The sequence below is a fragment of the Notamacropus eugenii genome, chromosome 2, assembly GCF_028372415.1.
Source record: "Notamacropus eugenii isolate mMacEug1 chromosome 2, mMacEug1.pri_v2, whole genome shotgun sequence".
Lineage (NCBI taxonomy): Eukaryota > Metazoa > Chordata > Mammalia > Diprotodontia > Macropodidae > Notamacropus > Notamacropus eugenii.
Genome location: NC_092873.1, coordinates 7307301 through 7414449, shown reverse-complemented (window position 1 = coordinate 7414449; position 107149 = coordinate 7307301). Strand labels below are relative to the sequence as shown.

The 107149-nt window shown below is 36.6% G+C and overlaps 1 protein-coding gene across 1 annotated transcript; it reads left to right on the top strand.

Moving 5' to 3' along the window:
- The first annotated feature begins 38698 nt into the window (after positions 1–38698).
- LOC140522458 (uncharacterized) lies at positions 38699–94461 on the top strand. The gene is made up of 21 exons (XM_072637896.1): positions 38699–38928; positions 39500–39614; positions 39766–39996; positions 41474–41580; positions 45376–45513; positions 46445–46575; positions 54283–54411; positions 54467–54495; positions 54580–54661; positions 54766–54810; positions 56928–56977; positions 57674–57812; positions 59742–59955; positions 61495–61675; positions 65748–65969; positions 71484–71633; positions 75183–75989; positions 79742–80536; positions 84289–85083; positions 87596–87745; positions 94192–94461. Exons 1-21 carry the CDS (start codon positions 38699–38701, stop codon positions 94306–94308), a joined length of 4857 nt encoding a protein of 1618 aa, XP_072493997.1. The 3' UTR covers positions 94309–94461.
- Positions 94462–107149: the final 12688 nt, after the last annotated feature.

Below are 107149 nucleotides of genomic sequence, written 5' to 3'. Positions count from 1 at the left end.
TTGAAATTAAGAAAACTATTGAATTAATAAATAAAACCAATAGTTGGTTTTATGAAAAAACTAATAAAATTGATAAACCTTTGGTCAATCTGATTAAAAAAAAGAAAGAAGAAACCAAATTACTAATATTAAAAATGAAAGGGGTGAACTCACCTCCAATGAGGAGGAAATTAAAACAATAATTAGAAACTACTTTGCCCAACTTTATGCCCACAAATTCGATAATCTAAATGAGATGGATGAATATTTTAAAAAATACAAATTGCCCAGATTAACAGAAGAGGAAGTTGAATACTTAAACAACCCCATCTCAGAAAAAGAAATTGAACAAGCCATCAATGAACTCCCTAGGAAAAAATCTCCAGGGCCAGATGGATTCACCAGTGAATTCTATCAAACATTTAAAGAACAGTTAATTCCAATACTACATACACTATTCTTGAAAATTGGGGAAGAAGGAGTCCTCCCAAATTCTTTCTATGATACAAATATGGTTTTGATACCCAAACCAGGAAGAGACAAAACAGAGAAAGAAAATTATAGACCAATTTCCCTAATGAATATAGATGCAAAAATTTTAAATAAGATTCTAGCAAAACGAATACAGCATCTTATCACGAGATTAATACATTATGATCAGGTAGGATTCATACCAGGACTACAGGGCTGGTTCAATATTAGGAAAACTATTAGCATTATCGATCACATCAACAACAAAGCTAACAAAAACCACATGATTATCTCAATAGATGCAGAAAAAGCTTTTGACAAAATACAACATCCATTCCTACTAAAAACATTGGAGAATGTAGGAATAAAGGGAACTTTCCATAAAATAATAAGCAGTATCTATCTAAAACCTTCAGCAAGCATTATATGCAATGGGGATAAGCTAGATGCATTCCCAATAAGATCAGGGGTGAAACAAGGTTGTCCATTATCACCACTATTATTTAATATGGTACTAGAAATGTTACCTGTAGCAATTAGACAAGATAAAGATATCCAAGGAATTAAAATAGCCAAAGAAGAAACTAAGTTATCACTCTTTGCAGATGATATGATGATTTACCTAGAGAATCCCAGAGATTCAAGTAAAAAATTACTAGAATTAATAAACAACTTTGGCAAAGTTGCAGGGTACAAAATAAACCCACACAAATCTTCTGCATTCCTATATATTAGCAACAAAGTCCAACAGCAAGAGATAGAAAGAGAAATCCCATTTAAAGTTAGGGTAGACAGTATAAAATACTTAGGAGTCTACCTGCCAAAACAAACCCAGGGATTATATGAACACAATTACAAGACACTTTTGGCACAAATAAAGTCAGATTTAAGTAAATGGAAAAACATTAGTTGCTCATGGGTAGGCCGGGCTAATATAATAAAAATGACAATTCTACCAAATTAATATACCTATTTAGTGCCATACCAATTAAACTATCAGACAATTACTTTCTAGAGCTGGACAAAATAATATCAAAATTCATTTGGAAAAACAAAAGGTCCAGAATATCAAAGGGACTAATGAAAAGAAATGCTTGGGAAGGTGGCCTAGCGCTACCAGACCTCAAACTGTACTATAAAGCAGCAATTATCAAAACCACTTGGTATTGGCTAAGAAACAGAGAGGTAGACAAGTGGAATAGACTTGGCACTCAAGATGCAGTAGGCAAGGAATATAGCAACCTTCTGTTTGATAAACCCAAGGACCCCAGCTTCTGGGATAAGAACTCATTGTTTGACAAAAATTGCTGGGAAAACTGGATAACAGTGTGGCGGAAATTAGGCATAGACCCATACCTGACACCGTACACAAGAATAAAGTCCAAATGGGTACATGATTTAGGTATAAAGATTGATACCATGAATAAACTGGAGAAGCAAGGAATAGTGTATTTATCAGATCTATGGAGAAGGGAAGAATTCTTTACTAAAGGAGAGATAGAATGCATTATGAAATGCAAAATGGATAACTTTGATTACAGTAAACTCAGAAGTTTTTGCACAACCAAACCCAATGCAACCAAAATCCGGAGGGATGTAGTAAATTGGGAAAGAATTTTTACAGCTAAGCTCGGGGATAAAGGCCTCATTTCTAGAATATATAGAGAACTGATCCAAATGTATAATCATACAAGTCATTCCCCAATTGATAAATGGTCAAAGGATATGAACAGGCAATTTTCAGAGGAAGAAATTAAAGCTATCTATAATCATATGAAAAAATGCTCTAAATCACTATTGATTAGAGAGGTGCAAATCAAAACAACTCTGAGGTACCACATCATACCTATAAGATTGGCAAACATGACAGACCAAGAAAATGATAAATGCTGGAGAGGATGTGGGAAAGTTGGAACACTAATTCATTGTTGGTGGAGCTGCGAGCGCATCCAACCATTCTGGAGAGCAATTTGGAACTATGCCCAAAGGGCTACAAAAATGTGCATACCCTTTGACCCAGCAATATCGCTACCAGGACTATATCCCCAAGAGATCATAAAAATGGGAAAGGGTTCCACATGTACAAAAATATTTATAGCTGCACTCTATGTAGTTGCCAAAAACTGGAAGTCAAGGGGATGTCCATCAATTGGGGAATGGCTGAATAAATTATGGTATATGAATGTAATGGAGTACTATTGTGCCATAAGAAATGATGAACAAGAAGACTTCAGAGAGGCTTGGAAGGACTTATATGACCTGATGCTGAGTGAAAGGAGCAGAACCAGGAGAACTTTATGCACAGCAACAACCACAGTATGTGAGAGTTTTTTCTGGTAGACTTAGATTTGTGTAATAACACAAGAACTTCTTACCAAAAAAAAAAAAAAAATCCCAATGGAGGATCTCAAGGCAAAATGCCTGCCACACTCAGAGAGAGAAATATGGAAGTCACTCACATATTGTAGCAGATCATGTTTGTGTATGTGTATGTGTTTGTGTATCATGTTCTGATTTGTTATACGATTTCTTTCATTTATCTTAGTCTGACTACATAGCATGACTATAGTGAAAATATACTCAATAGGAAAGTATATGTAGAATCTATACAGAATTGTATGCAGTCGTGGGGAGGGAGGGGGGGAGTGGGTGGTAGGTGGGGGGGATAAAATCACAATTGTATGGCAGTGATTGTTAAACATTACAAAATAAAAAAAAATAAATAAAATGAATTCTATTTCCTCTTTAACCAGTTCTTAAAGATAGGTTTTATCTCCTCTGATTATTTTCCCATGGTACTGGCATCTTACCACTTAAAACACAGTCTTTCTGTGATCCTTCTGCTTTTTTTAGAACGTCTTCAACATCTATATAAAAAAAAAAACCATACCCATATCAACACATCTTTTTTATTCAATACTGTAGAGAAATCTTTTGCAAAGTCATCACATATAATATACAGAATTACGTCCTAATTTAGTTATTAGTATTAGTAAAGTACTAATAGTAAAATAGTATATTAGTAAATATCCTATATGTATGCGTATTTTCTTCAACTAAGTTTAGAAACTTAAAAGATATTGCATATCTATGGCATCTTTCTCTCCCTTTATAAAACGTGCCTAATTCTAAGGACCTCCCAGAGCCAACATGATAAATGTAATGCAGTCAACATTCAATACAGCAAATGTTTCATTTTTTTTAAAGACACTACTAAAATGCCTTAAAAATATATGTACTGAATGTGTTAATCACTCAGGGAAGATCAAATGATTAAGCATTTTGGGTCAGTGTCTAGTAATCTTCTGAGTGATTTTGATATAATGAAACATGAATAAAAGTTAATAAACATGTCTTCATCGTGAAGTTTTAATTAAAACGTTCATTTTGAAAACAGATAGTTTTGCAATTTTTAGGAAAATATTGCATGAGAAAGTCTCCTTATTAAGCCATAGTTGACCACTTTGTTTTACTTGTACATAGATAGGAATTATAATCACTCCTTCCCTTTGCCAATCAGCTCACCTTCACTTCATTTTATTTCATTGAACCGTGTGGTATAAGATCTATACATGTGTTCTTACTTCTGCAGCTCCTTAATCAACAATTTGTTTCACCCTTCTGTTCTCTGCAACTATATCCATGAAAATGGGTGTACTCAATATTACTCAATGGTCTTACTTGCTCTCTGTTCATGGCTTGGACCACCATAGATGCTGGGGCATCTATATCACCATATAATTGCCTTATGAATAGAAGTTTATTTTTGCCATTAAAAAAACAACAGCTAGTCTATATTCAGATTGTAGTCAGCTGGTTCTGATGTCATTTCCAGGAATCAATCTTTTCTTCTCTCATAATAACCAATTTCATTTCTTCTTTGTGTGTGGTTTTCTTTTGCTTTGGGTAGTTACCTTCAAATTCTTCTGGAAAAAAATCATCAGAAGAGACATGCAGACAGAGAAATATTCTAAATCATCTTAAAAGCCTTTGTTCTCTTTCATTTCTCAAACTTGAGTTATGTTTTTCAGCATACCTTCTAGAATCCCCTTTTTTTCCATCTTTGTTCTGAAGTCACTAAACATCAAAAGAAGTTATGATTTGAATAAATACCTCTTTATTTCTCACAGAAGGTCTCTTCTTTGCTCTATTCAACACATTACTGGCATGGAGGTAACAATTATCTTCATGGTGGTCTTTTTATAAAGACTTGTCGTAATCATTGCTGTATGTGATGGCCAATTATGTGGAAAGATGGATCTTGTTGCTTTGGAGCACGTAGTGAAACCAACAATGATCGATCCTTCTAAGCTATCTTTCAGTTTCACTAGAATTTTATTTTGTCTTCTCGCTTATTGTGGTGACTTCATTAAGTGTGTTAAGGATTTTTTGCAATAACAGAGCAATTTCTCAGTCATCGTACACTGAAATTACCAACGGTTGAGTTAATATTCATAAAATGACTTAAACTATGATTGTCAACCCATCTCCACTGTGTGGAAGGAGGGATGCCTTTGAGAAGGACTAAAAGCCATTTATGCTTTTATCTAAGCAAGTACGAAGCATATACACACTACCTACAAGGTCATTTGTTTTGCACGGTGGGCAAATGAACTCGGAATGAAAATAGGACTTGGACGCACTTGAACTGAGCTTTCAAATGATACTGGGTATTCTGAAGACCCAGGGAAGGTGGGATTATATGCTGGCATGGGAGAAAGTCTTTGGAACATCTTGGAGATAGAAGATGGAATAACATTTTTTCTTTTTTAATTATTATTTTATTTGTTTCCAGTGTTCTACAATCACTTCCATATATCTTAGATTTTTTTCTCGTCCCTTCCCCCCCTTCCTCCTATCTGCACCCGCCCTCCATGAGAAAACATACAATTTCATATGGGGTCTACACATACATTCCTACTCAATTCATTTTCACCTTATTCATGTTCCTTAGAAGAATTAAAACGAATGGGAGAAATCATCAAACAAAAGAAAACATAATACAAAAGAAAATGTTCTGCTTCATTCTGTGATCCAGTTCCGTAGTTCTTTGTCTGCATGTGAAAGGCGTTTTACCTTAAGAGACCATTCTGAATTTTTTAAGTCCTTGCATTGCAATGAAGGACTACGTCTACTAGAAACATTTCTCACACACTGTGGTTGGTGCTGTGTGAAAAGGACTGATGGTTCTGCTCCTTTCACTCAGCATCATTTCATACAAGTTTTTCCAGGTCTCTCAAAGTCTTCCTCTTTATCATTTCTTATAGTATATTCACATTCCATTACAGTTAAATACCACAGTTTATTCAGCTGTTCCCCAATTGATGGTCATCGCCTTGATTTCCAGTTTTGGGCCACCACAAAGAGAGCTGCTATAAATATTTTTCTCCATGGACACGTACATGTGTTTGTTCTTCATCCCCGAAGAACACCTTCCCATCAAAGAACTGATGACACTTGAATTTGTTCTGAGTGAGGGAGGGCTGTGCAACGTCAATAGAATCACTTCGTCCCCAGAGCCATCTGAATCTAGTGAAGTGATATTCCTCAGGAAGCCTGGAGATGACCACAGATGCAATGGGAGACCTTGGCACTTTTAGGCCAATGGCTATACAGGTATTCCCTTAGGGTGACTCCTTGCTCATTCATTGAATAGGCCTCTTTAAGAAGTAGTCAGAGTATGGACACTCCTGCCTTCAGAGTGATTATTAAGAGTCCAAATACTAAGGCCCAAAATAAACCCTCACGTCAAAGCATAGATACTCTTTTCAGGGCTGAAGGGCAAGACTATTGTGACTCTGTGCCTCGTTAGAAATTAGCAAAACATGTCTGAGGCCCATTAATGGATGGGGAGGTCTTGAATTCTTCCCCCATGTACCATTAACCTTACATTCACCTTACGTTCAGCGCGAAGGGCATCCTTGACCCTTACGTAGGCAACAAACATTATCATTACTTAGGTAAACACGAAATAATTCCCACAAACCCGTCTTGAACTTCACATTTGCAGAATACAGAACGCAAAAACTAATTATGAGAGTGGCCTTAAGAGTGGAGGCACAAAATTATAGTACATGAGAAGTCGGCATACTCCACACCAGGTCACACTCAATACAAACAAAATGTCCAAATAATGGTGTATGTGTATGTTGTAAGATTGACCTCATATCTATCTATACTATTCAAACTATTTCATTTGTCTCCTGAAAGGGAAACTATACCATTTTAATCGTTATCAACAGTGATTTCTCATTTCATCTTCTCTTTCTGTATCTATGAAGTGGTTTTAAGAATTGAAGTAATGAATGAGGAAACAATCTTTCCTTCCTTCTTTACAAGTTAAAGATGGAAGTAGAATTTATCTTAGCGTGGTTTCTAAAATCTGCACAAGGAGAAAGCATGTATTTTGAAATTCAAATGAAATCAGTGTCTGCCTGGATAAAGAAATAATTCGAATGTAACAGACAATGCAGGAGCGGCTTTCATTTAGTACTCTCTGCCCTTCCTTGGCGATAGTGTATTGTATTTCATCATTTCCAGGAATTTTCTTTTCTGTTAAGGACCACTTACGGGTCATTTTCTGTTTATACTGAAACTTAATGAACACAATTTTAATGTTTGAAATTAAGTATTTTAAGCATAGAATATGAAATTGATTTTCTTTTTAACGAAAAATGTTATATTGATCCAATGGAAATAAAGAGGGCACAATTTGCTTAACACAGACGAAAATTGTATTCCCAACCTGAGACATGACTACTGTGCTAAAAATGTTCACATGTCTCTTTGTATTTAATCGTGAGAAATTCATGATTGTGTTCATAATAATATTAATTTATTACATCAATAGCTTTTCTGTTGAATGTCTAAAATCAAATATACTGAGGTCTTAATTTTATTAGTCATTTCTTTGGATGTCTGCATTATTTATAAGATTTTTTGAGTTCTGTGTATTATCTTGACTTCCCCTTTCCTCATTTACCTCACTGTTCTGACTTGTCTTTTCATTTGACTTCAGATGTGACAGGAGTTGGAAGAAAATATAACTAGGGAATTCAATGAAGGTATGTCCTAACTGGTCACAAATAAAATGTTATAATTAGATACTATACCTGATTTTTAAATATGGTGAAAAACTTCCACAGAGGTGCTGTTTCATTTCCACATCCCTCTTCTTCATCACGTTGAAGCATCCAGGGATTCTTCTTTGCAGGTGAAGTGCAAGATTTAGCAGCTTCTTTCCAATAAGCTAGAAAGGTGGCACAAGCCCTCTTGTGTCTGTTTCCAGAAGAGAAGCCTGGTCAATTACAGAGAGACTCAGATGCCGAAGCCTGGTCAGTAAGTAATGAATCTTTGGCCACCATATCCCATGAAACAGAAGAAAGAATAGTGCTGAGTTCTCGGTAGCACCTTCTGATCTTCAAATGAGAAATGAGTCACATTGGGCGAATGCCCTCAGGATGATAGAGGATCAAGGACTGTCTGGATTAGAAAGCTATTGAAGTCATATTCAGTCCTGAGATTTTATTATTCTGTTTAATCCTGTGATTCTACGATGATTTCATGAGGGTGAAGAGAGAGGGGGCAAACGGTACTAAGAATGCCAGGATTGAAAAACCGTTTACAAATATCAATATGATTGTTAGTACCTCAATTGACACTCTTTTTCCCATGACCAACAGTACTGAAAATCAAACCAAAATTTTTATTGACGCCCTGGTTATCAGTTTAACCAAAAGATACAAAGAAGTTGCCGCTAACTGCTATTGTGGTTCTTATTTTCTTGAAATAGGCAAATCAAATTATTGGCATGATTGATTGTGTGGTGAACTCAAAAGCAAACATCAGCATTCTTAAGTAGGAAGCATAGTTCAATATGAGCATAAGTAAAGAGGTTTTTATGAACATCATCCTGATTGTTATGTATATAGTGATTTCTACAGCAAAAATTTAAAAGGAAGATCATAGCAACAATTGGCTGAAATCAAATCAACACATATCTTAAGTGTAATAAAAAGATGAACTTTATTATAGCACTTGAAACATTGAAAGCCTTGTGTTTGAACTTTAAAACACCTTGTATGGTAGATGACTTCCCCAAGAGCTTGAGTTCAACTCATCCCTATGATAAGACACATGCTGCCTATGACACCATGACCAACTTCCTTCACTTCAAAGGGCTCAGGACACTCTTAGGCTCAGTTGGACCAGTGACAATTTTCATGCTTCTCACACACAGAATTCATTCCTATAATGAATCCTTTGTCCCAAGTAAAAGTAAAGAATTGCACACATACATATATGTGGTATGTGTATACATACACACATATAGACGTACATATATATAAGGTCAATTGATTTTCCTTCTTTGCTTTCCCAGCAGCTACTGATAAACTTTGATTACAAACCTTGACGGACTTCTCCAGTAGACAACAGACTAAAAAATCCTTGAGAATGCCAAAGATGAATCAGCATCCGGAAATACGCTTAGAGGAAGAAATAATGTTTATGTATCAAATGAACTATGTTTAACAATGTTTACTGCTTTTCCATTAAATATACAAAAGTGAACAAATCTTGACTTCGAAAATATGTTGTGTCATGTTTTAATATGCACCATGTGTATATGTATGAAAATATGTTTGTACAATCCTTTATTAAAAAAGTTTATTTCACTATATTTTTAACAGTGTCCCTCAAATTGTTAGTTGTTGCAGGAATTCTAGAGACCACTAAATTGGCTAGAACACTTTAATTACCTATCATTGAACGTTATAATGTAATTTCTATTTAAGAAATAATAGAGAAGACAGGTTTACATCTTATTCAGATACAATTGCTAAACTAGTTGTCATTTTTTAATTAAAAAAGAAGACAAGCTTACTTTCAGATGTATTTTTCCTTCCATTTTGTGTACTGGAGAACACTGGTCCAACATACATGAGTTCCTGCTGTTGATTGCTAACATCTTAGTGCATCAACTGAGAGTTAACTTCGTGTTGTGTTGATTCTCATGTCTCTAACCAAGAATGATTTAGGACATTTTTCCTGTCACCATACGTAACGTTAATTACTTCCTCTAAAAATTACCTGTTCATATCGTTTGACTGTTTATCAGTTGGGGAAGGCCTTGTATTCTTCTGAACTTGAATGAGTTTTCTATATATTTTAGAAATGAGGCCTTTCTCCAGCCAATATTCATAAAAATCCCAGTTTTTTGCTTCCCTCCTAATTTGGATGCATTGGCTATGTTTGTGCAAACTTTTCTAAATGTAGTGTAATCAATATTATGCATTTTGCATTTCATAATATTCTCTATCTTTTATTTGGTCATAAATGTCTCCATTCTCCTTCAACTGAGAAATAATCTCTTCCTTGCTCCCTGATATTTTTATATATTATCAGCCTTTATAGCTTGATTGTGAACCATTTGGACTTCTTTTTCGAGCATATGCTGTCAGGCATTGGTCTATGCCCAGTTTCTGCCATGCTATTTTCCAGTTTTCCCAGCAGGTTTGGCAGACAGTGAGTTTGTATCCCAGAAGCTGGAATCCTTGGGTTTCTCAAACAATAGGATCCTATAAGCATTGATTAATGTCTCTTGTGTACCTAACCTATGCCCAACCAACTATGTCTTAGCCAGTACCAAGTGGTTTGGATGATTGCTGCTTTTTATTAGAATCTGAGGGGGCTGTTTTGCAAGATGGGAGAGGGAGAGCGTGTACTCCCCTATGCTGTACCAGAAATTCCTTCAGATATCTCCAAAAGGAGAATCTGAATAAACTTGACTTTTCACCACCTCCTCCTGCAGCCTTCCCTTCCTTCTTTTGACCCCACTCCCTTTTACTCTCCTTTACCCTTACTGCTTCTTTCCTCCCTTTTATCTTCCCTCCCTTTTCTTCCCCCTTCCCCTCCTACTGCCTCTGGAACTAGTTAGGATTATCTAATTAAGGTTATTGTTCCCTGCTTGAAACAAATCAGATGAGAGTACCTCTCAAACAATGCTCATCACCCTCCCCTCTTTCCCTCTACTATACTTTTGTACTTCTTCCTGTGATGCAATTTACCATTTTCTGCTTCCTCCTTTTCACATCTCCTCTTAGAATCCTTTGGGCATACTGCAATCATATTTTTAACATGACATCATTTACTTTATGCCCGTTCCCTCTGCATATATCCCTTTGATATTTCATAATAGATGCACAATTCTCAAGATTAACAGATATCATCTTTCCTCATATGGAGGTAAGCAGTTTGCCCAAATTGAGTAACAAGTCTTCTCTCCCCCCCCCCCCCCCGTTTACCTTTTTATGCTTCTCTTGAGACCTGCATTTGAAAATCACATTGTCTATTACTTTCGGGTGTTTTTGTCAGGAAGGTCTGGAAATCCTTCACTTCGTTGAATGGTGGTCTCTTTGCCTAAAATGTTATGCTGAAGTGCGCTGGGTAGTTGATCCTTGGTTGTAATCCCTGCTTCTTTGCTTCAGGGAATATTGGGTTTCAATTCCTTCGATCTTTTAATGTAGAAGCTGCAGGGTCCTGTGTGATCCCGACTGTAGCTCCTTCATATTTGAATTGTTTCTTTCTGGCTGCCTGTAGTATTTTCTCCTTCGCTTGATAGTTGTGGAATATGGCCACGATATTTCTTGGGGTTTTGAGTTTGGGATCCCTTTCGGGAGGGGAACGGTGGATTCTTTCGATGACTATTTTGCCCTCTGGATCTAGCACTTCTGGGCAGTTTTCCTTGATGATTTCTTGGAAGATACTGTCCAGACTCTTTTTTTCATCATGGCTCACTGGCAGGCCAAGAATTCTTAAATTGTCTCTCCTGGATCTATTTTCCAGGTCAGTTGTTTTTCTGGGTAGATATTTTACATTTTCTTCTATCTTTTCATTCTTTAGATTTTGTTTGACTGCTTCTTGCTGTCTCCTAGATTAATTGGTTTCTAGTGGCCCAATTGTAATGTTTATGGAATTGTTTTCTTCAGTTTACTTTGGCATCTCCTTTTCCATCTGCCCAATTTTTCCTTTGAAGAAGTGTTTTTTTCCAGTTAATTTTTGTACTTCCTTTTCCATTTGCCCAATTTTCCCAGTTTGGTTTTGTTCTTCCTTTTCCATTTGACTAAGTTTTCCTTTTAGAGAGTTATTTTCTCCAGTTAATTTTGTATTCCTTTTCCATTTGTTCGATTTTCCTTTTCAAGGAGATGTTCTCATCAGTGAATTCTTTTTTTATCATTTTAAAATCATTGGTAAGTTTTTCTTCTATTTCTTTCTTCAGGTGTTCCAGGAGAGTGGTTTGTGCATGCGAGCTGTTTCGAGACCATTCTGAAATTTCTGAAGGAAGTACAGCCCCAGTACTGACCTCTTTGATATTTCTGTTTTGGTCCTTATTCCCATAGAAAGATTCTATGGTTTTTGCCCTTCTGCTTTTTCTTGTTCATGATATTGATTGTGTGTTGTGGCTTCTAATGCTTTCAGTTAGAAGCTGCGCAACGTGGTGTTGAGCTGACTTGTGAAAAAGCTAAGAGCAAATTTTTGCTTTGTGTATCCCATATCAGCCCTGAGGTTAGCTCCTTAAGTGTGGGGAGGAGTGGTCTAGTCACAGGAGATCTCCTCAGTTGCACTGAGGCAAAAGTAAGCTCAGGGGATGGTGATCACAGCTGCCTTATTGTCTTCCCGTTTTCTCCTGAAGTGCTAAGACACTCCTAGATGCTAGTCTGAGTTCCCACCCCTTCTGGAGCCCCTCTCACGGTGCTGAGGCTCGGCTGGGTCCCAGTGCGACTTTTCTCTGCCCTGGGTCCTCTGACCATCTGGTTTGCCTCTGCCACAGTAGGAGAAATTCTCTTTACCTATATTCCTAGCCTCAGGTGTCATGAGACTATTTGCCCCCTTTGCTGTTCCTGCTGACTCAGGATTTTTATGGGGAAATATTTTATGGTTCTTTCACAGTCATCAGGGTAGGAGGAGAAAGCACTTACTGATCACTCTGCCATCCTGGCTCCCAGGAGTTCAAGTAGGTTCACCTTGTTTGATCTGAGGGCTGAAAGTCTCAGGAGCTGCTTTGCTGATATCTGGCACTGAGTAGGTCTCACTGGCTTGGCTTTGATGGCCTCCCAAACATGGTTGCAGCTCAGCCCGTTCTGCCTACTGCTATGAGGTTTCCCGGGGCCCCTCCACTCCACTGTGCTGGCCACACTGCACTGTGCGCTGTGGGTTGACCCTCACAGAACCGATCCTTCCCATGGACCTTCCAGTCTGTCCTGGGCTCTGAATCCGCCACAGTCTGTCTCTCACTGGATCGCACACCTCCAAAATTTGGTCAGATTCTGCCTTCAGAGGTATCCGAAGGAGTTTTGCCAAGAGCTTAGGTGAGTCGTTCTTTTCACTCTACTATCTTGACTCTGCTGCCCTGTTACAATTACCCTGAATCAATCCGAGAGTGGCAGAATCCACTGTGAGATGGAGTGTGGCAGATTTCCAACCCAGGACGGTCTGGAATTTCGATGGGAAGAATCTCTAACATGGGGCTGGGGGAGCGTGGAGTGCACATGCTGCATCAGCACAGAACACACCATAGTGGAGCACCTGGCTGGACTGAAACTGAAGAAGGTATGCGAATTCTCCAACATATCAGCCCAGGAAAGGAGTCCTGTGTAAGTGAGGGAGAGAGATGTACAGGACCCTTGGTAACAGCAGCAGTCACTCCTGTGACTCTCAGCCCACAGATCCAAAGTCTGTAAGTTATCTACTTGAACTTCTGGGAGCCAAGATGGAGGAGTGATTGTTCAATGCTCTGCCCTTCCCATTGTTGATCTTTGAAAAACCCTTAAAATAATTCCCCAGGACAAATCCTGGAACAGTGGGATCAGCCAAAGTGGAAAACAGTCTCTTAGCCTGTGAGGTTCAGAATATCTCAAAGGGCTGGGAGGTCCACCTTGCTAAGGCTGAAGGGGACCAGTATTGTAGGTGTTCTGGAACTAACCTGGAAAATATATGCAGGAGAGAAAATGCAAGAATTCTTGGTCTAACAGAAAGCCATGGTGCAAAAAAGGACCTGGACAATATCTTCTAAGAAATTATCAAGAACTTCAGCGAACAAGGAAGAAATGTGAAACCCCAGTGCGTTGGAGTCCACAAACCAACACCAGGAATCTATACATGCCTCAGCATCCTAGGGGACTAGGGAAGACAGTAGTGCAGACACGTTCACCAACCACCGAGTGTTCCTATGCTCTAGTTCAACAGAGGAGATCTTCTGTGGCCAGACCACTCCTCCCACACACTTAAGGCAGCTAGCTCTCTGGTAACTGCTGGGAAATCTTGAATGATTTCATCTAGCCTCTGCTTTCTCACAACAGCCACCTCAGGGCCAGGTAAGCTACAGCTTTTATTCATTCATTGATTCATTCGTTGATTTCAAGTGTTTATTTATTTTTAGTTTTCAACATTTATTTCCACAAAATTTTGAGTTCCAAATTTACTCCCCATGTCTCCCCAACCCCACCCCAAAACAATGAACATCCTCACTACCCCTTCACCCAATATACCCTCCCTTCTATCATACCCCTACATTCCCTTGTCCCCGTCCTCTCCCTTGTCTTGTAGGGCAAAATAAATTTCTGTACTCCATTATCTTCCCTTTATTTCCTTTTTCCCAGTTGTATGCAAAAACAATTCTACAAAATATGTTCCTCAAACTTTGAGTTCCTACTTCTCTACCTTCTCCCACTGAAAGCTACAGTATTCACTGTAATATATCTGGGATTCTACCTGTCAGAAGAAAACCAGGGGCTATATGAACACATTGACAAAACACTTTTTACACAAGTAAAGGCCGATCTCAGTAGGTATTAAAGCACCCGTTGCTCATGGGTAGGCTGAGTCAATATAATAAAATGATAATTCAACTGAAATTACATTATTTCTTTAGTGCAATACCTATCAAACTACCAGATAACTATTTTAGAGACCTACAAAAGATAGAGAAAGAATCACAATTCATCTGGAAGAACAAAAGTCCAGAAAATCAAATGACCTAATTTAAAAAATGCGAGTGGAGTGGGGGTAGTACTTCCAGATCTCAAATTGTATTACAAAGCAGCATTCATCAAAGCCATTTGCTACTGGCTAAGACACAGAGGAGTAGACCCGACCAGGGGAAAAATATAGGTACACAAGACACAATAGACAATGAATGTCCCAATTTATTGTTCGAGAAAGCTGAAGATTCCAGCTTCTGGGAAAAGAACCCACTGTTCGACAAAAATTCCTGGCGAAACTAGATAGCAGTGTGGCAGAAACTGGACAGAGATCAAAGCCTGATACCTACACAAGAATAAAGTCCAAATGATCTCGGTATAAAGATTGATACTATACACAAATTAGAGGAGCAAGTAATACTGTATTTGTCCATTTTATGGAGAATGGAGAAATTTTTGACTGAAGAGAGAGAGAACATTATGAAGTGCACAACGGATAAATTCGATTATATTAGCTTGAAAAGTTTTTGCAGAATCAAATCCAATTCAACCTAGATTAGGAGGAAAACAGGAAACTGGGAAAGAAGTTTTGCCACTGGGGTCTGTGTAAAAGGTCTAGTTTCTACTATATAGAGAGAACTGAGTCAAGTGGACAAGAATACAAGTCATTTCCCACCTGGTATGTGGTCAAAGGATAGGGATAGGCACATTTTAGAGTAAGAAATTAAAGCTACTTGTAGTCACATGAACCAGTTCTGTAAATCAATACTGATTAGAGCGATGCAAATAATAAAAAACTTGGAGGTGCCATATCACACTTATAAGATAAGCTCACATGAGACAACACGAAGATGATAATTGTGGGAAACGATGTAGGAGAGTTGGAACATTAATTCATTGTTGGTGGACCTGTGATCTGATCCAGTCATCCTAGAGAGCCATTTAGAACGATGCCCAAAGGGCTACAAAAATGTTCATACCCTTTGATACAGCAATATAGGAAAGGGTCTCCCACGTATAAAAATATTTAAAGCAGCTCTATTTATGATGGGCAAATACTGGAAATCAAGGGCATGCCCATCATTTGGGGAATGGCTGACCAAGATGTGATATATGAATGTAAGGGAATGCTCTTCTGCTATAAGAAATGATGAACAGGAAGACTTCAGAGAGGCCAGGAAAGTCTTACAGGTACTGGTGCTGAGTGAAAGGAGGAGAACCAGGAGAACTTTGTACACAGTGCGTGTGTACAACCACAGTGTGTGAGGAATTTTTCTGGTAGACTTCGTCCTGCAAAGCAATGCAAGGACTTCAACAATTCCCAATGGACTTTGGAGGCAAAATGCCTTTCACGTCCAAAGAAAGAACTGTGGGATACATCACAGCACGAAGCAAACCATTTTTTGTGTGTTACCTTTGGTTTGGTTTTATGGTTTTTCCCACTCATTTTAAGTCTTCTATACAACACGACGGAGGTGAAATTGCATTCAGTAGGAATGTATTGTATAGGCTCTTTAATACCGCTTGCTGTCTTTGCGATGGAGTACGGAGAGAGGAGACAATGAGGACGAGGATGCTGAAAAAAATCTAAGATAATGGGAAGTGATTGGACAACACTGAAAGCAAATAAAATAATCAATAAAAAACCCCAAAGAATGAAAAAATAGAAGACAATGTGAAATATCTCTTTGGAAAAACAACTGACCTGGAAAATAGATCCAGGAGAGACAATTTAAAAATCATGGGACTACGTGAAAGTCGTGATCCCAAAAAAGACCCTAGACACCATCTCTCATGGAATTATCTCAGAAAACTGCCCCAATATTCTCGAAGCAGAAGGTAAAAATTTCACCTCCTGAAAGAGATGCAAAAAGAAAAGCTCTTAGGAATATTGCAGCCAAATTCCAGAACTCCTAGGTCAAGGAGAAAATACAGCACCCAGCCAGAAAGAAAAAATTCCAGTATGGTGCAAATACAATCAGGAAAGCAGAACATCTAACAGTTTCTACATTACGGGACTGGGGAGTTGCAATATGATATTGCAGAGGTCAAAGGACCTGGGATTAAAACCAAGAATCACCTACCCAGCAATATTGAGTAGAACACTTCAGGGGGAAAGCGGTCATTCAATGAAATAGAAAACTTTCAAGCATTCACGATGAAAACCCCAGAGTTGAATAGAAAATTGGACTTTCAAAGACAAGAATCGAAGAAGCATGAAAAGGTAAACATGAAAGAGAAACCATAAGGGACTTACTAGAGTTGAAATGTTGACATTCCTATATAGAAAGATAATATTCCTAACTCTTGAAACTTTTCTCAGTATTTGGCTAGTTGATGGAAGTACACACACTCACACGTGCAGATACGGAGAGAGGGAGAGGGAGAGGGAGGGAGAGAGAGAGAGAGAGAGAGAGAGAGAGAGAGAGAGAGAGAGAGAGAGAGAGAGAGAGAGAGAGAGAGAGGGCTGAGGGTATGTTGAACAGGAAGTAATGATAAGTAAAAATTAAAACTAAGAGGTGAGAGGAATATATTGGGAGGCGAAAGGGACAAATGAAAGGGGACAAATGATCTCCTATTAAAGAGGAAAGAAAAAGCTTTCTCAATGGACTGCAAAAGGGGTGAGGTGGGAGGGAAAAAGTGAAGCTTACTCTCATCACATTTGGCTTAAGGAGGGAATAACATGCACACTCAATTTCCTATAAATATCTATCTTACACTACAGGAAAATAGGGGAGCAAGGGATACCTGGGGTGTGGGAAGGCAAATGGGATGAGGGAGTAATTGGAGGTAAACACATTAGGGGAGGGACAAAAATCTAAAGAGAAAACAGGAATAAATACGGGGCAGGATAGGATGGAGGGAAATATAGTTAGTTTTTCACAACACGATTATCATAGAAGTCTTTGGCAAAACCCTGCTAATAGAGCCTATATTGAAATGCTTGACTTCTGAATAGGTATGAGTGGGGAAGTAGGAAAGGAGAGAAGCTGAAATTCAACGTTTGAGGAAAGAATGTTCAGAATTGCTTTGCACCCAACTGGGGTATAAGAAATAGAGGTAATGGGGTATAGAAATCTATCTTGTCCCATCATAAAACAAACAAGATGGGAACAAGGGAAGGTAGGGGTGTAATAGAAGGGAAGGCAGAATGAGGGAAGGGGCAATCAGAATGCAGGGTGTTTTGGGATGGGGGAGGGGAGAGACGGGGAGAGAATGTGGAACTCAAAATCTTGTGGAAATGAATGCTCAGAAATAAGAATTTGTAAAAAAGAAAAGACCAGAGGTGAATCGAAAATTTGACTCTCAAATACAAGAATCAAGAGAAATATGAAAAAATAAACAAGAAAGCCAAGTCTTAAAGAGCACATTAAATCTGAGTTGCTTACATTCCTACGTGGAAAGTTGTTATTTACAATTCCTGAGACCTTTTACATTATTAGGGCAGTTAGAGGTAGTATATGTATATGTATGTGTGTGTATATATACATACATATACATATATGTATTATGTATATAATTCCATATGTCTGTGAGTAGATGCAGATATATATGGGTATGTAAATATGTATATTATATATGCCTATGTGTGTCTCAATATATATGTGTCTGTGTATATATATATATATATATGTATATATATATATACGTATATATTTGTATACATACATGTATATATGTATACACACAAACAATATAGACAGAGGAAACAGGATGACCTGAATATGAAGCGAGAATACCTAAAAAGATGAAACTTACTATTGAAGGGTATGTATTATGAGTAAGAGCAAGGGAGAGGTGGAATGTAGGAAATCATCTCATATGAAAGATAGAAGGAAAGGCTTTTACAACGGAGGAGACGAGGGGTGGGGGATGAAGGGAAATAAGTGAGCCTTACTGTCATGGGATATGGCTAGAGCGGGCGAATAACATACACTCAACTGCATGTGTAAATCTGTTTTCCCCTACAGGAAGGCAAAGGGAAAGGGCATAGGAGAGGGAAGATAACATAAGGGACAGCAAATTTGGGAAAGGGATAATCAGAAGCAAACACTATTGCGGGAAGATAGGTCAAGGGAGAGAATGGAATAAGTGGAGGGCAGGATAAGACAGAGAGTAATGTGGTAAGTCTTTTAAAACCAAACTATCTGGAAGTGCCCTGCACTGTTAGACATATATGACCTATATTGAATTGCTTGTTATCTCAATCGAGATGGGTGGAGAGGGCGGGAGAGAATATGAAACTCAAAATTTTAATACTAAATGTTAAATATTGCTTTAGCATGCAAGTGGAAATGAAGATGTAGAGGCAAAGAATTACAGAAATCTATTTTTCCTTACAGGAAAATAGAGGTGAAGGGGAATGGAAGGAAGAAGGTGGGTACTAGAAGGCAGGAGAGACTGGAGGAAGGGGTGGATGGGGTGCATGCTGTCCTGGAGTAGTGGCTGGGGAGAGGTGGGGAGAAAATTTTTAATTCAAATTCTTGTGGAATTATATGTTGAGAACTGAAAAATAAATAAATTACATATTTTTTTAAAAGACGTTTGTTGAATTTCATTGAATAGATTGGGATCCTTTCATTTTCAATCTTCAAAGGACATCCTGCAAGAAAAAGATAAATAAAGGAAGCAAATATGTCTGTGTTTTGTCCTCTGTTAAACGACTGGTTGCCTGTGTTACAGAATTTTGTATGATTTTAGCATAGGATTGGAGATATCATGTTTCAGGAGAAGATTAAACGTTTTTACTGAGTCAAGGACTTTTAAAAATTAACAAAGATATCCAAACACGTCCATTTAAGAAGGTATGGTCTGCTTGATAACAACCTCTGAAAACCTTTTCTTCCCTTATGATGCATCCATCCAGGATACCTTGTATGCAAGCACAGTCCATTCCTATGGTTTATCATGATGAGGACTGTGTGTGAGGCTTAATTGCTGCTGTATTTTTGAGTCACATTTTAAAAAGGAAAGGAGCCTCTCACTCCTTCTGAACTCTTTCCTCCTTTCAGATATCTTGAAAACATATTCCTCAGTTCCATCAAAATTTTGTTGTATTCATTTAATTAATTGTAAATTTTATCGTTATGCAATTCTTCTGGATATGTTGGTTAGATCCAAGTGTTCTTCCTAGTTTTATCTGTTCAGCTGCTGTTGCCATTTCCTCACATTCTGAACTGGGCATAGAAGAGGTAGAATTCAAATGTTGTAGTTCCGTTATCACCACTAATCAGAAAAAATGTTCAGACCTGCTCCATTTCACGTCTCTATATTGTTCATCCACTGTAACTTATGAATCGACTTAGAACCCTAAGAACTCCACACTAACGTTTCCCCCTACTGCTTTTCATTCTCACTGTTTTGTGAGTTTATGTTGTTTGTCATCTTATGTTCTTTGGCCCTAAGCACAGTGACTAGCATATAGTAAATGCTTATGAAACTCTTGTTGATTGGTTAACTTTCTACGAACTCTTACAATTGGGCTTGTAGTCTAACTCTATGTTGCCCTTCCCTTCCCTGGCCATCTCTGACTGATAAGAAAATGATGTTTCCGGACATTCTCCTTGTGGTAAGAATTTTGCCTTCATAAAGCATCAAGCTACTCTTAGAAAGCAAGGTATGGGATTGTAAGAAGGTAAGCACAGAGGCATAGTGCCGGTAGAGCAGCAAAGTAGTTCAATCATTTTGGAAAGCAGTTTGGAGTTGTGCAAATAAAGAGGGTATGACATTCATACTTTCTGAGCCAGAGATTGCACTATTAGGATCTTTGACAAGAATCAAGTCCTCATCCACAAAACAATATTTATCGCACTAATTTTTGTCATAGAAAAGAATCGAAAAGAAAGTAGATGCCAAAGAATTGGAGAATAATTAAACAGATTATGGTACATGAATGTGGTCAGATATTTATCTGTGCTATAATAAACTGCAAATATCATGAAAACAAAGAATCATGGAGACATTTGCATGATCTGACTCAGAGTGAAGAAATCAGAGCCAGGAAAACAATATATACTCGGACTATGGTAATGTAAATGAAACCACAAGCACAAAACAATCAAAAGTGAATGTGGTAGAATGACAAATAAGCCTGTTCCCAAGGAAGAGTTAAAATGGCACTCCCACCTCACTCATTTACACTGGTGGGAAGTTCATCAGTGTGGAATATTGGTTATGTTTCCAGATTTATTTGTTAAATTGAACTTTTCCTAGCTGTTCTCTTTGTTTTAGTTTACTTTGAAAATATTATTTTTTATGTGAGATGGCTCTGGAGGTACAGGAAAGGACACTAGGGAAAATTCTGGTGATGGAAGAAAGCAAATTATATTGAAGAAATGAATTTAAAAAAGAAATAGATGAGGGTCTATATCTTTCCTTTTGACCATTTCAAAATACTTGACATTGAATGTTTATATTTCTGGTGTTGCAGCTGATGTAATTCCATGCTATATCCCCTTTTTTTCTTCAAAGATAATTCTACTGCTTTTCTCTACCAAGATTAGCCTCTACCAAGAACATGATTAAACCACATAAAGATAATTCATTATTAAGTAATTATTATGACAGTAACCCATGATTTCCTTTCTTATAAGATAAATGTCTCCATGTGTGTGTATGTCTCTGAGTGTGTGTGTGTGTGTGTGTGTGTGTGAGTGAGTATATGAATGTTCACTATATTTGTTGTCTCCCTACTCGACTAAGGAAAATATTCATGTTATATAGGTGTTAGACTTTTGAGTGGTCACTTTGAGTTCTTGATTCTTAGGTATATTTTCGCACGTAGTTTGTGTTACATTTCCCCTTTTCCAGTTTATCACTGCCGTTATCCCGTGCGACAGTGGTGAATCTTGTTAAATTCTTCAGAGTAGAATTTTCATATTTCCTCACTCTCTCCTGCATATTTCCTTATTGTCTACTACATCCACTTCTATATATTATCTAACTGAGTTGTTCTGAGGAGTGAACTTTGTAAATAATAGCATTTTGAGGTGCTGAATAAATGGGAGGAGATAGTAAATATAATAAGTTAATGAGATATTATAAGTACCATATGATTTAATGTGATACCATATAACATGGCATAATACAAGTATAATATATGATATAATAAAAAGATATCATAAAATATTACATAATATATCATGTGATGATGTAATGTGATGTCATTTGATGTGATGTGATGTAACGTGATGTAACATAACAAAATATAAAAATAACTATAATATATTGCAATGCAATGCAATACAGTCTAACAGAATATATGTACACTAGTGTCTTGTAACTCTTTTCTGAGCAATGTTTGATCCACTCACTGAGACTACTAGACGATCAATGCCCAAATCAAATGAACTTTCTAATTTTGTACCCATAATGGAACTAGTGATGGGAAGTATGGGGAAAAACAGAAAATGAAAAGAGAAGTCTGTCTCCTCATATCGGCAGACTGCAATATCTGATATCACTCCTTTCATCGCTGCTGCAGTGGAAAAAAAAAGCTCCTAACCGTTTTTCTCCTTAAGCTTACAACAAGGGTAAGGGTGGAGGGGAAAGAGTAGCTGTGGGAGAGGAGGTTCAGATCAATAGGAATGTTAGGAATTCAGAAGTTGTTACATTGAAGAATCTGCGATTTACTGTAAAAAATTCAGGAATTACTAAAACTCCTATCTCATTTCTTTATTTTTGTTGCTCTCTATGATTAATCATAATAGGATGACACATCTTAAACATTTTGATGAGCAAGAGGTATAGGTGTAAGAGAAAAATGATTGCATAGGAAATGGGAACTTTGACCAGCTATATAACTTTAGTCACTTCGTCTCTCTGGATGTCTTTGTAAATGACTTATACTTGATTAGCTCTGAAGATTCCATTTCGACCTTCATAACCAATGCCTTTTGAAATATAGCACATTGTTAGCCTTTTGAACATTAACATAGACTCTTACAATACAGATTAAGAACCTTTGAGTTGTAATAAAAATTTCAACAGTTCTAAAGTAATTCTTCATATCCAAAGTGCAATATCTGTTTTTCTTAAAAAGCTAATGCGTTACTTAAAAAAACACTTTGAAATTCCTTGGACATAAAAGATCTATCCTGCATCAGAGTTATTTTTCCCCTTTCTGACATCACGAAGGGATTCATTCAAATTTCTCAAGCATTTGTCATGAATTTTTTTGTACTATCTATGAGTTCGTTGTACTAATAACCTTAAAAGGATCTTGCATTCCAAACTTATATTACCTTCGTCAAGGAGGAGAAACTTTTACTGATTGAGGGAGTTTCTTTTCTTTTTTGGACCTTATTGTAGGAACTGTCTTACACTAGGTAAAGTTTTCCAGTCACTGAGGCTTATAACCTTGGCATCACTTGGACTGTTTCTTTGCATTCATACCACATATCAGATCTCTTACCGAGTCTTGTTTCTACCTTAAACATCATCTCTTGTATATATCCCATCATTGTCATACAGACCCTCATTAACTGGCTCTTGGACTATTCAGGAACCTTCTTAATGGATCTGCTGGCCTCCAGTCACTACCTGTTTCAAGTCCATATCCTATTCTGCAGACAAAGTGGTCTTCCTAACTCCTAAATATACTAATCATTTCATTTCTCTACACAATAAATTCCACTGGCTCGTTTTTAGCTCTGAGATCAAATACAAAATCCTCTACTTGATTTTTCAATAACTTCATAAACTGCCTCCTTCCTGTGTTTTCAGTTGTGTTACACTTCTCCGTATACTTCTTACCCTTACAGATATTGTCCCTATTCCTCATAACGATTTTATATCACAGAAATACGAGTCTACAGCATGACAAACAAATGCCCTTTAATTGTTCATTTTATCATTTTAAACACTCCTATCACTTGTCTCCTTAAGGACATGCAAAATTTTATCTCATAATTTGTTAATCGTTAGATCATAAATGCCACTTTCCTCCACTGCAGAAAAATTGAAAATATATCTAACCTATTTGAAATAACAATCTACGCAAGCTAAAGGGACATATAACAATTGATAATAAAGCAGACATTAGGCTGACCTAGATGTTTTTAAATAAGTCGTTTGACTTTACAATCTCTTCCCATATATGTACCTTCCCACCCTGTCTAAAGAATGATTTTTTGATCAATTTTTCAGAAGATGTAAAATCCCTTCCCCAGCGTCCCTATCCTGTTACCAAAGCTTTCCAGGACCATTGAAAGCTTTCTGTATTACGTAAGGAGGAAAGGTGCATTCTTTTTTTTTCTTTCTGACAATTCTTTGAAAATATTCTTTACACACATGGAAAATCAGTCTATGAAAAATGGAAAAGCTGCTAAAAAACCTGAGCATTCGGCTTCTACTCTGAATCTGAGAGCCACATGACCACTGATAACACATTCTGTTCAGAGAAAGGCTGAAGACCGAGGCCTACATGTCCAGGAGTTGGAAAATATTCTATTATACTTAATGCTTTAAATTAAGAGAAGCAGGCACTCTTTAATGGGGAAAAAAAACACAGATTGAAGTCAGATCATTTGGATTCAAATCCCACGCCTCATATTTCTAGTATGAATGTGGATAGTCAGTTGACATTCCTCACCTGCATTTTTCTCATATCTCAAATAATGGCGTTGGTTGAGATGTCCTCTGAAATCTCTTATACCTCAAGCTTTATGATTCTAATATTTGATTGACCACAGCAAAAGAATACTCAACAAAATGCAAGTGGCATATTTCTACATATGTGGTTAAGATGATTTGATGTTGAGCAAATGTACAAATGAACAAAATGTAGTCACATTTTAGTTGTTTAATTATTAATTCTCTGGTATTTCATTCTCTTTTTTAATAAAACTAGTAACTCACATTCAAATAGTCTTCTAATGTTTTCATTAATACTCTTAGTAGTATTCTTTTCAATTACATGTATAGTTCTCAACATTCACGGTTGGGATTGGAAGTTCAAATCCCTGTGGACGGTCTCGGGTGGGTAAAAGTGGGACTTCTAAATCTTAGAGCTCTCACGAGACCCCCCCAGGGAACGGCAGGGAATCGAGGTGAACCGAAGTATCTCGAGTAATTCCGCCTCTTCCCGTGAGAAACGTGATGGGAGAGAGATCTCCCCGCCCTCGAGATTGTCCCGGATCTGGGCACACCTAGTTACCTAACAGCACGGTATTCAGATGCAAACTGTGCGGCTGAAGGTTAAGTAGGATTGAGGAAGCCTGAAAGCTCTCTTAGCACGTGAGGAGCCAAGAGGACAGTAGGTTCCGCTTTTCTTCTTTCCTCTCTCCCCTCCCCCTCTCTCCCCGCTTGTACTTCTACTTCCAATCCCTTAAGATCCTAGCCTCCTTAGGAAATCTCCCCCTCTTCCTCCTAAGGAAGACTCCCCTGCACTTGTAACTAGACCCTGAAATAAAGCTCAACCCTTGTTCGACTCTGGAACGTCCTTTGTCTCATATGAGCATCCAGTTTTGGCCAACCGAAGACCTCGGAGGTGAGGTAAGAAGACTCGGGTAGCCCACACAGGCCTCTAGGCCTGGCAATTCACTATTGTAAAATTTTATGTTCCAAACTTTTCTCCCTCCTTGATTTTCCTCCCTTCTGCCCATGACACCAAATAATCAGATCAAGTTTAAATCAGATAAAATATTTAAAAAATGACAATTCAACCTAAATTAATTTCCTTATTAAGTGGCATACCAAACACAAGATAAATATCTTCTAGAAATAGAATAAATAATATCCAAATTCATTTGGAAGCACAAATGGTCCAGAATATCAAGGGAGGTAATGAAAAGAAATGCTCGGGAAGGTGGCCTATCTCTGCCAGATCTCAAATTATATAATAAAGCAATAACTATGAAAACCACGTGGCTAAGAAACAGAATCTTAGATCAGGGGAATAAGTTAGACACACAAGACACAAAGTCAAGGAATGTAGCAATCTATTGCTTGATGAACCCATGGGGAAAGGAGCAGGAGGGAAGAGGAAAAAAAAAATCTAAGTTATATGGATATGACTGTACAACACTGTAAACAAAGAAAATTAGAAAAAGAAGAAGAAGAAAAGAAAGAGTTTAAGATGAATGAGTCAATTTCTTATTCTTCATGCTGGGGGAAGGTCTTTGATTCCCTAAAATAGAAAAGCGATGCAGAGGACATAGTGCACTAAAAAGGTTTTCACCCACTTACTGGAGGAATGAAATGAAAATCTTTAGACTACTAGAGTCTTTCCTTCCCTTAAACCAACTCGAGCCCTTTTTTCATAGAGAAAGTCCTTCACTTTTAATTCTATGTTGTATTATGAAGTTTCTTAATATTAGCGGTAATCATCTTGCAATCAAATTTTGTTTCACCTATTTTTGGTAATTTTCAAATCTCTTTTCAAATAGTTTCCGAATACTTTATGATTCAGTCCTCCTTGTCAGGGATATTTTTTTATCTTCAGGATTAGAGAAGCGGAGAATGAGAGGGAGCTCAGAATTTCTAAGAGCCCTGGAAAGACTGCACATGAAAGGCTTTCCATCATTTGCTTTCTTCAAACAGTCTATCTCCTTTTGGGAAGACTCCAATTCTTAGAAAATTTGTGTATACGTGAAATCAATATTTGTGTCTTTGCAGTTTCCACTGATGAGCAAAACAAGCTTGATATTTCTCACACGTGACAATTTGAAAATCCTTGATAGGTGCTTTTAACACACTATATTTAGATACATTTTATTGGACATGAATTTTATAATGGCAGAAGGTGAAAAATTTCTAACATACAAATCTAGATAGAAAGTCACTGGAGCCTAGAAGATTCATGTAAATATAAATTCCCCAACTTATCTACTGAGTTCCTAAGAGGAGCAAGAAACATGTGACTAGGACTTAAACAGAAAGTATTGCTTTGCAGTCATGGGGATGATGTAAATCTCAAGGATGTAGCTCTCCAATGACCTGCTACGTGTTCTAACTACTTCAAGAGGAATATAAAGAGAAGATATTTCACATTCTTCTATCTTATGGATTACCTTATTTTTCAACCTATTAATTTGTCTATCCCTTTCAGATTATACTTGCTCCACTTCCCGCTTGTCAAGAAAATCTCCTTTTTCAGATTCTCCAGATTTCTTTTTACTTGTTTCCAAAAGTTTTTTTTTAATCTGTGTGAATGAGCAGGATAGTTGAGTCAAACTCTTTATAGCTCAAATATTATATAATTAAAAAGTATTAATTTTGACCAAGTGCCTTAAACTATTTTGAATCACAGAGAAGGAAATAAATCTAAAAAGAATTCTTGATGTCATCCAACAACATTTTCTTAAAAAACAAAAGCAGAGAAACAGTAGCCTAACTTATCTTTTCATCCCTATTGCAAGAGATGCATATTCAAGATCAGCTCTTCATTAATATAACTTCATTGTACAATATTCCCCAAATGAGTTTTGGTTATGTTTTAATATTTGTAGAAAGCCGGATAGCTTCCACCAATATAATCCAAAATCTAAAACGTAAGTAAATTTCTTTTGAAAAACGTTTTACACCGATGTGTTTTTGTGTCTTTGTAATTTTAGTTGCAGATCTGGATAAAGGAGCTAGCGAAATATTTGAAGGTCCTACTCCACACAATACAAATGATATCATTTAATGTTATTAGACTGCAAAGCTGCATTTATAATGTTCCTTTAGTGGATGTAAATATAGACAGTCCCTAACATGAAAAGTCAATTAGAACATTTTGAAAATGAGGAAACCAAAGCCTGAAGACAGAAAACCCTTTGTGAAAACTCATATGGCCAGCAAGGGGCTGAGCCAAGCCTGGGGATGTTGGAAAAGTCACCTTCAAGTGCAGGTATTTCTTAGTATATATGTATCGTATCAATAGATATTATGCATGCAAATATATACTACACAGTAAATGTAGCTATTTGGCAACTGTTCTTGCAGTAGAATTGCTAACTTTGCAAATTTTCATTGACCATTTTTTGTGTAGGGAAGAACAGGACTGGCTTAACTACCACCTCCTCTAACCCCCGACTATAGTGGTCTCTCCTTTTTATAAATATTTACATATATACCATTCAGTGAGTAGTTCTTTATATCTTACCTTGTATTATAAATGAACTTCCACTATTCTGCATTGGCTTCCCAGTGAAAGTGCATATTCTACAAGGAAAGAGGACATGTCTTACACATAGTATTTGTAACCTGGTCAGAATTAACCATAGTTTAATTCACATAACCGGCATTCACTATTTGATGAAGTGTTGAAAAAGGAGGAAACAGTAATTTGGATTAATTCTTATGTAGTAAAAACTTAGTTGCCAGCATAGTCAGGGAAATTAGACAGGGAAGAAATGATGCCAGTTTTCCCTGGAAGGCAATCATGTGAGTTAAGTCATAATGCCAAAGATGGACTCTAACTTAGTGCTTCCTTGCTATACCTTCTACTGCTCAGTTCACACGTACCTTCCCAATTGTAGCCTAAAGACAAAAGTTTTGGAAGGCTAATATTTTAATCAATGTGTCCCAAAAAGAATGCGACGGTAATAAAAGGAATGGGTGGTAGGGGAGTTAATTGGGAAACAAAACATATTTTATTCCAGTATTGATTTCTGAGACTTAGAAATATTTTTCAGGTCATTCTAACCCCAGGCCAACATTCTATCCATAATTCCAGCAACGTACCTCCAAGCAGAGAACAACCTCGTCGTCGAAAATTTTATTTTTCAGTGTGCTGGCATAGATTTCTATTACTTTACCATTGAAAATGGGTACAAGACTGAAAATAGGTTTTGAAGGATACCAAGTATATATATTTCTGTAATTTTTGGCTGGTGTAATGATGAATATATTACATTTAAAAGCACATAAATGTGAAACACAACTGATAACAGAGAAATGTATTTTGCAATAACAAAGGGAACATTTTAGGGAACTTGACTGTCAAACTCTTCTATGCTTTCCTTAGCCTTTATTATAATAATTTTAGTAGTAGTAGTAGTAGTAGTAGTAGTAGTAGTAGTAGTAGTAGTAGTAGTAGTAGTAGCAGTACTAGTACTAGTAGTTTTAGTAGTAGTAGTAGAAGTAGTAGTGGTAGTATTGGTGGTGGTTGTAGTGGTAGTACTTGTAGTAGTGCTATTAATAGTAACAGTAAAACATTTTTTATTGAATTTCTATTTTGCCACTGGGAGACTCTAGGGAATTGGGAACTAATAAAAAATGAGACTAGAAAGACTCAAAGTGGACTATTCCAAATACAGTCCACATATGACCTTGGAACAATTTTAATGTTAGCTACACTTTCAACTCAGGGTAAAATCAAGAAATAAACATTTACTTAGCTTCTTCTTCTTCTACCACTATGAAGATGACTACTACTGCTAATGCCACTACCACCACTACTACTACAATAATGACCATGACTTTTGTTTCCAACAAGCTGTGAAAAACAAATTCTATGGAAGATGACGTTTTATAAACAATCCATGTCCTGAAGGAATTACAGTCTAGTTGAGGAAACAAGCCTTAGGCACACAGAATGGTAGGTTGATAACAGGAACAACATAAGGCTATCAGTACACAGTTAAATAGGAAATCATGTGGTATGAGATGAAAAGTGGAATTCAGAAGACTGTGAAATCAATAGGACTGAAAAGTCCAAAAAGACATGTAGCAAAAGAATCATTCTTTTGGAATTCAAAAGGATCTTGGAGGTGAAAGAGGTATTCGTGCATCAGGGTGCTGAGGAACAGATAGATTATGGATAGGTAGCAGAAATGGGGAAGTATAATTAAGCAAGAAGAAGAGCATGACTGAAGTTGTGGAGATGCAAAGCAACACGGTGAGATCATTACGAATAAATTAGAGAATATTAATAAGATTATTCATCTAATTAATTTAATTCTCAATGTCCGTTGGCATGCACAAGTTATATATTTACAAATTATGAAGAAATATCATTTTTCTCTTATTCAAGTGGTTTGATTAGAAGTAAGCAACTTCCACTTCACAGAACTGTTATGGGGATTAAATGAGAAAATAAAGATTAAGGAATTTCCAAATATAAAGTGATGGAAATGACTTAGTTAGTACTGTTACTTGGAAAACTATCTCATTCTTTGCATAAGGACAGAAAAACAAAACTGTCAAACACCTAAAGAGTGAATATAATTATCCCAGTTGAAGAGTAGAAATGGTGGAGTTTATCAATCTTGTTTTATGTCCATTTGAACAACAGATGCAGTGTTCAGATAATAATGGTGAAAACTGAAGTTACATTGAAAACACTTTCCATTAATCAATGAGCAACTACTGACTTTTTGAATACATAGGTTGCATTTAGTTTGATGTATTTCCTTCTGCAGTTTTGTTTCATATCCCTCAAATTATTTCAAAAAAGTGATTTACCCTCTAGTTAAGCTTCTGTCCTGCATGTTTTTTTGAATGAGTAAGTTCTAGTTGAAGCTTTCTTACTGTAACCTAATAGAAATATGTTCGCATTGTTTCTATTAATTAGTTCATGAATTCATATCAGCTTATATAAGAAGAATAAACCTTAAAAATTAACAGATATAAACATTATGACATGCAACATAATTTCATTAATGTATTCACACTTTTGGTAGATTTAGAACTAGAAATATTCTCAGGGACTAGTGAATACAACCACCTCATTTTGCAGATGAGAAAAGCTACACCACAGAGGCCAAATGAGTTACGCACAGCCATAACGGTTGCAATTAATAGAGAAATGAAGTGCAATTTGGCTCCTGAGATTACACAGCTCTTTTGACTATACCACCCATCCTTCATTCAGCATGGATCAAAGGCTATCTTCCTACATTCTCGGTATACTCCTCATAAAGTCATGCATTCAGCCCTATTTCCCCATTACCACTTTCTGAGATTTACAACACCTCCAAGGCCACCTAGGGGCTAAAATTTGTGTTAGTGCAATTCACATGGAAGATGGGGCAATGGAAAGGAAGAATTTATAGGTTCCTATTCTACATAGAAACTTTAGGGTTTCTCTTTCCATTTTTCAAAAAGGTAGAGTACTTTATTTGAATAAGGACATCTATTGTAAAAATTGCGTTTTCTTTACTCCCATAGTTTTCCCTGAAGGATGAACATGTGCACTGATACGCTAGTCAAGCTTGGTAAAAACACATGAACAGATTGATTTGGATTTCTGGAAGCCAAAAGAAAAAAAAAAGAAAAAAGAAAAGAAAAACAGAAAAAAAGATCATTCGCTATCATTCACATCTTGAACTGTCCTTGGCAAACATACAATTCAATTCCTTTTTCTGCTAGAATAGGAAGTACGCTCTTGGCTGCAGTCAATAGGCAGAAAAAGGGGAAAATATGTTAATTCCACCACTTAAGTAAAGGGAAATCATTTCATTTCATTTCATGCCCTAATGTAGCAAAACTGCATACATACGTGTGTGTATTTACACACAACACAAATACACAGTTGTATTTTTATAGATATATACAGATATGCTATAAAATCCTATTTATTTCACTAGACAATAAATTATTGTACATATTATTAATAGCAAATAAAACTGAAAAGCAAAAGAAATTAATATTTTTCCATCATTAGATAAAATTAAGTATCATGTAAAAAAAAATTTAACTAAAGTCTAGGAAGTTTTAGAAAGGAAACATAAACTAAAGGAAGCCAATATAAAATTGTGAAAGGAAAAATTGGCATAATGAATTGAATGCCTAAAAACAAATTAAGTTCTAGCATGAAATCATGAGATTCAATCACATGATCGTATATATTAAAATTAAATATATATATTATTATACGAAATTTTTTTTACCCAGCACAATTTGTTGTAGTCTGGCCTCCCACTGCATGTGCGAAGAAATCTCAAATAATAAGAACTGCTATTATACCACAAAAGACTAACCATCTTCAAAAAATAAAAGGCAATCATTCAAGAAACTACAATTGTGTGCATTTAGCAAGAAGTGTTAGTAAAACAGAGAAAAAATAGTGAGATAAAAATATGGAGTGGCAATGCAAAGAACATTTTTTAATTGGAAATATTAATGTAGAAAAAATACTTATCCTTAATGCAGAATCATAATATCTTTGAACAGCATCACCGTCCAAAATTTTAAAGGGACATAGTGGACAGCATTTGGAATAACATTAAAAATATGATCCAGGGATTAATATTTCTAAAATTATTTCCAAGTGTTTGGAATTGAACATAGATCGACTGATAAATATTTTCAAGTAATTATGAAAAGTGTAACTATATTATTCCACACAATCAAAATTCAGATGTACCATTTCAATTATTCCATAATTGCTAGCATAATTTTTCAGGATTTTCTTCAGGTATAGCATTTCATGTAATTTATTCCATGGCAGAATTAAAATGGAAAAGTAGGCATATTATTAGAGACATCAATTCATCAGTATTTATGCACAAGGGATTAACCCTACGTGTATTTATGAAAGCCACATTTCATGGGCTACATAATTTCATTATCAAAAAGAGTCATCTTATTTGAAAGATGATTTTTAAATTTTATTTTCATACTTTTCTTTTTAATTTTATTTTTATTCTATCAGTTTCATATTTGAAATTATTTCCATTTAGTTATTTAAATATCTATATTCTATTACATTCTGTTTAATTATTTTTTCTTATAATGATTAGGTTCATATTTTATTACACAGTGCTACATTATTATTCTAGTAGCATATTCATCGTATTATTGTTTCTCATTCTCCTTTCCTACATATCAGTATTTTTTCAATGAAAGGTAGTATCATCTGCAGGCTGAAAATTCAAATCTTCTTTTATCTTGATCAAAATTACTTTGATTTTCATTTTAAAAAGAAAATGCTTATCCAACTATGACAAATAAGGAGCTATCTCTTTTTCTGCTTTCCCATTTTCATATTTGCACATTTGTTCTCTTAAGGGATTATATTCACTGATTACCTCTTTATTTCTCTCTTCTACCATAAAAATTTGTTTTTCAGTATCAACACGAACTTTGCTGAAGACATCAATACATTCTACCTGGTCATCACTCCATACCTTTTCTTGAATGATGCCTTTGTTTTGCGTATCTTCAAGCTGTTGTTGAAGTAATATATTTTCACTCCAGATGTAAGCTAATCTTTCTTGGATAGATTTATGTTTGACAATATATTTGTTCAGTTTTTCTTTTTACACTTGCTTTGTGTGTTCAAGTTTCTTTGCGTTATGTTGGGCCTGTTTTACTTCTCTCTGTGTGCTTTCCAAAATGGCTATCGTTACTCTAAGGTAGTCATGTACATGGTACAGCTCATTTTTTTACACTGTTGGCTTTACTTTTAGGTGTAGAGAGCTCTTGACAAAGGGCACAATTGCCTTTCCCTAACCTAGACAAGTTATGGTTTAGTTTGTCCTGTAAATGAAGTCACTCATCTCTTTCTCCCTGAAAGGTATGTCCAAAGGCTAGTTTCGATGTCTCACTTTGTTCATGACCTCAATAGTAGAAGGGGTGGTATGATTTCATTTCTGTCTCAAGCCTTTCCTATTTTTCTTTGTTGCATTCTCTACCTTAGTGTTCAACACTACATTCTCAGCTGTCCGAACATTTACTTGTCCACTCTACTGGGATATGATTTTTGTTACTGCTCCTTCATTCAGTTGTAATTCCTCTTGAAGCCCATATTTCTTTTCTTTTCAAACCTCAGTTTCTTCTGGATCTTGATTTTCTTTTGCATGATCTTTAATTTTTACTGTATTTAGCTCCAGTTTGAGCATAGCAACTTTGTACTGTAGGGTTCCAATTTTGTCCAGCAGATATTTTTCTTTTTCATTACTATCATTCGGGACCTGAATACAATTAAAAGGGGAAAAAATGCTATTCAAGATTAAATTGTATATTCTGAGTTTTCCTTAGTAATTCAAAACAAACTCCAAGGGGCCAAGAAGCATACGGAGAAAAAGTAAATCGAGGGAGTTGCACGTATTTCACATTTCGGTCAGACTCAGGTTTCCCAAAGAATAGGTCTTCAAGGTGCTTCATCAATCTGAAGATGTGGGTTGGAATTTTAGGCCTGTAAAACTGTCTGCCTTTCAGCATATTTCATTTCCTTTGCTCTATCGATGGGACACCACACTGATTCATCCTACAGTAATGACAAAGGTAACAATACCTACTATTTGCACAGGCATAGTAGGGTTCTGTGCAAATGACTTTCATTGCATTATCTCACTTCAGACTGGCAACACACTTATGAGGGCAATATTCATATTGTTCAATTCATTTTACAGAATCGAACTTAGGTGAGGAGAACTTGTTAAATGTTCCCCCCCCCCCCCCCCGCCCATATCATCACACTCAGTAGGTTTTAGTAGCAGTATTTCAATCTAGGGCTCTTCATACTCGAAGTCTAACACTCTTTTGCAAAAGTTATTTTCCTCTTAGGTGTTGAAGATAAGAATTTGTCCTATATTTAGAGTCATTATTCTGGTACAATCATCTTAGCTGCAAACCAATGAAATGATGACTGTCTTAAACTTTCCTAATACACGTCTTGAGAAACAGCTCTTTTCTGGGAGAACTGTAGCATTTTCATTTTATCATTGATTTAAAACTTTTAGAAGTTTTCTAGTCTGAACATCTCTTTTAAGGATGGGAAAAGTGAGACCCGGAGTGTGGTCAGTAGATTGTAACCTAAACTTCCTTTACCATCAAATTTCAAAAGAATAGTGGAAGAATTATTGAGTTCAAAGTATAAAAGTTTGATGTTGCAGTGCCATCAGTTCAAGCAAACTGGGCCCCATTCAGGATAGGTGGAAAAGCTATCTCAAAATGCTTAGAAGATCCATTCTATGAGATTCCTTCTATAAAGTCACGAGGAGAGCATGAATAGGGAGCACTCCAGTACCCAGGCGGCAAAGGACTACTAAGGGCTAAATGATTTACTTGCTAAATGATTTACTTCCAATCGATTTTGGATAAAAGAAATGCAAAATCCTAAATCTGGCATTTGAGGAACTTGATTTTTTATCATACAGAGCAATGATGAATGTCAATTACTGAATCATTGTAATGGAAGGAGCCTTATTTTAGAAATCTAACTGAAAGTTATTCCTGTTACAAATCCTTATGTTCCTTCTCTTTCATGGAACATGTGTGAGACAACATCGTGAAATCGATCAAATTATTATCATGCATTTTATCACTCTTTCCCTCTGCCTATGAAAGCAGAAACGGATGAAATCAATTAATGAAGGAAGGAAAGAAATTTGTTTGAGATATCACCTTCTATTGGTTGCATTCCTTCCTCCCTGTAGGTATTAGTGACACTGATGAGCTGCCCCTTTCTGATTCTCAGAAAGGGCAGAGGTGCTCCCTTTGTCTTCCTTCCCTTCTAAAGACCCCGTCCTTTTTCTTTCCCCTTCCTCTTCTTACTGCTTCTGAGCCTAGTTAGGTTCCATACTTAACTGAGTATGTTCTTCCTTTCTTGAATCATATCTAATGAGAGCAAAGTAAAAACAATGCTCATCTCCCTCCCTTCTTTCCCTTTACAGTCATATATTTTTGTGTCTCTTTAAGTGGAGTAATTTACAGTTTTCTGCGTCCTCCTTTGCCCTTCTCCCATTGCAATCTTTTTGTGATACTTAATTCCTTTTTTTGTCACATCTGTTAGTTTATACCCACAGCCTCTGTCTATGTCATTATAAAGATAAAATTTTCAAGATTTTTAAATGTCAGAATAAAGATAAAATGGTCAAGATTGTGAAGAGTATTGTTGTCCCACATAGGTATGTCAACAGTTTTCTCTTATTGAATAAGCTGATATTTTTTTAAAATGTGTTTTTCTTGTTTATTTTTTCATACTTCCCTTGAGTCTTGTATTTGAAGGTCAAATTTCCCATCAATCTCTGCCCTTTCATCAGGAAGATCTGGAAGTCCCTTCTTTCATTTAATATCCATCTCCTTTACTGAAAGATCACCCTCATTTTTGCTGGGTACCTGACCCTTGGATATAGTCCAACCTTCTTTGCCTTACAGAATAGCATATCCCAAAGCCTCTGACCTTTTAATGTACAAGTTCCAAGGACCTTCGTGATCCTGACTGTAATTCCATGGTATTTGAACTGCTTCTTTCTGAATGCATGCAGTATGTTCTCATTCACCTGATAATTCTGGAATTCGACTACAATGTTCCTTGCAGTTTCAAATTTGAGATCTCTTTTAGGAAGTGATGGGTGGATATTTTTGATGACTAGGAGAAGGAAGTGGAAGAGGAGGTGGAGGAGGAGGAGGAGACAAAGAAGAATGTGACCTCAGCAGATCATATTAAGGAATGGGAAAGATGTTTACATTTAAATTACCATTACCGAAGGAGGAGAATAAAAAGGAGGAGAGCAAAGAGAAGAAGGAGGGGGAGGAGAGAGAGAGAGGGAAAGGGAAAGTGAGCGAAAAAGTTAAAGGTAAAGGAAGAGGGAGAGGGATAAGAAAAGGGGAAAAGAAGTAGAAGAAACAGAAAAAGAAGAAGAAGAAGAAGAAGAAGAAGAAGAAGAAGAAGAAGATGATGATGATGTTGATGATGAAGAAGTAGAAGTAGAAGAAGAAGAAGAAGAAGAAGAAGAAGAAGAAGAAGAAGAAGAACAAAAAGGAGAAAAAGGAGGAGGAGGAGGAGTAGAAGGAGGCAAAGTAGAAGGGAGAGGAGGAGGAGGAGGAGAAAAGGACATCATCTTGTGAGTATCCGTTATTGTTGTATTCAGAAGTCCAGTGATCATGGACCTGAATGAACAGAATGAATGTTAGTAGTGCAGAGTACAAATTTCACATCATGAATGGAAAGCTGCAGAGGAAAAAAAGGGGAAAAGCCAAAGACCATGTGGTCATAGCTGGTTGTATTCCCCTTTGCAAGTACTTCCTGAGGTAACATCAATAAAGATCGCCAATCTGCTCTGCATTATATGTACCTTCAAAACCAAGGCAGCTTTCATGATCTATTCTAATGGAAGTCTGCAACAGGACGATACAAACAAATACAGAGAATGAAAATATCCCTGTCGGAAGAGACATTATAAATTCCAGAGTCCAACCTTGCAGTCAATGTAAGAATTGTGTCTGTAGTAGTCACACATAGTCAGACAGTGTCTCCTGAAGGAACTTGTCTCACAACCAATCCATTCCATTGCCATAAATTTTCATTTTTCTTATAAAAGTCACAACTAGGCACCTTTCATCACTGATTTGACCAATCTGTTCTAGAGATACCCAAGTCAGCACAGCAGCTCTTCACGGATCTGAAATTAGACATCATGCCGTCCCTCAACTGTCTTATTCATTCTTAGTTCATCCATATCACTTGTCTCTGAATTGAGTTCAGCCTTCTCCAGTCATCCTGATTCATATATGGCCAAAGAACCCTGGTGGTTCTGGAGGAGAAAGTGAAGCTGGTGACTTTGCACAGCCATTCCTTATTGAAATCCAATTCAGTGGTAAGCCGTGTCATCATCTTCTTCAAGTTCTATTGCTCCTCAAGAATAAAGGAGATACCAAAGCCTGTGAGTAGCTCACTTTAGCTCAATAGGGACCCAGCTGAGCAGTTCTAGTTGGGCTACTCAGCTCGTCCTGTCCTCTCTCCTCTTTTTCTCCCCGACATAGGGTATCACCTCTTTCCTGTAGGGGGTTCTGCCCAAAGAAAGGTGAGATTTCATGACTCAAACCTACATAGTTACCGGACATTTACTGGTTGGATTCGCTTCTTAACGATAATGCCTTCAACTCAATTCACTCTGCCTCTGATTAAGTGAACTATAGGTCGCTGACGAAGTACCACTTAATGAGTATTTTTTGGCCATCCTGGCTTCAGAGTGAATGTAAATAATAATTGTTTCTCTTCAGGAGAGAAGAGAGTTGAATTTTTTTTTTTGATTTCCATTAAAGTAGATATCCTTTGATTTACCTTTTAAACAGGCTTCTTCACTGAACTGGCATTGCCTCACTCAAAGTGAGAATTTGAAAAGACATTTATTTCAAACGAACAAGTTTCCTCGGCACACGCTGGGTCATCTCCAGTCATGCTGATCGATATGTAGCCAGTGGACTCAGATGGCTCCAGAGGAGAAAATCAAGCTGGTGGCTTTGCACAGCCCTCCCTCCAATCCAGTTGAAGTATAAGTCATGTTGTCTTCTTACTGAGGTCAAGGTCCTCTATCAGAAGGAAGGACAAACCATAATCACAACTCTTAACTTATCAATATTCCTCTTAATATGTAGCCCCCATTATTATCATAGTCTTGTGGACGGGGACCCTGCAGCCCAGAGGTGAATGGAACTGTTAACTTGCGAGATTTAAACTGTATTATTCTATTACCGTAGCCTTTCTTATGATCAGCTAAAACGAACATCACTTTTTCCAAGAAACTGCTGCAACCCACTCTTCCCCTACCCTTACTTAGGACATATCTAGGGCAATGATAATTTTGCAGAAGCTAGGCTTGAACCCAGGGCTTCCTGTCTAAGGCCAGCTCCACCCTCCCCGTGCCAGGCAGCCTGTCCCTGAGGAATCATTGCCCTCCTCTCCTGAAGGTCAGAAGGGAAAAGGAAGAATGAGAGCAAAGAGGAACCTAGGCTACCAGACATCAGAGTAGTAACATGCTACTCGTTTTCAGTCGGGGCGTCAACGAATTCTTAAAGCCTTGTAGACCCTTGGCGGGCTATGGAGAATCACCTCTTCCTTTTACAGACGCAGAAACTGAGGCTGGGAGAGGAGGTGCTTTCCCAAGTGAAACAACAGAGCCAGTCCGGAGTTCGACATTCGAATCCAAGTCCTCTGAATCCAGCTGCTCCAGCTTTCCCATTAGGTCTCCTCCACCCCTTCACAGCCCCGCCCCTATGCATCCTGTCCCAGCGCGAGACCCGGCAGAACCTCTAGCAGGGGAAGCAGCCAGCCTTGGGCCCAGCCACCCTCGCGATCATGACCTTTGGAGCCTTCCAGCAGAGAGTTAATGGACCTGGCACGTGAGCACTCGTGCAGGCTTAATCTTTCCCGTTGGGCGCGTGCGCATGCCTTGAGCGTCTGTCAAGCTCACGCGCACTTCGGTCTCCCTCGAGGCGTTGCTAGGGCTCCAAGCATCTCCAGGATCGATTCCTTTCTAACTGTTGCCCTGTTTGGACGCAGTTTCCTTGGAGTCTCTGACTATCGAAGTGTTTTGGAGAGTAAGCGAGCTCCCGGAGAAGGCTGAGGGTCTCCAAGTGAGTTCTCCAGACCATCTCTGAAGCCCGCCCTCAGGATGAGGAAGATTTTCAAAATCTTGAGAAGGAGAGAGCGGTCTCCATCTGGCTCCTCCTCTCCCAGGAGAGACAGCGAGGTCCGACCCTTGGTCCCAGGTGCCGGTTATGTCATCAGAATGAAGGACCTCGGGAAGATCCATAAAGCTGCCTCCTTCGGGGATGTGGCCAGGGTGCAGCACCTGCTGCTGCTGGGCCAGGCACACGTGGACGATCTGGATAAAGAGAAGCGGTGAGAGGGCGCTGGGGGTGAGAGAAGGGATGGCCCCCCCCAGGAACAGTGTAAGACACCCCCTCCTCCACCCTCCCTCCACGAGTCTGCATGTGCCTTGGCTAATCCTTGGAAAACTTGTCCTTTGAGCACCTGGGCCAGAGCAGGCGCAGGCTCTGCCTCCTGGAGATTGGATCCCAAGTTCTGAGTGCTGGTGACCCCTGACCCTCCTGCCTGCCCATTTTTAATGGAGGGGAAACTCCTTCCTTTTACTTGTAGTCTGCTTCCAGCTGACTTACTCTTTCTCAGTGACGTGGTGGGAGCAAATGCTGCTCTCTTCCAGTGAAATGTTCTTCTGAGTCTGCTATTTATTTCCCAGACGTTTTTGTTCATCATATCCGGTCAGAAGAACTAATGCACATTGTAGATGTCCTCGGGTGAGAAGGGTGGCCACTTATATTTATTTGGGCAGCGATTTCGATTTCAGGCGGAGTAACAATAATGCATTTTATGTTACAAGTATAGTACCTAACAAGAGTACAATTTTGATTTTCGTAATTACCAAGCATTGACTTAGCTCTCATTTTCATAGCACACCTCTACACCTGGCTTCTGCAAATGGCCATCCAGATGTTGTGTCTCTCTTAGTAGAGAGAAAATGCAAAATAAACCTGCGTGACAAGAACTATCAGACATCTTTAATGAAGGTATGCCCTAGTTAACCTTGCTGGTCTATAGAATGCGTTTGGAGTAAGAAAATGTGCTTTACTAAATTATTTAAATATCACTAATGATGTTTTAGTATACTAAATACTTTTTAGAGTATTGATTGTCTCTTTCTCTACATTCCATTCACAGGCAGTACAGTGTCAGCAGGAGGAGTGTGCAAGGATCCTGCTGGATTATGGTGCAGACCCTGCTCTGATGGATACCCATGACAACACTGCACTTCACTATGCTGCCTCTGGACTTAACACAGCCATAGCAGCAAAGCTGCTTAGACATACAATAGACATGGAAGCAAAAAACAAGGTAGAAGTCTACCTCTTGTGTGAGAAAATATTTTCTGAGATCAAATGTGTAAATCAGGTATTTTCCAATGCACATTATATTCTTGGAAGCATTTCTTTAATGCAAGTATCTTAAAATCCATCTCTAGTCAAAGTTCATTGGCCTTGGGAATTTTCTGATGGCCAGGCAAAACGGGGAGGAGACTCCATTCACAACGGAACTCTTAATGAGGAACTTCCCTCGACTGCTTTGGACCAGGGCCTGTTCTAAGATTTAATCTTCGAGTAGGGTTGTTAACCTGGGATCCATTAATTTCAAAAAAAATCACCATTTATTTTATAGTTCTTTCAATGTTATTGGCTTCCTTTGCATTCTCTGTATTTTAGGTATTTAAAAGCATTATTCTGGAAAGGGGTGCATGACACACACACACAAAAAGTTATGAAAACGTGACTTAGGGAATGGTTTGTAATGGTGAAATGTGAAGTGACTTCCCAGGCTCACCTAGCCACTCTAAGTGTCTCAGCAGCAGGCCTTGAATCTCTGTTTCACTGATTTTGAGTTTGGCTCTCCATTCAGTCCACCACATCTATCTCTCTAGAATTTTCTTTGCATGCTATATTAGGTCTGGTACCCAGAATTCAAAGGTTCCATCAAATATCTGTCTGCAATACTTTACATATAAACCTTTACCTATGATAGTACAATGTTAATTGGTCAAGAAGAAATGTCATAATGTTTTAAAAAATATTCTGTTAAAAATTTGTTCAGCATAAAACTGCAGACAGACATTTTACAAGAACAAATTCTTAAGTGTATGTAGGTGTGTTTTTTTTTTCTATTTCCTACACGCTATGCCGTTTCCTTTCTAGACTTATTGAGTATCTCCTGATTTTTAAGAAAAGGTTTGACTCCTCGTCACTGCTGCTCAAGAAAGAAAATAAAAATCAAAATATACATTAGGAGGGTTGTGAAGGGAGGGAAAATATCAAGAGAATGACTTTCTTCAAGGTTCAGCCACCTTAAGGCAAGATTTTCTTGAGTTTTGAGGCTGGTTGTAACACACTTCAGGGGAAAGGATGAAGAGAACTAGGCAACTTGAAAACTGACCAGAACTTAGTTGTAGCTTGGCCAAGTACTGGGGAAATAAGGGTGACTGCACGCAGACGATCATTGATCATGACATGAAGACAGAGGAAAGGAAGGTACCCCTAAAAGATTAGGAAAATCTCTTACACATCCTGGTTTTCTACGTCCTGATCACAAATTAATAACTGGAAGCAATCCCAGAGGCTATCTAACTTCATTCCCTCATTTTACATGTGAGGAAATTAAGGCCCAAAGAAGTGAAATAATTTACTTACGGTCACATGGAAATTAACTAACAGAAGCTGGATTTATGCCCTGCTCTTCTCATTCCAGAGTTCCATTGTAGCCTACTTCCTTAGCATGTCATTAGCAAGTTCACAGGATGTTCACAACATGCCTTCAACTGAATTCTATCATATAAACAATTCTTGCATACCTTAACTTGATCTTTAATATGATTTTGCAGGAAGGCTGCACACCACTTTTGCTTGCAGTTAAAGAAAATAACCGAGATATGGTAGATCTTTTCTTAAAGAATGGAGCAAATGTGAATACATCGGATAGGCTTGACAGGTACGGTAATTAAAGCTTCCAAGAAAAAAAGAGGTAACTGTTATTAGAGGAATAAGAACAACTTCAATCAGGGAACTCTTAGTGAGCAACAATAATTGAAATTGTTCATCACTGAGAAAGGGTGACAATGTGCACAAACATCAATTATGAAAAGGGCTACTATTTATGCTTCTGCAGCAGAGAAAGCCATTCATGTGGGCATGCCATCCACCATCAATTAGTGATTTATTTTCTCAGGTTTCATTGTTTGATTTTCAATGACTTAAGATCATCACATAGCTGTTTTGTGTACTCGTGATGCAATTGATTCTCTACATGAAATAATCTTCATGTCAATCATGAGAATTGATGTGTGTAATTTTTCCTTCTTCTTCCTTTCATTGTTCTTAAGGATATGTGCACTGACAAATACAAATCAATACAATAATAAGATGACTGACTTTCATGATCCTGTGACCTTATCACTGTGAATATTTATGCCACTGGCTGAGATTTTAGTCCTTCCATACTTTCTTATGCTACAGGATTTTTGTCCTAATACCAGAAATTCCACAAAGAGGATCCAAGAAAGGCATTGAAGCCTTCTCCTGGTTCTTTTAATATTTGAGGACGATGAAAGCACTTACATTGTCACATTTTCTCTCTTTTATTCTTTTAAAATTTATTTATTTTTACTTTTCAATTTTTTGCAGTTTTCAAATTTTGAGTTCAAATTGCTCTTCTTCCTGGGCCTCCCCCTTTCCCAGGATGTTATGCAAACTGATATAGGCTGTACATGTACAATCATATTCAACCTATTTCTACACTGCTCATGTTTGACAGAAGTAGCAGAATAAAAGAGGAAAATCTGAAGACAGAAAAAACAAAAAACCAAAAGGGAGAGAAAATAGTATGCTTCCACCTCCATTCAGACTCCATAATTGTTTCTCTGGATGTGAATAACATTTTCTGTCATGAGACTTTTTCCCCCGGTTTTCTCAGCATTTTTTGTCAACTAGTGAATTCAGAAGCTGGAATCTTTGGATTTCTCATATAGAAGATTACTGTAGTCATTGACCCTGGTTCTTTGATACCAAACATATTCCACTAATCCTACACTCTGTTTCTCAGCCTGTCCCAAGTGGCTTTGATGATTGTCGATTTATACAATAGAATTTTATATATGGTAGAGATAGATCACCTTCACTTGTATTATTTTTGATTAATTCCCTTGGTATTCTGGACCTTTTGTTCATCCCGATGAATTTTATTTTTTAATTTCTATACAATAATTTTGGTAGTTTGATTGGTATGGCACTGAGTAAGATATTACTTTTGGTAGAATTGTCATTTGTATCATATTAACTTGGCCTACCAATGAATAACTGATATTTTTTAGATTATTCAGATCTGACTTGATTTGAGTGAAAAACGTTTTGTAATTGTGTTCATTGTTGGTTGGTTTGTATTGGAAGAGAGATTCCCAAGTATTTTATATTGTCACAATTCTCTTTCATCGCTCAATTCTTTGCACACTTTTCCTTCTACCTCTCTTATATGATTTTAATTTCCTTTCTGAGCTCTTCCATGAGCTCTCTCTGGGATTGAGCTCACTTCTCTTTTTGCTTTGCGATTTTGCCTATACGTGTTTTGGCGTCATTCTCCTTCTCTGAATTTTTTTCCTCCACATTCTTTGTGGCCACAATAACTTCCTATGGTCATTTTTTCCAATGACTTTTTGCTCGTCTTTTTTTCCCCTTTCTTTTCAATTTGAGCTCTGCTCACAATGTGGAAAGGGCACTGTTTCAGAATTTTGTAGCAGGGTCTCCAGGTCCTGGCTGTTTACCTGGTGCTGCAATGTTTTGCTGACTCGTGTGGGAGCCCTCTTTTACGGTGGTTTGCTCGGGGGATGGGAGTGGGAATGAAAGGCACTGCTGCAGATAGTAGGGTTCTGGCAGCTTACCTGATGCTGTCCCGGAGTTCTACTGCTGATGTTTGTCATGTGCTACGACTGGTGGAGTGTTCTTGAGTTTCCCTAGATGTACCCTGAAGTTCTTGGCATTGTAACCATTGGTGGCTGCCTGTTTCCTTAATCACCTGTAGGGATAGACCCTACCTGTTTGGCTGAGTCTATTCTGAGGCATGTCAGTTCTTAGAACTGGAGTCTGCCCACTCCCTATACTGGGACTCCGAATCTACCATTGCTTTGTTGAGATGAGGCTTGCTGCTGCCCTGTTGGGATACTTCCTGTCCTGGAGTATGCTCCCTTTTACCTAAGTGAGAAAGAACTTCCCTGTCAATCTTCCAAGGTTTGGGGGCTCTAAGATTGTTTCACCCTATACCTTTGATGGTTCTGCTGTGGCAGGATTTGTTTGAGGGCAGTATTTTATGGTTGTTTCGAGGTGAATATTGGAGAGTTATGGCGATTTACTGCTTACTCCATCATCTTGGATCGCAAAACTAAAAATAATCTTTTAAAAAACAAACCTAATATTTTAAAAGATAGGATAATATTAAGAGCTAATACTATATTTCATAACTCCATCAGTTTCAATCTTTCCCATAATCCTTTATTCCGCGCCACCCCCAAATATATTGTACTCGTTCCTTTTGCTATGTTTGGTATTGAGATTTTGGATCAGAGAAAAACATTTAAACAGAATCAACATTTCTACCTGCCATAAAGAGTTTATTGACACTTGAATATACCTTAAAATATCCATAATTTCCCCATATAATATATTTACATTACATGGATATTTTTGACACTACTTCCACCTTCCACAGAGTTAGCCTATTATATCGGTTATCACTGCGTGAGTGTTCACCCTTCCTTGCAGAGGAAGACCATGCCATCAGGGCAATACTGCCATGACTTGCAATTGACTTTATTTTGAGCGAGGGAGGGCTGTGCAGGTTGCCAGCCTCACATCTCCTCCAGAACCATCTGAATCCAGTGACCAGATATTCATCAGGATGACTGGAGATGACCCAGGATGAGACAATTAGGGTTAAGTGACTAGGCCAAGGTCACACACCTAGTGAGTGTCAAGTATCTGAGGTGAGATTTGAGCTCAGGTCCTCCTGACTCCTGCACTCGTGCTCTATGCACTGCACCACCTCGCTGCCCCATGAGTTATCACGAAGTAATCAAGGAACAGCACACCTCTACGTGACATTACTGATATACCTACAATACTGCCTTAGGCAGAAAGACAGTGAATTATTCAACATAACACAAACTCGGAACTTCAAAAGATCTCTGTTTTCACGATTTTGGATATTTTCTCTACTAGTGCAGCTTGTAATCACACTAACTCTTTATCAACTGCCTTCATGGGTTAATGGGCCTTCCTGAAATCCAATGGTCCTAGCTATCTGGTGATGAACCTTTCTTCAGTTACATGAGCTTGTCCATAAACATTACTTTCAAAGAGCCTCCACTTTCCTTTCAAGGCTAGTAAACAAGTGGAAACTTGGTGTAGGCTCCCTTGAAAGTTCTTCACTTTTGTACACAAGTTACTCTGATGCACTACCTTCTTGTTGTCATGAAAATCTTGAATTGGACAGTTCCTGCTAGAACTCTAAGAGGACAAAAAATACCCCTCTCAATCCTGTCTTTCCTTCTTTTCCTAACTGCCATTTTTCATGCTGCATATAAGCACAAAAAGTACTCATCCCTCACGAAGTATTCATGTTGCACATGCGTATAACCTCATATATGAGATATCCTCTTGTTGCAACATATCGAGAGAAATCTAATTACGTGTGACTCCTTTAAATTCTGAAATGTCGATGGTTTCTTTGTTATTCTAGAACAGCCCTGATGATTGCTGCCCGTTGTAAACCAACAGGTGTAGTCAGTCTTCTTCTTCAATATGATATTGATCTCTCTTGCCGAGATGCATTTGGACAGACAGCTGAGGAACATGCTGCTTTCAGTGGTCATTCCATGTAAGTATCAACGTTTTAATTCTAATAATTTGTATGGAATTGCATTTAAAATCATTTCTCCTCTATACAAAGGAGACTGTCTGGGACTTTCATAGTTGCATAATATGGCAAGCATCTGGCAAGCATACTTCAAGGCACTGTGAAGAAGTTGGTCCAAAGGCCAATTTCGGTTATCCAAGTTCAGGAGGACATAAGCATGAGACGAGTTACAAAGTAGAGTCAGGGTATGTGAGATCAGATTTTTCAGAAGTAAGGATAACGAGGATGATAGGTGCCATTTTTATAGTTCTATAAGGTTTTCCAATGTTTTCCATACATTTTAGTATTTGATCATCCCAAAAGTTCACTTCACAAAAATTTATTTATAAAGTCTGCTTTAAAGACACGGTTTTTTTTTCCTGTTTGTTTCTTAATCTTTGCTGATACCTCCAGTTATAGTAGATTTAAAGTTAGTTTTAGGAAAAGCCACATGATATGTTGGACACCTGAAAGTGAGTGACAGCTAAAGAGAATAAGTAATAAATATAATAATCAACATCAAAATTTACAATGAGGCAGTTTGGTCAGGGGAAAGAGTGCTCTAATTGGAATCAGAGGACCTGAGGAAAAATGATGCCTCTCACTTTATGGATCACCCTGGAGAACTGTTAACCTTTTCTGGAACTCAGTTACTTAATCTAGAAAATAAAGTGTTTGGAGTAGATGATCTAAAGCTCTGAATCTATACTTCTCTATTACTGTGACTCTGAGTACATGTATACTAGGTTTAGGCTGAATAATTAGCTATACCCTACAGACTTTATCAAAAGAATAACAACAATTTTGCTGATAATCTGATTATTAAAGTCTAAGGTATGCAGAGACCCGGTACGTATAATTTTATCTTGGTTGATGTAGAAATATTTTGTTTTATCTTTTACTTTGTACATAGTCATTACGAACTAATTTATCAATATGGACAACAGAAGGCACTTAATCAGCCCCTTTCACTCCAAATCAGCAGTTTGGAAAGGGCTGCTGATTCCAGATTTACCGTGACTGGACCTGCCAACGATCAGGAAGGTAAGAGTGACAAATTAAAAAAAATAGCTAATTTTAAAAAATAATGAAAGAGCAATCTTTAATTTCATATATATTAAATATTTATGTATATAAATATATGTATATATGTTCTATTTCCATTTTATACTTTTAAAGGGTAGGAATTGGTCTATTTTTGGTTATTTACTTAATTATCCTTGTAGGTTGATTATCCTGAACAAAACAGCCTCAAGGTATTTTGTGTTATTAATGTCTGCTTTCTCCAAAAATTTCTTTAAGCAAGTTACAATAACAATTATCAGATTTCTCCATTGTTCTAAATGTAATTAATGAAATCATGTGAAAAATTTTGAACATATTTCACATGTATTATATGTAGTGATATTAGTTATTTTTGATGCTAAAACATGGGAAAAATAAGTACGTAAACGTCTCCTGTAACTGTAGCATGTTCACACACAGAGGCACACCGACACAGATGGGCTCATCTAATATTTGGACATATAAAGGCAGAACGGTAAAACAGCTGGAGAGCAAAGCCTTCTTCCTTTTTGGAAGTCTATGAAAATCACTTATCCAAGCTTTGGAAATGGATACATTTTAAACGTTTCCAACATTTCTAAATGTTCATAAAGCTTTCAGTTCAGAGATACCAAAGAGGATGCAAAAGACACAGAAGTTAGGGGGAACAGGGGACAAAGGTTTGAAAGGTAATACATATATGTTCCTAGATTTTTGGTAGATATTTGCACATGTGCCCACTTCCAACATCATCCTAGGAACACTTCCAATCTCCTGATTCAGGCCGTTAAACTTTCAAAGAGAAGAGATTTTTCTGAGTGGTTGCCTAATATTGAATCCTGCCAGCTGGGCCATTGGGAATCTCAATGACCTGGGCTTGCAATAATAACTTCATCCCGTATTTATGAGTTTTCTGTTTCAAATCAATTTACCCTTTACCTTGTGAGAAAAGCAGTGTGGGTATTCTGTTTACTTCCATTTGAATGGTGATGAAACTAAGGAGCAGTTAGCTTAGATGCCTTGCTCATGCCAACAGAGCTCCAAAGAAAGTGTGATCATGCGCATATTACACTACAGATCTGAAAGAGATGAGCTATGTAAATCGTTCCTTAAAAGAAATAAGAAATCACAATGGCACAAGAAACAGTATTTAATTTTAAGTATATCTAGTACAGTCTAAAATCACATCCTTTTCAGAAAACATTCCTTGCTTATAGCTTGTCAGGTGATGAATGAACTTCATTTTTCTTCGTTTTCTTCGTTTGTAAAATAGTATATCTCTAGCTACATACATGCAAATAGAATGAACTTTTAAGATTAAAAATGTCAAGTTGTATTCCTCAATTTCTATTATGTTATCTAGAGAAAGAAATTTAATCAAATTTTTTGAAATTCCAAATCAAATTGTAATAAAAATAATTGTACTTAGGAAACTCAATGAAGGTGGAATGTCTATGAATTTCATCAAACAAGAAAATTTATAGTCTACAAGACGGAAATAAATATAGGGAAAACTGAAAGGATTGTTACTGATAGAACTATTCATAAGTAGGTTTGTGACAGATATCTGAATGCAGACACTGACTTTATGAAATATATAATAACCAGAATCATTTTCTATAGAAACCCAAATCAGAGTGTAAGCGCAACCATAGTAAGGTTAGAATTTTAAAAGCTTCAAACAACTAGGGATAGGAATAGGAAGAAAAAAATTTCTTTTTTTAAATATATTTTTATTAAATATGTATGCTTTCCTTGAAATTCTGTACCATAAGACATTTATTTGTTCTATCTCATTTATGTTCATCAAAGAATTAGTAAAATTTGTTATCTGATACACGAGTGTGGCAGTACAGCATAGCTTCATGCAGCATTAGACAAAATTGGTGATGACTTTTTTGAACTTGAGGAGTCACTGAGCTGTGACCATGAACCTCAAATCTTCATTGTTTTGAGGGGAAGATGAGAGTAGTAATAAAGTGAGGACATATTTTCTTGAGTTTTATTAGTAGTGAACCCTTTGCGTACACATTTTCTTATAAATCATATTGGCAAAGGAAACCAGGCTCTTATCATGAAGTATGAGTGTGATAGAGTTCCGATCCTGGGGCCTGGTAGTCATTTTTCGTTCCCTGAAGCAACATCTTCCTTCCTTGTAATTATTTCTTGTTTTCTTTTGTTCACATTAATTGAGAATAAGCCCAAATTATTTGTCAGAGAAATTCGAAATTTTCTGGTTTTCTGGCATTTTGACAAATTATTGTATTCTGGGGTGGAGCATTCCCTAATCAGTAATTCTCATTTCTTTGATATTTTAATTCAGGGTTATGGTAGCAAAGTCACAAATTATCCCAAAACATTGCAATCCAAAAGTCTTTTTTCTCTCTCTCCCTGATGATTGATATTCAGTTTTCTTTTCATGAAGCCATTACTTTAATTGAGTAATGTCATCTTGTTGCACAACTCTTCATGGGTAATACAAATTGGAAATGCTGACAAGTAAAAGTTGTCCTTCCCAAGTCAGACAGTGCTGTAGTGTAGCTAGATAAGACAGGCAGGATTTAGGACTAAGTGATCTAGTCCTGGCTCTGCCAGGTATTGTGTTGAATTAAGAAATCCAGTGCTCTTGTTAATTACTTTTCTCTTCTTGTCCTTAGCTTTAGGAAACAATGAGATGAATTTCAGTTTAATGAGTGGGTTATATAAATGTCTGCCTCAGGATACAAGCCCATATCACACAATTCTTTTTGGTGATAAAGACAAGACTTGTATTTCCGTTGGCATGAATTATCTCCTTCTGCAAGAGCAGGTTAGCACCTTCTGTGAAACTTCGGGTGGCAGAGAATTGACTTGAGCACTGAAAGGTGAAGGGATATATTAATTTTCACGTAGGCAATATCACAATCAAAGGTGCAACAATAATCCTATATACAAAAATTTGCACAGTAGTACCTGTTTCTTGATGCATTTACCTTTGTGCTCCCCTCCAGAAGGGCTCTAGAGCACGGCCCCATATTTCAGCGGACCAGAGGACCTGACTTTGACTATACATACATACATATTTATGTATGTGTGTGTATCTATGTATACGTGTACATATACATATATATCAATAATTGAAAATTCCCAAAGTTAATAAAAAGTTTTGCATATGTTCATTGATGCAACCAATTCCTCTTGTCAAACTAATTGTAAATACTTAATAAACAAGAAACCCCTGATAAAAAAAAAGCTTTGAATTTAGTAATATATTGTGGACTGATGAATAGTAAAGGTAATTATATAGTTTTGTATATTAAACAACATCTTAAGACGTTTTTGGACTGATATATAGTAAAGTCATTTAATATTTCAAAATAGACAATGGCTGATGTAGGAATTTAAAGATGTAAAATTTCTTCCTCTAAGGACATGAACGAATTGGGCATGCAGGTGAAAAAGCCAGAACAAGAAAAAATTGAAAATCCCCAAGTAAATCCCCAATCAGAAAGACTGAAAACCAGAAGAGAGATTAATAAAATGGAAATTAAGAAAACTATTGAAGTCATAAATGAAACTTTAAGTTGGTTTTATGAAAAACCACAAAATTGAGAAACCTTTGAGCCATTTGATAAAAAAAAAAAAAACAAAACCAAAGAAGAAAAGCAAATTACACTATCAAAGATGAAAAGGGTTGAAGTCACCTACAATGAGCCGGAAATTAAAACATTAACTAGAAATTACTTTGCCCAACTGTATGCCCATAAATTCGACAATCTAAAGGAGATGGATGACTATTTTAAAAAATGTGAATTGCCCAGATTAACAAAAGAGGAAGTTGAGTAGTTACATAACCCTGTCTCGGAAAAAAGAAATTGAACAAGCCATCCATGAACTCCCTAGGAAAAAATCTCCAAGGTTGGATGGATTAACAATTGAATTCTATCACACATTTAAGGAACAGTTACTTCCAATATTATATCGAGTATTTGGGAAAATTGGCAAAGGAGTCCTCTCAAAGTCGTTTTATGATGCAAATATCGTTGTGATACCTAAACCAGGAAGGGCCAAAACAGAAAAAGGAAATCCTGGACCAATTTCTCTAATGAATATTGGTGCAAAAATTTTAAAAAAGATTTTAGCAAAAAAAAAAATACAGCAACTTACCTTGAAAAGAATGGTTCATTATTAGGAAAACTATTAACATTATTGATCATGTCAAAAACTAACAGAAACCACATGATTATCTCAAAAGATGCAGAAAATCCTTGGACAATATACAACACCCATTCCTATTGAAAAGACTGGAGAGCATAGGAGTAGATGGAACTTCCCATAAAATAATAAAACAATAAGTAGTATCTACCGAAAACCTTCAGCAAGCATCATATGCAAGGGAGATAAGCTAGATGTACTTGCAAGAAGACCAGGGGTGAAACAAGGATGCCCATTATCACCCATGTTATACAATATGGTACTAGAAATATTAGTGGTAGCAATAGGAGAAGAAAAAGAAAAGGATGGAATTAGAATAGGCAAAGAAGAAACTAAGCTATCTCACTTTGCAAATGATATGATGATATACTTAGAGAATGCCAGAGGCTCTAGTAAAAAACTACTTGAAATGATAAATCATAAACAACTTGGCAAAGTTGCAGGTTGCAAAATGAACAGATCTTCTGCATTTCTATATATTATTAACAAAGCTCAAGAGCAAGAGATAGAAAGAACAATTCCTTGTAAAGCTAGGTTAGACACTATAAAATATTTAGGAGTCTACCTGCGAAGAGAAATCCAGGGATTATCTGAATACAATTACAAAACCGTTTTTGCACAAATAAAGACAGGTCTAAGAAAGCGGAAAAACACTAGTTGCTCATGGCTAGGCCAAGCCAATGTTAAAAAAACATGACAATTCTACCTAAGTTAATTTACTTATTCAGTGCCATAACAATCAAATTATCAGATAATTATTTTCTATAGCTAGACAAAATAAGATCAAAATTCGTCGGGAAGAGAAAAAGGCCCAGAATATCAAGCGAACTAATGAAGAGAAATACCAGGGAAGGTGACCTTGATCTACCAGATCCCAAATTTCATTATAAAGCAACAATCATTAAAACCTCTTGATACGGGCCAAGAAACAGAAGGGCAGACCGGTCGTATAGCTTACGTCCTTCCGACGCAGTGGTCAAAGAATATAGCAATCTACACTTCGAGAAAGCCAAGGAACCCAGTTTCCTGGGATAAGGACTCACTACTTGACAATAATTGCTGTGACAACTGGATAACATTGTGGTGGAAACTAGGGTTAGAACATTGCCCAAAACCGTACACAGGAATAAATTCCAAATGGATACATGCTATAGGAATAAAGATTGATACTATAAATAAATTAATGGAGCAAGGAATAGTCTATTTTTCAGATTTATGAAGAAGGGAAGAATTTTTGACTAAACAGGAGGTGGAAAGCATTATGAAATTCAAAATGGAAAATGTTGATTCCATTAAACTGAAAAGCTTTCTACAACCAAACCCAATGCAACGAAGATTAGGAGGAAAGCAGAAACCTGGGAAACAATTTTTGCAATTAGCGTCTGTGATGAAGGCCTCATTTCTAAAATAGATGGAGAAGTGAGTCAAATGTACAAGAATAGAAGTCAATCCCCAGCCCATTACCGGCCAAAGGTTATGAATAGGCAGTTTTCAGAGGAAGAAATAAAAGCTGTCTAGAGTGATATAAAAAAAGCTCTCAAGAACTTTTGATTAGAGAGATGCAATTCAAACCAACTCTGAGATACCACATCACAGCTATCAGGTTGGGTAACATGACAAAATAGGAAGATGATGCATGTTGGAGAAGATGTGGGAGAGTTGGAACACTAATCTCTTGTGGGTGGAGCTGGGACCTGATCCAACCATTCTGGAGAACATTTTGGAACTATGTCCAGAGAGCTAAAAAATGTGCACAGCCCTTGACCTAGAACTACCGCTTCTAACACTGTATCCCCAAGAGATCACAAAAATGAGAAAGAGTCCCAAATGTACAAAAATATTTATAGCAGCTCTCCTTTGGGTGGCCAAAACCTGAAACTCTACGGGATGCATATCATTTAAGGAATAGCTGAATAAAGTGTGGCACAGGAATGTAATGGAATACTGTTTTGCTATAAGAAATGATGAACAGGAAGATTAATGAGAGGCCTGGAAATAGTAATGTGAAAAGATTGTGAGTGAAAGGAACAGAACCAGGAGACCTTTGTACACAGCAACAACCGCTATATGGGAGGAATTTTTCTGCTAGGCGTAGCACTTCATTGCAATGCAGGGATTTACATAATTTCCAGTGGTCTCTTAAGGCAAAATGCCTTCCACATGCAGGGAAAGAACTACGAAATTTCATCACATAATGAAGCAGATCATTTTCTTTTATATTCTGTTTTGATTTGTTTTAGGATTTCTCTCATTCGTTTTAACTCTTCTATGTAACATGACCAAGGTGAAAATATATTGAATTGGAATGTAAGTGTAGAATCTATAACAAACGGTATGCTGTCTCAGCATGGACATGGGGAGATACGGGGTTACAGGGAGGGGGGAATCTAAGATATATGGAAATGACTGTTGAATACTGAAAACAAATGATATTTTAAAAGTATACAATAGTTTCAAAGCTTCAAATTTTGATTTCTGAGATATATCTCCAACATGTACATAGCTTTCTTTTTCATTAATGGTAAAATACATATGTGGAAAGGGTGTTTATATATTAATAACTTTGAATTACTAAAGGAGATGACTAAAACCATTTTTCTTTCTTGAAATAACTCTCCAAATGGCAAAAGTTTTTCCATCATGTCTTAAAAATATTTTATATACGTTCTTTCCTATATGGATAAACTAAACTTAAAAAGTAGCTTTTATATTTTTATAGTTTTGAACATACACTTCCATTAATTTTACATTTTCTCCCCCTCCTTCCCTTTCCCCCTCCTCAAGACATTCTGCAATCAGATATAGGCTGTACATGTATTTTCCTATCAAACGTTTTTTCACATTAGTCATGTTATATAGAAGAACTGGAGTGAATGGGAAGAGCCATGACAAAGAAAATAAAACGAAAGGAAAATTGTCTGCTTGACTCTGAATTCACACTCCTTAGTACTTTCTCTGGCTGTGGACGGCACTTTCCGTCATGAGTAAAGAAAAACCTTTTAAGACTGATAAATTAATGGATACCAGAGGTGTAGAGATGCCAGTAGGCAGCACTGGTAAGGAAAGAAATGAAACTGTATTATTAACTGTTATTCTACAAGTGTGCATCGAAGTGGATGTATTCAAAACATAATTCTAGCTCTTTATTTCTGAGATAAGAATATCATTTATACGTTGTTTGAAAGTACCTTATTGTGACTGCTTACATATTACGCGAATTTCCAAATTATACAACTAATTAAGGAATCATCCACACTGGGGTCCCTTGTGATATAATTGCATCAATCACTGCCATTGTTTGGAAGATATGATGCTGTGTTGCAGCATCAACTTCTTAAGAGCCCCCTGGGAATCTTGAGTATCCATCCCTTCAAAAGAATCACCTTTACATGTGTCACTGTGGAGCATGTTATGTACTGCTCCATATACAAATATGTAAAACCCTTGAAGTAGGGTCTACTTGAAATGTGCGTTGCATGTTGTGTTAACACTATATTCTTGTTTTATTTCAAGAACTGATAATTGATTCTAATTGCTGTGATGCAAACGCCATAACCGGAAGTACACCAAATTATGGCTTTCATTCTTTAATTCACATAAGGGTATCCAACAAGGCTATTCGTTTTGTGGGAAGTTGTGATGGTATTATATTGCTGAAATACACTTGTTGATAAACCTTTCATTCTTTTTCTTTCAGATTCTCTTGAGAGACATCAAAATGTGAAGGTAATAAAAATGATACTGTTAATTTACATCTGATATTTATTCAAAGCTTTCAATATAACTATCTTCTTCTTATTGGTTTCATAGTCCATTCAACCCACTACAGAAAAGCATGTTTATTACACGAATGATAATCTGGGAAATGGAGTTCAGGAAAAACGAAAGTCATGTAAGTGTCCTAATTCTATAATTTAGGAAGAAAGAAAGTATATTTTTAAAAACGTAAATATTCATATCCTTTTTTCCTTCCATTTCTCCCTACTTATCTTACAGATTTAGTGGAAGAAAGGAACTTAGATGACTCAGATGATATTGACGGTATTGTCTCATTTTCCCCTTTTTTACAAGTAGGAGATTAAGTGATTTTTATTTTCAAAAAATCACACCTAATAGGAGATGTGCCCTGCAGTTTTCAGTTTTTGCTGTTGTGTTATGAGTACCGTATTTCAAGTGGCATTTTTGTACTTGCTGCCTCCTTTCTACATTTCCCAAAGCCACATAAATTGAGTTATGTATGTATTATCGCAATTCAAGTTAGTATTTATTAAGGAACGATTATTTATCATGTGAATATCACATTCTTGCTGCTTTATTGGACGATGGAAAGATAAAAACAAACAGTTTTTTTGCCTCAAGAAATTTACTTTCTCTGAAGGGGTACAACGTACAAACTGTGTTAAAATGTCAGTAGTATGGAAGGTAAGGGAGAAGAATTACACTGCTCCAGGAAAACTGAGGGGTGAGAGATCAGGAGAAAGGGTATTGGTTGTGGAAGAAAGGTTTCATAGCCCCGAGAACTGCAGCAATAAGGTACCACAGAAGGATTGAGAGCAAGAGAATGGCCAGTTCAGGGTCTTAAAGAGATTACTTGATGACTTTGTGTAGAAGGAAGCAGAGAAGGTAGAATTCAGAAATATGAAGACTGCTTAGTAAGCTATGGCAAAAATCCAGGTAAAAGTTGAGGAGTTCGTGAAATGGGGGTTCTTTGATACTGATGAAAAGGGAGAGGATGACAGATGTGATGGAGGTAGAATCAACAGGGACTTAGCAGCTTTTGCATGTGTATGTTTCTTCATACACACACATACATATATGGATGAGAGGAGTATCAAAGATACGGGCCCATATTCCTGAGAAGATGGCATGCGTTTACCAAAGATAAAAAGTATTAAAGACTGTAGATTTAAGAGCTGGAATGGAGAGAAAAGAAAATGATGAGTTCAGACTTGTTCATGTTGAATTTGAAGCTCCAGGAGGACATACAGGCTGAGAGATCCAGGAGCCAGTCCCAAAAGATGGTGCCCAAAACACAGAACAGTATTTAGGTGTGGTCTGACGAAGGCAGGGGTCAGCTGGATTTATATCTCCCTTCCTCTGAACGTGATTTCTATTTTGATGAAATCTAAAATTGCTTTGTCTCTCACGGCTATTATATTGATTCAGAGAAAGCACATCATCCAAAAAACTCCCAAGAAATTCTGACAACCATTTCTATGTAATTCTCTATCCTGTTCTTGTACTTGCGTTTGTTATTCTGCCCAGAAAGATGACTTGTAGGAATTTGTCAAATGCTTTTCTGAAAGGGAGGCAAAGTATAATGACAATAATACCCTGTTCCGTCAGTCTAGTAAGATTGTCAAAATGTGAATATAGTCTGCTATGACGTGTTCTGACCCTATCTCAAGAAATCATGAGAGTTGCTAACAAATAGCATCAGAGGAGGTTATCCATGAAGCATAGAACTTGAACAGTATGTGATCACGATCATGTAAGGTCAAGAAAGAGTAAGAACGAGGATAAAGGCTATCAGATTTAGCCTTTAGAGACCGTTGCTAATCTTGGAATCAGCAGTTTCTGTAGAAGGTTAGATCCAGGGCAGACAAAAGGGTTTGACAAATGAATATAAATAACTCTACTACTTGGACAGTGAAAAGGAGGGCAGATATCAGATAATATATTCCCCACATTCCGTGAAGGCTAGCAAGCCTCTCTCCTGCTCTTTCATCATTGAGAAAAACAAGTAACCCAATGGATTGATTACTCCTGGCCTAACTACCAAAATGATCACACATGACCATTGTTCATTAGTTTACCTTTAATTTTCAAATTTTACAATTTCATCTGGAATGAATACATAAATCAATCCTCACAGCTTCCTGTGATTTGGTATAAAATGAACATCTCACAAGCTACTTAAAATGCAGCAGTTGATTGAGATTACAGAATAATTTGATGAATGCATGATTAGTGAAATCGAATTTTCTTATATTCATTCCTTTCTTGAAAAGAGAATACAATGGATAACTTATAGCTGTCCTGATTGCCACTGCTGATAAGAGGGGGAGGTTTCATTTCTATGAGAAAAATACTTCTGAATAAAATCACCTGTTACTTAAACATTAATGCCCATTTAACCCAATAATTGGAATTTAAAGGATCATCAGAGGAAAGTCAAGAAAGTTTTGATAAAAGTGACCTGGAACAGGTATGTAATAATAATATTCCAATTTCTGATATTTTGTATTATGCAAAGTGCCTTTCATGGTAGTTTGCTTGCAAGACTTTCATAACTTGGTTTACTTTTCAATGCTTTTTGCAATAACTTTAGAAAATAATGCATGTTTCAGTGACAACGAATAGGAATAGTTAATCTGAAAATGAATAATTTTAGAAATTGTCTCCTAGTCAAATATGTCCATTGTGAATGCTAGAAATTTGATGATAAAGCTGGAATTTACTTCATTTCTCCCTATATATTAAAGAAGAATGTTTATAATCAGGAAGATGTGATTATATATATTATACATATGATATAATAATATATGATTATATATCGTTATTTTATATACGTTATATGATATCATACATGATATCATATATATATATAATAATTTTCACAAGATTCCTAAATAATGTAGCTTCTAATGGGTTAGGTGGCATACTAGGTAGGGTCAATAAGACCTAATTTTGAATCCATCCTTGGATTCCTAGCTGAGTCTATGATACTGGACAAGCCACCTTACATTTGTAAAATGATTATGAATATTGCTTGTCTCACAAAATGGTTGTGAGAATGCCACGAAGTTTTGTGAAAATCTGAAAGTGCGACAGAAATGTTAGCCATTGTTGTTCTTTAAATATTTGTTTTTTTAATTTTCCCCTGCTGTCATGTATTTTACAGGACACAGTACAGATGGATGCAAACAATTGTGATGACCTCACTCAGTCTTCTGACACAGCTACAGAGGGTGATGATTTACCTGCCTTGAACTATAAGAATGTTTTGTTAGTGATGGAACAACTTAGTGTTGGTTGTGATGGTACGAACGTTTTACAATTTCCTAAGAAAATAACAATGTTCAACAGAAACCAAAGATGTGTGTGTATGCAAGAAGATACAACTGAAGTCCTAACCCATTTTCTCATAGCAAAGTAGAGGTCAGCTTAATCTCTGGCAGGCCTTCACCAAAGAATCACTAAGTACCTATTGTGTGCTAAATATTCAAAGTTTAGATAAGTTTCCTCATTCAATGTGCAATCTAGTACGGAATATAGCCTACATAGATAACTCAAAAATTAATATGTATATTCATATATATATGTATATGTACATATACGTATATATGTACTATATATGTGTGCATACATATGCATATATATATGTATGTTTGAGAAGCACAGTCATATTGCTGTTTGAGGTTCAGTGGGGGAAAGACTATCAACATTACAAAATAAATAACCTGTGTGTGAAGGTAGCATTTGAGCTGACTTTTAAAGAATGAGTATGAATTCAGTAGGTAGAGATCATGGGAAAATAGGGAGATGAAATGAGCATTTTCAACCATGGAAACTCTGAGTAGAAAGGTAAAAAAGTGACACTGAAAAATCCAGTTTTTCTGGACAATATATACCTGTAAGAATTAAATATGGAAAGTTAGGATATTGCACATTTGCACAGGGCCTTGATTTTGTCTGTAGTGCACACACTTAAACGTGGAACTTCAGTTTCATAACGTATAAAATGTCATACTTCACAGGATTGTTGTTGGAGGAGGTGTATTTTGTAAGCCTCTAAGTGCTATATTATATAATCTGTGTTAGTAATATTGGTTGGTAATAGGAGAACCATTGAAGAGACTGAACTGACTACGAGTATAAAGGTCTCAAGGAGTGAACTCTTTCATGAAAAGAATAGTCAAAATATGATAATCTTTCATAAAATGGCCCCAAATATCAAACATCTTGTAAATATTCTGCCTAGTTTATATAATTCTTCTCTCAGCATGGCATAGAGGATAGTGCATTGGACACGATGCCATGAATAGCTAGATTCAGATTCTGCCGTTTACACGTTCCAATTGTGTGAATCTTAACAAGTCTTTTAACTTCTCTGTGCCTCAGTACCTTCTTTTCTTTGAATCGGTGAGCTAACCAGTTCCCTCAGTGTCAGCTTCGCTTCTACTCCAGTGTGGCTACATCCAGCAACTGGGTTCTCTCTTGTTGCCTCACTTCAGTTCAACAGTGAATGAATATATGAAGAATTGGAAGTTACCAAGGAAAACCCAATAATCAAGTTCGTTGAAACTGTAACGACATAACGAACATTTCTAACTCTGGATTAGGTCTCAATTTGACTCCATATGTCTCTCAAGAATAAAGGGGCAGCTATTTTCTTTAGTGCTCAGAACGATTTTTGACCTTCCTCTGGTGTTTCAAGTTACCAGAGGTTTCGCCAATGAATAAATGAGGATGGATATTTCAATGTGTGAATATTACATACTTACTGATATTATAAATCTCTAAAGAGGAAACAGTGTTTCCATACAATTATGTAAAGCAAAACATATTTATATTTCTAAAATAATTCAGTATATTTTCATTATGTAGATATTAAGTATATAATCCCTTGGATGAATCTTATTTGTCCCACCCAGAATACACCTCAAAATATTTCCTTTTCACAAATATTTTTCTTTCATTGTGAAGAATTCTGAGCTTTCAGATTTTTTTATATCAATTAATTTGTCACTTAGAGATTGTGTTTCATTGCCTACAGTGCACACATAGAAATAGGTTATTGTCATCTTCAATGTAAATTTTTGACAACGCATTATTTTGCAATATGTGAGGATTTATACGTGGGTATGATTTTGTCATTGCCAGAGTATTTGAATTCTAAGTATACTGCTATGGTTCAGCGGATTTTAAAATACTCATATTTTTATTGATTTGCGTTTTTCTCTGTACAGATTTTATTAAACTTGTGAAAAATGAAGATGCAATACTTAGATATGATCGATCAGTGGTACGTAAAAAAGGACATTGTCCATTACTCACCAGGAAAGTGAAGAGTTTAGAAAACAAGATTTGTGGACTGCGGGAAGAATTATCAGAAACAAGGCAAATGGTGTCTGACTTAGAGCAACAAAAAGCAGAATGGAAAAGAGAACTCCTTAGCACGAGGTATGGAACTCATGATTTTAAACAAATCCTTGGAAGCTTTTTTCTTACCGTTGAAGAAATGTGATAGAGGATTTGAGGTTAGGAAGGCCAAAATACCACCTCATTCAAACAGTATTATGAATGAGCCCTACTTACTCATTTTTACTCTGTGGATATCAGGTAGAGATGCATTTGTAGTGAATTTTGAAAACTGTAACACAAGTAGCTGTGTTTCATTTTTTTCAACATGAAGTAAAAAATCACTTCACTAATCAATAGTAATGGAAAAATGGATGTAATTTCATATGCATCCCCCTCTACACTTTTCACCGGCGTCTTTGAAATGTATCAGAACTCGGGAATTTGGAAATAATCTTTTGTTCCAGCTCCATACAATTTATGGAATTTCTCTTCATTGAATACAAGAAACAAAAGCATCCAAGTGAATATATGATACAGTTTTGATAGAATTAAAGTGCCCTGCAGTAGCCTGGATAAAAAAAATGGGTCCCCTCTGATTTTGATGACAACTGGCAGAGGGGCAACAAGTGCCACGCAAAGACCAGAGTACCACGGGCAGGTCACCTGGAATGAATTCACAAACTCAAACATTTTTGACATCAAGGTAAAGCTTTCTGACACTTTTCAGCAGCAAGGGTTCTTAGGGAAACTGCAACCCTAGCTGGGTACAGGTAAAGTTTATATACGATAGTCTATAGGAAAACATGTGCCAAATATGCTAAGCAGATGATTCAAGGTGAGACTAGGCAAAGGTTAAGCAGAGGTTATTTCGTAAAGGAACATGCACTTTTGGTATCTACCTGGCAGGTATTATACGCAGAGTTCACAGGGAAATAGCATAAGGAGGAGTGGCAACTGCATAGAGATGCGGTTTTCGGACTGAAACATCCCTAAGTTCACTCGTGGTCAGGACAGACTAACGGATGCCAGATTGGTCTCACGAATATCTTGTTGGACAAGAAAAATGTAAGGGAGTGTTCCTATATCTAAATCGAGGAAACATATGATGGGTCAATGAGTAGTCAATGTCGTTCTGGCCATGTTCACAGACTGTTCAGCCAGCACACAGCTGTTCAAACTTCTGAATTCTATGGTTGTAACTGGCTATTGTATCAGGTAAGGAGATAATAGTTGTTGCTGTGACAGGCTGTTTTCTTGCACTGGGGAGAAACTGCCTGAGATAATGTTTTGAGGCTAGGGAGAAATGCGATTTTGAAAGAGAAACGTGATTTTAGAATTGTGTCCAAGCACAGGCACCCAAGAACTCCATCAGTTTCTGACACATCCTGACTTTGTGAGCCTGTGCAAGTTACGTTTATTCTCAGTGTTATAGGGAACAGAAACAGGTCAACTCAAAAGTGTAGAGCACGGACCACTCTGCATGAACAGAGGGAGTTCCTTGACAGGGAGTTCCCTACATAGATCGAGTTCCCAATAAATTAATCTTCTTTTCCTTTAGAAATCCAGATGAGTATATTCAATGGTATTTCATCCTTATTTCTACTGCATTGTCATTGAAAAAGGACAATTTTCATCTAGGGTTCCCGGGAAGCAAGAAGAAATTGAGCAAGACGCTGAAGAAAAGCTAGTTCTAAAAATGAGTCACCAGTTCAGAATAAAAGAACGACGTGGTGAAAAAGTGGAGCTAAGACAGGAATTTCAATACCCTCTCAGAACTCTGGACCTGGAATTGAGAACAGAAACAAATCATTCGAAACAGGTAAATTGGAATTTTAAAGTCACTATTTCCATCTGTTCTTGTTAAGACAACTTGTGGGTTCCCTGGGAGTGGGGAAGTGAACATCATACTCTTTTTAATCTTGAGAAAGGACTAGGATTTTTATGTCTAGTGTAAGTAAGTTGGGTCTAATCATTTGTAGATATGTACTCATGAATATAAAAAAATATATATCCCATGCAGTAGCATTAGAATGTAAAATTGCAGTCTAAAGAGCCATGAAAGAGTAAAGTGAAATTAGTACTTTTTAAAGTATATCTCACAGTAGAGGATCACTATGGCGTAGTGAATAGAACTAACCTGATATCCAGAGAAACCTGGGTTCAAATGTTGCCACGGAGTTCATCTCACCTAACCCTGAGCCAAAGGTTTCAAAGTCCCCCAAATCTGTCCATAGAACTCAGTGCTGGAGGATCTGTTTGACACCACTGCTCTATCCTCAACTTTGATAGGAACATAAGTTCCAGAGGATTCCTCTCCATTTTTAGAGAGAGTCTCCTTATCTGAAAATACTTTGGGCAATGCAAGTGCAAGTTCGTTCTCTTTTTCTCTTCCTTTCACTACACTTTAGCACACATCCTTCAGGCTTTCAGAAGAGTTTATTGGTCTCTAGGGTCTTTATGTTTTACTTATTTACGTGTTGATTTACTTAAAATTATTGCAGACTTTCTACATGGAGGAAATGCAAACTCTCAAGAAGTCAGAGTACTGGACTGAGCCTATTCATAACATGATATTTAGTGAGGATTACTGTCAAATTATACAATTAGTTACAAAATTAGGTTCATACGTATGAGTTGGGGGAAATAGGTTTAGATAGCATTTTGCCTGAAAAGATATAAGAATCGTGGCCAGTTCTAAACTAAAGTTGATTTATTGATGTTATTTGAGAACCCAAAAGCTAGTGTAATTTTGCATCTTATTCAGAAAAGTATAGCTTCCAAAATAGAGAAGGCGCAAAGCACTCTCTACTCTGAAGTGAATAAGTAGATAGGCTTATGTTGTTTAACTCATTTGTGGCTTCCTCAGAATTATGCTCGCTAATAAGCAGGATGGCAAACAGGATGAGAAAGGCCCTTGGGGACCATGACTTGTGAGGATGTGTTCAAGAAAACAGAGCTATTGATCCTTATATGTTCAAGTTTTTGAAGGAGAGTCATGTGGAAGAAGGACGAAGCTTGCTCTGCTTCAGTCTAAGGAGAAGAGCTAAGAGCCATGGATAAGAGTTGCACAAATGTACATTTTTAAGATTAATGAGAAAAAACTTGCCAACAAAGAGAACCATCCACAAATCGAATGAGTTCACTTGAGATATGGTATCTATCCTCACCTGTGAAGACTTCAAGCTGAGGCTTGTAAGAGTTAGGGACTTAACCCTGGGTGTGGATCGCCCTGAGGAGTGATTGAGTTTCCTTTCCAACTTTGAAATGCTTTCCTTCTTGTTGCTTTTCCTTTTCAGTAGCCTGTTTTTCTTTGAGTTTTTAAAGTTAGTGTCCGTGCTTTGTCGGATTCTGTATTCCAGTTAAAGGTAAAATGTTGTTGCTGACTGTTGAAGGAAAATGATGATGAAAATTTTATGAACTTCTTGTCCGCAGGACGAAGAAGAGCTAAAGGAAACTCAAGGACCACTTTTTCCGGGGCTAAATGTTATAGCTTTGCAAAGTGGGATTCTGAACAATCCTCTTTCGAAGCAGAAAGAAAACAAAACAACTGCTTCCAAAATCACTCAGACTTCTGAGATATTTACTTTGGTCATTTTCAAATCTAACTACATATTTTGAAAGTTCAGATTTCGGTTCTTCATTTTGGGACATCTTTGTTATCCTCAGTCCCGTCCATCTGTCTGCAACAGATAGTTCAGGACACAGCTAGTGACTAAAATCAGCACAATACTGTTTGTCTTGCTTGACCGTTTCTTTTTCTTTTAATTGAATGATCTCTCCCGAGACCCAACTTTACGTCTACTGAAAAAAGTTCCTGGTGCACAACAGTGCCTCTTCCTTTCTGGACATAGGAAAGGGGCAGCACATCAGTGTCACTAACTCCTAGCTTAGAGAGAGAAAGGAATGCAACTAGGTAGAAGGTGACACCTCAAACACAAACCATTTTTCTTCCTTGATTAAGGGATATCATCTGCTTGTACTTTTCAGGGAAGAGAGTGAGGGTTCTGAAATATATGTTAATAGATTGCTCTATTTCACCTTCTTGTCTCCCTCATCTTTCATTAAAGAAAAGGAATAAAAGTATTTGCCACAGAAATAAATTTCACTTAGGTTTCTGACATAAGGCTCTATCCGGGCCATGAATTCCTCCATTCGCTCACATTCATCATTGCTCAGCATGATAGAAACACAAGTTTCTCAAATGCCAAAATTAGAAATTTTCATTTTCTTCTGTTTTTCAACAGTTGTTTGAAGTAAACCATTTGGGTTGTTGGCCCTTAGTAGTCCTTTGGTGCTTGCACACTGGAGTGCTTCATTGAACTCACCTGTGACCAATTCATGCTCTCCTTCTGGCTTTTTAGAAAAGATATCATAGAATGCAGCTTCTAAGCTATTGGATAAAACTCTGTTCTCTGGTCCTGAACGGGATCCAACGCTTCTGGAGGAGTTTGGTTGTGATGGGAGTGCAATAGTCATATTTTATTATTTGGCCCCAATAATTCTTTCATCATTTCTTTAACATGTCATGGTTAAGACTAGGTTACCATCAGTAGGGGACCACATTCTAGGCCTGACTTTTCCCTTCCCTAAAATGAGAGATTTCAACTTGATAACTTCTAAAAGTTTTAAATCAATGATGCTATGAAAATGCGACACATCCATGAGAAAATCGATTATTCGTAAGACTTCTACTAAGAAACATAAGACTTATGAGTTCATTGTTCTGGAGTGAAGTTCATTGTACCAGGGCAAGGAGTCTCCATTTAGGACAAATTCTTAATATCAACTGCTGAAAGGAAATAAGCTATTGAAAAAAGTGTGCTAGATTTGGAGTCTGAAGAGACCTGGATTGAGATATTGCTGCTGATACTTACTGAGTGTGATAATGGACAGGTTGTTCAATAATGTATCCTAACCTAAGTTCTAATCTGTAAAACGGGGAGGAGAATATCAATATTTCCCGCATCAGGGTGTGGCAAGGCTTAGGTGAGACAATGTATGGGAAGTACTTTGCTGAATACCACCAAAGGCAATGTATCACGAAGACTTTAGAGAGGCCTGGAAGGACTTATGTGAACTGATGATGAGTGACAGGAGCAGCACCAGGAAAATGTTGTATGCAGAAACAACCAGAGTGTGTGAGGAAATAGTCTTGTAGATGTAGTATGTCATTGCATTGCAAGGACTTAAAAAATTCCCTTTGGCTTCTTGAAGCAAAATGCCTTCCCCATACTGAGAAACAACTATGAAATTTGATCGCAGAATGTAGCACAGCATTGTCTTTTCTGTTACATTTTGTTTTATGGTTTCCCCCGTTCATTTTAATTCTTCTAGGGAGTATAACTAAGGTAAAAATGCACTTAATAGGAATGTATGTATAGATACAAGATACTAGATAATATATAAGACAAGATATTGATGCTCTATAAGATCGTACACCGTGTAAGGCAGTAAGTGGAGAGAGAAGAGGAAAGGAGGTGGGGGAAAGGGAAAAGAATCTAAGATATACAGAAGAGATTGCACAACACTGAAAATGAGTAAAATAACACAACATAGAAGAGGCAGTTTGAAAATATTAAGTATTTTAATTCTATTAACAATATGACTTATCAGCGTGGAATAGAATGGACAGAGCAAAGGAAATAAAATATAAGCTTTCTAGGCCTAAAAGTACACTCCATGTCTTTTGATTAATGAAGCACTTTTAAAATGTGTTCTTTGTGAAAACTGACTCTGAGAGAAATGTGAAATAGGGCAAACTCCCTCATTTTAATTTTGTTTTACTAAAGTATGCTTCTTGGTACCTTGGCGTTTATGTGGAATTGCTAGGGAATAATCAGCATCCATAACTTTATTTTGAGTAGCACTTTTTTTCTGTTTATTATGTTTAGATTCCTGACAGCCATGAGAAAGAAAAATATCTGTTCGACAAAAATCAAATCTTAGAGGATGAAAATGCCATGCTCAAACTCGAAGTAGATACACTAAAAATTAAGAATCGAGACAAAGAAAACCATATAGAAATTTTAAAGGAAAAGAATGATTATCTTCAACAGAAATTACAGTTGAATGCAGAAATATTAACAGCAATCAGAGTACAGTACAGTGAAGAAGTAAATGTTGTGACAGCTGAGAATGCAGTGCTGAATTCTAAATTGGACACTGCAAAACAAAACACAGAGAGACTAGAGGGCGAAATTGAATCATACAGGTCTCGTCTGATGTCTGTTATTGACGATTATGAGCAAAGTGAGGCGTCCAAGCTAGCCCTTGAACATTCCTTTCAGGAAGCAAGAGATGAGTGGCTTCATGTACAGGACAAGTTAAACAGTGACTTGTCTAGTTTAAGAGAGAACCATGCTTTCCTTTCTGAAGAACTCTCTCAGGCTGAAAGTGGAGCCAAGAGTTTAGAAAATGAGCTAGGCCATGTCCATGAATCCCTCAGAGAAAAGACATATATTGTAGAAAACACACAGAGAGAACTGAACCATGCTGAAGAGAAGGCAAAGGAACTTGAAGAAACAAATCAAGTGTTAAAGGAAAAACTCAACAGATATAGTTTGGAAAATGAATCTCTGCAAGAAAGATTAGGCCAAATCCAGAGTGAAAATATGGTGCTTCAGCAAGCGCTTGAAGACACACAGAAGAAAGTCACGATGAAAGAAAAGCAACTGAGTGATGCCCAGGTACAGTTTATTGATCTCTTCAACAAACTTTATACTGATAGTGAAAAACAACTTCTTCTATTAGAAGAGAGCAAGAAAGTGTTATTCAGTGAATGTAACCACTTAGGAGAACACATGTGTAAATATGAAATTGAGAAGGGTGAGAGAGGGTTCGGTCATTAAATGTCTTGGACAAAGATAAAGCTTTTCGAAATGAAAGTCAAAGTAATTTTAATCAAGATAATTTAGGAATTTGAATTCTCAACAGGCAGGTGAGGTTATCAACTTTCATTGGGAAAATGCTGATATGTAAGAATTGAGAATGAGAATCCATAATATGATAAATAGAACAAGTAATATCATGATTTTGAAGATATATGATTGCAATAATAAGTAAATATCCTGTAATAAAATATAAGTAATTAACTTAAATGAAAATAATGTGACATATAAAATAATAATTTAAACATCTACGAAGTGAATGATTTTTCAGGAAGCATTTACAAAAGGGAGATATCACTAAAGTTGGACGTTAGAGCAGATGGTATTAATCCATTCATGTTTTTCCTAATGCAAACATTACTTGATGCAATTTGGTTGAGTTAGCAGCCCTACTAGAAGAACAATTGCTGAATACCTACCTATTGTATATCTATATCTATCTGTCTATCTGCCTATCTGTCTATCTATCTCTCTATCTACCTATCTATCTATCTATCTATCTATCTATCTATTTATCTATCTATCTATCTATCTATCTATCTATCTATCTATCTATCTATCTATCTATCTACCTACCTATCTATCTATCTAACTATCTATCTATCTATCTATCTATCTATCTATCTATCTATCTATCTATCTATCTACCTATCTGTCTGTCTATCTGTCTATCTATATTGACATGTAAATATATATAATTATATATTTATTTGTATTGATATATTTGTTCCTGTGTGGATGTGTATATGCACACACAGAAATATACATGTACACATACATAGATACATGCACATTTGTGTGCGTGTGTTTTTCCAAATGTGTGTCTGAAGTTTGTTAAAACTCTGCATCTAAGGGTGACTTTTCCAAGATTTTGTGTTCTGCTTCAGTCCATTGCCATCTAGATGGCTTTCAACAAATGATTTTCTGTCTTTAGGCTTCTGGTTCTTGATTTGTAAAATGATGTACTAACTCATCAGTAGTGTCCCTTTTTGCTCGAACAATCTGGAGATTTACGTGCGTGAACTGCACTTCTGTTACACAATTAGCAATATGAAGGAATATAAATATTTCCTTCATAAAGGCGGTGCAAAATTTAGGTGAGATGATGCACTGAAACTCTTTTCCAAAAACCTTGACATGTCTCAGATAGAATCATCAGTGTGAGAAAAAATGTATGGAGAAAAGGAAACGAAATCTAGTGAAAGACAGACAGCTTTGTGAGTTCAAAAATGGTGCCCAAATCTTCTGGTTGATGAAGCAGTTTTCAGTCGTATGCTTTCGGCAAATTGACAGAAATGGGAAAGAGGTGAAAGTCCCTCAGTTAAGTTTTTCTCTAAATACACTATGCTTCTTGGCCCCTTGGCGTTTCCTTTGAATTTTGAAGGAAATATCAGAATAAGTCATTTTATTTTGAATAACACTTTCTTTTCTTTTTCTTATGTTTAGGTTCCTGTTAGGAATGTAAAGGAAGAATACTTGCAGGAGAAAAAGGAAATCATACAGTATGAAGTTGCCATGCACAAAGTGGAATTAAAAACAGTAAAAATTAAGGATCAGCGAACCAGAAAGCACCACAGAGAAGAAACTGAAGCTTTGAAAGAGAAGAATGAGGAGCTTCAACAGGAATTGCAGTGGAATAGAGAAGCATTAAGAAAAATCCGATTTCAATACAGTGGCCAAGTAAAGGTTCTGAAAGCTGAAAATGCAGCGCTGAACTCTCAATTGGAGAATGCAAAAGAAAACACAGAGAGACTAGAGAGCGAAATTGAATCATACAGGTCTCGTCTGATGTCTGTTATTGACGATTATGAGCAAAGTGAGGCGTCCAAGCTAGCCCTTGAACATTCCTTTCAGGAAGCAAGAGATGAGTGGCTTCATGTACAGGACAAGTTAAACAGTGACTTGTCTAGTTTAAGAGAGAACCATGCTTTCCTTTCTGAAGAACTCTCTCAGGCTGAAAGTGGAGCCAAGAGTTTAGAAAATGAGCTAGGCCATGTCCATGAATCCCTCAGAGAAAAGACATATATTGTAGAAAACACACAGAGAGAACTGAACCATGCTGAAGAGAAGGCAAAGGAACTTGAAGAAACAAATCAAGTGTTAAAGGAAAAACTCAACAGATATAGTTTGGAAAATGAATCTCTGCAAGAAAGATTAGGCCAAATCCAGAGTGAAAATATGGTGCTTCAGCAAGCGCTTGAAGACACACAGAACAAAGTTACGATGAAAGAAAAGCAACTGAGTGATGCCCAGGTACAGTTTATTGATCTCTTCAACAAACTTTATGCTGATAGTGAACAACAAGTTCTTCTAGTAGAAGAGAGCAAGAAAGTGTTAGTCAGTGAATGTAACCACTTAGGAGAACACATGTGTAAATATGAAATTGAGAAGGGTGAGAGAGGGTTCGGTCATTAAATGTCTTGGACAAAGATAAAGCTTTTCGAAATGAAAGTCAAAGTAATTTTAATCAAGATAATTTAGGAATTTGAATTCTCAACAGGCTGGTGAGGTTATCAACTTTCATTGGGGAAGTGCTGATATGTAAGAATTGAGAATGAGAATCCATAATATGATAAATAGAACAAGTAACATCATGATTTTGAAGATAATATGATTGCAATAATAAGTAAATATCCTGTAATAAAATATAAGTAATTAACCTAAATGAAAATAATGTGACATATAAAATAATAATTTAAAAACCAAATAAAACTAAAATTAGAAAATGCTTTTGTAGGTAAGAGAACTCATTTTGATTGAAGAAATTCTAGAGGCCATGATATTTTGGTTTCATAAATATGTGTAGGGGAATTCGCTAGTGTATAAACACAAATAATTTTGTTATTTTATTAATTTTCCTAGTATTCTATTTAAATACTGAAATGGAATAAATTAATTCCAACGCTGAAGTTTAAGAGAAGTCTTACCAAAAAATGCTAGGAATAATGTAACAGTTGAAAGATAACATTTCTTTTGAGATACTGTGAAATATTCCCATTAGACATCTCATTAGCATTTAAACATGCTCAACATTCTGACGAGTTTCAATTCAGATTCCTCTGAACTACTCTTTGCAACGCTAACGACAGGATGATAGTTGTAGTGAAAATCCAGAGTCTAGACACTCCTTTTCTTTTCAATTTAGGACAGTAATTCTATTCACAAAGAGGTTAATTTTGGGGTTACTAATATTATTTTTTATTGTGCTTCACTACCAATTTTTTTTTAATCTCAGTACTTTTTATTGTTTTACTAATAATGCTTGCTTGGTGTGCAAAATTGCAAGTTCTGGAATCACTGCCTTTTAGTTGTTGAATAAGAACAGCTTTACACAGTCTAAGAGCAGCTCTCATTTTCTGTGATTTGTCATATATGCAAAGAGCGTCCATTATACCATATATTGTACTGGGTAATAATTTCATTTAAAGAATTTGAAAATTTTGTCTTCTCATTCAATGGTGGAATTTAGTTAACATGTAAGAATTCAGTTAATTGTGCCCATTTTACTTTCTCAACTTTACATTGTCTTCTTTTAGCCTTACGTTTTCTTCAAAACAACTTACCAGACTTTAGTTAAATTTAGTTTCACAAAGTATTTCAACTTCTCTAATAGGAGAAAACATTTTGATTTCTTTTGATTTGGGGCTTCATTTGGTATTCATAATTTATGCAATAACTTGCCTGGCACTATGATGAAAGCAGAGATGAATTTCTGCAGTATAACAGTCCATAAACACACGACTTTGTATCTCTGTCTGTATATGTGCTTATACACATATGTGAATGAATGAATACGTCTGCAGGTACAAAACTCTGATTTTGTAATGTGCTATATATGCATAAGCGGGAGAGCTAGCATGTTTTCCGCAGTTTCCTTTTTTTTTGCCGATGGACTGAAACCAGGCGTGTAATTCCTATCAGAACAGGAAAAGGAATTCTTTGAAGGCTTAGCAAAGACTCTTGAAGATGGGAACAGCAGCTAGTGACCATATGTGTGGTTCTCATTGTGGCTTTGAGCAAAGCACATCATTCATGTGAAGCGCTTTTACCAAGCCTGACATGCGTACCAGTACCTACGTTCCTTCCCCCGAGTTAAACAATGAGAGGATGGAAAATTTAAACGTTTCTTGTACATGTCCTCTTCTTTCTAAAGGTTGGTGCATAGAAATGAGGCAGTTAACTTTTCTGAAAAACCCAATGGGAAACCATGAATGTGTCTATCAAGTACAAAAAAGTATACATTCCTCCCCCCTCATTCCATTACCTTCCATGTGAGTCTCACCTATCATATTTTAGTCCCTAGATAACTTTTGAGGTGATACAATTATGCTCAAAAAACAGGCAATGGGAAATCAGGCTGAATGTTTGAGCAAGTAGAAAGATCTCATTTGACCCATGCTAAATGAAGGTTGAGTAGAATAATCAAAAGAGCTTTCTCGTGTCAGGAGCCAAGTGTCAATCTTTTTCCCTAGAAACGACTAACGTTAGGACCTTGGGTAACTCAACTAACCTCTTTGGAGTTTCATTTTTCTCATGTGCAACATGCGGGAATTTTGTTAAATAACATCTAAGTTATTTATACCGCAAATCTATGAAAATTATGAATATGTTGATGAAATTAAATTGCATGCAGAACTATAATGACTTTTGATGTGAATTTTGACATGATATTTATTTCATATGAGCTAATACTGCTTTCTGAAATCAGCAATAGAAATAATTTGGACATATATCTCTCAGGCCAGAGAAAGAAATCTTCAGCGAGAAGTTCCTGTTTCCGGCAACTACCAATCCATGAGAATAGTTTCGCAACAAGTTACATCATATTATCGAAGGAATTATGAAGAGAAGGAAAAACTACCGAAGCAAGTAGATGAAACCAAAAGTAAAGTATGTATGCAAAAAGATCAATAATTTGTTCCTGATGAATGGAAATTGTGTGCAGTGTGACATTTCCCTTTGTCTCGTCAACAGTATAAATTTTCTGAACGCTCTGTCTGTCAATTAAGTCGAATTAAATTAGACCTACAACCTCCACAATGTGTGCACACGAATTTCAGTAGAAATATTCACTCATGATGTCCTTGACAATTTGGTTTATCTGTCTTTACAGAAAGAGTGAGGTGTTTTCCCAAGGACCCATAATGCCTAAATCATTTCTATGATTCCTTATGTTTAGAAAGACCTTTACCATTATTTTCTCTTTTAATTCCGAAGCAATACTGTGAAGTAGAAATTACTTGTTTACTTACGTTGAAACTTCTCCTTGAACAACAGGAAAAAGTTGTTTTTCACAATTCCTAAATATGTAAATTGTACCTGCAAAATGCAATTGAGAATTCAAGTAATGAGATGGATGATTTCATTAATATCCTCTAACTTCATCGATCTGATCTCACCATGTAGATTTCTGGTTCCATACCTTCTTCACAGTCTTCTTCTGGCTTACGCACAGTTACACGTCCTCATCTGCACTACCCGTGAAAAACATATTGACTCTTTACCTCCAGCATGCTTGTGCATTCCAAAAGAATGGTTCTTTTGCCATAATGCCATTGGGACTTTTCACCCATATGGATTTCTGAATCTCCTGAAATCCACTTTTCATTTGATATGACCTCATTGGGTATTTATTGCTTTATGCTGTTCACATCTGTTAACAAACTATTACTTCCTTGTTCTACCTCTTGTTTGCCCAACTATCATAGATTTCCTTGAGGACCGTGATCATTTAGACTTCATTATTTTCCATAGAACGTTGTTTTCAAAGCATGCTGTCAGCAGAAGTAATTGTTATTATTTTTTCAGTACAAGTAGTACTAGTAGTAGTTGTAGTACTAGTAGTTCTAGTGATAGTAGTACTTGTAGTGGTAGCACTAGCAGTAGAAAAACAGGAACAAGGAAACTCAATGTTGTCTGTTGATTTTCCCAGGAGTTGCAAGTTTACCTAAAATTAAATTTGTTCTAAGGTAATGGTTGGCCTAAAGTGCTTTGAGTTTCTCTAGTCTGATTTTTTACAAAGTTTCCATTTCCCAGACGTCAAAAGTACAAATTCAATACAAAAGTATTTCAGTTTCTATTATCATTCTTCGAAATTATTAAAATGAAAATGCAGTTAAGCGTACAATAGCATGACAGTTAAATTCTTCTAGCCCCTTCCCTTTAATACTATCAAATACCTTTCTCCACTGTCAGTTGCTTTCCCACATTTCCATGTATTTCTGTATGCTACTCATCATGGTGGAAGGCACAACGTATATTAAGGGAGATTTCTGAGATTCTTCCAAACGCAATTTCACCCTGGTAGTCATCATAACTTGCAAAGTAAGTAAGTATCTCTGCCAAAGCAGGGAAGAAAAGAACTTTGGATGATGAGATAGTTCTCCACTTAGACGTATGTTGGGGGAATTAGCGATAGAAATTTGGGTCTGGGGTTAGAAAAATCTGACTTCAAATGTGTCCGGAGATTCTATCTGTGTGATCCTAGGCAAGTCACTTAGTTTTTCTCAGTTTCCTCAGCCACAAAATGGGGATAATACTAGTACATACTTCTCAGGGCTGTTGCGAGAATCAAATGAGATCATTATTGTAAATCTGTTGTATTTATGGCCTTTATTCTTGGCACATATTGGATACTGAACAAATGATAGTTTCCCTGCTGCAAAAGCATAAAGACCATTGTCCATTATATACAAATCATACTGCCTCCCACGTTTGGATAAACATCTCCTAATATTGCAAAAGAGTTTTCTTAACCTGGCTACTTTCAGTGTACTTAGCTTAGTTAAGAAACTATTATGAATTCCAATCTCATTCTTCTGAAAATGACTTTTCTTTTCAATGTGCATGCTTGAGAAATTTTTCAAGGTGTCAGAAATGAGCACTGGAATGAAATAAGTTCTGTTTCCCAATTAACGCCCCTATCACTTCTTGCCTTCATTTCCCTCACCTTCTTTCTGGAAGACTTGGATTAAAATATGAACCTTCACAAGCTTTTGGCTTCAGTTTGCAGTCAAGAAACTAGGTGTGAACTGACTCCTGGAAGGTATACCAAGGAAGCAGTAACTTAGAGTCCATCGTTGGCAGCAAGAAGTAGGTCATTTTATGGGCATTCTGGCCATACTGGCACCATTTCTTGTGTAATTTCCCTGATCGTGTAAGTTTTCACTATGTAAGAATTTAGTGAAATTACAGTTTCTTCCTTGTTCAAACGTTATTTCATCAGCCAGTGAATATTATCTATGTGAACAGCACTGTGATAGATCCTGAGCAGGGTAAAAGACTGTGTGTCAGACGTGCACTGTCTCCTTGAAGAATTTTCACTCTCTGTGGAAGTCAACACAAAATAGAGAAACTTCATTTATAACAAACGGTAGAATTTAAACAACTACGAAGTGAACGATTTTCCAGTAAGCATTTATAAAAGGGAGGTATCACTAAAGTTGCACGTTAGAGCAGATGGTATTGATCCATTCATGTTTTTCCTAATGCAAACCTTACTTGATGCAATTTGGTTGAGTTAGCAGCCCTACTGGAAGAACAATTGCTAAATACTTAACTATTGTATATCTATATCTATCTATCTATCTGTCTATCTGTCTCTCTCTCTCTCTCTCTCTCTCTCTCTCTCTCTCTCTCTCTCTCTCTCTCTCTCTCTCTATCTATATTTACATGTACATTTATATTTATATATTTATTTATATTGATATATTTGTTCCTGTGTGGATGTGTATATGTACACAGAAAAATATACATGTACACATACGTAGATACACGCATATATATATGTGTGTGTGTGTGTTTTTACAGATATGTGTCTGAAGTTTGTTGAAACTCTGCATCTACGGGTGACTTTTCCAAGATTTTGTGTTCTGCTTCATTCCATTGCCAAACAGATGGCTTTCGACAAATGATTTTCTGTCTTTAGGCTTCTGGTTCTTGCTTTGTAAAATGATGTACTAACTCATCAGTAGTGTCCCTTTTTGCTCGAACAATCTAGAGTTTTACGTGCGTGAACTGCACTTCTGTTACACAATTAGCAATATGAAGGAATATAAATATTTCCCTCATAAGGGTGGTGGAAATTTTAGGTGAGATGATGTACTGAAAGTCCTTTCCATAAACCTTGACATGTCTCAGATGGAATCATCAGTGAGAGACAGAATGTATGCAGAAAAGGAAACCAAATCTCCCGAGAGACAGACAGCTTTGTGAGTTCAAAAATGGTGCCCAAATCTTCTGGTTGATGAAGCAGTTTTCAGTCTTATTCTTTCGGCAAATTGATAGAAATGGGAAAGAGGTGAAAGTCCCTCAGTTAACTTTTTCTCTAAATACACTATGCTTCTTGGCCCCTTGGCGTTTCCTTTGAATTTTGAAGGAAATATCAGAATAAGTCATTTTATTTTGAATAACACTTTCTTTTCTTTTTCTTATGTTTAGGTTCCTGTTAGGAATGTAAAGGAAGAATACTTGCAGGAGAAAAAGGAAATCATACAGTATGAAGTTGCCATGCACAAAGTGGAATTAAAAACAGTAAAAATTAAGGATCAGCGAACCAGAACGCACCACAGAGAAGAAACTGAAGCTTTGAAAGAGAAGAATGAGGAGCTTCAACAGGAATTGCAGTGGAATAGAGAAGCATTAAGAAAAATCCGATTTCAATACAGTGGCCAAGTAAAGGTTCTGAAAGCTGAAAATGCAGCGCTGAACTCTCAATTGGAGAATGCAAAAGAAAACACAGAGAGACTAGAGAGCGAAATTGAATCATACAGGTCTCGTCTGATGTCTGTTATTGACGATTATGAGCAAAGTGAGGCGTCCAAACTAGCCCTTGAACATTCCTTTCAGGAAGCAAGAGATGAGTGGCTTCATGTACAGGACAAGTTAAACAGTGACTTGTCTATTTTAAGAGAGAACCATGCTTTCCTTTCTGAAGAGCTCTCTCAGGCTGAAAGTGGCGCCAAGAGTTTAGAAAATGAGCTAGGCCATGTCCATGAATCCCTCAGAGAAAAGACTTACATTTTAGAAAACACGCAGAGAGAATTGAACCATGCTGAAGAGAAGGCAAAGGAACTTGAAGAAACAAATCAAATGTTAAAGGAAAAAGTCAAGAGATACAGTTTGGAAAATGCTTCTCTCCAAGAAAGATTAGGCCAAATCCAGAGTGAAAATACGATGCTGCAGCAAGAGCTTGAAGACACACAGAAGAAAGTCACGATTCAAGAAAAGCAACTAAGTGATGCTCAGGTACAGTTTTTTGATCTCCTCAATAAAGTTTATGCTGATAGTTAAAAACAAGGGCAATCAAGTGTTAATCAGTGAATGTAACCACTTAGGAGAAAAAATGTGTAAATATGAAATTGAGAAGGCTGAAAGAGGGTTCGATCATTAAATGTCATACTTGGATAACCATAAAGATTTTCGAAATGAAAATCAAACTAAATTTAATCAACATAATTTAGGAATTTCAATTCACAACAGGCTGGTGAGGTTATTAACTGTCTTTGGGAAAATGCTGATATGTAAGAATTGAGAATGAGAATCCATAATATGATAAATAGAACAAGTAATGTCATGATTTTTAAGGTAATACGAATGCAGTAATAATTAAATATACTGTAATTAAAAGTAAGTAATTAAATTAGGAAATGAAAATAATGTGATAAATAAAAATCATAACATAAAAACAATTTGTGCACATGAATTTCAATACTAATATTCACTCATGTTGTCGTTGACCATTTGGTTTATCTGTCCATACACAAAGAATGAGATGTTTTCCCAAGGACCCATAATGCTTAAATCATTTCTATGATTCTTTATGTTTAGAAAGACCTTTACCATCATTTTCTCATTTAATCCCCAAACAATGCTGTGAAGTAAAAATTATTTGTATACTTCCATTGAAACTTCTCCTTGAATAACAGGAAAAGGTTGTTTCTTCACAATTTCTAAATATGTAAATTGTACCTGCAAAATACAGTTGAGAATTAAAGTAATTAGATGGATGATTTCACTAATATCCTCTAACTTCAGCAATCTGATCTCACCGTGTGCATTTCTAGTTCCATACCTTCTTCATTTCTTGCTCAGTTACACGTTCTCATCTGCACTCCCCATCAAAAACCTATCTACTCTTCATCTCCAGCAGGCTTGTGCATTCCAAAAGCACGATATTTTTGCCATAATGCCATTGGGACTTTTCACCCCTATGGATTTCTAAATCTCCTGAAATCCACTTTTCATCTGATACCACCTAATTACCTAATACCGAATTGGGTATGAAATTGAGTATTTATTGCTTTATGGTTTTCACATCTGTTAACAAACTATTTCTTACTTTTTCTAACTGTTTTTTGCCCAACTGTAATAAAGTTTCTTGAGGACAGGATAATGGATACTTCATTCTTTCTTGGTAGAACGTTGCTTTCAAAGCACGCCGTCAGTAGAGGCAATTGTTATGATTGTTGTAGTACAAGTGGTACTAGTTGAAGTTCCAGTACTACTAGTTCTAGTGATAGGAGTACTTGTAGTAGTAGTCCTAGTAGTAGGAAAACAGGAACAAGGAAACTAAATGTTTATTTGTTGATTTTGCCAGCAGTTGAAAGTGGTTGGACTAAAATACTTGAAGATGTTCTAGTCTGATTTTTATAAATTTTGAATGCTCCAGACCCCAAAGAGCAAAGAAGAAATTGAATACAAAATTATTTTTAGTTACTCTTATTATTCTTAGAAATTATTAAAATGAAGGTACAGTTAAGCGTACAATAGCATGACAGTCAAATTCTTCTAACCTGTTCCCTTTAATGCTAGCAAATACCTTTCTCCATTGTCAGTTGCTTTCCCACATTTCCAAGTATTTAGGTATGGATTCATTATTGTAGAAGTCACAATCTATAGTAAGAGGTATTTCGGATACTCTTGAAAACAAATTTCACCCTAGTAGTCATCATAAATTGCATAGTAACTACGTATCTCTTCCAAAGCTAGCAAAAAAAAGAACTTTGGATGATGAGATATTTCTCCACTTAGACGTATGTTGGGGGAATTAGGGATAGAAAGTTGTGTGTGGGGTTAGAAAGATCTGACTTCAGATGTGTCCACAGATTCTGTCTGTGTGATCCTAGGCAAGTCACTTAATTCTTCTCCTTTTCCTTAGCCACAAAATGGGGATTATAATAGCACATACTTCTCAGTGTTGTTGGAAGAATCAAATGAGATAATGATTGTAAATCTCTTAAGGTTATGGCCTTTGTTCTTGGCACATATTAGATACTTAAGAAATATTAGTTTCCCTGCTCCAAGGACATAAAGATCATTGTCCATTTTATACAAATAATACTACCTCCCAAATTTTGATAAGCATCTCCAAATATTGCAAAAGACTTTTCTTAACCTGGCTAATTTCAGTAGACTTGGCTTAGTTAAGAAACTATTATGAGTTCCAGTCTCATTCTTCTGAAAATTACTTTTCTTTTGAATTTGTATTCTTGAGAAATTTTTCAAGGTGTCAGAAATCAGCACTGGAATGAAATAAGTTTTGTTTCCCAAGTAGCTCCCTTATCGCTTCTTTTCTTCCTTTCCCTCACCTTCTTTCTGGAAGACTTGGATTAAAATATTAACCGTCAAAAGCTTTTTGCGTCAGGATGCAGTCAAGGAACTAGGTGTGAACTGACTCCTGGAAGTTACAGCAAGGAAGCAGTAATTTAGAATCCATCTTTGGTAGGAAGAGGTATGTCAGTTAATGGGCATTCTGGCCAAACTGGCACCATGTCTTGTGTAATTTCCCTGATAGTGCAAGTTTTCACTACGGAAGATTTCAGTGAAATTACAGTTTCTCCCTTGTTCAAACGTTATTTCATCAATTAGTGAATAATAATTACGTAAACACTGTGATAGGCCCTGAGAAGGATACAAAGACTGTGTGTGAGACATGCACTGTCTCCTTGAAGAATTTTCACTCTCTCTGGGAAGTCAATACAAAAGAGAGAAAGTTCATTTATAACACAAAGTGGAATTTAAACAACTACTAAGGGAACGATATTCCTGTAAGTATTTATGAAAGAAGATATCAGTACAGGTGGAAATTAGAGCAGATGGTATTAATCCATTCATGTTTTTATTAATGCAAACATTACTCGATGCAAATTGGTTGAGTTAGCAGCCCTAGTGGAAGAACAATTGCTGAATACCTACGTATTATACATATATATGTGTAAATATGCATGTATATATATTTATACATATGTATGTACATTTATATATTTATTTATATTGATATATCTGTTCCTGCGTGGATGTGTATATGTACACACAAAAATATACATGTACACATACGTAATTACACACACGTGTGCGTGTGTTCATATAATTATATGTCTGAAATCTGGTAAAACTGTCAATCTAAGGGGGACTTTTCCAAGATTTTGTGTTCTGCTTCAGTCCATTGCCATCCACACGACTTTCAGCAAATGGTTTTCTGTCGTTAGGCTTCTGGTTCTTGAATTATAAAATGATGTACTAACTCATCCGTAGTGTCCCTTTTTGCTCTAATAATCTATAGTTTCAAATGCGTGAACTCCACTTCTGTTCCACAGTTAGCAATATAAATAAATATAAATATTTCCCTCATAAAGGTTGTGCAAATTTTAGGTGAGATCATGTATTGAAAGTACTTTCCAAAGACCTTGAAATGTCTGAAATAGAATCATCAGTGTGAGATAAAATGCATGGAGAAAAGGAAATCAAATATCTTGAAAGACAGAGAGCTTTGTCGGTTCAAAAACGCGTTCCAAATCTTCCGATTGACGATGTAGTTTTAAGTCCTGTTCTTTGCTCAAATTGACAGAAATAGGAAATAGGTGAAACTCCCTCAGTTAGCTTTTCTCTGAATACACTATGCTTCTTGGTCCCTTGGTGTTTATTTTGAATTTTTATGGAAATATCACAATAAATAATTTTATTTTGAATAAAATTTTTTTTCTTTTTCTTATGTTTAGGTTTCTCTTAAGAATGAAAAGGAAAAATACCTGCAGAAAACAAAGGAAATCGCAGAGTGTAGTGCCATGTTCCAAGTGAAATTACAAACAGTAATAATTAAGTATCAGCGCGCCAGAAAGCACCAAACAGAAAAAACTGGAGCTTTGAAAGAAAAGATTGAGGAGCTTCAACAGGAATTACAATGGAATAGAGAAGCGTTACGAAAAATTGGATTTCAGTGCCGTCGACGAGTACACGTTCTGAAAGCTGAGGATGCCACGCTGAACTCTAAACTGCAGAATGCAGAACAAAACATTGAAAAACTAGAGGACGATAGGGCATCATACGCGTCCAGGTTGATTGAAGTTGGTCTCGAATATGAGTTATCAAAATTAGCCCTTGAGGATTCCTTTGACAGGGAAAGACATAAGTGGCTTCATTTAAAGGACAAACTAAACCGAGACTGGTGGAGTCAAAGAGAGGATAACGCTGTCCTTTCTGAAAAACTCTCTAAGGTTGAAAGTAGAGCCAAGAGTTTAGAAAATGAGCTAGACCATGTCCAGGAATCCCTCACAGAAAAGACATACATTGTAGAAAACACGCAGCGAGAACTGAACCATGCTGAAGAGAAGGCAAAGGAACTTGAAGAAACAAATCAAGTGTTAAAGGAAAAAGTCAACAGATACAGTTTGGAAAATGCATCTCTCCAAGAAAGATTAGGCCAAATCCAGAGTGAAAATACGGTGCTGCAGCAAGAGCTTGAAGACACACAGAAGAAAGTCACGATTCAAGAAAAGCAACTAAGTGATGCCCAGGTACAGTTTTTTGATCTCCTCAATAAAGTTTATGCTGATAGTTAAAAACAAGAGCAATCAAGTGTTAATCAGTGAATGTAACCACTTAGGAGAACAAATGAGTAAATATGAAATTGAGAAGGCTGAAAGAGGGTTCGATCATTAAATGTCATACTTGGATAACCATAAAGATTTTCGAAATGAAAGTCAAACTAATTTTAATCAACATAATTTAGGAATTTCAATTCACAACAGGCTGGTGAGGTTATTAACTGTCATTGGGAAAATGCTGATATGTAAGAATTGAGAATGAGAATCCATAATATGATAAATAGAACAAGTAATGTCATGATTTTTAAGATAATACGAATGCAGTAATAATTAAATATACTGTAATTAAAAGTAAGTAATTAAATTAAGAAATGAAAATAATGTGACAAATAAAAATCATAACATAAAACAATTTGTGCACATGAATTTCAATACTAATATTCACTCATGTTGTCGTTGACCATTTGGTTTATCTGTCCATACACAAAGAATGAGATGTTTTCCCAAGGACCCATAATGCTTAAATCATTTCTATGATTCTTTATGTTTAGAAAGACCTTTACCATCATTTTCTCATTTAATCCCCAAACAATGCTGTGAAGTAAAAATTATTTGTATACTTCCATTGAAACTTCTCCTTGAATAACAGGAAAAGGTTGTTTCTTCACAATTCCTAAATATGTAAATTGTACCTGCAAAATACAATTGAGAATTAAAGTAATTAGATGGATGATTTCACTAATATCCTCTAACTTCAGCAATCTGATCTCACCGTGTGCATTTCTAGCTCCATACCTTCTTCACTTCTTGCTCAGTTACACGTTCTCATTTGCACTCCCCATCAAAAACCTATCTACTCTTCATCTCCAGCAGGCTTGTGCATTCCAAAAGCACGATATTTTTGCCATAATGCCATTGGGACTTTTCACCCCTATGAATTTCTAAATCTCCTGAAATCCACTTTTCATCTGATACCACCTAATTACCTAATACCGAATTGGGTATGAAAGTGAGTATTTATTGCTTTATGGTTTTCACATCTGTTAACAAACTATTTCTTACTTTTTCTAACTGTTTTTTGCCCAACTGTAATAAAGTTTCTTGAGGACAGGATAATGGATACTTCATTCTTTCTTGGTAGAACGTTGCTTTCAAAGCACGCCGTCAGTAGAGGCAATTGTTATGATTGTTGTAGTACAAGTGGTACTAGTTGAAGTTCCAGTACTACTAGTTCTAGTGATAGGAGTACTTGTAGTAGTAGTCCTAGTAGTAGGAAAACAGGAACAAGGAAACTAAATGTTTATTTGTTGATTTTGCCAGCAGTTGAAAGTGGTTGGACTAAAATACTTGAAGATGTTCTAGTCTGATTTTTATAAATTTTGAATGCTCCAGACCCCAAAGAGCAAAGAAGAAATTGAATACAAAATTATTTTTTAGTTACTCTTATTATTCTTAGAAATTATTAAAATGAAGGTACAGTTAAGCGTACAATAGCATGACAGTCAAATTCTTCTAACCTGTTCCCTTTAATGCTAGCAAATACCTTTCTCCATTGTCAGTTGCTTTCCCACATTTCCAAGTATTTAGGTATGGATTCATTATTGTAGAAGTCACAATCTATAGTAAGAGGTATTTCGGATACTCTTGAAAACAAATTTCACCCTAGTAGTCATCATAAATTGCATAGTAAGTACGTATCTCTTCCAAAGCTAGCAAAAAAAAGAACTTTGGATGATGAGATATTTCTCCACTTAGACGTATGTTGGGGGAATTAGGGATAGAAAATTGTGTGTGGGGTTAGAAAGATCTGACTTCAGATGTGTCCACAGATTCTGTCTGTGTGATCCTAGGCAAGTCACTTAATTCTTCTCCCTTTCCTTAGCCACAAAATGGGAATTATAATAGCACATACTTCCCAGTGTTGTTGGAAGAATCAAATGAGATAATTATTGTAATTCTCTTAAGGTTATGGCCTTTGTTCTTGGCACATATTAGATACTTAAGAAATATCAGTTTCCCTGCTCCAAGGACATAAAGATCATTGTCCATTTTATACAAATAATACTACCTCCCAAATTTTGATAAGCATCTCCAAATATTGCAAAAGACTTTTCTTAACCTGGCTAATTTCAGTAGACTTGGCTTAGTTAAGAAACTATTATGAGTTCCAGTCTCATTCTTCTGAAAATTACTTTTCTTTTGAATTTGTATTCTTGAGAAATTTTTCAAGGTGTCAGAAATCAGCACTGGAATGAAATAAGTTTTGTTTCCCAAGTAGCTCCCTTATCGCTTCTTTTCTTCCTTTCCCTCACCTTCTTTCTGGAAGACTTGGATTAAAATATTAACCGTCAAAAGCTTTTTGCGTCAGGATGCAGTCAAGGAACTAGGTGTGAACTGACTCCTGGAAGTTACAGCAAGGAAGCAGTAATTTAGAATCCATCTTTGGTAGGAAGAGGTATGTCAGTTAATGGGCATTCTGGCCAAACTGGCACCATGTCTTGTGTAATTTCCCTGATAGTGCAAGTTTTCACTACGGAAGATTTCAGTGAAATTACAGTTTCTCCCTTGTTCAAACGTTATTTCATCAATTAGTGAATAATAATTACGTAAACACTGTGATAGGCCCTGAGAAGGATACAAAGACTGTGTGTGAGACATGCACTGTCTCCTTGAAGAATTTTCACTCTCTCTGGGAAGTCAATACAAAAGAGAGAAAGTTCATTTATAACACAAAGTGGAATTTAAACAACTACTAAGGGAACGATATTCCTGTAAGTATTTATGAAAGAAGATATCAGTACAGGTGGAAATTAGAGCAGATGGTATTAATCCATTCATGTTTTTATTAATGCAAACATTACTCGATGCAAATTGGTTGAGTTAGCAGCCCTAGTGGAAGAACAATTGCTGAATACCTACGTATTATACATATATATGTGTAAATATGCATGTATATATATTTATACATATGTATGTACATTTATATATTTATTTATATTGATATATCTGTTCCTGCGTGGATGTGTATATGTACACACAAAAATATACATGTACACATACGTAATTACACACACGTGTGCGTGTGTTCATATAATTATATGTCTGAAATCTGGTAAAACTGTCAATCTAAGGGGGACTTTTCCAAGATTTTGTGTTCTGCTTCAGTCCATTGCCATCCACACGACTTTCAGCAAATGGTTTTCTGTCGTTAGGCTTCTGGTTCTTGAATTATAAAATGATGTACTAACTCATCCGTAGTGTCCCTTTTTGCTCTAATAATCTATAGTTTCAAATGCGTGAACTCCACTTCTGTTCCACAGTTAGCAATATAAATAAATATAAATATTTCCCTCATAAAGGTTGTGCAAATTTTAGGTGAGATCATGTATTGAAAGTACTTTCCAAAGACCTTGAAATGTCTGAAATAGAATCATCAGTGTGAGATAAAATGCATGGAGAAAAGGAAATCAAATATCTTGAAAGACAGAGAGCTTTGTCGGTTCAAAAACGCGTTCCAAATCTTCCGATTGACGATGTAGTTTTAAGTCCTGTTCTTTGCTCAAATTGACAGAAATAGGAAATAGGTGAAACTCCCTCAGTTAGCTTTTCTCTGAATACACTATGCTTCTGGGACCCTTGGTGTCTATTTTGAATTTTTATGGAAATATCACAATAAATAATTTTATTTTGAATAAAATTTTTTTTCTTTTTCTTATGTTTAGGTTTCTCTTAGGAATGAAAAGGAAAAATACCTGCAGAAAACAAAGGAAATCGCAGAGTATGGTGCCATGCACCAAGTGGAATTACACACAGTAAAAATTAACTATCAGCACACCAGAAAGCACCACACAGAAGAAACTGAAGCTTTGAAAGAAATGATTGAGGAGCTTCAACAGGAATTACAATGGAACAGAGAAGCGTTAAGAAAAATCGGATTTCAGTGCCGTCGACGAGTAAACGTTCTGAAAGCTGAGAATGCCACGCTGAACTCTAAACTGCAGAATGCAGAACAAAACATTGAAAAACTAGAGGACGATAGGGCATCATACGCGTCCAGGTTGATTGAAGTTGGTCGCGAATATGAGTTATCAAAATTAGCCCTTGAGGATTCCTTTGAGGGGGAAAGAGATGAGTGGCTTCATTTAAAGGACAAACTAAACCGTGATTGGTTGAGTCTAAGAGAGGATAACGCTGTCCTTTCTGAAAAACTCTCTAAGACTGAAAGTAGAGCCAAGAGTTTAGAAAATGAGCTAGACCATGTCCAGGAATCCCTCACAGAAAAGACATACATTGTAGAAAACACACAAAGAGAACTGAACCATGCTGAAGAGAAGGCAAAGGAACTTGAAGAAACAAATCAAGTGTTAAAGGAAAAAGTCAACAGATACAGTTTGGAAAATGAATCTCTCCAGGAAAGATTAGGCCAAATCCAGAGTGAAAATACGGTGCTGCAGCAAGAGCTTGAAGACACACAGAAGAAAATCATATTTCATGAAAAGCAAATTCGTGATGCCCAGGTGCAATTTATTGATCTCTTCAATAAAGCTTATGCTGATATTGATAAACAAGCTCTTATAGTAGAAGAGAGCAATAAAGTATTAGTTAATGAGTGAATGGAACCACTTAAGAGAGCAAACGTGGAAATATGAAAATGAGAAGGCCGCAAGAGGGTTCGCTCTTGAAGTATTTTACTTGGATAAGTTTTAGTCTTTTTGAAATGAAATTCAAGTTAATTTTTATCAAGATATCTTAGGAATTTGAATATTCGGCAGGCTGGTGATGCTATTATCTTTCATTGTACAAATTCTGATATATAAGAATTGAGAGTGAGAATCCACGATATGATAAACAGAACAAGTAATATAATAACTTTTAAGATCAAATGAATACAAAAATGAAAATAAAATGTACTGTAATACAATATAAGTAATAAAGCAAACAATTGAAAGCAATTTTAAATATAAAATAATAGTATAAAAGCTATAAGTATAAAAATAATTTACAAATTCTTCTTTTAGGTAACAACACGTTTTGCTTCAAGAAATTATGTTGTCCATGACATTTGGCTTAATAAATATTTGTATAGGAAATCTCTAGTGTCTAAATAAAGATAAATTTTTATTTCATTAATTTTTCTATTATTCCATTTCAACATTGAAATGGAACAAATTTTTTCAAATGCTGCAACTTAAGAAAAGTCTTCCAACATAATGCTAGGAACAATATTACATTTCAAGTATGAAATCTCTTATGAGATAACTGTGCAATATTCTCTTTACGAGTTTCATTAAAATTTAAACATACTCATCTGTCTAACTAGTTTCAATTTAGACACTTCTGAACTAATTTTTGAAACATTAACGATTGGATTCTAGTTGTAGTGAAATTCCGTAGTCGAGTCACTACTTTTCTTTGAAATTTAGGACAGTGCTTCTATTCAGAAACATTATGATTCTTCATTAAGCGTTAATTTTTCAGTTACTAATCTTATTTTTTAATTGTACTCCACTATTTTTTCATCTCTGTTTTTTTTTTTTTTTTTTGTGGTTGGACTAACAAGTCTTGCTCAGTTTCCAAAGTTGCCGGTTCTGGAATCACTCATTTTAGTTCCTTAATATGAATAATTTATACAGTCTAATAGCAGATCTCATTATCTGTGATTTTTCATATATGCAATGAGGGTGAATTCTACCATGTATTGTCCTGGGTAATGATTTCATCTAAAAAATTTAAAATTTTATCTAGTCATTCCATAATAGAATATAGTTTACTTGTAGAAATTCAGTGAATTGTGCCAATTTTACTCTCTGAACTTTACATTGTCTTCTTTTAGCCTTATGTTTTCTTCAAAAAATTTGATGAGACTCTACTAAAATTTACTTTTACAAAGTACTTCATCTTGTCTAATTAGAAAAAAACATTTGGCTTCTTTTGATTTTTGGCTTCATGTGGTTTTCATAATTTATTCAATAATTCCCCTTGCTCTGTAGTGAAAAAGGAGAGGAATTGTTGCAGTATATCATTCTATACACATACGGTTGTGTTTTTCTGTGTGGATATCTACATATACATATATGTGAACGGATGAATACGTCTGTATGTCCAAAACTCTGTACTTCTAACATGCTATGTACACATAGCGTGGAGAACTGGCATATTTTCCAGAGTTTCCTCTTTTTTCTCCATTCACTGAAACCAGGAGTGTAACTCCTATCTGAATAGAGAAAGCAACTTCCTCGCAGGCTAAGCAAAGACTGTTGAAGATGTGAATAGTACCTAGCGGCCACATTTGTTGTTGACATTTTGGCTTTGGGCATGTGAAGTGCTTTTACCAAGCCTGACAAGCATATCAGTGCCTATGTTCACTCTCCAGCGTAAACCATGAGAGGAAAGAAAGCACAACCTTTTCTTGTAGATGTCTTTCTTCTACGGACTGGCACACAGAAATAAGGTAGTCAACTTTTCCGAAAAATGGAATGGGAAACCTTTAAGTTTTCTGCCAAGTATAAAAAAGTGTACATTCTTCCCTCCTGTTTCCTTTACTTTGCATGGGAATTTCACGTAAAATGTTTTAGTCCCTAGATAGCTTTGGAGGTGGTCTCATTCTTGTCAATTAAGACATAATGGGGAAAGCAGGCTGACTGTAGTAATTTCTGAGGAGTCTTCTGAGGGAGATCTCATTTGCTCCGTGCTAAATGGAAGTTGAGTGGTATAATCCAAACAACTTTGCTGCCCCAGGAGCCAAGTTTCAATCCTTTTCTCTCTAAACGTCTACCTTTAGGACCTTGGTTACTCATTAAACCTCTTTGGAGTTTAGTTTTTCTCACCTGCAAAATGAGGTTGTTTTCTTAATCCCTAAGAGATTTCTGTCTTTCAATCGTTGATAATTATGAATATACTGAAGAAATTAAGTTGCATGCAAAATTATATAGACTTTTGATTTGAATTTTAAATTTATATTTATTTTACACGAGCTAATGTTGCTTTATGAAATCTGTAATATTAGTAATTTGGACATATTTCTGTCAGGCTAGAGTAAGAAATCTTCAGCGAGAATCACCTGTTTCCTGCAATTATCAGTTCCTGACAGGAGTTTCACAACAAGTCACATCATTTAATGAAATTGATTATGAAGATAAGGAAAAACTAAAGAAGGAAGTAGATGAAACCAAAAGTCAAGTACGTATGCAAAAAGATCAGTAATTTGTTCTGGAAACAAATGAGTGGAAAGTATATTCAGTGTGACATTTCACATTTTTAAGCAATATATTTAGTTTTAATATTCTCCAATCACTACGACAAAACTTAGATTTTTTTCCCACCCCAAGAGCCATACACTTCTATATAGAATCTACATATACATTCCTACTGAGTACATTTTCACTATAGTCATGCTGTGTAGAGGAACTAAAATAAATGGGAGAAATCATATAACAAACCAAAATATAATACACACACACACACACACACACACACTCACACACATACAGAAATGATCTGTTAAATTCTGCGATTGAATTCGATAGTTCTTTCCCTGTATGTGGAAAGCATTTTGCCTTAGGGCATCATTAGGATTTTTTTTTTTTCTGTGACTATCGAAGTCTACCAGAAAAAGCTCTTGCACACTTTGGTGGTTGCTGTGCACAAAGTTCTGCTGGTGCTGCTCCTCTTGCTCAGCATCAAACCATGTAAATATTTCCAGGCTTCTCTGAAGTCATCTTGCTCATCATTTCTTCTAGTGCAATAGTATTCCATGATATTCATATACCATAATGTCTTCAGCCATTCCCCAATTGATGGGCACCCCCTTGATTTTCAGTTTTTGGCCACTACAAAGAGTGATGCTATAAATATTTTTGTACATGTGGGGCCCTTTCTCATTTTTATTATCTCTTGGGAATACAGTCATATTGCTGTATATTCCTGGGTGAAGGGGTATGCACATTTTTGTAGCCCTTTCAGCATAGTTCCAAAGCGCTCTCCAGAATGGTTGGATGAGCTCACAGCTCCACAAACAATGAATTAGTGTTCCAACTCTCCCACATCCTCTCCAACATTTATCATTTTCCTGTTCTGTCATGTTTGCCAGTCTAATAGGTGTGTTGTGGTACCTCAGAGTTGTTTTGATTTGCATGTCTCTAATCAAAAGTGGTCGAGAGCATTTCTTCTATGATTATAGGTATCTTTAATTTCTTCCTCTGAAAATTGTTTGTTCATATCCTTTTACCATTTATCAATTGGGGAATGACTTGTATTCTGGTACATTTGACTCAGTTCTCTATATACTCTATCAATGAGGCCTTTATCCCCAACATTAACTACAATGTACTACATCCCTCCGAATCTTGATTGCATTGGGTCTGCTTGTGCAAAAACTTTTCAGCTAATGCAATCACAATTATTCACCTTTCCCTTCATAATGCTTACTGTCTTTCCTTTAGTCAAAAACTCTTCCCTTTTCCATAAATCTGATAAATACACTATTCCTTCCTCCTTCACCTTGTCTGTGGTATCAATCTTTATCCCTAGATCATGTACCCATTCATTCTTGTGAATGGTGTCAGGAATTGGTCTATGCTTAGTTTCCACGACATTGTTATCCAGTTTTCCCAGCAATTTTCTCGAACAGTGAGTTCTTATCCCAGAAGGTAGGGGTCCTTGAGTTTATCAACCCAGAGACTGCTATATTCTTTGCCTGCTATCTCTTGAGTACCTAGCCCATTCCACGTCTCTACCCTTCTCTTTCTTAGCTACTACCTAGTGGTTTGGGGAATTGCTGCTTTCTCATTTTACCAGTTTTGTCAATTTTCTGAACACTGTGCCTGTAATTTCCGTTGACTTAGAATTACATCTACAACTTCCAAAATCTGTACACGTAAATTTTAATACTTATATTCACTCTTTCTGTGGTTGACTATTTGGTTTATCTGTCCTTATGCAAAGAGAAGAGGTGTTTCTCCCACGACCAATAATAGCTCAATCATTTCTATCATACTTGATTTTTAGAAACACCTTGACCTTCATTTTCTCATTTAATCCCCCAAACAGCACTGTCAAGTACAAATTCTTTGTTTCTTTCTGTTCAAACTACTCCTTGAATAACAAGAAAATGCTATTTCTTCACATTTTGTACATACAGAAATTGTACATGGAAAGGATAAATTGAAGTTGAAGTAATTAGATGAATGCTTTCATTAATATTCCCTAACTTAATCAATCTGATCTCACCTTGTGGATTTCCACCTCCATACCTCCATCTTGTTTAGGTACTCTTCTTGTTTAGTTACACTTCCTCATCTGTGCTACCTATTCAAAACCTTTCTACTCTTCACATTCAAGATGTTTTTGAATTACAAAAGTATGATTCTTTTGCCATAATGCTTTTTGGGCTTTTCACCCCTGTTGATTCCTGAATCTCCTCAAATACACTTTTCATCTGATACCACAAAATCTGGTATTTAATTACATATGGATTGTCCTATGGTGATCGCATTTCTTATCAAAAAATCAATTGCTTTATCTCATTGTTTTTTGCCCAATTATAATGGAGTTCCTTGAGGACAGGGAGTATTCATGCTTCCTTATTTTCCATAGAAATTCCTTCTCCCAGGATGTTGGCAGTAGAGTAATTGTTATTATTGTAGTAGCAAAAGTAGTAGTAGTAGTTGTAATAGATTTGGTAGTAGTACTTCTAGTAGAAGTAGTAGTGGTACTGGTAATAATAGTAGTATTACTAGTGGAAGAACAAGAAGGACAAAACTATATGTTCATTTCTTGGCTTTGCCTAGGCTGAAAATGTAGTGAAAATGAAAATTGACTCAAGGTAATATTTGTACGAAAGCACCTTGAGTTTGTCTATTCTGGTTTTTTATATATTTTCGATTTCCCAGAGCCTGCAATGGCCACATATAAATTCAGTAAAAAAAAAAAATTATTGTTGTTATTATTATTAGAAATTATTACAGTGAAGGGGAGGTTACGCATAGAATAGCAACACAGTCAAATTCCCCTAACGGGTTTCCATTATTAGTGTCAAATGCCTTTCTCCTGTTTCATTTGCTTTCCCATATTTATATGTAGTTATGTGTGCTATTCATCATTATGCCTGTTTAGAAGTGGATATTTCTGACATTCCTCAAACATATTTTCAAACTAGTACCCATCATAAGTGGTAAATCAAGGGAAATCTAAGGCAAAGTGATCAAAAAGAGAATTTTGTATGATGAGATGTTTCTCAGCTTGAAGGGGATTTTCAGCAATTATGGATAAAATCTTGAGTCTGGGCTGAGAAAGATCTTATTACAGATATAGCCTCAGATGCTCTCTGTGTGATCTTAGGCAAGTCACTTGATCTTTTCAGTATTCTCAAACATGAAATGGGGTTGATAATAGCACCTACCTCCCAGGGTTGTTGTGCGAATCAAATGAGATCATAATTGCAAATCACTCAACTTTATGGCCTTTGTTCCTTGCACACATTAGACACTGACTAAATGCTAGTTTCGCTACACTGAAAACAAAAGACCATTGTCATTTTCATACAAATAACCACTGCCTCCCCCATTTTCGTATCCACCTCCTAATTTTCCAAAAGCGTTCTTTTAACCTCGTTAATTTCAGTATACTTCCCTTAGCTATGAAATTATTACAAGGTCCAATCTCATTCTTAGAAAAACTTCTTTACTCTGGCATTTGACGCTTGAGACATTTTTCTAGGTTTCAGAAACCAGTACGAGAGTGAAACAACTTTTTTTTCCCCAATTAACTCCCCTATCCCTCATTCTCTTCATTTCTCTCACATTATTTGTGGAACACATCGATTAAAATATTACCCTTCCAAACCTTTTGGTTTTAGGCTCCAGTCCAGAAACTAGGTGTGGACTGAGCCCTTGAAAGTAACGTAAGGAAGAAATAAGTTAGAGTCCCTCTTTGTCAGTACAAATTGCCTCATGTAAATGGTATTCAGGGCAAACTAGCACCCATTTCTAGTCTAATTTCCCAGATCATCCAAGTTTTTGCTCTGTAAAAATTCAGTCAAATTACAATTTCTTCCTTGTTCAAAATTTACCTCATTAACTAGTGAATATTCATTATGTGAATTCCACTATGAGAGGTTCTCAGCAGGTAGCAAAAGCTATGTATAAGACATGCATTTTCTCCTTGAAGAATTTTCAGTCTCTCTAGCATACCAATGCCAAATAAAGGAATTTCATGTTTAATACAACGTAGCATATAAACAACTACTAAGTGAATGGTAAACGTAAGTATTTATGAAAAGGAGAGATCACTAGAGGTGGAGGTTAGAACAGATGGTATTATCCACCCCTATTTTTAACACAAGAAGTTCCCAGTGCAAATTTGCTGAGGTAGCAACTCTAGTGGAAGAAAAATTGCCAAATATCTGAATTTTATATATGCGTACACACATCTATACATCTGTATATATGTATATACATTATTGATAGCATATATAGGAGGGTGAACTTTCAAAATTTTACGTCCTGGCTCAGTCTCTTGGCATACAACTTGTTTTTATGAATGTTTTTCTCTCTCAAACCTTGGATTCTTCATTTATAAAAAATCTGTACTAACTCATGACTTGTCCATTTTTGCTCTGTTTATAGTTCTAAATGAGTATAGTGCAGTTGATTATCCTGAAAATATTTAGTGAATTCCTGCTAGGTCCCTATACAATATATCACCAGTAGACACTGAAATAATAAAGAACTAAAATGAGAGGTGATTCTCAATGTAGGCACTTACCCCAATAGCATATTCACTGAATGCTGCAGACAAAAATCTCAAAGAATGCAGTGAAGGCAAGGATCATTGCAGCAAAATAGTAAGGAAAGCATTGAAGAAAAGTGAGAACTTTGAGTTGCCTTCGAGATTTGGGAAGGGATCAGCAGGATAGGAGAGCAATGGAGTCCAATAGGCTAAGAAAGTGATGGATCAGTAGGATAGGGAGCGATAGGAAAATACAAAAAGCATAGGAGTGTGAGGAGGGGAGCCGTAGAGCAATTAGAATTAAAAGTTGGAAAAATGTGATGAAGTGAGAGATAAGAGAAAAAAAGACGGAGAATTTAAGCCTCAATCTGATAGCCCATAGAAGTTCCTGTACATGTTGCTGAGTAAGGCAGTAACATGATCACAACGATGTTTGATAGTACTTGGCTTAGCATTTTGTAGGAAAGATTGGTGTGGGGGCAAAATTAGAACAGAAAGACCCAGTAGCCCTTTTGTTTTTAATTAAACTGTATGCAACTGATTTAACACCAGTGTGATTGCTTCCTCCTTTGTAAAATGAGAAGGTGGGATTAAATGCTCACCTCCCTCACTCTTTGATCCTCGGCTTGAAGTCATGATCCAGGACCAAAGGGGTCTCCATGAGATAGAAGAGGAAAGAGAAACAGGGTGAAAGGATAATTTATAGGGAAAATAAATTACCAATCACAGAAGAGAAAGAGGATCTATGTTTCAGTGAAGTCAGAGACTAAGAAGAAAAGTTTTTGGATACCAGTATGACTTCTACCTCTTGAGAATGCAGTTGTAGTAGACTAGTAAGGAGGGAATAACTGATTTTATGGCAATGAAGAAAGGCACTATATTTTAGGAATAGAGATCTTGCCTCAGACGTAAGCGTAGGTTGAAATCCCAATGTTGACATAAATGGCTTCATGAACCTGGGCCAGTTTTGTATAATTTTGGTGCCCTAAGTTATTCAGTAAAACTCTGAGAGTTGCAGATTCTGAGATGTCGGTTGAGGGCAGGGCCTATTTGTACTGATACGTTATAAACGTTATGACTGGGAATTTCCTATACCAATTAAGTCACAGATAAATAGAAAATAAATAAGGGAAGAGTTACAGATAAATAGATGAATGAAATGGAAATAGGAAATGAAGAAATTGCAGCTGTGGTAATCATTCATTGGAGAAATGTGGAAGCAAAGAGGAGAAATGCGGTATTCACCACAATGAGCAGACTTCTGTCTTCCTTTGCAAGAGAGTAAAGAGCACCTGGCTCATAATCGGGAACAACAGATAACCACTCAAGGAGAAAAAGAAAACGTCAATTTACTCACGTTGCATCTCTCTTATTTCAGTACAAAGAGATTAGCAGAACTGTTTTACACCCTTACTTACAAAGACATACATTGTCATTTCAACATAGGAATGATTGGAACATGGGTCAGGTGTGCCAACACAAAGGGGAAGTGGAGCTGAACGGATAATTATCATGGGTTCTAGAGAAGTAGGAAAGGCCAATGTTCCTCCAAGGTGTGGTGTGTTGGGAAACTTGGCCCACTTTCTATTCATTCCTATTCCTTTCAACCATTCCTAAATTTATGAATATTGTTGGTAAAAGTAATACCTATATTGAATCAAATCAGAACTTTCATTGATTTAAATTTCAAAAGAAAAGAAATAGTTTGTAGTGAAATCACGGGAAATGTATGTCATGTCAAGGAAGATCAATCATTTTCAAATCTTTCCATATTTGTTTTGGTTCAACAATCTATGCTTAAATTGATATTTACAATTGGAGCTAGAGTTAATGAAGAGAATCCCTTTGAGAAATGCCAGTTCAATTGTGATATTTTTCATTGTAAAATTTTTTTAAAGCTTCGTATTGAAAGGGAAAAATTCACGAGACTCAATGAGTGGAAGCAATGTCTGGAAGATTCTCTAGAACGACAAATGAAGAGAAATGATGAATTAGAGGAAGATTTAAATCGGTAAGACCCCTTTTGGCAGGCCTTTCAAAGGAAACATAAAGTAAGCAAGGACTTCACTATTTTGTTAAATACTGAGTACAAATTCATTTTGTATATTAACACTTATAGAATTCCACCATGGATGATTCTAAGTGAACAAAGGGTTTTTTTTTTTTTTCACTTTCATTTTCTTCACTAACTTACCGCTGACAAATAAACCTTCTGTCCTGCATCTCTGGAGCTATAGTAAAATGCTGCATAGCACCTGTACCTGAAAGTATGTTTGGTGGAATGATACTATACAGCATTTGACAGTCGCTTGTTCAGTATACTATTTCTGGACACAAATGCTTCTCTATGGTAAATCTCTATGTTTTCCATCCTAATTTATTTCCTTCATTATTTACCTAATTTGTTCAATTGTCATTCAGTCAAAAAGTATTATCAAACATCGATTGTATATAAAATACTGTGCTGGTCCTGGACTGGCAGGGGTCGATTACTAATGTGCAGTCCCTGCTTTGACAGTGAGTGATTGTAGGCTATTCAAAGAGGTAATGTAGGGACCCAAATAAGCTGTGCAAATGAGAATGTATTAAGTGCTTTAAAATGGTCGAAATGAGGGGGCGGAGCCAAGATGGCGGAGTAGAAAGACGCACATACACATAGCTCTGAACCCACAACCCATAGAATGGCTACAGGGAAGTAACTCACGGCAAATTCCGCACCCAGAGGCCACAGAACATTGGAGCGAGGGAGATTTCTGTTCCAGAGAGACCTGCAAACCTCTCGCGGGGGGTCCTTCGCGCTGCGGACTGGGCGCCGGGACTGGGAGCTGAGTGCAGCCCTGCCGCGGCCGCGGCACCGAGAGGAAAAGATGCGAGCAGGCTTCACAGACAGGATCTCCAGCGGCCACGCGGGTCCCTCCACCCACAGAGGGATCTGCAAACCTCTCGCAAAAGGTCCGTCGCGCTGCAGACACAAAGCCCAGCCCAGACCTGCTGCGGCCACGGCTGCGGCACCGAGAGAAACAGATCCAAGCAGGCTTCAGGGACTGGATCTCCAGCGGCCTCACAAGTCCCTCCACCCACAGGTGACAGGGGTAGGTGAGAGAGTCTCTTTGGCGGGTCGAGAGGGGAGTGGGGTGCCCCCATAATTCAGGCCCCCCCCCCGGGAGGTAGAAGCTGAGAGGCGGCTGCAGACAGGGGCTCCCCAAGCGGGCGGGAGCTTGAATCCATTGCGGAAGATCTGCGCATAAACCCCCTGAGGGAACTGAGCCTGAGAGGTGGCCCTGCCCCGATCTCAGCACCAGATCATAATCTCATACTGAATAGCAGCCCTGCCCCCGCCAAAAGCCCTGAGGCTGGAAGCAGCATTTGAATCTCAGACCACAAACACGGGCTGGGAGGATCAGGAGGTGAGGTGGGTGTGAGGAAAATATTCAGAGGTCAAGTCACTGGCTGGGAAAATGCCCAGAAAAGGGAAAAGAAATAAGACTATAGAAGGTTACTTTCTTGGCGAACAGGCATTTCCTCCCTTCCTTTCTGATGAGGAAGAACAATGCTTACCATCAGGCAAAGACACAGAAATCAAGGCTTCTGTGTCCCAGCCCACCCAATGGGCTCAGGCCATGGAAGAGCTCAAAAAGAATTTTGAAAATCAAGTTAGAGAGGTGGAGGAAAAGCTGGGAAGAGAAATGAGAGACATGAAGTCAAAGCATGAACAGCAGATCAGCTCCCTGCTAAGGGAGACCCAAAAAAATGTTGAAGAAATTAACACCTTAAAAACTAGCCTAACTCAATTGGCAAAAGAGGTTCAAAAAGCCAATGAGGAGAAGAATGCTTTCAAAAGCAGAATTAGCCAAATGGAAAAGGAGATTCAAAAGCTCACTGAAGAAAATAGTTCTTTCAAAATTAGAATGGCACAGATGGAGGCTAATGACTTTATGCAAAACCAAGAAATCACAGAACAAAGAGAGAAGAATGGAAAAATGGAAGATAATGTGAAATATCTCGTTGGAAAAACAACAGACCTGGAAAATAGATCCAGGAGAGACAATTTAAAAATTATGGGACTACCTGAAAGCCATGATCAAAAGAAGAGCCTAGACATCATCCTTCATGAAATTATCAAGGAAAACTGCCCTGAGATTCTAGAATCAGAGGGCAAAATAAATATTCAAGGAATCCACAGAACACCGCCTGAAAGAGATCCAAAAAGAGAAACTCCTAGGAACATTGTGGCCAAATTCCAGAGTTCCCAGGTCAAGGAGAAAATACTGCAGGCAGCTAGAAAGAAACAATTCAAGTATTGTGGAAATACAATCAGGATAACACAAGATCTAGCAGCCTCTACATTAAGGGATCGAAGGGCATGGAACAGTATATTCCAGAAGTCAAAGGAACTAGGACTAAAACCAAGAATCACCTACCCAGCAAAACTGACTATAATACTTCAGGGGAAAAAATGGTCTTTCAATGAAATAGAGGATTTTCAAGTATTCTTGATGAAAAGACCAGAGCTGAAAAGAAAATTTGACTTTCAAACACAAGAATGAAGAGAACCATGAAAAGGTGAACAGCAAAGTGAAGTCATAAGGGACTTACTAAAGCTGAACTGTTTACATTCCTACATAGAAAGACAATATTTGTAACTCTTGAAACATTTCAGTATCTGGGTACTGGGTGGGATTACACATGCACACACGCTCACATACATAGAGACAGAGTGCACTGAGTGAATTGAATAGGTTGGGATCATATCTTTAAAACAAAATGAAATCAAGCAGTGAGAGAGAAATATATTGGGAAGAGAAAGGGAGAAATTGAATGGGGCAAATTATCTCTCATAAAAGAGGCAATCAAAAGACTCATTAGTGGAGGGATAAAGAGGGGAGGTGAGAGAAAAACATGAAGTCTACTCTCATCACATTCCACTAAAGAAAAGAATAAAGTGCACACTCATTTTGGTAGGAAAACCTATCTCACAATACAGGAAAGTGGGGGATAAGGGGACAAGCAGGGTGGGGGGGATGATAGAAGGCAGGGCATGAGGAGGAGAGTGCAATTCGAGGTCGACACTCATGGGGAGGGATAGGATCAAAAGAGAATAGAAGTAATGGGGGACAGGATAGGATGGAGGGAAATATAGTTAGTCCTATACAACACAACTATTATGGAAGTCATTTGCAAAACTACACAGATATGGCCTATATTGAATTGCTTGCCTTCCAAAGGGAAGGGGTGGGGAGGGAGGGAGGAAGAGAAGTTGGAACTCAAAGTGTTAGGATCAACTGTCCAGTAATGTTCTTGCCACTAGGAAATAAGAAAAACAGGTAAAGGGGTATAGAAAGCTATCTGCCCCTACAGGACAAAAGAGAAGATGGAGACAAGGGCAGAGAGGGATGATAGAAGAGAGAGCAGATTGGTCATAGGGGCAATTAGAATGCTTGGTGTTTGGGGGGGGAGGGGATAAAAGGGGAGAAAATTTGTAACCCAAAATTTTGTGAAAATGAATGTTAAAAGTTAAATAAATAAATTTAATAATAAAAAAAATAAAAATAAAAAAAATAAAAAAAAACTAGAAAAATTAAAAAAAAAATGGTCGAAATGAAATGCAGTCAGAGACTGAAGGAGTAAAAGGCCTCTTCTAATTTTGTGGCATCAGCCAAACTAAGTTAAGTATATGACTTTTGAGCTAGACCCCACAGCATTTCTTGACCTGGGATATAAGGCTCTTCACGATGTGCCAGCAGCGTGCCTTTTCTCTCTTCAATTATATTATTCTGTCTTCTACACTTTACACTCCTGTTCAACTGGGCTATTCTCTGTGCTTCAAAACATGCCCTGGGCTTTCCCAAATCTGTCCTGTGCCTGTGATATTTACCCATGGTATCTACACTCATCCTCACCCAAATGCAGTTTCTCACTGGGGCCTACTCTGATCTCTGTACTTGATAATGAATGACCTTCCCCATCTGAGTTCACATTGAAATTTCCATTACACTCGCCTAAAGCTCTTACACGTGGTTGTATATTGTCATTATCTGCACATTTATTTCATATCCTGCTTCAATGAGAGCATCGACCACGGTCTATCTAAATTCTGTATTCTGTCACAATTTTGAAAGGTAAGCATTTAATGCTTTCAAATTGCATTGTAACTGAATTCCAGTGGATGACTTTTAATTGAATGTGGCAAGAGGCTATCACTGTCGAGGTATCAGAGCTTCTTACCACAGGCGAGAGGTTGCCATATTAGTGGGAGAGGACAATCTCTAAATGGTCCTGCATTTTCCAGGACTTTAATTTAGTAGTGTTACGATAGAATTAGTTTTTGCGGGGCTTTTATTGAACTGCTTTTAAGAGTACTACCTCTGAGTGGGAGGGAGAAATGCCTCCCCTGTTCCACAAAGTCAGTTTGCAAAGGAGCGTTTGAGATCCATCTGATTTTTCAAGTTAGAGACTACCTGTAATTCCATCCACTAAAGCAACATTTTAAATGCAACTTGGTATTCCAATAGCATTAAATGAGATCATTTGTGTTTTGTAGCCTAGGACCTTTAAACACTTCCCCAGCCAATTTACATGGATCGACAATGAAAATAACGAAGAAACAACACAGCACTGTAAAACTTTTTTTATTCAAAATGAATTTCCTTATCCTTTAATTGTTGTATTATATTATTTGGAAGGCATCCTTCGTTCTACAAATATGACAGCATAACGAGAAATCATGTGGGCAGTGTTCTAAAATGAAGTGACATTAATGTAGAGCTGATGACGAATATATATCTTTTGAAAGAGAGATGAAATCATTGGTGAGGCTACTGTTTCTCTGGTTTTATTTCCCAAAATATCGTCAGATGTGTTGAGTAATGACAAGAACTCTTTTTATATTTATTTTCTTCTCTATGATTGAGGATAATTTAAGGTAGTGGTTCAAAAATTACCCTTTTGAAATGTATAATATGTAAGCTATGAAGACATTGACTTAATTATTCTGTTCATTGTCACAGATGTTTCGACGCGTTGGAAACAGCCATGACGGCATTAAAAGAATATGAAAATGGAGATGTTGTTGACCAGGGTGGGAGTGAAGTGAACTGATTCTGAAATGGGTAGAGAAATTAATGCTTTAAAAAATCAGGTAATCCTGAATATTGAATTGTGTAAAATGACTTCCCTTGATATACCTTTTGAAATAGTTACAATATGCACCAGGTCATTGGACACCAATGTCCTTGAGATTTACATCTTCCCCATGCTAGGAAGACAACAATTACTATTTCAGGCCTAGTCACCTCTTGCTGCTCTTAGCAACTCAGTAAACAAGCTTGGGACTTGATAATCTCCCTGAAAATTCTGGACTCTACTAACTTTCTTTCTAGATTTATATGCTAGAAGGTTTTCTTCTTCTGCCATCTTGGAACTTATATCAAATAGAATGTATTTAAATGTATTGTGTTAATGGTACTTCTCAAGGATTAAAAAGCTTTCTCAGGTGAGAGAAATATTAGACTTGTTCTACTCATCAATGGAAGTGTGCAAAGACACAAATTTAGATTGGACCTCAAGAAAAACTTTCCAGCAATCAGAGTGCTACCAGAGGGAGATAAGCTATTTGAAGAAACACATGATAGAAAGTCTTTTAGGGGCACTGATTGCAGGATCTCTTAGAACTTCTGAACTTCTTCTGACACTTCTTCGGGATTTCTAAAGATCCAAATCATATCCCCCCCAAAAAGATGACTACTAAGCAGAAACAATTTGAAAAGCACTCGCTCTTTAAGAGCTTTTAAAATGGCAAAATCACCCCCCCCCAAAAAAAAAACAACAACGAAAGAAATTTGATTGCAAGGTGATTACCGCTGATTAAGAACCTTCATAATACAAGGTAATTGAGTTAAAAGAGTTAAAAGTGAAAACAGGACTTGAGTTGTTTTAAGAGGAGAAAGGAGTCGAATACTTAGGAGATTTTCATATCATTCCACCAGGAAGTGGGTGAAACCGACTTCATTGCAGTATGGCCTATACATTGCTCTTCTGTTTTAGGGAAGCAAAGATTTTTCTCGAACTTGAGGAATAATAAGTTGAGTAATTCATCTTGAACTATTTCTTAATTTGTAAGGATTCTAGTATTTGGTAATATTGAGCCATTTCCCCAACTCCCAGCAGGATTTGGGGGAAACTCCTAGCAAGGTTTTGAAAAACAAGTGTTCAAATGTGATCCCACTGATAATGCTTAAAGTGCTATTTAAATGCTAACTAATAGTAATACTCTTTTTTTCTATGTCAAGTGACTCCTTAGAAACATTTTATCTTAACTCTCATTAATGTTCGTAGATGATATCTCCTGTCTTGCAGTTCTCATCAATATTTATCATAAAGAATTAACTTCTTAACATTTACTGAGGATTGGTCCTCTGGAAGGCAGTGGTAGCATATGTTTTATTGATCACTTATTTCATTCTGTCCTCTAACCCCTGGGTCTGAAGGAATAACGATCGAGTCCTGTTTAGCGTGTTGGTTTATTCCCTTAAAGCACTTGGGGAGCAGGAAGACGGCCATTTCACAACAGAAGCTCTGAGAAACAATGTGATGTCCCTGGGTACTGTCACCTGAGTTTTGAGAAAGACCTCTCTGGTTTTCTCTGGCTCTGTAACCCAAAATCCTACCATGTCGCCTTCAAATGGCTATAAATGTATTTGATTTCTCAGTGAAGTTTATCAACATAGAATCAGTCTTCTCATTAGAATGAGAAAGGAAATTTCATGTCTTTCCAAATTCCTTTTGAGATGTCTTGCTGCCTTAGGCCTGGCATAAGTGAAGAATTTATTGATCTCCTTCGAGTATGAATTTTATTGATATCTGCGCACTGTATTAAGAGCTGGAAAAAAGATGCATGAGAAAATTAGAGATCACAGAAGAAAATATGGGATGAAATATGAAATGTGGATTACACTGAGTATCAGAGCTAATCAAAGAAATTCTTGGTTTATCATTTCAGTCTTAATTTTGTTTTTGATTTGTCACTTTACCTGAGTAATCATTTCAGGAAATACAATTTGTAGCTGTAATATGTAGAGAATGATGCATTTAATTACAACTGAATTCAAAATAATTTAATGTTATCAGTTTAAAATTAGTCTTTAGTTTGAAAGACCTAAATTGAATTGGTGTAACTTGATAATGTTCTTTTATACAGATTAAATACCTTACACAGCAATTGGAAGCAGCATTTTCATTTTATAAACACTTGGGATCAATTGATCAAAATCTTCAAGAAGAGGTTTTTTTTCAGGAAAATCTTGCAAAAGAAATGTGACCAGTTGGAAGCAGACAGCAAACACCTGGAAGAAGAAGTTGTTGCTATTATACATCATCTGGAAATTCCTAAGCTAAAATGCAGCTAAATGGCACAGAATAGAAACATGATCTTGATGAACGAGCATGGCTGGAAACTGATGAAAAACCAAAGGAACTCCATACATTCCTCCAGGTAACTTCATTTACCACGACTACGATTGTAAAATATTTCAATGTAAATGAAATTTTAGGATATTTTTCCCGGTTGTACACCCAAAGTAAGCATTCCCAGAGATTCTGGAGTTGAAGACAACTTTTGGAATTATACATGTTTTTTGGAATGATCCTAATACTAGCACCAGAGTAAGTACCAGAGTGCAAACGAATGACTAACTTCCTGTAGAAATAGGGCTGTTGTTGCTTTTAGTTAAAATTTAATTCAGATGAACTTTATGATCAATACTTTCAAAGTTCGAATCTATTTTTAGAAATTCAGAATCGGTCTCTGAATCCCTGACTGAAATTAAAGTGAAAGCTAAGAAGTAGACATCTGTTAATTTCCACGATAAAACTGGGCAGTTTCTCATTAATTTCATTCTTTGTTTTCCGTTTGGTTTAGACTCAGCAGAGACAGACAAGTTAGAACAATGAAGAGAAAATAAATTAGAAATATTTATAATTACAAATTAGAAAATAAGAATGCTGATCTAAGGAACCAAATGGAGCAACCAATAAGAGATCTGGAATCCCAACTCTCAAGAATGACAAACTCATATCAAGACGGTACTGAGGGAGAGAGAGACAGAAATATGCCCAGCTTTCTTTTGAAGATTTAAAAATGAGACAATTATTGTCAAACAAATTATACAGGTAAGCCGAGGCAGAGACACTAAGGAAATAATACTTGAACTTATCAGACTGCTCTTGAACTTTTCGATGATGATTTTTAACAAATCCTTAATTCACAAATCCATGACTCCATTGGGAACTCGGTATCAAGAGTAGACATTATATTCATTAATAAAAATGAGTAAACCAGTTTTTTTTCCAATGTTAACTAGGTAGACAGGAATGAAGTGTGGTCCATTGGAGAAACGTTGCCTTGGCTGTAGAAGCAGAGGACCTGAATTCAAATTTTGCCTGTGATGCTTACTCCCTGGTCGCTCTCATTCCCTGATCCTGAAACCTCTGGTTATTTATTCGCTGTGTCTATCAGATAAAACACAAATTGAAGAAAATGAGTAATAACCTTCATCTTTAAAAAACAATCTTATGTATCTGCTTTCGAAAGGCTGTTAATGTTCACACTCTTGACAGCAAACAGTGACTGAAGAAAAATGTAGGCAATAGGAAGTCAGAAATATAGATAGTAGGAAATGAGTTCATTGGAATCAGGAAGAAAAAGAAACAAAGAATTCTCTTACTTTCATAAAGTTTGAGGGAGGGTATGAAGGCCTCAGTCTATACTGGGAGTTCTTATTACTGACTTTTACCCAGACATATGTTTTCCCTCCCGAAATTCATTTATTCAAGAATAGGTTATGCTTTTTGCTCTCACCCTTCTTTGCACCTTTTGCCTCCTTTTCTTGGCGTGTTGCTATCTTGATATGTAGTCTAAGGATATTCAAATGTGGTGGGCATAGGGTAATGTACAAAGTCAAAAAAAATATTTCCAATACCCAGCAGAAAAACACACCTTCCAGCAAATGTTCAGGAGATGAAGGAGCGCTGCCTTCTAGGACCCTTGACAGTAGGAGTCTGACCAGTCTTAATTCATCCTGCTCGTCTTCACTCTCATTTTTCAGCCAAACTGCTCTACCACTTACTCTGTATTTTGTCCTGCTCTGTATGCATTCGGGCTATCTGTTGAAATCTCTCTCTTCCTTCAGAAACTTTCACAGGTGTAAACTCCAGGAAGCTTTCCTGGATTTTGCTCATCTCCCTGATAATCATTTCCCAATAAATTGATTTATTTGTTTCTTTTAAAGGCATACTAAATAAAAACTCTATCAATTAATGTAACAGAGTACCTACTACTACATGCATGATAATGTAATCCATCCCAAAGTTTGCCAAACTTTGACCTAACAGCCATTTTTTTTTCTGAACTATTCATAAAGGGAAATAGTGGACAAATATTAAATAGAAATGGCAATGATTATATGTAAGTGTTCAATTATCCCACGATCCCTGAATTCATAGGTCTAGACTCTAGCCCAGATTCCCTAAAACTGATACAGATTGAACCCGAGAACTTTTCTCCATCTGGTCTGAGTTACCTAGAGACTTTTTTATTCACTTCTCAGCAAAAACAATCAGCACCTTATTGCCAGGATTTGATTGATCCCCACAAGAATGTACATATAGGGACCAACTTTGATCACATCCAGTAGCATAAGCTATCCCTCTCTCCTGGAAATTAAACCCGTCTTCCAGTTGCCAATAACAATTCCACTGTATCCTTCCTCAACCTGAAAATGCTTCCAGTATGTATGACCTCTGTTCTCAAAGCAGACCAAAATAACATCATTGTGCTTGAGTCCAGATTCAGTGTGTCTGACTGTGGCTGATGATACCAGTTCCGACTAGCAATGGTCTACCTCACTTTAGGCAGAAATGGTCCTTGTGAGTATTTGTGAACAAATTTGGGTATCCTGTGTTTCCTTTGAGCTATCTCAATTCAGATTTGTTCACAGAGCACAACACCTTTTGTGATGTGGTCACCCCATGATGAGCAGTCCTGTGCCAGTGTCTCCGATGTCACATAATGAATTCCAAAGTTCTTAAGAGAGACCATGAGAGTGTCCTTGCATTGCTTCTTCTAACCACCGTGTGAACGCTTGTTCTTTGTGAGTCCTTCAAAAAAGAGTCTTTTTTGCAAGCGTAAGTTTTTCATTCAAACCATGTGACCAGCCCATCAGATTTGTAGAGTTTGAAGGCCTGAACATTCAATATCTAGAAAAGAACTTAGTCTGGTACCTTGTCCTTCTAGATAATCTTCAGAATCTTCCTAATACCATTCAAATGAAAGAGATTCCGTTTCCCGTCATGGACCTGCTATAGTGTCCAGGTTTCACAGGCATACAACAGTATAATACAGTTTCTCTTCCATAATATTCTTTGGACCCTCCCAAACACTGAGTTAGGTCAGTCAGTGCCTGTGTCAGCCTCATTACCAAGGCTGTGATGCTAGGTAAGGTGATGAAAGAAAAAGACTTCAAAAAGTGTGATCAGATTTAGCAGTGAAGATACCATTGGCAACCTTGGAGGAAGCAGTTTGAGTAGAGTTTTAGGGTCACAGTCAGATAAATGGGTTTGAGGAGTGACTGTAAATAACTCTAATATTTAGACAGGGAAAAGGAGGGGAGACACTACATAAAAATAACCTGAAGGGATGCCAAATTCAATGAAGATAGGAGAAATTTTAAAAACCCAGAAATTAAACATATATTGGATAGTGTGGTGTTTATATCACCTTTCATACATCATTGTCCTTAATTTGCACTTTTTGAGCCTAGTATAAAGGTCATGTTATAATATCTGAAATGAGAATACATAAACTCTATAAACTGTTATTTGCCTTTTAGATTTGTAATGCATATTGAAAGTTAAAAGGTTAATCATGAAGAATTTAGAGTAAACTTTGAACTACCTTATATTCTACTCACATTAAAATCCGTCCTTGGGATCCTAGCTAACTCTGTGGTGCTGGACAAGCCACCTAACATCTGTGAAATGAGTTTGAGTAATGCTTGTCTCACAAAATGGTTGTGAGGATGCCACAAGATGATGTATATAAAGTGTTGTGAAAACCCTCATGTGTGAGAGAAATGTTAGCCACCGTTATTATTTTAAAGATTTCTGATTTTTTTTTGAATTTTCCCCTACTGTTACTTATTTTACAGGACAAAGTGGTGTGCAAATGATTGGGAGGACGTCACTTAGTCCTCTGAGACAAATAAAGAGGATGACGATTTATCTCCCTTAAACTGTAAGAATATTTTGTTATTGGTTGAACAGCTCAGTAGTGATTGCAAAGGTAAGTACAGTTTAAAATTTCCAAACATAATAACTGTTAAACAGAAATCGAGGACGTGCATGTATACAAGAAGAGACCATTGCAACCTTATGCCATTCATTCACAACAAAATAGAGGAAAGTCAATCACTGACAGGCCTTGGCCAAGGGGAAAGGGATTGTGTTGATTGCAGGGTCATAAATTTTTCAGCCATCTTCTACTTGTGTCAGTTCAAAAACAATTACTAAGTACCTATTTTGTGCTGAATACACAAAGTTTGTATAAGTTATCTCATTGAGTGTGCAATCTAATAGGGGATATACCCTACCTAGGTAACTCGAATACTGATATGTATATTCATATAAATATAAGTGCATGTGTACCTAAGTAGATATATGTGTACACATGTGCTATATATGTATTTATATATATAAATATTCATACAAATGCATATTTGTATATATACGCATATGTATGAAATGCACCGTCATAATGCTCTGTGAGCTTCAGTGGGGGAAAGAACACTAACTTTCAAGAAAAAATAACCTGTGTGTGAAGGTAGCATGTGAGTTGAGTTTTAAAGGATAGGTATGAATTCAGTAGCTATAGATCATGGGAGTATAGGGAGGTGAAATGAACCTTTAAACGATGGAAACTGAGTAAAAAGGCAGAAAAGTGACAGCGAAAAATCGAGTTTTTCTGGACAGTATTTAGCAGTGAGAATTAAATATGGAAACTTAGGGGATTACAAATTTGCCGAGGGCCGAGATTTTTTCTGTTGCCAAGTCACTTAAACTTGGAGCTTCAGTTTCTTAATCAAGAAAATACCATAGTTCACAGGATTTTTTGGGGGGTGGAATGTATCTTGTAAGCCTCTAAGTGCTATATTATATAATGTGTGTTATTAATACTTCATGGTAGGATAAGGTGCATTAATTTTATTTGCTTGGTTGGTGAAAGGAGAACCATTGAAGAGATTGACTTGACTTCAAGTATCAAGAGATCAGGCAGTGATCTCTTTCATGAAAAGAATGGTTAAATTACTAAAATCTTCCATAAAACGGCACAAAATGTCAACAATCTTGTCAGTGTTCTGCCTAATTTTTGTAATTCTTCTGTCAACATGACATATAGTACAGTGTACTGGACACCGTACCAGAAATGGCTAGGTTCAGATTCTGCCTTATACACATACCAATTGTGTGAGTATTAACATGCCTTTTGACTTCTCTGTGCCACAGCTTCTTCCTTTGCTTTGAATGTTTCAGCTTATCATTTCTCTTACAGTCAGCTTCACTTCCTGCTACAATCAGTGTGGCTCCATCTAGCAAGCGAGTTTTGTCTTGTTGCCTCAGTTTTGCTAAACACTGAAATATACGAAGAATTGAAAGTTACCAAGGGAAACCCAATACTCAAATCTGTTGAATCTGTAACTTGACATAACACACGTTACTACCTCTGGGTTAGGTAACAATTTGGCTCCATACCTCTCTGAAGAGTAAAGGGGCAGCTATTTTGCTTAATACTATAAAGAATTTTTC

Bases quoted from the DNA above. Each gene is read 5' to 3' on its own strand.
- LOC140522458 (XM_072637896.1), top strand. From the start codon at position 38,699: ATGAGGAAGATTTTCAAAATCTTGAGAAGGAGAGAGCGGTCTCCATCT. The intron at 54,412-54,466 runs GTATTATATTGC...TTTTTCTTTCAG, and splicing joins TTTTGTGGGAAGTTGTGATG to ATTCTCTTGAGAGACATCAA. The intron at 85,084-87,595 runs GTGCAATTTATT...TATTTCTGTCAG, and splicing joins AGCAAATTCGTGATGCCCAG to GCTAGAGTAAGAAATCTTCA.